Genomic DNA, 144,179 nt, shown 5'->3' with positions numbered 1-144,179 from the left:
TTGGTTGTAGGTTCTTCCCTTTCATCACTTTAAGTATATCATGCCACTCCCTTCTGGCCTGTAGAGTTTCTGCTGAGAAATCAGCTGTTAACCTTATGGGAGTTCCCTTGTATGTTATTTGTCGTTTTTCCTTTGCTGTTTTCAATAATTTTTCTTTGTCTTTAATTTTTGCCAATTTGATTACTATGTGTCTTGGCGTGTTTCTCCTTGGGTTTATCCTGTATGGGACTCTCTGCGCTTCCTGGACTTTGGTGGTTATTTCCTTTCCCATGTTAGGGAAGTTTTCGACTATAATCTCTTCAGATATTTTCTCTGGTCCTTTCTCTCCCTCTCTTCTCCTTCTGGGACCCCTATAATGCTAATGTTGTTGCGTTTAATGTTGCCCCAGAGGTCTCTTAAGCTGTCTTCATTTCTTTTCATTTTTTTTCCTTTATTCTGTCCCGCAGCAGTGAATTCCACCATTCTGTCTTCCAGGTCACTTACCTGTTCTTCTGCCTCAGTTATTCTGCTCTCAATTCCTTCTAGTGTATTTTTCATTTTAGTTATTGTATTGTTCATCTCTGTTTGTTTGTTCTTTAATTCTTCTAGGTCTTTGTTAAACATTTCTTGCATCTTCTCTATCTTTGCCTCCATTCTTTTTCCGAGGTCCTGCATCACCTTCACTATCATTCTTCTGAATTCTTTTTCTGGAAGGTTGACCATCTCCACTTCATTTAGTTGTTTTTCTGGGGTTTTATCTTGTTCCTTCATCTGTCTAACTTTCTGTCAATGTGGTTTTTGTTCCACAGGCTGCAGGATTGTAGTTCTTCTTGCTTCTGCTGTCTGCCCTCTGGTGGATGAGGCTATCTAAGAGGCTTGTGCAAGTTTCCTGATGGGAGGGACTGGTGGTGGGTAGAGCTGACTGTTGCTCTGGTGGGCAGAGCTCAGTAAAACTTTAATCTGGTTGAGTGCTGATGGGTGGGGCTGGGTTCCCTCCCTGATGGTTGTTTGGCCTGAGGCAACCCAACACTGGAGCCTAGCTGAGATCTTTGGTGAGGCTAATTGCAGACTCTGGGAGGGCTCACGCCAAGGAGTACTTCCCAGAACTTCTGCTGCCAGTGTCCTTGTCCCCACGGTATGTCACAGCCACCCCCCACCTCTGCAGGAGACCCTCCAATACTAGCAGGTAGGTCTGGTTCAGTCTCCCCTGGGGTCACTGCTCCTTCCCCCGGGTCCTGATGTGCACGCTACTTTGTGTGTACCCTCCAAGAGTGCAGTCTCTGTTCCCCCCAGTCCTGTCGAAGTCCTGCAATCAAATCCCACTAGGCTTCAAAGTCTGATTCTCTTGGAATTCCTCCTCCCGTTGCCGGACCCCCAGGTTGGGAAGCCTGATGTGGGGCTCAGAACCTTCACTCCAGTGGGTGGACTTCTGTGGTATAAGTGTTCTCCAGTCTGTGAGTCACCCACCCAGCAGTTATGGGATTTGATTTTACTGGGATTGCGCCCCCTCCTACCATCTCATTGTGGCTTCTCCTTTGTCTTTGGATGTGTGGTATCTTTTTTGGTGAGTTTCAGTGTCTTCCTGTTGATGATTGTCCAGTAGCTAGTTGTGATTCTGGTGTTCTCACAGGAGGGAGTGAGAGCACATCCGTCTACTCCGCCATCTTGGTTCAGGGCCTGGGAGAATCTATTCTTATTCTATTTCCTTTGAGCCATCTAGTCCATTGTAGGAATTTATCAGATACCTCACAGAATTTTTACTCGATGACACCTTAATCAATTCAGAGGGTTCAGTAATTGGTACACCTGTAATTTAACTTTCCCACATATATGAATGTTAATTGGCCTTTGTTTCACCAACACTTCCTTAGTTATATGTTTCACTGTTTGATGTTGAAAGCATTTGTCTCATCCATCCCTATCAAGCCTCTGAATTCATCCATTATTTCTATCCCTTTCCAGACCTATTTACAAATTGGCCAAATCTTTTCTGACTTCAACTCTTTCTTATAATACCTTTTCAAAAGCAGCCGATATCCACCAACATATGCTAGTAACCTTCAGATGCCTGAGTTTTTCTTCTAGAGCTCCAAATTCATTAGTAATATGATCTGCTTCTCAAGTTGTCAATGGCAAAAGTTTTGCCAAATATTCCACTATAATCTGTATTGACATATTTCCAATCTCCAATAACAACTTCCCTACAGCCCCTACCCTGCCCCTAAACCTTACTTTTTAGGTTTTGGTTATGTGTACTACTCCCATTCTAGACACAAATTCTACATCAATAAAGATCAGCTTGGTGCTTTGTGACCACCTAGAGGGATGGGATAGGGAGGGTGGGAGGGACAGTCAAGAAGGAGGAGATATGGGGATATATGTATATGTATAGCTGATTCACTTTGTTATACAGCAGCAACTAACAAACCATTGTAAAGCAATTATACTCCAATAAAGATGTTAAAAAAAAAAAAGAGATAGACTAGATCATTCTGCATTAACAAACAGACCCAAAGTAGAAATGAATTAAAACTATAGAGTTTGTTTTCCAGTGACTCTGTAAATTCCCTGAAGTTTGATAAAGGGACTCTGCTTTGCATCAGCCTTGATTGGAAGTACAGGCTGACAATGCCTCCATGCAGAGTGTTGCTTGTTACAAGGACAGGAAAGAAGGAGTATGGCAAATTGCATCCTAGATCTTAAACTCCCACCTATAAGCGAAACACATAATTTCCACTTTAACTTCATTGCTAAAGTAAGTCTCATGGCCACATCTAATTTCAAAGGAATGGACAAGTACAATCCTGCCATGTGCCTGGAAAGAGAGGGAACTGAAATGTTTGTGAACAGCCAAAAACAAAAATACCACATTTATTAGTTAAGAGTTTGGTACTGGGTAATGAATAGAGAGATATGAGAGGGCAAAAAATAGAAAGTCTAAATATAGTCACAAATGAATGTGAGAATTCAGCATATAATCAAGGTGCACTTCAAATCAATTAGGAAAAGATGAATTATACAAGGAATGGTGTTTTCATAACTCAATAAATACATTTAAATCTCAACCTCACTCCTGAAACCAAAATCAATTTTGAAGAGATAAAAGATTAACATATAGGGCTTCCCTGGTGGCGCAGTGGTTGAGAGTCCGCCTGCTGATGCAGGGGACACAGGTTCGTGCCCCGGTCTGGGAAGATCCCACATGCCGCGGAGCGGCTGGGCCCGTGAGCCATGGCCGCTGAGCCTGCGCGTCCGGAGCCTGTGCTCCGCAACGGGAGAGGCCACAACAGTGAGAGGCCTGCGTACTGAAAAAAAAAAAAAAAAGATTAACATATAAAAAACTGTGGGGGCTTCCTTGGTGGCGTAGTGGTTAAGAGTCCGCCTCCCAATGCAGGGGACACAGGTTCAAGCCCTGGTCTGGGAAGATCCCACATGCCGCGGAATGCCCGTGCAACTAAACCCGTGCACCACAACTACTGAGCCCACGTGCCACAACTACTGAAGCCCGCGTGCCTAGAGCCCGTGCTCCACAACAAGAGAAGCCACCACAATGAGAAGCCCGCACACCGCAACAAAGAGTAGCCCCCGCTCACTGCAACTAGAGCAGCAACGAAGACCCAATGCAGCCAAAAATAAATAAATAAAAAAAAATAAATTTATTTTAAAAAATGTGAAATCATAACAGCATTAAAATAAAACATAAGTCACCTTAAATAAGTTTTGGTGCGTATATAAGCACCCGAATCACAGAGAAAAAGTTATAAGCACAAAGAAGAATTCAGAAACAAATTTAAAAATAAACTTCATGTTCATTACATAAAAATTTAATGTTCCCATATGGCAAAAAACATATACCTTTAATAAATGAGAAAAAATAAACTGAGGAAAATATTTGCAATGCATATGGCAAATAAAAGGCATATTTTAATATATAAAGTACTGAGTACAAGATTTACAATCTAATAAAACAAGGGCAAAGGATATAAGCAGATAATCTACAATAAAGGAAATTTAAATGGCTTTTAGACAATTAAAATATGTGCAGTGACTAGCTATTTTAGATTATTATATCAAAAAACATCAAAATATATGATAGTATTCTGACCTCTTCAAGAGCTGGGAAATCAATGAATACATAATTTTTGTTTTTGTTTTGCGGTACGCGGGTCTCTCACCGGTTGTGGCCTCTCCCGTTGCGGAGCACAGGCTCCGGACGCGCAGGCCGAGCGGCCATGGCTCAAGGACCCATCCACTCCGCGGCACGTGGGATCTTCCCGGACCAGGGCACGAACCCATGTCCCCTGCATCGGCAGGCGAACTCTCAACCACTGCTCCACCAGGGAAGCCCTGTTTTGTTTTTTAACATCTTTATTGGAGTATAATTGCTTTACAATGATGTGTTAGTTTCTACTTTATAACAAAGTGAATCAGCTATACATATTCATATATGCCCATATCTCTTCCCTCTTGCATCTCCCTCCCTCTCACCCTCCCTATCCCACCCCTCTAGGTGGTCACAAAGCACCGAGCTGATCTCCCTGTGCTATGTGGCTGCTTCCCACTAGCTGTCTATTTTACATTTGGTAGTGTATATATGTCCATGTCACTCTCTCACTTCGTCCCAGCTTACCCTTCCCCCTCCCCGTGTCCTCAAGTCCATTCTCTACCTCTGCATCTTTATTTCTGTCCTGCCCCTAGGTTCTTCAGAACCTTTTTTTTTTTTTTTAGATTCCATATATATGTGTTAGCATACAGTATTTATTTTTCTCTTTCTGTAAGTCCTTTTCATATTAAACATTTAAACTTTACATTTGCCTACTCACAGTGCAAACTTTCCTCAATCACATATTCGTCCTTCAGTTTTCTTATTGATTTTTTTGGACATAAATGGGTTTTCAATTTACATATATGAAACCAATAAAAAAAAATCCTGGGACTTCCCTGGCGGCCCAGTGGTTAGGACTCGGCACTTTCACTGCTGAGGGCTCAGGTTCCATCCCTGGTCGGGGAAATAAGATCCTGCAAGCCCTGAGGCATGGCACAAAAAAAAAAGAAAAAAATCCTCCTTGTGACTCTTCAGCCACTGTTATAATTGGAAAATGCTTCTCTATGTGGAGTTCATGCGAATAATAAATTGGTTTTTTTTCAGTATATGTTATTTTTTAATAACAGTATTATTGAGATATAGTTCATATACCATAAAATTCATTTTTAAAGTCTATAATTCAGTGGCTTTTAGTATGCAGTGTGTTATTTTTTTACTGAAACAATTTATTACTTTAGAATGATATTAAATATTGAAGCGGCTCTCTCCCTCACATCTCTCACCCTCTCCAAGAGGTTCCTCTCCATTTCCTGTCCCATAATTATTAAAAAATAGGATGCTGACTATGTCTGAGCCCTCACTCACTGATATATACCATACATATTTTCCCTCAGGGCCTTTCCTTTTAGTATTATTTTCCCCTATGTGGCACGTTCCTCTACTCCAGGCCCACCCAGGGTAAGGCTCATGTCATCTGCAAAAAGTATCCTCTCACACCAGTCCACTCTAATCACCTGGACATTATCAGTTTTTCTTGTGAGTGTCACTATCCCTTTATCTAGTCTTCCTATTCCTACCCTTCTAAGATCAAGAACGACGCAAAGATGGATACTCTTGCCACTTCTATTCAACATTGTACTAGAGGTTCCAGCCAGCACGATTAAGTAAGAAAAGAAAAATAGAAGACAACCAGACTGTAAAGAAAGAAATAAAACTACCTCTACTTGCAAATGACAGATGCTGTATACTTTTGAACTCCTAAAAAATCAACCAAAAAAACCCATATTAGAAATAATAAACTATTTGAATTCAGTGCAATCCCTATCAAAATTTCAGCTATCTATTTTGCAGAAAATGATAAGCTGATCCTAAAATTCACATGGAAATGCAAGGGAACCAGAATAACCAATATATTCTTGAAAAAGAAGAGCAAAGTCAGAAGACTCACACTTCCTGATTTCTAAACTTACAACAAGCTCTGGAACCCATGCGCCACAACTACAGAGCCCACACGCCCTGGAGCCTGCGCCCCACAACTAGAGAAGAGAAAAACCCATATGCCACAACTACAGAGAAGCCCACACACCACAACGAAGAGCCCACGCACCGCAATGAAAGATCCTGCATGCCTCAACGAAGATCCCACGTGCTGCAACTAAGACGTGATGCAGCCAAAAATAAATTAAATAAATAAAACTCACAACAAAACTGCAGTAATTAAGACAATGCTGTACTTCATATGAAAAGATGCTCAACATCACTAATCATCAGGGAATACAAATCAAAATCACAATGAGATCTCACCTCACACCTGTCAGAATGGCTGTCATCAAAAAGAACACAAATAACAAATGTTGGTGAGGATGTGGAGAAAAGGGAACCTCCTACACCGTTGGTGGGAATGTAAATTGGTGCAGCCACTATGGAAAACAGTATGGAGGTTCCTCAAAAAACTGAAAATAGAACTACCATATGACCCAGCAATTCCACTTCTGGGTATATATACAAAAAAAACCAAAACCACTAATTTGAAAAGATACATGCACCCTAATGTTCATAGCAGCATTATTTACAATTGCCAAGATATGGAAGCAACCTAAGTGTCCATCAACAGATGAATGGATAAAGATGTGGTATACACACACACACACACACACACACACACACACACACACACATGATGGACTACTACGCAGCCATTAAAAAGAATGAAATTTTTCCATTTGCAGCAACATGGTTGGACTTGGAGGGCCTTATGCTAAGTGAAATAAGTCAGACAGAGAAAGACAAATATCGTATGATATCACTTATATGTGGAATCTAAACAATACAACAAACTAGTGAATATAACAAAAAGAAGCAGGGACTTCCCTGGTGGTGCAGTGGTTAAGAATCCGCCTGTCAATGCAGGGGACACAGGTTCGATCCCTGGTCCAGGAAGATCCCACATGCCATGGAGCAAATAAGCCCGTGAGCCACAACTACTGAAGCCCGCTTGCCTAGACCCTGCGCTCCACAACAAGAGAAGTCACCGCAGTGAGAAGCTCAGGCACCACAACAAAGAACAGCTCCCGCTCACCTCAACTAGAGAAAGCTTGCACGCAGCAACGAAGACCCAATGCAGCCTAAATAAATAAATAAAAGAAAGGAAGAAAGAAAGATAGAAGCAGACTCACAGATATAAAGAACAAATTAGTGGTTACCAGTGGGGAGAGGGAAGGGGGGAAGGGGAGAGGGGCAAGATAAGGGTAGGGGATCAAGAGGTACACATTATTAGGTATAAAATAAGCTACAAGGATATGTTGTACAACATGGGGAATATAGCTAATATTTTATAACTATAAATGGAGTATAACCTTTAAAAATTGTGAATCACTATAGTGTACACCTGTAACATATAATATTGTACAGCAACTATACTTCAATTAAGAAAAGGACAATGCCATTCTAGCATAAGGTTAGACATATAGATCAAAGGAATACAATTGAGGGTCAACAAATAAACCTTCACATTTATGGGCAAGTTATTTTCAATAAGGCTGCCAGTACAATTCAATGTGGAAAGAATAGTGTTTTCAACAAATAGTTCTGGGTCAACTGGACACCCAAATGCAAAAGAATGAAGCTGAACCTTTACCTCACACATACAAAACATAACTCAATGTAAGAGCTAAAACTACAGAATGTTTAGAAGAAAGTGTGGGAATGAATCTTTGTGACCTTAGATTAGGCAATGGTTTCTTAGGTGTGACACCAAAAACATAAGCAGTAGAAAAAAAAAAAAGGATAAATGGAACTTTATCAAAATCACCAGGGTTTGTACTTCAAAAGATACCATCAGGAGAATGAATAGACAGACCACTGAAAGGTAGAAAATATATGCAAATCACATACTGATAAGATATTTGTATAAGAATATATAAAGGACTCTTACAATTCAACAATAAGAAGACTAATAACCCAATTTTAAAATGCACAAAGGATTTAAATAGACACTTCTCCAAATAAATGATACAAACGGCCAATTAGCACATGAAAAATATTCAGCATCATTACATGTCAGAGAAGTGCAAATCAAAACCACAAGGAGATACCACTTCACTTCCACTAGGATGGTTAAATCTTTTTTTTAATGGACAATATCAAAATGTTGGAAAGGCATGAGAGAAGGGTGAACCCTGCTGCGCTGGCAGTAAGATTGGAAAATAATGCAGCCACTTTGGAAAATGTTGGCAGTTTCTCAAAAACTTAAACACAGAGTTACCATATGACCCAGCAATTCCATTCCTAGGTATATAACTAAGAAAACATATGTCCACACAAAAGCCTGTACATGAACGTTCATAGTAGCATTATTCATAATAACCAAAGAACAGAAACAATCTGAAAATACATGTTTAACATTTTCTGTTAACTATAGCATCAGTTCAGGGTCTACGATAAACAAATACCAAAACATAATTAGATAGCAGAAAAAATATATTAGGGGAGATGATTGTGAAAGATAAAGGGGAATAGGAAGGTCACCCACACACAAGCTCCCCCCTACCCCCGCCACCCCTCACCCCCTGCTTATAGAAAGCATAGTTCAGCTGCCACAGAGGAGAGGGGCAGGAATCCCCTGAATAAGCAGGGGAATTACTTGTACGGCTCGTCCTGGTGGTCACAAGTAGATCTCCACCCCGCACCAGTCAGGATCTTAAAAGCTTATACAGAGGCCTTCAGTGGGCTCAGACACCCATGCCATTCAGATGGTCCCAACAGCACACTGTTCTCTCAATGTTCTCTTGAAAATGGCTCCCACGTGGGCACCGCTCCGCTCCATCCCGTGGGCAGAGTGTATATTTCAAGGACAGAGGGAGGGGTGAGATGCCTCCAATCAGCCAGGTCCGACTCACAGGTCAATCAGAAGCCAAGTCCTCTCCGTGACCTCCCCCAATGTAACTGAACAGGACCTCCTGGGACAGATCCCCGCCCTGCCACGTCCTCGGCTTACCTCTTGTTTGTAGAAAAACTTTAGCCTCCCAGGCCTTCCTCGAGTTCCAAAGAATAAATTTCGTAAGAGAAGTGAGAAAATGCAGAAATGAAACAGTCAAGCCAGACAAAATAATAATAATTTAGCCATTAAACAGAGTCACGGACCTTTACTTCCTCCTCAAGGGCTATAGATAACATTCTGAGCCACGTCCTTTGAGCTGTTTTGCAGATACTGAAACCCCCGCCAGGTGGAAGAAGTTAACTGCATGCTGCCCACAAGCACGTAGACCCCAGACGGGTTGGAACCAGAAGGTTGATGATGTTGACTCCCGATGACCTCACCACCAACCAATCAGAAGAATGTCCACGAGCTGATCACACACCCTCACCCTGCTTTTCAGGTTTTTTGAGCATTAGCTAAATACCTTGAACCATTTGCAAGGGTTCAGCAAGGGGTTTCACTGGCGTGGAGGTGGCTCGTTTGGTGGCTGTCTGGCTGCTTTGGAGGCAGATATCACAGCAATAGTATAGGCACATGCAAGAGAAAACACAGTTTAGGATAATGATTCCCAAAATAAGTAACAAATTTTTCCACCAAAAGCCCCATGATCCGAGCCACTGATTCACTGATTTATTAAGTTCCCGAGGCTGGGGAGTCAGATCACTCAGGGCAGTCACTTGTGCCCTCATGTGGTTTAATAAAATGATACATTAGTACACTCGTCAGGTATGAACACCCACAAGATGTTTGAATAATGCCACAGATGTCTCCTTGCAAGGCAGGAATAACGTCCAGGCCATCCTATTTCAGACGACAGCTTTTCTCATTAGAGACATTCATGGTTCAGTAGAGACAGGTTTTGCCAGCTATCAATTAAGGCTTGTTGGGTGAATTTAGTAAGGGCTTCTATGCACCTGGGTGGTGTAGCCAGTCAGTGCCTAAGAAATCACTATCCTTTAATGGGACAGAATGACTACATGGTTCTGGTGCAATTTGGTTGGTTCCGTTTAGAGGGATTTTTCTGTTCCCAACATAGGAGCGCAAGGTGCTCGAATGTTCATAACCCGGGATAAGCCACATGAGCCCCTCCCAAATCTGAGCATAGCCACCCATGCTGGTGTTTTTAGGACCCTTCTAGTCTGTAGTTGACAGGCTGTCTGTGTAGTTTGATTGACAGAAAAGGAACATCCATGCCCACTGTTTTGATTGTGTGTGCCACAGGCCAGGTTTCTGGATCAGTATTGGTAATATCAGATGGATTAAGAATACTAGTCCTGGGCTCCCCTGGTGGCGCAGTGGTTAAGAATCCTCCTGCCAAGGCAGGGGACATGGGTTCGAGCCCTGGTCTGGGAAGATCCCACATGCCGCGGAGCAAATAAGCCCGCGTGCCGCAACTACTGAAGCCCACGCGCCTAGAGCCCGTGCTCCGCAACAAGAGAAGCCACTGCAAGAAGAAGCCTGCACACCGCAAGGAAAGAGTAGCCCCCGCTCGTTGCAACTAGAGAAAGCCCACGCACAGCAACGAAGACCCAACGCAGCCAAAAATAAATAAATACATAAAAAAAAAATACTAGTTCCACCTTATTGTTTCTCAGTGGAGTGCTTTAGGGCCTTCCAGTCCCCTTCCTAGAGTGGTGATACCCACCATGGCCATCCTGACGAGCTAGAGAGGGGCAGCTGCCCAAATACCCAACAGTTGGATTGACTCCTTTGCTGGGCATACAAATGGGCCCACTGTAGAAAGGTATTTCCATCAGGTGCTCATCTCATGACCAGATACTGCAAGAGCAGCACAAGTCTAAGGCCCAAAAGACATATTTTTAGTAGGACTTGTATGGGAAGGCTTTCCCTTTCTATAAGGATTACACTTGTGACCTGATCCTTAGATGTCAATGTGGCTGCAGCTTCAGGAATCTGACCTAGTTGTGTGTACCATACATGTTAGCAGGGGGAGGCAGCACCATCAGGCAAGAGGCGATGACTGGGGAGGAATATACCAGGTAATGACCCACAACTTCTCCCTTCTCCCTTCTTTAAATGGTGCATGTTCCATTCCAGGCATAGTGTTTCCACAGGGCCAGTTTGCAGTAGGACAGTGGGATCCCAGTGGAAACTGAGTAGTTTCCCCTCACCCAGGGGTGAAAGTAACTCGCCCATCCTGGTAGGATGTCCCATTATAAATTCCAGTAGATGATGCCTTTCCCAGGAGTGATAGGACTTGGTGTTCTCAGCAGCATAGCATGTTGATCCGTGGTAAGGTCATTGCTTTTAAGATTAAAAACAAAAACAAACAGAAAACCAAATATTTAGCATGGTCTGAAAAGCTCCACAATTTGGCCTCTACTACAGCTCTAGGCTCAGTCCCAACTCTCTCTCCATCGTTCTCTGGGCTCAAGCCCACTGGCCTTCTTACACTTCTTCAAATGTGCCATTTGCATTCCCACCTCCAGGCCTCTTCACGTGCCATCACTCCCACCTGAAACACTTTCCCCTGTGTTTTGATTTCGTTAGTTCTAACTCCTTGCAAGCTCCAGGGAAAAAAGGGACTATGGCTATTTGGTTCATCATTAAGACCTTAAACTTAAGCTGAGAACATAGTAAACTGCAATACATATTAGTCATGTGAACTAATGAACACTCTGCTAACATGAATGACAGGTTAGCTCTAAGACACACCCTAGAAACAAGGAGATTCCAGGTTGCTCCCACCCCATAGCCGTCTACTCTCCACAGGCTGAGCTACTCGGCCCTACCTTCAGGCTCAGCCCCCTTCCCATGTCTTAAGGAGTGGTTCTCAATCACCAGAACCTGGGTCCACCCCCAAGAGTTCTGATCTTATTTCCTGAGTGATGACTTCATGCCCGGTCCTGGCCTCAGGTTGCTTCCAGTCTGGTGCAGCCTCAGACACAAGCATTTGTTTCCTTGTCTGTCTTGGATTCGTGTTCATGTATACGCATCTCCCAGACGCACGGAGGGAAAGAATGGCTCCAGCCCACAGGCAGGAAGGATTCCTGCAGAAGGTGATATTTGAACTGGTTCTATAACAAAAAAGGAAGAGTTTTCCAGAGAGACAAGAAAGGGGCTGGACATTCCAGGCAAGAGGAATAATGTGAAATGTTAGGAGAACCACAAGAAGAGTTTGTGTTTGTGTAGAAGATCAGAAAGCATAATAAAAATCTTGAATCCCAAAGAATGGGTGGAGGAAAGTGAGCCAAAGGGACTCCTCTAAACCAGCAGCATGATTGCCTTCCCCACACAGAGTCTGAGGACCCACTCAGCCAAACTTTTCCAGCTTCCCCGGGCGCCAAAGAGTGAGTCATCCCTGGCATTCCCCTGCCACCAGCTGCCATGGTGTCCCCAAAGGACGTGGGGAGGGAGTCTCCATGGAGTCCAGGACAGCAGAGGGGGAAAGAGGAGTCAGCAGGAGACCAGAAAGAGGCCATTCCCCCAGGGCTAAAGAAGAGCAGAAGTCCCCCTGTTCCTACGTCTGGGGTGGGGTGTGTCCCTGCGACCCCTCCACCTACCAGTGTCACCCAAAGGCTGGACTGAAGCTGCCCCATCGGAAGAACTCTCCACCCACCCCCACCTTCTAGGTATGTCCTACCAGCCCAACAACCACACACCAACACGGTGGCAGCAGCTGGTGTCTGGACCGAGACGTGTCAAATGTTGGCGTGCTGAGGAGGAACACACTAAGAGCTGGGGCTTGTGAGGAAATGGGGAAGCCACATCTTGAAAAATGTCGAGAGTCCAGCCTCACCAAAGTTAAATGTGTTCATGAGTATAGTGGGGCCTGGAGAGAGAGGATGAGTCAAAGCAAAGAGTTGAGCAGAGAGAAAGGAGCGAGCAGGAGGAGGCTGAGAGAGCCCTCTAGAAAGCTAGAATCTTAAGATGTCAGAGCTGGGAATGCTGTCCAATATGACCTAGGCTCTTGCTACTCAAAGCATGGTGCCCAAACCAGCAGCACCAGCGTCACCTGGGAGCTTGTTAAAAATGCAGAATCTCAGGCCCCTCCCCAGTCCTTCTGAGGCAGAGCCTGCATTTAACAAGATCCCTACCTGATTCCTATGCACACTCAAGATGGAGAAGCTCTGATGCTCATGGTCCCAAATCAAGTCACATATCAGAATCACCTGGAACGCTTTTTTTTTTTTTTTTTTTTTGCTGTTCGCGGGCCTCTCACTGCTGTGGCCTCTCCCGTTGCGGAGCACAGGCTGCGGACGCGCAGGGTCAGCGGCCATGGCTCACGGGCCCAGCTGCTCCGCGGCATGTGGGATCTTCCCAGACCAGGGCACGAACCCGTATCCCCTGCATTGGCAGGCAGACTCTCTACCACTGAGCCACCAGGGAAGTCCTGGAATGCTTTCTACAAGTACAGATTTCTGAGCCCTGCTCTAGATGAAATCAATCAGAATTTCTGGGCACTGGGTATAGCCATCTGTTTTTTCACAAAGTTCCACCAGTAATTCTTTTTTTTTTTTAACATCTTTATTGGGGTATAATTGCTTTACAATGGTGTGTTAGTTTCTGCTTTATAACAAAGTGAATCAGTTATACATATACATATGTTCCCATATCTCCTCCCTCTTGCGTCTCCCTCCCACCCTCCCTATCCCACCCCTCTAGGTGGTCACAAAGCACCAAGCTGATCTCCCTGTGCTATGCGGCTGCTTCCCACTGGCTATCTATTTTACGTTTGGTAGTGTATATATGTCCATGCCACTCTCTCACTTTGTCCCAGCTTACCCTTCCCTCTCCCCGTATCCTCAAGTCCATTCTCTAGTAGGTCTGTGTCTTTATTCCCATCTTGCCCCTAGGTTCCACCAGTAATTCTAATGACAGAGTCCGCAGAGTAGACTGGGAACCCCTGATCTGGTCCAATCTGCTTAATCTAAAGATGAGAGGACTGAGCAAGACAGTGACAACCAGCTTGGTAATCTGTTAAGAGAACTATTTAGGACCTCTGTCTAGAGACAAAGAAAATTGGATTTGGAGCCAGATCTGAGTTCAAGCCTCAACTCTGTACCTTAAGAGCTGTGTATCTTGTCTCTTTCCTTCTTTGGAACTCCATTTTCTTAACTTCAAAGAAAAAAATTAATTCCCTGAATGTCAGGATTACTCCTCATGGGCAGCAAGGCGACAGAGAGAAGTTAGTGGAGAATTCACTCTATGTTTTGTGCACATGCGCACGCACACGTGCACACGCGCGCACACACACACACACACGCTCCATAGTAACAGCTTAACTGAAATTTTGGGATCCTTGCACCCCCAAATTACAAAGCAATTTAAAAGCCTTGAAGTTTCATTACCCCCATTTTACAGGTGAAGAAATGGAAAGGCACTCGAAGCAGCTCTGCTCCTCACTTTGTGAAGGTGAGTGGTGTTTGCTTTCCACGTGGACAGACAGAAATACACAAGGGGTTTGCCACCAACTGCGTTCTGGATGCAGAACTTCAGCTGGCAAGCTGACTTCATTCATGGAGACCATACAGTTGGGTGGGGCTGGGACCCCACAGTTTTCTACTCCTGGAGGCTGTCTAACCTCCACCAGTGTGATCCCACCAAGGAAGAGGGGAAGATCCCTAAAATTCTGTATCCCTAAGGATAAAGGGAAGACTTAGGCATGGTCTCAAATGCTCATTTAGGTGAGGGAGAACATCACTTAGGTAATTATAAAATGATGGAGTAGAGCTATAACATAGAGATCCCAGTAAGTGGGGTTCCAGAAATGAGAGGTTGGGTGGTTGGATGTTCAGATAAAGCTTCCTGGGAAAAAGTAATGATCCCTGAGCTGAGTCTTAAAAGATAAGGAGGATCAGCTCTGGATATAGAGATGAGGCAAAGAAGATGAAACCTTTGAGATGTCCTGGGACCCTTTAGCTAGGATCCTATCTCTGGTTGGAGCAACCATCAGTGCATTTTGTATACATATACATTAAGACATATATTATTGTTTTGTGCTTTTTCTTCAATCTGTACATTTTTCCACAAATTATGTTTTTATCTCAGTGTGGTTTTAAGATTTCTCCACATTGATACATATAAGTTAAATCTATTCCTGTTTAACTCCCACGAGCCTATTGACATTGGCTAATGTTGGGCCATTACAAACAGTCCAGGAGAGCATGCACGTTTGTGCATGTCTCCTTGTGTACATGTGTGAGAGTTTTCAAAACACCAAGAAGTAGAATTACTAGGTGTTATGGACTGAATGTTTGTGTCCCTCCAAAACTTATATGTTGAAGCCCTAATCCCGAATGTAATGGTATTTGGAAGTGGGGCCTTTGGGAGGTAATTAGGTTTAGATAAAGTCCTAAGGGTGGGGTCCTCATGATGGAATTAGTGTCCTTATAAGAAGAGACTAGACAACTTGCACTCTATCTCTCTCCACCACATAAGGTTAAAGCAAGAAGGCATCCATCAGCAAGTCTAAAAGTAGGCCGTCACCAGAATCCAACCATGCTGGCACCCTGATCTTGGACTTCCCAGCCTCCAGAACTGCAAGAAATAAATATCTGTTGTTTAAGCAACCCAGTCTATGGTGCTTTGTTGTAGCAGCCCAAGCAGACTAAGACACTAGGGTATACAATTTGTAGTTAACTGCCAAATTGTCCTCCAAATTTTCAATTTACATTTCCACCAGCAGAACCTCACCAACATATGATATAATCAAAATTTTTTTCATCCAAGTTGCACTTTACGAAGACCTTCATCATCCTCACCAGCCACAGGAAGGTCCCAAACATCTAAACTTCTCTTAAAGGAAGGAGAAAGAGCATTTGCTCAGTTCTAGGTGCTGCACATTTATTGCCTCTTAGAACCCTCCAGCAGAGATATTACATCTACCTTAGAATGAGAAAACAGTCTGAGAGAGCTGAAGTGACTTGCCTGAAGTTACACAGCAGAAAGTGGTGGAACCCAGACTTAAAACCAGGTCTGCATGCTGTTAATGTTCATATTCTTTTCACTGTTTTATACATTCGACTAATATTTATTGAGCACTGATTACATACCAGACCCTGGAGGTACAAAAATGAATCACAGGGCCATACTTAGCACATAGTAGGACTCAATAAACATTTGTTGAATGAATATTGAATCAAGGAGCTCAAAGCCCACAGGAGAGACGGACACATAAAAAAATATGTGCAGTTGAGACTTCTCTGGCAGTCCAGTGGTTAAGACTTCACCTTCCAATGCAGGGGGTGTGGGTTCGATCCCTGGTCGGGAGCTAGGCTCTCACATGCCTTGCGGCCAAAAAACCAAAACTTAAAACAGAAGCAATATTGTAACAAATTCAATGAAGACTTAAAAAAAAATGTGCAAAAGAATAATGAAACACTGTGATGGATGTAAGCTCCAGTGCAGCCAGCACAAAGTAGTGAGAAGTTTATTTTCCTCTGAGTCACGGGGGAAGGCTTTACATCCGAGATAGTTTTTGTCAAACACAAAAAGAGGAAATGAGTTCTAGGCAGAGGGAACAAGTGAAAAGGCACAGGGGTGTAAACAATGTTATATTTTCTGGAAATTACACTACTTCTGGTTGCCTTAAATTTGCTTCCTTCTAGTATCGAGGCAAGGCATCTAGCTCAACTCAGTTAACTGATCCTTCATTAAACGCCTGCTGTGTGCCAGGCTCTGTGTGAGATGTTTTATATGCATTATCTCATTGAATCCTTGAAGCTTTTTCTTTCTCCCTACACAGATGAGAAAATTGAGACTTGGGGAGGTGAAGAGTCCAACCCTGGAATATATTCAAATCTTCTGTTCTTTCTACTTCTTGCCGTCTCCCCCAGAGGCCAACCACTGCTGCACTCTCCCTTCCCAGGTCTTACTCTAGGGGAAAGATGTCCTCCCAACAAACCTCAAGACCCACAGCGAATAGTTACCCTTTGGATCAGGAGACTGGCCATTTCATTGCTTCTTTTCCTCCTAGGGAAACTGGAGAGGCGAATGCATATAGAGTCATGGAGTTTTCAATCCTTGTCCAACTATTATCCTATTCATCATTCATGCATTTAACAAATTCATGTAGACTTTGGAGATATTGTGGGCTCAGTTCCAGACAAATGCAATGTAGCCAATATTGCAAAGCAAGTCACACCAATGTTTTGGTTTCCCAGTACATATAAAAGTTATGTTTACACTATACTGTAGTCTATTAAGTGTGCAATAGCAATATGTCTAAAAAAAAGCAGTGTACGTACCTTAATTTTAAAACACTTTATTGCTAAAAATGCTAATCATCATCTAAGCCTTCAGTGAATCATAATAGTAACATCAAAGATCACTGACCACAGATCACCATAACAAATACAATAATGATGAAAAAGTTTGAAATACGGTGATTATTTCTGAAATGTGACACAGAGACATGAAGTGAACAAATGCTGTCAGAAAAATGGTGCCAAAACCTTCAATTTGTAAAAAACAAAAACATAAGCAAGAAACAAAACACCATCTGTGAAGCATGATAAAGCCAAGTGCAATAAAATGAGGTATGCCCGTATTTACTGAGCAATTACTATGTGCCAGGCAATATTCTCAGAACTGTGGATTCAAAATTGAATAAGACAGGCAAGATTCCCCCTCTCATGAAGGTTAAATGATAGTGACCTCTCAGCACTGAAAACACAGGTTTTGAGAGGTGATATGGCTTGTCCAAGGTCACACCGCTATTTTGTTACACAGTTAGGACTCACACCCAAGTCTACCTGTCTCCCAGTACAAAGCGCTTTCTCACAGGTGATGGTCCTAACCTTTCCCTCACCTCCCTCCTGCTTTGTCTCTCCCCAGACTCTGTCCTGCAGGATGATGCCAGAGAACTTTACTTGGGCCAGGGGTGCCCCTACGGAGTTCATCCTCCTGGGCATCACAGATCACTGGGACCTGCACCTGACCCTCATCCTGATCTTCCTGCCCGTCTACCTGGTGAGCCTGCTGGGAAATGTGGGCATGGTGCTGCTAGTCTATGTGGTCGCCCAGCTCCACACACCCATGTACTTCTTCCTGGCCAACCTCTCCCTGCTGGATGCCTGCTATTCCTCAGCCATCGGAGCCAAGATGCTCGTAGACCAGCTGTTGCCCTGCATCTCCATCCCTTACGCAGCCTGTGCCCTCCAGATGTTTTTGTTTACAGGGCTGGCGGATGCCAAGTGTTGCCTGCTGACATCCATGGCCTATGACCGCGATGTGGCCATCGGAAACCCTCTTCTCTACGCCACTGCCGTGTCGCGGCGTCTGTGTCTGGTCTTTCTGGCAGCATCAGGCCTGGGTGGGGCAGTGAGTGCCGTGGTCCACACGACCTTCACCTTCCACCTGAGCTGCTGCGGCTCTCGGGAGGTGAACAGCTTCCTCTGCGATATCCCTCCACTGCTGGCCATCTCCTGCAACGACACCAGTCTCAGTGAACTTCTCCTCTTCGTCGTCTGTGGCTTCATCCAGACAGCCACCGTGTTGGCTTTCGCCGTGTCCTCGGGTTCATTGCCAGAGCCATGATCGGCATGCACTCGGCCAAGGGCCGGTGGCGAGCAGCCTCTACCTGTGGCTCCCACCTCACAGCCGTGGCCGTGCTTTACGGGACAATCATTTTCATGAACCTGTGCCCCAGCTCCAGCTACACCCCGGACACTGACAAGATGGCACCTGTGTTCTACACCCTTGTCATCCCAGCTCTCAACCCGCTCACCTACAGCCTCCGCAACAAAGAGGTCAGGGAGGTGCTCGGAAGGAACTGGAAGCACTGCTGCTGTCCGAGGCCGGCGCACGAGTGCGAGGTCCGAGAGGCTGGTTAGGACTGACTCTGAAGAGATGAGGAGAGCTCTTCCCGGGCCCGGTCACTGTGGGTAAAGGTGGAGGTTCCTCTGGCTGGGTGTCTCTTGTCATTGTTTGAGGGGGAGAAAAGGGGAGAAACTGAAACTTACAGACAGGAGACAGGAACCTGGAGTAATCTAGCCCCAGCGCCAGAATCAAGATCAAGTTAATCTGCTGTAGAGATGCCTTAGGTTCCTCGATGTTCAAAACATGGAAGTTCCTGCATGTCACCAGGTGCAGTAACTAAGTTTATTTGCCACTTGAACTTCTGAGAGGATGATTCCCAGAAACACCAGATAGGAGCCGTATTGGCTGCAAGTGTTTCTTGCTCTTCTGAGGTCCTTCATGACCAGTAAGTCTGCTTCTGCTCACCTCGACCCCAAGAGAACATCTTCAGTACCCACTCATGCCAAAGAATGGGATGGAATCTGGTGAGGCAAATATCTTTCCCTATTAGCCTGCATATTCCATCTCTCAGGGCAATGGCCAAGCAGCAACAGCACATACATGAGCTCGTTCCTAAAATCCTATAGTTGGGTTAGAATTTGACCAAGATTAATTTATCTCAGGGCTGTGATAGAGAATAGGGAAGGATCAGGACTATGGTTATGGTTAGAATATGGTTAGCGTTCATGTTATGGCTAAGACTAGGGTTAGAGTTAGGGTAAAGCCAGGGTTAGGTTACAAATGGACAAATTTTAGGATTGGATTAAAATTATGTAAATTTTACAATTTGGATTGATTCTAATTAATAGTGGATTTGGGATAAATTTAGGAGTCAGGGTTTGGATAAATTTGAGCTCTTATTAGAAATATTAGAAATAACATGTACACACTACTATATATAAAACAGATAGCCAGCAAGGACCTACTATATAGCACAGAGAACTGTACTCAATATTTTGTAATAAGCTATAAGGGGAAAGAATCTGAAAAAGAATGTGTGTGTAACTGAATCACTTTGCTGTACACCTGAAACTAACACAACATTGTAAATCAACTGTACTTCAATATAAAAAAAAGAAATGTTAGAAATATTTTATAGTTAGTGTTAAAGGGCAGGACTACTTAAGATGAGAATTCAGGTTTCTTTTTTTATTGCTAGATTAAATTTGAGTTAGAGTTTAGCTCATGTTAGAGCTCTGTTCGATTTAAATTAAGTTGGTATGTGGACAACATTTGTGATACGCTTACATCACAGTCTAGTTATTATTACAGTTAGCCTAGGTTCAGAACTAGATGAAAGTAAGGCATAAGAAGAGTATTTTGAGTATCAAATCAACATGTGTGGGGTCACTTTAAGACGTATTTAGGGTTATGGATAATGGTTGATGTTTCTTAAAGCTTAAGAGTAGGAGCTAAGTATTGGTGGATTTAAGTTTCATTGAGGGTTATGAGTCTGCTCAGATTAGCACGCGGTCAGGTAGTGTGGACTGCTTTGTGTTAAGATTACAACATCCAGAGGCAAAGTTGGGGTCTGGAGAGGAAATTCCATAAACCTCTAGGGCAAAGGCAACCACAGTGCCCCAGGTCATGCTGGACCCTTCAGATCCAGTACTCTTGGGATTTTTGTATACCCAGAGTTTACAATTTTGACAGATTTTCCTTGTCTCCCTGACTCAGGTGCACATGGGCAAGGCCCAAGGCACTGCATTCTGCCCATGAAGCCCCTTCATGCAAGAGCAGGGCAGGAGTGGACCCCAGGAGTTATGATAGGTGCTTCCAAGGAGAGGTGGAGCATGGTCAGAGTAGATGTCAGCTCCTGTCTCATCCCCTTTCCAGCTCCTCCTAATTATGGCTGCGATGAGGCCTGGGGTGGCAAGGTATGGGACTCAAACAGTGCTTCATTGTCACCCCCTAATAGGTTCCCCATGGAGTCTGTTCCTTGGGCCCCAGCCAGGGGCTGGCCTCACCCTCACCCTCACTCCAACTTCCTTTCAAGGAGAAATCAGCTGCTGGGTATTTAGACTGCAGGAAAACTGAAGGTTCATCCCGGCTCCCCAGGGAGGTGATGCTCCTTGTTACCAGAACTGGGTCCCTCCTTAGTAACTACGGTCTTCTTGGAGGTCCCAGACTAATGGAGAGAGGGATGTGGACTATACTATCTCCTCAATTCTTAGAGAATTTTTACGTTTCTTGACAGGGTCACCAACTTGTCCTGGTGTGCCCAGAACTGTCCTAGTTTTTAAAACTCTAACTCCCATGTCCAGAAAACCTCCTCCGTCCTGGGCAAACCAGGATGTTGGTCACCCTATTACCTGATGAGCCTGCACGTTGAGAGCAGAGCGTACAATACCCCAAACTCGACACGTTTTGCCAAAGGCTTAAACGAATTAAAACCCCTTCGCCCACCACAAGTTTTTGGTTTTGTTTTTATAAATTTATTTATTTATTTATTTATTTTTGGCTGCAATGGGTCTTCGTTGCTGCGCACGGGCTTTCTCTAGTTGCAGCCAGTGGGGGCTACTCTTCGTTGCGGTGCGTGGGCTTCTCATTGCAGTGGCTTCTTGTTGCCGGACAGGGCTCTAGGCTCGTGGGCTTCAGTAGTTGTGGTTCGCAGGCTCAGTAGTTGTGGTGCACAGGCTTTGTTGCTCTGCGGCATGTGGGATCTTCCCGGAGCAGGACTCGAATCGGTGTCCCCTGCATGCGCAGGCAGATTCTCAACCACTGCGCCACCAGGGAAGTCCCCATCCCGAGTTTTTATAATCCTTTCCCAGTTCTTTCCTCCTATCACCATGACAACTCATATGCCATGACAGTGGTTGGAGACGTTATCAGAAGAGTTGGCAACTAGGGGACTGAGAATGGAAGGTTTGCCCCCAATTCAATGATGTTTATACTCAGAGACCTCCTCTGTGGTCTTTTCTTCTTGTTATGAATTCTTGGGCTCTTATGACATACAGTTCTCACCACAATCAAGGGAAAGTTTCCAGAGGCACACGGCCCCTTCCATCATCTTGGCCCCACAGGATGTACATGGGTCCTTCCACATGTTTAGCATCTATGGAGCAGTCAGATACAATAATCACATAAATCCTACACATTCATCAGAGGAAACGTGAAGTTTCAGGCTGCTATGCTGGACCTACTTGATAGATAAGAAAATAAACAAGAGGGAAGGGGAGGCACTGGAAGACAATAACAGAGCCCAACCTGGAGGATAAAGGAAGAGAAACAGTCAGATCCTCGTTCCCAAAGCAAGAGGCCCAGGAAAGCTCCCCAATTCTGATCAAATATTTCCCTTTTTAAACCTCCTTCAACACCATCTACTAAGACAAGCAATTAGGACAAAAGCAGGTTTGGGATGGGGAAGACTGGGGTACTTATTGCTCAAAATCAGTTGGACCCCGCAGCATGGGTGGGAATTGAAAGAAAGGGGTTTTCGGTGGGGGAAAAACAAGCACACACAACGGTACAGAGGTACAATGAGCTCGATGTGCACAAAAGGCTCTAAGGAGACCAACTTAACTGGCTAGAGATAGATGTGTTGGGAAAGAAGTGGAGAGAAGTTTGAAGATTGAAGATCTGGGGATGGGAAGGACACCCTACGGGCTGGATATCAGGTAGGGGAATTGGGACTTTATTCAGTAGGCAGCAGGGAATCATTGAAAGTTCATACGTTCAAAATCACCCTTCATGTTGTTCTGACGCTGAGTCATGCAAAGCCATTCCCACCTGGAATGCTACAAACACACACGGGAACACATAGCCCCTGCAACACAGACCCAGTCCCCTATCGGAAACCTTCATGCACAAAGAAACACTCTCAGGTTGTCCCTGCCGTCCACACAGACAGAGGCACAGCTGCACATTCAGACACACACTCAAGCTCATAGACACATTTTGTTTGACAGAGACATGATCATTTCACACCCAGGCATACAATCTCACACACACACACACACACACACACACACCCCCCACAGTCACTCAGGCATATTATTGCACAGTCCTCAGAGGCACAATCCTTCCCACACTCTTACACCTCCTACAAGAAGCCTCAGCAAAAGTTGAGGGGACAAGACAGTTGGCTCCAGAAGCCACTGCTGTAAACCCCGGACTTGGGGTTCAGGAGGCAGCTCTGGCCTCCACAAGACAGGGACCGGGGAGCAGCAGTTTCACGATGCACGGGGCTCCTGAGGCCCCCCGAGTTGAAGGTGGTACCAACCACCCCTACCCCCATCAAACTGGTCTCTAGAGAGAAAGAATAACAAACCCCAGAGCCAAGCTGCCTCCCACCCCAGGAATGAGGGCCAGGGGAAGGGGTGCTGTCTCTGGGAGAAGCTAAGGTACTCCCAAGGCCCCAAACCCCGTAAGTGTGGCCAATAGCTCCCTCCCCAGACCCTTCAGTGACGGGCTACACTTGGTCCTCGCTGCTGCTCCCTCCTGTGATGTGGAGAAGCCAGAAGGAACACTTGCGGCAAGTGGCCAGGCTGGAGAGTGTACGAATCTGTCCTCTTGAACGTGGCTGTGGGCATGAGCTGTACATGTGAGTGTGAGAGCGGGTGCTGTTTGTGTGAGGCTGAGACTGTGCGTCCCCATCACTGTCCGATAGCATCACTGGGGGAGGAGGAGGTGGTGTGTATGTGGACGTGCTCCTCTAGGGTGGTACATCTCTGCTGTGACCCAGCACGAGCCTATGTGAGTGTAGCCATGTGTGTGAAGTCGAGAGGCCGTGGACCCCTGGGGCTGTGCCGGAAGATGTGATTGTGTGACGGGGTGTGACAGGGTGGGCCGGGATGGGGTGGACGGGCACTGGTAGAGAGCTGACAGACTACCTGCTCAGAGGAAGCATGACCGTGCATGTCCCAGTAGCTGTGCACGGTGCCAGGTGCCCCCGTGAACAGGAGTCTGTAAGTGAGCGTCACCCTCTGGCCTCAGTGCTATTTTGTGATTGCTTTGGACCCTCTGTTTATGTGTAGGATGGTCTGGGTCTGCGGGTCTTGTGGTTACGTTTGTCTGCTTACTCAGATGTCAGTGTCCACATTTCTGTGTGTGATCGATTGTGCCTGTGTATTTGCAGAGCATAGCTGGAGGCTGCACATGCCTGCATGTCTGCACTGGTGTATTTGTGATTACAGTTGAATTTCTGCAAACAGCTCCGTGTATCTGTATGTTTATTGAGGCCAATTTAAACATGGGTCAGAGTAGGTCCAGTTTCTGAAAAAGCCAATTCGTAAGCAAGCTTTCCCACTCCCTCTCACCCTCTCGCCCTGATCCTCGTACCTTCCTGGACAGTGGGACATGATTGTAAATTTGAGAAAAAAATGTTCTCCAGGGATCCAAAGCCAGAAATTCTTCTTACCCAATGGAGGAGGAAAAGGAAGACAATAGGGTAGGAAGGGTCTTTATTTTATTTTAATAGAGAGAAGGATGTGAAAAGAAATTAAGAGATCATTCTCCTGCAGAGATGGCCTCAGCATAGCCTTCAGGAAACCTGTCCTAAAATCCCTCTCCTTTTAAGACCTCCCTCTTGGATAATCACCCAAGATTTCTGCAGTGAGATTCAGACAGGAAAAAATGGAGGCATTGAAACAAGTTGCCTCTGTCCTTAAGAGTCAAGTCTCTGCATCTGGCAGGTGTATCCATCTGTCTGCATGAGTTTCCCATAAAGGGTGTGCATCTGTTTGATGCTGTAAGTGTTTGATTTCATGGGAAGAGTTTTCCAGGGATACAGGGAGTCATCCAGGTTCTTTGGCTCTTTTTTTGTTTTTGTTTTTGCAAGTCTGAAAATTTCTTTATTCCTTTCTCATACTTGATTAATATTTTGGTTTAGGATAGAATTCTAGGTTCAAAATCGGTGTTTTTCTTCAGAATTTGATGATATTGCCCAACTGCGTCCCATCATCTACTGTTGATGACATATTGGATGGCAGTCTGGGTATCTGAACATCATCAGATCCTCACATCCCTGGGAGTGATGGGTTCTTCTTTTGTCCCTCAGTGTTCTAAAACATCATGTTTGCATTTGGGTGCTGTAGGTTTACATCCATGTCAATATATGTGTGCCCTTAATGTTTGGAATTTTTATTTCTTTGATAAGTTCCTTGCTTCCATCTGGGTTTTCTTTTCCACTCTGACTTCTCTGAAATAAATGCCCATTGGTCAAATCTCTCCCTGATTTTGATCCTCTCTCTGTTTGATCTTTTCTTTTGTGTTTCCTTCCTTCTCTGGTCCACATCCTGGGCAATGTTTTTGTTCTGTTTTTGCTTCAAATCACAAAGTATCCAAGTTGGAAGCAGCCTTCAAGGTCCTCTGGTTCAGCTCCCTTACTTTACTGATGGGGAACCTAAGGCCTGGAAAGGAAGAAGATTCAGGGGGGAAAAATGATTTGCACATGGTCCACACCTGTGTGTAGCAACACGGCTGTCTGACTCCAAACCCATGATTTCCCTCATGGCCAGAAAGCCTTGAGCAACTTAGTGGCCCTTCACCCTTTTCCTTTGACACTGGGGAGATGACCCAGCAGTAGAATGGAACCCCTGGGGTCCCAGACAAAGAAGCAGCCCAGCCGTGGATGCTGCCAATGAGACTTCAGAAGGAACCCCATTCACCCTACTAGGACTAACAACAAATCCTGGACAGCAGCGGCCTCTCTTTGTCCTATTTTTGGTCCTGTATGTGGCGGGCATCCTGGGTAATGGACTCATTGTGGCCGTCATCCGAGCCAGTCCAGCCCTTCATGCACCCATGTACTTCCTGCCGGCCCAGCTGTCCTTTGATGACCTCTGCTTTACCTCCATCACTGTACCCAAGATGTTGGCCAACCTGATGGCCCATGACCGCTCCATCTCCCTGGCTGGCTGCCTGACCCAAATGTACTTCTTCTTTGCCCTGGGTGTAACTGACAGCTGCCTCCTGGCTGCCATGGCTTATGACCGCTACGTGGCCATCCGGCACCCCCTCCGCTATGCCACGAGGATGTCCCGGGCTGTGTGCACAGCGTTGGTGGGGACTGCGTGGCTCATGTCCCATGTCCACTCCCTCCTGCATATCCTGCTTATGGCCCACCTGTCCTTCTGTGCCTCCCACCAAGCGCCCCACTTCTTCTGTGACCACCAGCCTCTCTTAAGGCTCTCGTGCTCTGACACCCGCCACATCCAGCTCGTCATCTTCACCGAGGGTGCCGCGGTGGTAGTCACTCCCTTCCTACTCATCTTCACCTCCTAGGGGGCCATCGCAGCTGCGGTGCTCCAGCTGTCCACCTGTGGCTCCCATCTGGCCATGGTGGGCCTCTTCTACGGGACAGTCACTGCAGTCTACTTCCAGCCCATGTCCCGGTATGAGGCCAAGTGGGGCCGAGTGGCCAGCGTCACGTACACTGTCGTCATGCCTATGCTGAACCCTGTCATCTACAGCCTCCGGAATCGCGATGTGCAGGGGCTGCTCAGAGCCCTTTTCACTCGGCAAAGGATCTCAGCTGGTGACTCCTGAGGCCTGGACTCCACCAAGGACAGACTGCACCTCCCACAGCGACACTCATGAATGCAATCATCCGCTCTGGGCTTTTTCCAAAACCGTAATAATGGAGACCCCTTTCCGAGGGCTACCGTGAAGCAGGTCCTTGCCCGATCTGGTTTTATTCTACAGCGACCAGGCAAGCAGATTTTATGACCCGGTTTCATAGATAAGGAAACTGGGGCTCAAAGTTAGATTTGACCTTCCTAAGTTTACACCATTTTTAGGTGGCAAAACCTGGGCCCTTTCGGCCACATCACGCCCTCTTCTAACAGTCACTCCCAGGCATTTGCCGAGCAGGCTACCATCTTCTGCTGTATAGGGCTTAAAGCTGTATGGGAGGCTATGCCACCCAGGTCTTGCTCTGGGGAATTGGCACTTTGTTTTCCATCACATCACCATGTTTTCTCAAAACACTGACTTCTTCTCAACTGTCTGAGACAGAGACAAAAATTCACATACCCATGTGTCAGGGGTTGACCTCACCTAGTGAACCCAGTTGGGCACATAGGAGGCACTCTGGGAATCTGAGATGAATAATGACTGTATTTTTTATGTTCATGAGTACTTAGAAGCTGTCCATTTGTCTAACCCTTTGTCCTTGTACTTGTTTGCTATGATGCTGCCTGTTCAGCTACCTCTGGCATTCTGTGCTAGCGGTATGCTTTAGGCATGAACTGTAAATCAATAAATTGAATTAAATTAAGCAAGGTAGAGAAGGCATGGGGCACAGGTATCAGGAGCAGATGGAAGAGGTAATTTTTTACGTTTTTATAGTATGTCTGCACTTCACTTTCTTTTTTTAATTTTTATTTTTTGGCCACGTGGCATGTGGGATCTTAGTTCCCTGACCAGGGATCGAACCCACACCCCCCGCATTCGAAGCGTGGAGTCTTAACCACTGGACCTCCAGGGAAGTCCCTGCACTTCACTTATTTTTACCCACGATAAGCGCGGGTACTTTTATTGCCACTTTACGAGTGAGGAAACGGAGGCTCGCAGGTGCTGAGTTAGTCAGTAGCAGAGCCCGAGCGAGCTCGTCTGCTCCTCACGCCCCTCAGCTGCATTTTCCCAGGGCCCCATAGAACTCAGGCCCCGGCTTTGGGAGCCTCGGTGGAAGAACTTGCAGGAAGAAACCCCAGACCAGGGCAGGTGTACTGTCTGGGGTGAGGACCCGTTTTGGGGTCTGAAAGGCCCTCACAGTGAGCCCAAATTTTTACCAAACAGGTTTACGAAGCAGGGAGCTTTTCTGTCCGTCTTTCCCAGAAATCTGTACCCACTCCGGCACCCCACCTGCCTCCCCTCCCCATCCCCCTTTCTAGAGAGGAGGGCGGCTGCAGAGGTCCTAGGGCTGGGTTAGCTGTCCCTCCCAGCTCCCACTAACGAGCCTGCCACCACCTGGCCCTGGAACTGCTATCCTATGCTGTTTACGCCTGAAAGGAAACTTAAAGGTCTTTAGACCAGTGGCTTTAGAAAGCAAAACAAAACAGAAAACCACAACTCTTTTCTTCAATGAAATCTTACCCAGAAACATACTATCCAAAATGAAGGGGGAAAAGCTGTACAGTGTAGATGGAACAAGGGTCAGAGGCCTGGAGCCCATCTTCTCAGCCTCCCCGATGCTCTTCCTCAGTGCCCTGAGGGGCCCCTGATCTAAGACAACCCCTTCACTTGATAAATTGGGAAAATGAGACCCAGAGTGGTTAAGGGACCTGCCCGGGTCACACAGAGTCAATGGCTTGGCCCGCCAGCACCCTATCGCTTGGTCCTGCAATAACATGAGACCATTGCTTCCCGGTCCACCTTCCTTCCACCCGCACCCGCAGGCCCAGGTTGATGCCAGATCCTCACTGCTCTATCAATAGTCCCGCCACTGCTTCCTCCCTCCGCCTCTCTAAAGCTTCACAAACACACTGGTCGTGGCGCTTATCACCCATTCAACACCTGTACCATCAGCCCCGCCCTATGGCGTAATGTGGGTCATCTCCTGGCCATCAGGGACCTTGCCTGAGTTATCTCTGTGTCTCTAGAACCTGGACACAGAATATGCATGTGCTACGCTGTCACCTTGTCTGTCCTCTGTTCTCCTTCCAGGTGATATTTGTGTGTAAGGGGAAAGGGGTCCTCTGGGGCTCAGGGGACGGTCGATGCTTCTTTCTTCTGGGCTGCCAGCCTTGACTTGGTCATCCTACTCAGATGTCAGCCCCCCAAAGAGGCCACAGCTCTGCAGGGGGGTGGTCCCCACCACCCACGCTGTAGCACAGCCTGGCCTCTGCCCTTGGCCTCTGACCAAGGCACGCGGTCTCCACCCCAGCATGGTCAGTGCCTTCTATGGGATGACTGTGACCAGTATCACAAGTGCTCTCAGGTCTCACGATGGCCCAGGGAGAAATCCCCACTTTGAATGTAGGGAAACTGAGGCTCGGAGAAGAAAGGAGGCTTGTCCTGGTTTGCTCCACCAGGCAATTTAAGTCCCAGTTCTCCTGACTCTCAGTATCATGCTCTCTCTACCACACCACAGACCGTCACTCAATTCAAGTTAATAAATAGTTATTGACCATCTCCTATGTGCCAGGTGCCGGGCTAGATGATGCCTGATCAGTTCCAGACCCCCAGTAAGACAGGCAAGAGAGGGGAATGGTGAGCACATAGATAGCCTCAGTCACCAGGCCTATGCGTCCCTGGGCCCCATTCCCATCCCACCCCCACCTGGATCTGGCCTCTTGTTTTACCTCAGGAAGCCCTAAAAAATTATACTGACCTGGAGACAAGAAGAGGAATCCTTCCCCCATCCCCAGTCAAGAAAAACCACTAAAGAGTTCATAAATCCACTGAAGAATTATGCCTGCATCTTTTTCACATGAATAATTTTTAACACCTTAAGCAAAGGTATGCAAATGATGGACTCACTTCCAAGCGGTTCCCTTGGAAGAGATGACACTTATCCCAGGGAGGTTGCTTCAGCTCCAGGGAATCTGCAGTCCCTCTTCAGAAGGACTTTGAGCTGCACAAGGAAATCTGCTTCTCTTCACCCACCACATTCCCTGACGTTGTCCTGAAATGACTTCTCACCATTTCAGAATCAACCTAGGCTATCCTCCCAGCACTGATATCACCAACCCTTCGGTTTATTCTGATAATATGTGGCACTAGGAACCACGTCATCCAGAAAAAATAAACAATTACACTTCAAGAAAAGAATCTGAGTCTGCCTTTCCAGCCTCGTTCCTAATGCAATCTTTCTGCATTATAAAGTTTCAGCCTTCGTTCCAGAGGTACAGCAATTGGAGAGATCTTAGTAGTGAAAGAGGCTCTGATCATAAATGGTAAATTGATTACTCCTAAGGGGACCAAAAAAATTTCTATAACCCAAGTCTTCTTTCATGCAAGGGCTGCCACAGGGAAAATGCAGCCATTAGACGTGAAAATTAAAACACAAAGACTCTTTCTCATTGTGAAAATGACTGCTTTACAATGCTAGGAACGGATCAATATTCCAAGAAGCTGTTTATCAGCAAGCAATTTAGCTCACTCTGAACCAGGGGTGCATCCCTAACTTACCCTTTTCATGTCTCTTTTGTCCTGTTTCCTCTGCTCCCTTTACCCTGATGTGCCTTCCCTGTTTTCTCTTTTTTGTTACTTGTGTTCCTACTTCCTTCCCTTTTTGCTCTCTCTCTCTCTCTCTCTCTCTGTTATGATTACATACTGGGCATTAGGGCTATAGACAGTCCTTGCCCTCACATACATAACTGCAATGCAGATTATAGAAGCATCAAAGAGGGAGCAATGACTGGAGATGGGGAGTCATTGAAGGGAGAGTTGAGGATTCTGAGAGCTGACATGAATAGCTCCAGTTCACCCATCCCCGCATCCTTGGCCACATAACCTTGCCTTCCATCTCTGGCTCTGGGCTCAGCCATCCACCTTGCTTTGGCCAATAAGATATTAGGAGGCATGACACAGGCATTAAAAGAAGCTAAGGTATTCGGCTTGTTCTCTTGTGTTTCTCTCTTTGTCATGAGAAGGACATGCTCAGCTAGCCCACTGGTCCCTAGCAGAGAATAAAACACACACAGAGCAGAGCAGCTCCAGTCAAGGTGACCCAGGCAAGACCAGCGCAGAACAGAGCCCCCAGCTGACCTGCAAACACAAGAACAAGCCCAGGCTATCCCATTGACACTGGAGTGAAAATATTAAGCCACTGAGTTTTGGGAGTGACGTGTTACACAGTAACAGCAAGCGATGAAGCTCCCATAACCGTTTCTGATACCTGCCTCTGTCTCCAGTGGAGCGCATCCCGGCCCCTTCAATGCCCTGAGGACTGAGCTGCCAATGCACACGTGCTTTCTCTCTTTGCTTTTGGGGATTTACATTCTTGTTTTGAGCATGTTTCTGCCCTCAAGGCTCTGCCAATCTACCGAGGATTCTTTGAGGGAATTAGTCATGTCTTTCCATTTGAGGAGGTGCTCCTGGAAGTAGAGCCATTCTTCCCCCTTTCAGATCTCATAAGGAGATCAATTTTTTCTCCTTTGAGAGTCAGGGTCATCTCTTGGTTGCCTTCTTGGGGGGACTTTGTAATCACTCCCACGCTCAGATTCAACCTACCCTGGAACATTTTCAGCTCTTCCCTGCTGGGAAGGGAAATGGAAATTAGCAAAGGCTGGAAGGATAAAATGAGCACAACTGATCAAGTCAGCCTATTTGGCAAGTAGCCAGACCCCACACATAGACAGACACCACCATCCCACCCCTTCCTCTCTCTAGGAAACACAGAACAACTGAGAGTTGGTGAACCCACGACCAAGACCATCACCACACATATCATGAAATCAAGTGACCACAGACCTCAGAAACCACAATGACAAGATAGGAAATTTACTAAATATAGACCAGATTTGGTGCTGGTGGCTTTGCACTCATCGTATCATTTGATACTCATAAAAATCTGTGCAGCACACATTATTATGCTCACTTTACAGATGAGGAAATTGCAGCTCAGGGAGGTAACTTGCCCAAGGCTCCAAACTAGAAAGTGGTAGAATCATTATTTGAGCACAGATCTGTCTCTGGGCTGAAACGATAAAAGCCCTCCCCTCACCCGCTTCTTATCCAAATCTGCTGACCACGCATCAGACTCACATGGCACGCTTATTAAAATGCACATTCTACTCTCCACCCCCAAACTTTCTGAATCAGTAGGGCCTGGGTGAGGGCTGGGACTGCGTTTTTGTTTTTGTTTTTGTTTGGCCGCGTTGGGTCTTCGTTGCTGTGCGCAGGCTTTCTCTCATTGCGGTGAGCGTGGGCTACTCTTCGTTGCGGTGCTCAGGCTTCTCATTGCGGTGGCTTCTCTTGTTGCGGAGCATGGGCCCTAGGTGCTCAGGCTTCAGTAGTTGTGGCACACGGGCTCAGTAGTTGTGGCTCGCGGGCTTACTTGCTCCGCGGCATGTGGGATCTTCCCCGACCAGGGCTCAAACCCCTGTCCCCTGCACTGGCAGGCAGATTCTTAACGACTGCGCCACCAGGGATGGGACTGAGTTTTGAATAAACACACTAGGTGATTTTGATGCAGGTGGTCTGCGGGGCACACCAATAGAATCACTGACCTAAATCATGTAAAACTTGAGATTGCCAAAAGGGATGTGGCATCCCTGCTTTTAAAAAGTCTGAACAGGTTGGGAAGTGTTCAGAGGTGACATGAAGGCTGTAGGAAATATACAACTCTGGAAAACATGGACAGTTATGATGAACACTGGAGAGAAGAGGTTTCTGTGATTCTTACTGTTGGAGGACGCAGAGGGAACGAAAAGTACCCACCAAACTGAGAAGGCATCTTGAGACCGAAAAACGAGGAAGGCAGTTCCAAATAATCAACACAGTTTATTGTAGGGCAACTTACTCACAGGGTGGGATCGGGCAGAAAATGATCCAGAAGCATTGGAGGCTGAACCCAGCACCACCAAAGGGCCTTTAGGACAATTTATAGTTAACCCAGGGCATGGGAGTAGGTGCTTGGAAACAGGATGTGTATTCCTAAGTTAAGATTTATAAATGAGTAACTAGCTACATGGGTGCTGGGAACACATCAGGGAAGCTTTTCGTCATTGTTTGGGGACTAACAGAGCGTAGAGGCTACCTGGTCCTAATGATTATTAAACAATATCTATTACAACCAAAGCCCTTGACGACAGAGAAGTGATTCACTGCACAGTAGAGCCCTGGGTAGGGTCGGCGGAAGGACAGGAGAAACTGTAAGTGCCCAAGATGGTATCTGTTCTGCTAACAGCCATACACTTGCCAACTCTCCTTTAAAATAAGTTTGAGGTATCGTATTTCTCTCTTCTCTCTTGACTTTGTAGAAATTACCGGGATTCAGTGTCTTAGTCAGCTTTGGCTACTATAACAATATACCATAGAGTGGGTGGCTTAAATAGTAGACATTTATTTCTCACTGTTGCGGAGGCTGGAAATCTAAGATCAAGGTGCCATCAGGTTTGGCTTCTGGTGAGAAGAGCTCTCTTCCTGCTCTGGTGCCTTTGCCTCTTCCTATAAGGACACCCGTCGTATCAGATTAGGGCCTCAGCCTTACGACCTCATTCTACCTTAATTACCTCCTGAAACGCCCTGTCTCCAACTACGGTCACATTTGGGGGGTGGTTAGGGATTTAGGGTGGACACGATTCAGTCCATAACACCAACCATTGGACAGGCACCCCTCATCTCTTTCCAGAAGTCTTTCTGGGTGAACATTATTAAAGCCTGTTCATAGGAGAGGCTGCCAAACAGTACTAAGACCCTGACTCCTGAGCTCCAGGTTCCGGGTTTAAGTCCTGACTTTACTGTTTACTAGATGATTGACCTTGGGCAAATTGCTTAACTATAAAATGAGGGTAATAATATCTCTCAGGGGTTGTTACAAGAATTATCTAAGAAAATACATACCAAGTGCTTAGAACAATGACCTGGCACAAAGTAAGTCAAACTACATGTTGGTCACTCACATCACCACAAGCAGAGGAGACAGAGACACGAAGACATCGGGATTGGGATTTGGACACAAACGCTGTGCTCTGACCTGAGGTCCCTGGGACTCGGGACTGGTGGGTGTCCACTGCTTTCCTCTTCTCTTCCTGGCCGGACTTTCCCTCAGCCTTAACTGAGCATAATATGAAAGTTAAGTGTATGTATGTTTATTCATGAAACTACATTTTTTTTTTCATTACTCATTAAGAAAGCATGTGAATGTGGTACTTTCTGGGTCTCTTTCCTAAAAACAAATTCTCTAAAATGATTCGGGGAGTTCCTGGTGGCCTAGTGGTTAGGATTCTGGGCTTTCACTGCCACGGCCAAGTTCAGTCCCTGGTCGGGGAACTCAGATCCCGCAGGCCCGTGGAGCAGCCCGCAAAAAGAAAGAAAGAAAATAAGTAAATAAAATGATTCGTATGTGGTGCTAGGCATCACCCACAGGTCCCAAAGTCTGTGGCTCTGCTCATTTAACAGCACGCACACGAGAAATTCGTTCCCTCTCCTCTGCTGCCACCATGTGGTCATATCGGTTATAACCAGCATTTCCGCAGGCTTTGGCAGGGCTGGGAGCTTAACTTGAATTTGTTATCTGGGTCTCAGTGAGCATAGGTAGTACACCTCTGATTAAAAACGTATAACACTTGACCTATATACACTAATATGTATAAAATGTATAACTAATAAAAAAGATAAAATAAAATAAATAAAAATGCTGCTGAAAAAAAAACATATAACGCACCTGGAAAAGCTATATAACAGATAGTCTTCTACCTTATTGTGGTGAATTCCAGCCTACTCCAGCCTTGGGGATCTTCCCCACTTAAGCAGCAAACATTCACTTATGTCAACTCAGATCAGAGACTTGAAATGATGAGACACACTCCCTGTCCCCAAAGACTTCATAGTCTAATGTGTAAACAAATACTGAGGCAACCACACATGCTGAAGATGGGGTTACCCCACGGGAAAGGAAGACAAGGTCATTCAAGTCACCGGGACTTTCACATCTCACAACTAAGGAAAACGTTTACATTTTTCATTAAATTAAACCAAATATCAATACAGAATGATAGTGCGATGGCAACAGTAGATTCTTTAAAATTCATTGATTCATAAAATTTGAGAGCTATGTCTTACAAAATCATCTAATGCAACCTGTCATCTTACAAGTGGGGAAACTGAGGCCCTGGGAGAGGAAGAGACTTATTCTAGGGCACACAGCTGGTCAGGGAGAGGGCTACAGTTCATGTTCACTGTACTCCCAATCGTTGCCACCCGTAGCCGGATGTGGGTGACAGTGTGGGAGGGGGGTATAAAGGGACTTTGGGAGGAAGGACCTTTGTGGAGTCATGGAGGAAAGGGGGATGCCTCGGGGGTACATTGCAGGTCACAGCCACAGTCCAGACGGAAGAGTTTCTGACATGAAACACAGGCCAGCCTAGGAGACCCAGGTCTCCACCCAGCTTCACTCCTTTTTCTCTCTTCTTAAAATTCTCTCCCTGTTTTTCCTCCTCCAACCTGTTCTCTCCACTACCTTTTTTCTAGTCGATCATTTTATTGATATTTGATCATTGTGCTTTCTCCACCAAGAACTAGCATGCATCATGGAAATAGTACAAATTTTGGAACTACACAGACCTGATTTTAAACCCTGCCCTGCCCACTAGCTATGCAACTTGGAATAGTTACCTAACTCTGCGAAGTCTTAGTTTCTTCATCTTTGAAAAGTTACTACTTCTTACCTTGAAAGGATGTGGCCTTCAATGTGCCCATATGTTCATTATTAAACACTCAATAGTTCTTACCAAGCACCAAGCCCAGGTGTGGGCCCTGGGGATGATAAAAACAGCACTTATTCTTAAAAAAAAAAAAAGGGGGGGGGGGACTTCCCTGGTGTCCAGCAGTTAAGACTCTGCGCTCCCAATGCAGGGGGCCCAGGTTCGATCCCTGGTCAGGGAACTAGATAGATCCCGCATGCCACAACTAAAGATCCTGCGTGCCGCAACTAAGACCCAGTGCAGCCAAATAAATAAATATTTTTTAAAATAATAAAAATAAAAACAGCACTTATTTGAAGGCTGTGTTCTAGGTATTTTACATGAATTATGTTACTCATCTCCACTCCTCGGATGAGGAGACTGAGGTATGGAGGAGTTCAGCTATCTTGCCCACAAAGCTGTAAATGTCAGCCTATTCCCAGCGTGAACAGAAGTTATACCACACACATGGAGGAAAATAAAGTCCATGCCTTCACGGAACCTTCATTCCAGAGGAAAGTGAGATCTGGAAAACTACTGAGACAGTTTGTAATAGACAAATATTAGTTTCTTGTTCCCTCCCCCAAGTCTATGACGAAAAAGGAGGATCACATAAACAAAGAGGAAGAGAAGTGATCTGAATGCTGTCCTATTTTTTTTTTTTTTTTTTTGGCAGTACGCGGGCCTCTCACTGCTGTGGCCTCTCCCGTTGCGGAGCACAGGCTCCGGACACGCAGGCTCAGCGGCCGTGGCTCACGGGCCCAGCCGCTCCGCGGCATGTGGGATCCTCCCGGACCGGGGCACGAACCCGCGTCCCCTGCATCGGCAGGCAGACTCTCAACCACTGCGCCACCAGGGAAACCCAATGCGCTCCTATTTTTAACTCCTCCCTTCCCCTACTCAAATAAAAAAGGAAACCAACAGCAGTGAGCCCTTGTTTTGTGAGAGCTGCTGTCACTCACCTCAACCCACAGGTTGGTGACGCTCAAACTTGAACCAGCCTCAGAATCACTTAGAGGGCTTGTGAAAAGTGTGCCGAGCCACTCCCAGAATTTCCGATGCATTAGGTCTGGGATGAAGCCTGAGACTTTGCATTTCTAACAAGTTCCCCAGTGTATCTCATGTTGCTGTTCTTGAACCACACATGGAGAACCACTGAACAACCCATGAGGTACTGTTGTTCCCACTGCCAAGGCGAGGAAACTGAGTTTCAGGAAGTCTAGGTGCCTCAGCGGAAGCTCCACCACCAGTGAGAAACAGACAGTATTTGATCTGACTCCAAAGCCCGTGCTGTTTGCATTACCCCTGAGTTGGAGATTTAAGACTCTAAGAATTCCCCATTCCATGTCTGTTCACTTTATCCTAGAATTTCTGCTCTTGAAAGGCAAAGTCAAGGTTCTGGGAGACCATAATATCAATATATTTTCATCTCCAATGAGAACCAGTAGATGGCTTGTAAAAGCTTTTAAAATGTTTCTGTCCATTACCCAATAATTCCTCTTCTAGAAATCTATACTAAGAGAATGATCCAAAATATAGCCCAAAATACAAAGTGTTTTAGCAAAAAGCTAGGAATCTAAATATCCAATATTAAGGGTCTGGTTAAATAAAGTATGGCATATCCAAGTGATGGAATATTATCAGGCTGTTAAAAATTATTTATTTAGAATTTTTATAACATGTCAAAGCATTTATGATATAATATTAAACAAAACACAGAACTAAATTCAAAAAGCTCTCAATGTATTAAAAATATTGAAAAAACTGGAAGAAAATAAAAACACTGACAACAGTTGTCTCTGCCTCTAATAATTTTCTATACTTTCCACACACTTTCTACAGTGAGTTTTTTTTAATTAAAAAACCATGCACTTTCTTTTTGTTGATTAACTACAAGAGATACTGTCATGACCCTTCTACAGTTAGTCAATTCCTAAACAGCCAGGAAAAGCAAAACTGAACTTTAAAGCTAACATTTAACTACAGATCACATTTTCCCTGGCCCTACACTGTACATATTTTAAAGTAAAAAACATGAGGAGAAAACTCAAAAGACAATCATTGTTATAAACACACAGAAAGAAGACCAGAAAGATACCTGTAAGAATGATTTAACAGGGATTATTTTTGGTTGGTGGAATTACAAAGCTGTTCAATCTTTTTAGCTTAACAATTTTTGTTACATTTTCTACAATGAACATCAATTACTTTTGTAATAAAAAGTCTTTGCTGTTTTCAAGAGAACACCACCAAGCAAATTACAGCACACCTATACAACAGTATAAATAGCCACTTTAAAATGTTGTAAAAGAGTGTTTAATAACATGGAAAAACGTTTGCTATATTAGCCGACCATACTATAAAACAGTATGTTCAGAATGATCCCACTGTTTTGTTTAATAAGCAAACAAAATGTCTGTGTACACAAAGAAAACACCTTGGAAAAATATCCCAAAATATTAATAGTGTTTTACCCTAGGTGGCAGGATTATTCTAATTTTCTTAGTTTTGCTTCTGTATTTTCTGTATTCTATTGAATATTAACTTTTCCAATATGCAAAAAAGTTTTAACAAAAGCTACATGAAACCAAAAAATTACCTTGTTAAATAAAAAAGAAACAGAGAAAAAGACGAGCAGGGGTATCTTAATTGAAAGATCTTCCTTTAAAAAGGCTTCCCAGCTCTATCTCAGCTCTAATTTTCAAGCCAAGCTGGTCTTTCAGCATCAAGAGGGAGGGCAGTCCATCTCGATCCTTCCTCTACTGTAGACTTAATAATGCTTGAGCAGGATATCAACTCTGGCGACAAAGGTCACCCCCCTCTTGATGGGGCAACCATACACGGTCTGGAACCTTTAAACAAGACCCTGGGAGAGAATACGGTCTAGGGGGAAAAAATTTAACTGCCTTCTAAGACTATGAGTCTTAGAAGTAAATATAATTTACAATCATTTGATGAAGGAAATGTATTACTTATGTTGCAAATAACACACTAACTATAGAATTATATTCCCGGACCTGGCAGAGACCTCTGAGATCATCTGAAGACAATTTCCAGGACACTGTCTTCAGGATGCTATGTAAATACTGACTGGAAACAATAACAGAGATGTCATGCTAGAGAATCTTAAGTAAACAGTTCAAAAGCCTGGCTTCCTGTTTATACAATGTTAGGTCACTTTATGGAGAGCCACAAGGTGATTCAGCATTCTGATTTGATAGAAGAATTTCTTGACTTGACATATCATAAAAGGGACTACAAAGAACAGCAGAAAAACCAGAAGACACAGAAAAGAATGAAAATAAACACAAGGACGTGTGTCTTCCAGCCCAAACAATGAGAAATTTATGCCACCAGCCCAGCCATTCAATCTATTTCCAAATCGCTATCCTCGCTGTGGCAGGTGGCTGAGTTACGCACAGAGGTTACCAACAAGACTTCCTTTTCTGGAAGCAATCCAAACTCCTGGAGGAAAGCTTCAAGGTCCACCGCAAAGAAATCTTCCCCCAGCTGGTCAGTGACACGGACAAAGTTGCCAATCAGCTCGCCCCCCTTGTAGATGAGCAGGGCGGGAAGGGCATTCCTGGTGAAGCGACTGCTGGCCCCGATCACCGAGCTCTTCACCCGGCAGAACTTGACGGCTGGGTACTCCGCGGCCAGGCAGATCATGCAACCGTTCATGGCTTCGGTCCCTGGGATGCCGTCCTCGTAAATATGGACCATGATGAGGGTGCTCTTCTGTTCTTTGTCAATCATGTCCAGAAACCCTTCTCCACTGGGGATTTCAAAAACCTGCTTGAACTGGGGCCCCTGGTGGAGCTGCTGCCGCATCTCTTCCATCCTCTGCTTCCGGTACCGCTGCAGGAACTCCTCGTCGTCTTGGTCCTCGTTCATCATGGCAAAGTCCTTCAGAGTCATCTGCGGGAGGACCAGCAAGTGAGCGTAAGAAACATAAACCCAACAGTGACATGGGTGACACAAGATGTATGAGGCGCCACGCTAATACTCTAAATGTATTACACCTCACTGAAATCTTCTGATAACCCCATCGGGAAGGGACTTTTATTACCCCCACTTTACAAATGAGGTTCTGAGACTTGAGATTATCTGTATAAGTTCACACAGGTAGCAAGTATAAGACCAGGATTCAAACTAGATTTTTTAAAAAACCCAGGCTTTCAACTACTGTGTCATAGCGCCTCTCCATCCAGACAGGCAGCATCAGATAACATCACTTCGTGAGCTTTTGTCTTTTCGTCAGTCCTGACAATGGATTAATTATTTTATCCACTGTTTTGTTTTTGTTGAAAAGACAACAGGACATTAAGGAACCTGAACACTCATAATCCCTGCCCTGCGCCACCCTCCTTGCCTCCCACGCCAAAACATACAGCCACACACATTCTAAAAATCTATTCTTCTTTTTATTACCAGTCACGTGCTAAAACCATTTCTGCTTTTATAACAGCAGCTGTGGGTGCACCAATTAAGCTATAGCCTGCTTTTGCCACTTAGCACTATTATATCATAAATTATTCCTCATGCTTCCAAACATGTTTTATAAAATTATAAATAATGTGGCCTATTTTGCTGAGCCACTCCCCTACTTCTGGCATTCAGGCAGTTGCCAGTTCTGTCTCATTGCAACAACCCAGCAGGACTGCCCCATGTGATCATGTGCTGTGTGGCTTTGTCTGGTCTCCACCGCAGCACAAGGAAGCGCTGTGAGCCGTGGGCATGTTGTCCTGAAGCCAGCTTCCATTACAAAAGCATTCTCCCTCTCCTGCCCTGGTGTAGCAAGACATCCCTGCTCCTGTGATGAAGCCCAGCTCTGCCTACCCTGGCACAGATGAGAGGGTGGCGGCTGGGAGGCCACACCAGATCAGGACACGTGTTGTTACTGCATCACAGCCAGAGCCATTCTTCTTCCACTCTCACTGCTCCCCCACCAGAGCGGTTCTTTCTGACCTGTTATGGTCTTGCTTGAGTCTAATGCCCTGAAATCATCCTCCTGGTCAAGGCAAACTCCTCACTTAATCCTCTTGTCTGCTCCCCGACCCCGGCGGGTATTTCCAGCCAAGAGCTGCTTTGGGCCACAGCCAAATGATTTCAGGCACTTCTAGACATCCTTCCGTGGTCAGAGAGCATGGTGGGGAATTAAAGGATCCTTTTGAAGAACGCTTTGGGAAGGTAAGAGAGAGTCAGGGACCTAGTTCCAAATATCTTCCACAGTGTCTGCCCGCTTCTACTGTATTGCTTCACTAAAATAAATTCTCATGAATAGGCTTCAGATGAAACAGAACAACATCATGGATAGAACAGGAAAATCTGGGTTAGAATCCTAGTTCCTATTAGCATTTCTTAATTGCACTGCCCTGAACAAGTCCCCTCCCACCTCTCAGCTTTGGTTTCACCATCTGTAAAATGGGGATAATGTCTCCCAATCTCAGAGGTTTGTTTCTGGCTCAAGGTAAGACCTCGAGAAAGGACAGGAAACTCACATTTCCTGATCACTTTCAACCGGCCTGTGATGGGCACTGTATCGAGAGACTGACCTCATTTAACCAACGACAAACCAGAGTCAGAGTGGAAGAGACATCCCCACAGTTACTAGTGGCACAGCTGAGATTCAAACCCAGGTGTGGCCAAGCTATGACATGACTGCACTTTCTCCTGCACTGCACTGCTTCTTAGTATCTTTTTTAAAATTTATTTTATTTATTTATTTTTGGCTGCACTGAGTCTTCGTTGCTGCACAGCTTTCTCTAGTTGCAGCGAGTGGGGGCTACTCTTCACTGCGGTGCGCGGGCTTCTGATTGCGGTGGCTTCTCTTGTTACGGAACACAGGCTCTAGGCGTGAGGGCTTCAGCAGTTGTGGCACATGGGCTCAGTAGTTGTGGCGCACAGGCTTAGTTGCTCTGCGGCATGTGGGATCTTCCTGGACCAGGGCTCGAACCCGTGTCCCCTGCATTGGCAGGCGGATTCTTAACCACTGCGCCACCTGGGAAGCCCTGCACCGCTTCTTGGAGGCCAAATCAAACCCTTCCGCCTCTTGAATCACTAAGCCCAGCAGCCAGGGTAGCCTCTGAGAAAGGCCTGGGCGCTTCTAATTACCTTCCCACTGATCTTCTCCTGGAGGTCCTTCTGCTTCCGCTGCTCCTCCTCTTCATCCACATGGGACCTGCAGCTCATGGACAGCTTCTTGATCAGCTTCTCCATCTCCCGGCACTGCTCCTCCCGCTGCTCCGTCTCCAGCTGTTTGAAGCGGCGCCAGTCATTGATCACGCCTTTTGGACCTGAGGTGGGGTGAACGTGGAGGTGACCAAGGATGAGCGAGGGATTATGGGCCAGCGCACATCTGTCTAAAGCTGGCTCCATCGACACCACAGTGACACTCACACAGGGCAGCGTGGTCTACACGCAACCACGTCCAAGGCAGCCCAGTTTGCAAATTAAAGGGCCATGCGAAGGCCCAACATTAGGAGATGTGTGAAATAAATTCAGATTCATCTACTCAAAGGAAAACAAAGTGACTCTTAGAAAGAATGAGGCAGCTATATGTTCCCTGCCATGAAAAATGTCCAAACATATTAGGTCAAAAGAAAAGCAAAATGCAGAACAGTATCATGGTATGATCCTTTAATTTTTAGAAAAAGAACTGTATGTCCATGTATAAATATTTACAGATATTTGTATATGTGCATGTACATTTGTATGTCCATAGAAAAATAGGTAAACTGTTAACAGTGGTTGTCTCTAGGCAGTGAGATCTAAGGGGACTGGTGAGAGAGAACTTTTACTTTTTTCTTACTATGCTTCCGTATTATCTGACTTTTTTTTTTTTTTTTTTGCAGTACATGGGCCTCTCATTGTCGTGGCCTCTCCCCTTGCGGAGCACAGGCTCCGGACGTGCAGGCTCAGCGGCCATGGCTCACAGGCCCAGCCGCTCTGCGGCATGTGGGATCTTCCCGGACCGGGGCATGAACCCGTGTCCCCTGCATCGGCAGGCGAACTCTCAACCACTGCGCCACCAGGGAAGCCCTATCTGACTTTTTTAACAAGATTGTGGCAGGTTGTTCTATTAGTCAAGCTACCCCCAAACCCCCCTGTCCCCATGCTATATAGACCTGCCCCTTACCACATGACTTGCAATACCTCCTGTGGGATGAGAACGTGTATCCCCAGCCCACTGATGTGGGGCTTGCCCATTGACTTGCTGTGGCCAATGGATTCTGAGCAAAAACGCAATGAGTCACTACATGTTTCCAACAGCCCTCTCTTGCTCTCTATATTTGGTCATGAGAACAGCATGTCTCAGACAGGGGCTGCTCCTTGAGCCTCGTTCCTGGATGATAGGACATACAAAGCAGAAGCGGGGCAGCTGCTGACCCCAACAGGCAGCACGTAACATGACTGAGAAATAAACCTTTGTTGTCACAAGCCACTGAGACAAAAATATAAACATCTGTATAAAGAAAACTTTAAAATGATGCCAAGAAACACTACAAAAGCCCTGAATAAATGGAGCAACGCCATAGTCCTGGCTAGGAAGATGCAACATCACAAGGGTACCAATTATCCCCAAATTAATCCATATATTTAATGCGTTTCTGATGAAAGTATGTGATTACACACATGTGCCTGCTCCTGAATTTGCGGTGGAAAAATAAGAAAGCAAAAGTTAAGGAAATAATAATAAAAATAGAAGGGTATTGTATGGGGGGGACCAGACCTACCAGATACTAAAACATATTATAACACGATACTTAAAAACAGTGTGATATAGCACAGTAAAAGACAAATCAGTGGAAGAGACTACAAAGTAGGCTAAAGACGCAAATATAAGCAGAAATTCAGTACGTGATAAAACTGACATTTCAAAACAATGGAGAAAAGATGGTTTATTCAATAAATGATGCTGAAACAACTGGGCAGCAATCCAAAAAAAATTAAGTTGGAGTCCTAGCACATACCTTGCATGGAAACGAATTCCAGATAAATCGTTGTGTTAAAAAAAAAAAAAAATCATAAAAATACTAAAAAAAAAAAAAGGCATGGGACTGTCTTTTTATAATCCTGGAGTGAAGAAAGGCCTTTTACATAAGAAACAAAACTAAGAAACTATAAAATAATGCTTTCAAGCACATAACAAGTAAAAAAACTTTCTGCCAGGATAAGAACAAAAGCCAAGAGTCAAACAATAAACTGGTAGAAATATTTGCAACTCAAACCACAGATTAATTTCCTTAATATATAGCTCCCTAAGAAGAAAAAGACCAACTACCCAATTTCAAAAATGAGCAAAGGATATGAATACAACCTTTAAAATTATGAAAAGAGGCTCAACATCACTCCTAAAAAGATAGAAAATAAAACTACGGTGAGTTCCCATTTGCCATCCATAAGGATGGCAAAGATCAAAAAGTCTGATAACATAGTAGAAGGTCACATATATGGGGAAATATCACACTCCTGCTTAAACTATAAACCAGTACCAACTCAACTGACAGCAATTTGGAAATAATAAAATGTAAAAGTGTAAATATGCCATTTCTCGGAATTTATACTACCAATATACTCATACCCATGATTTAGGTGATATCAAACACCTATCAATTTGAGAAGCTGGACTCAAACGCAGGCAAGTCTGTTTTAATCATCAGCATGTTGGTATGCATACATATTCGTATTGTGCAGTGAAATGGCTAGAACCACGCACAGTGAAATGGTAACATTAGGTTATCTCTGGATGCGGGTCTGGAATTAGAAGTGATCACGACCCACCACCAGTCCCTCCCATCAGGAAACTTACACAAGCCTCTTAGATAGCCTCATGCACCAGAGGGCAGACAGCAGAAGCAAGAATAACTACAGTCCTGCAGCCTGTGGAACAAAATCCACATTCACAGAAAGATAGACAAGATGAAAAGGCAGAGGGCTATGTACCAGATGAAGGATCAAGATAAAACCCCAGAAAAATAACTAAATGAAGCGGAGATAGGCAACCTTCCAGAAAAAACATTCAGAATAATGATAGTGAAGGTGATGCAGGACCTTGGAAAAACAATGGAGGCAAAGATAGAGAAAATGCAAGAAATGTTTAACAAAGACCTAGAAGAGGGCTTCCCTGGTGGCGCAGTGGTTGAGAGTCCGCCTGCCTGTGCTCCGCAACGGGAGAGGCCCGCGTACCTTAAAAAAAAAAAAAAGACCTAGAAGAATTAAAGAACAAACAGAGATGAACAATACAATAACTGAAATGAAAACTACACTAGAAGTCATCGATAGCAGAATAACAAGCAGAAGAACGGATAAGTGACCTGGAAGATAGAATGGTAATTCACTGCGGAGGAACAGAATAAAGAAAAAAGAATGAAAAGAAATGAAGACAGCTTAAGAGACCTCTGGGGCAACATTAAACGCAACAACATTCGCATTATAGAGGTCCAAGAAGGAGAAGAGAGAGAGAAAGGACCCAAGAAAATATTTGAAGAGATTATAGTCGAAAATTTCCCTAACATGGGAAAGGAAATAGCCACCCAAGTCCAGGAAGCGCAGAGAGCCCCATACAGGATAAACCCAAGGAGAAACACACCGAGACACATAGTAATCAAATTGGCAAAAATTAAAGACAAAGAAAAATTATTGAAAGCAGCAAGGGAAAAATGACAAATAACATACAAGGGAACTCCCATAAGGTTAACAGCTGATTTCTCAGCAGAAACTCTATAAGCCAGAAGAGAGTGGCATGATATACTTAAAGTGATGAAAGGGAAGAACCTACAACCAAGATTACTCTACGCGGCAAGGATCTCATTCAGATTCGATGGAGAAATCAAAAGCTTTACAGACAAGCAAAAGCCAAGAGAATTCAGCACCACAAAACCAGCTCTACAACAAATGCTAAAGGAACTTCTCTAAGTGGGAAACACAAGACAAGAAAAGAACCTACAAAAAAACCCAAAACAATTAAGAAAATGGCCATAGGAACATACATATCAATAATTACCTTAAACGTGAATGGATTAAATACTCCAACCAAAAGACATGGGCTTACTGAATGGATACAAAAACAAGACACATCTATATGCTGTCTACAAGAGACCCACTTCAGACCTAGGGACACATATAGACTGAAAGTGAGGGGATGGAAAAAGATATTCCATGCAAATGGAAATTAAAAGAAAGCTGGAGTAGCAATACTCATATCAGATAAAATAGACTTTAAAATAAAGAATGTTACAGGAGACAAGGAAGGACACTACATAATGATCAAGGGATCAATCCAAGAAGAATATAACAATTATAAATATATATGCACCCAACATAGGAGCACCTCAATACATAAGGCAACTGCTAACAGCTATAAAAGAGGAAATTGACAGTAACACAGTAATAGTGGGGGACTTTAACACCTCACCTCACTTACACCAACGGACAGATCATCCAAACAGAAAATTAATAAGGAAACACAAGCTTTAAATGACACAATAGACCAGACAGATTTAATTGATATTTATAGGACATTCTATCCAAAAACAGCAGATTACACTTTCTTCTCAAGTGCACAGGGAACATTCTCCAGGATAGATCACATCTTGGGTCACAAATAAACCCTCAGTACATTTAAGATAATTGAAATCATATCAAGCAACTTTTCTGACCACAACCCTATGAGACTAAAAATGAATTACAGGGAAAAAAATGTAAAAAACACAGACACATGGAGGCTAAACAATACGTTATTAAATAACCAAGACATCATTGAAGAAATAAAAGAGGAAATCAAAAAATACCTACAGACAAATGGCAATGAAAACATGATGATCCAAACCCTATGGGATGCAGCAAAAGCTGTTCTAAGAGCGAAGTTTATAGATATACAAGCCTACCTCAAGAAACAAGAAAAATCTCAAATAAACAATCTAACCTTACACCTAAAGGAACTAGAGAAAGAAGAACAAACAAAACCCAAAGTTAGCAGAAGGAAAGAAATCATAAAGATCAGCTCAGAAATAAATGAAATAGAAAGAAAGAAAACAATAGCAAAGATCAATAAAACTAAAAGCTAGTTCTTTGAGAAGATAAACAAAAATGATAAACCATTAGCCAGACTCATGTAGAAAAAGAGGGAGAGGACTCAAATCAATAAAATTAGAAATGAAAAAGGAGAAGTTACAACAGACACTGCAGAAATACAAAGCATCCTAAGAGACTACTACAAGCAACTCTATGCCAATAAAATGGACAACCTGGAAGAAATGGACAAATTCTTAGAAAGGTATAACCTTCCAAGACTGAACCAAGAAGAAATAGAAAATATGAACAGACCAACCACAAGCACTGATATTGAAACTGTGATTAAAAATCTTCCAACAGGGCTTCCCTGGTGGTGCAGTGGTTGGGATTCCGCCTGCCGATGCAGGGGTCGCGGGTTCGTGCTCCGGTTCAGGAATATCCCACATGACGCAGAGCAGCTGGGCCAGTGAGCCATGGCCGCTGAGCCTGCGTGTCCGGAGACTGTGCTCCGCAACGGGAGAGGCCACAACAGTGAGAGGCCCGCGTACCACAAAAAAAAAAAAAACAAAAAATCTTCCAACGAACAAAAGTCCAGGACCAGATGGCTTCACAGGTGAATTCTATCAAACATTTAGAGAAGAGCTAACACCCATCCTTCTCAAACTCTTCCAAAAACGTACAGAGGAAGGAACACTCCCAAACTCATTCTATGAGGCCACCATCACCCTGATACCAAAACGAGACAAAGATACTACAAAAAAAGAAAATTACAGACCCATATGACTGATGAATATAGACGCAAAAATCCTCAACAAAATACTAGCAAACAGAATCCAACAACACATTCAAAGGATCATACACCATGACCACGTGGGATTTATCCCAGAGATGCAAGGATTCTTCAATATATGCAAATCAATCAATGTGATACACCTTATTAACAAACTGAAGGAAAAAACCATATGATCAGGCTTCCCTGGTAGCACAGTGGTTGAGAGTCCACCTGCCGATGTAAGGGACGCGGGTTCGAGCCCTGGTCCGGGAAGATCCCACATGCCGTGGAGCGGCTGGGCCCATGAGCCATGGCCGCTGACCTTGCGTGTCTGGAGCCTGTGCTCCGCAACGGGAGAGGCCACAACAGTGAGAGGCCCGCGTACCGCAAAAAAACAAACAAAAAAAACAAACCATATGATCATCTCAGTAGATGCAGAAAAAGCTTTTGACAAAATTCAACACCCATTTATGATAAAAACTCTCCAGAAAGTGGGCATAGAGGGAACCTACCTCAACATAATAAAGGCCATATATGACAAACCCACAGCAAACATCATTCTCAAGAGTGAAAAACTGAAAGCATTTCCTCCAAAATCAGGAACAAGACAAGGATGTCTACTCTCACCACTATTATTCAACATAGTTTTGGAAGTCCTAGCCACAGCAGTCAGAGAAGAAAAGGCAATAAAGGAATATAAATTGGAAAAGAAGAAGTAAAACTGTCACTGTTTGAAGATGACATGCTACTATACGTAGAGAATCCTCAAAATTCCACCAGAAAACTACTAGAGCTAATCAATGAATTTAGTGAAGTTGCAGGATACAAAATTAATGCACAGAAATCTCTTGCATTCCTTTACACTAATGATGAAAAATTTGAAAGAGAAATTAAGGAAACACTCCCATTTACCACTGCAACAAAAAGAATAAAATACCTAGGAATAAACCTACCTAGGGAGACAAAAGACCTGTATGTAGAAAACTATAAGACACTGATGAAAGAAATTAAAGATGATACCAACAGATGGAGAGATATACCATGTTGTTGGATTGGAAGAATCAATATTGTGAAAATGACTATACTACCCAAAGGAATCTACAGATTCAATGCAATCCCAATCAAATTACAATGGCAGTTTTTACGGAACTAGAACAAAAAATCTTAAAATTTGTATGGAGACACAAAAGCTCCGAATAGCCAAAGCAGTCTTGAGGGAAAAAAACAGACCTGGAAGAATCAGACTCCCTGACTTCAGACTATACTACAAAGCTATAGTAATCAAGACAATATGGTACTGGCACAAAAACAGAAACATAGATCAATGGAACAAGATAGAAAGCCCAGAGATGAACCAAAGCACCTATGGTCAACTAATCTATGACAAAGGAGGCAAGGATATACAATGGAGAAAAGACAGCCTCTTCAATACGTGGTGCTGGGAAAACTGGACAGCTACATGTAAAAGAATGAAATTAGAACACTCCTTAACACCATACACAAAAATAAACTCAAAATGGATTAGAGACCTAAATGTAAGACCGGACACTATAAAACTCTTAGAGCAAAACATAGGAAGAACACTCTATGACATAAATCACAGCAAGATCTTTTTTGATCCACCTCCTAGAGTAATGGAAATAAAAACAAAAATAAACAAATGGGACCTAATGAAACTTCAAAGGTTTTGCACAGCAAAGGAAACGATAAACAAGACGAAAAGACAACCCTCAGAATGGGAGAAACTATTTGCAAATGAAGCAACAGACAAAGGATTAATCTCCAAAATATATAAACAGCTCATGCAGCTCAATATTAAAAAAACAAACAACCCAATGCAAAAATGGGCAGAAGACCTAAATAGACATTTCTCCAAAGAAGACATATGGATGGCCAGGAAGCACATGAAAAGCTGCTCAACATCATTAATTTTTAGAGAAATGCAAGTCAAAACTACAATGAGGTACCACCTTACACCAGTTAGAATGGGCATCATCAGAAAATCTACAAACAACAAATGCTGGAGTGGGTGTGGAAAAAAGGGAACCCTCTTGCACTGTTGGTGGGAATGTAAATTGATACAGCCACTATGGAGAACAGTATGGAGGTTCCTTAAAAAACTAAAAATAGAATTACCATATGATCCAGCAATCCCACTACTGGGCATATACCCAGAGAAAACCATAATTCAAAAAGACACATGCACCCCAATGTTCATTGCAGCACTATTTACAATAGCCAGGTCATGGAAGCAACCTTAATGCCCATCGACAGACGAATGGATAAAGAAGATGTGGTACATATATACAATGGAATATTACTCAGCCATAAAAAGGAACGAAATTGGGTCATTTGTGGAGACGTGGATGGATCTAGAGATTGTCATACAGAGTGAAGTTAGTCAGAAAGAGAAAAACAAATATCGCATATTAACGCATGTAAGTGGAACCTAGAAAAATGGTACAGATGAACTGGTTTGCAGGGCAGAAGTTGAGACACAGATGTAGAGAACAAACATATGGACACCAGGGGAGAAAGCCCCGGGGGGTGGGGATGGTGGTGTGATGAATTGGGCGATTGGGATTGACATGTATACACTGATGTGTATAAAATTGATGACTAATAAGAACCTACTGTATTAAAAAGTAAATAAGGCTTCCCTGGTGGCGCAGTGGTTGGGAGTTCGCCTGCCAATGCAGGGGAAACGGGTTCGTGCCCCGGTCCAGGAGGATCCCACATGCCGTGGAGCAGCTGGGCCCGTGAGCCACGGCCGCTGAGCCTGCGCGTCTGGAGCCTATGCTCCGCAACGGGAGAGGCCACAGCAGTGAGAGGCCCGCATACCGCCAAACAAAAAAGTAAATAAAATAAAATTTAAAAATTTTAGTTTGAAAGAAAAGAAGTGATCACAAGACTTCTGATACATATTTAATGGACATTTTTTAAACCTGTTCCCAGAGCACAGGATTTCCAGTACCTGTGTTAACTGAGATGCCTTCGCCTGCCAACTCAGCATCTGCAGGCATGGAACTGCCGGCCAGGGCACCCCTGCCTCTGTCCTTGTCCTCGTGGTCGCTGTCCTCATCCTCGCTGCTGCTGTAGTAGTACTGCAGCTTCTCCCCCAGTAACTTATCATCCAGGGTCGTCATGGTGCCTGGGAGAGGGTGACATAGCAGGTTCTATGCTGGCTTGAATCAGACAAATGTGAATCTGAAGAGTTAGGGATCACCTGTGCTCAGATCCTATTATGCACAGGACCGTAAGAGTGACTGTTTTCATAAGCAGGATCTCAGCAAATCCATACCATGACCATGCATGATAGGGTTTATCATGCTCTTTCTGTAGAAGGTAAAATTGAGGCTGAGATAAAATCTCTGTGCCAAACTTTACAGCAAATGGCGGAGCTGGGCTCAGACCCCAAGGATTCCTGACTCCAAGAGAATGAAGGTGTGAGCCACTGTCTTCTGAATAGTATACACTGAAGTAGGGTGGTGGCTTGGAGAAAACTACTGACTGAACGTCTTATCTACACATACTCTTTGGTTTATCTACCAAGTAAGACTGCTGGTAATTGAAAAATTGGTAAGAATCCTCATGAGAAGCTCCAAAAAGAGCATCAAGAATGGGATGCTGACTCACTGTTTGCCTAGGCCAATCATTCATCTGTCTCTTGCCTTCCACCTCCCAATCAGCACAGCGATGGTTAGGATGGATGGGCTCTGAAGCCCTAATAACTTTGGGTAAAAGACGGGCCCCTGACAAGATTTTAATCACTCCCCAGTGTTTAAAGGACAATGGTTAGAGCCAAGCTTCTGCATCAGAAGAAGCCTGGTACATTCTGGGAGAAAGGTACAGCTTAGTCCCTGCCAGGCCTGCTTGCAGATCACACAAGGAGGGGTTGTAACTCCAGCACCCCTTCCTTTAAGCATCCCAATACTATGCATCTTTGATTAAAGGCATCCCCGAGCCTGTTAGACTCCATTACAAAGTGACTCTCCCACCGGGCGGGGAGGTCTTGCAAACAGAGACCTTCAATGCCCAGCACGAAGCCTCTACACAATCTGTCAAGCTCATATTGAGGCAGCCTGAATCAGTGGGGGAATCCGGTGACCCGGGCAGCCAGATGAGGAGAGGGGTACCTAAGTGGCAGGGTTGAGAAAAAGGCGCAGGTACACGGCCGGGCGCAGGAAGGTGGAGAGAAATAGGGGGACTAAACCTAACTTAAAGAGGCAGAGGGACCAAGGCGGTAAAGGTGGGAAGAAAGAGACGAGGAGGAATGTGTGCTCGGTGAGGGCGGGGCCGCTGAGGAGGCGGCAAGCGCAGGGCCAGCGGAGGGGCTGGTGGGAGGCGGGGCCTTTGGGGAAGGAGTCGAGGGCGGGACCAGCGGGAGAGCTGGCGGAGGGGAGGCCAGAGGGAGGGCCCGCGGAGGAGGCGGGGCCTTTCGGGGGAGGAGTCGAGGGCGGGGTCAGCGGGAGGGTTCGCGAAGGAGGCGGGACCTTTGGGGTCGAGGGCGGGGCCAGCGGAAGCGCGGCGGAGGGGCGCGGAAGCTCTAGGGGAGCCCGAGGAAGGTGGGGCCAGCGGAGACTGGGCAGGGAAGTCGCGGAGAGCGTGGGGGTCGAGGGGGCGCACCGACAAGACCGTCTCATCCAGGCTCGCCGACCACCCGTATTCCACCACCTCCCACCGGTATTCCATACCCGCCGCTTCTTCCCGGCTGACCTCAGTGCAGCTACCCGGCCTACCTCAGTCTGGATCCCTTCAGGCTGGCACTTCGGAAGGAAGGGAGCGCTCGGCTGGAGAAAGAGAAATGGATCGGCGCCTTGAGCGCTAAGAGAAAAGCCGCCTGAGTCTCGACTGCGCGGACCAATGAGGCGGCCTTCCTGCGTCAGCGCGGATACACGCTGCCCAATTAGAGGAAGCGTATCCTGGCGGCCAAGGGAGAAGCTACGGGTCCTACTTGGGGACAAACATCTTGACAATAATAATACGCTTCTATTTTTATTTTTGTTTTAATTTGAACGAAAGGCCACACTAGATATGCCCAGCTTTGAGCAGTAAGAACAATTTCGTTACCTTTGAAGTTTCCGAAAACATTCCACATGTTTTTTTTTTTTTTTGATTCTTAATCACATCACGTCTATTAAGACAGAAGACAGACTCGGACATTAATTTGCCCAAGAACACATAGCCCTTTTGGATTAAAAAAAGAAGAAGAAGAAAAAAAAAAGCCAAGTCCAGGACAACTAAACGCAAAGTGAAATCCTGGATTGGACCCTGGAACAGAAAAAGGACGTGAATGGGACAACTGACGAAATTTGAACAAGGTGTATCAAGTAATAATATTATTGTATCAATAGTTTTGATAATTGTACTACGGTTATGTAAGATGTTAACTTTAAGGGATTCTGGGTGAAGAACATAGGGGTACTCTATACTATTTTTGCAACTTTCTGTAAACCTAATTTCACATTCTGAGCCCTTATTGAGATGTCCGGTACACAACACGAAGTAGCTCATGGAAAGCTTTGTGTAAATTGAATCATTCGAAATATACTAAAACAATACACCCTTTAAAATAGGTAAGTTTTATTTCCCTAAAGTTTGAGAGATTCTTAATTTGTGGTTCTACACCACCTGCAATTGTCTGCAAATTTGTATATGTGCTTATTTTTCTGAGAAGCTGTTTCTTCAGGCTACCAAGAGTCAGAACCCCCATCCTCAAAGTTAAGAACAATTCATATAAATAGATCCTACGGTAACTTTTTATATTTTTTGTTTGCATAATGAATAATCAGATTTGTGTGAACAGCCAACTTGAATATGCTTGTGATCTGCTGTTAAGTGACAAGCCAGGACCCAGCAACAGTGCCTCTGTAGGAGAGTCCCCCTAAATATTTGTTAAATGAATACTAGATGAATGCTTTGCTTTTTTTGTTTCTACTCACATCTCCCTGAAGCAGGGGTCTTCTTCATGCATGGTGCTCCTTCTCCTTCAAAATTCACTTTAAATTTAAGGCTGCAATCCTCATGGGGGTCCTCAGAGCTGCTCAACAATCGTAGTTGCCCTGGGCAGGCTACTCCCCGACTCTCTAAGTGAAGCAGTTCACATCTCTTCTCTCAAATGTTCAACACCTTTTCCCCTCTCCTCGCCTACCTTATGACCGCAATTCTTATTTCACATGAAAAATAGAAGCAATCAAAAGACACTTGCACCTTCAAAATGTACAACAGCCCCCTGCATCTGTACCTGTTAAATGAATCACCAGTGCAGCGGATCCAGCTCCTCCAGCCTAGTAAGGAAGTCTGCTCCTGCAGTTACCTTCTCTCTCTCTCCCCTGCATATTCAGGCTTTCTTTCTAATACTTTCTATTTTCTTTCTAAAATTTTCCTAGTTTTCATTTCTAAAAGAAAATCCTCTCAGATATCATTTTCCACTGTTCAGATTGTTTAAAAAAAAAAGTCTGTGGGGAATACATGGCTGGTGAAAGTATAAGTTGATACAGCTCTTATGGATGGCAATTGAGAAATATCTATCAGTATTGCAAAAACATGCCTTTAACCCAGCAATTCCACTCCTGGAAGTTTATCCTATAGATATACTTGCATGAATGTATTGTTTAAAAATAAAGGAACATTATGTATTAGTTTCCTGCCTTTTGCAATAAAAAATAGAAATAATATTTTCTTATGTGTGCATGAAGAAAAGAATTGAAGAATATACAAGAAATAATAAATTCAGATGGGAATCAGGAGTGAAAGGGAGACATTTTATACATAATGTTTTATGTGTAATTTTTAATCATGTGAAAGTATTATCTATTATGTTCCAAAAGTTAACAATTTTTTTAGAGTCAACCCTCACTTTCCTCCCTCACCCATGCCTCTCCAGCCCCATCTCATTTCTCTGATCTCCTTTACAGACAGATCTAATAGATCTACTCTATTCCCTCCTCATCCTACTTCAATTAGGTTTTTGTTCCCACCAGTCCACTGAAACCACACCTATGAAGGCAGTGACTTCCTAGTTGCCAAATCCTCAGTAAAGTCTTGGTTCTGCTTTAATTGAACCACTCAGCAGCATTTGACAGTTAATCACTCCTCCTTCTGGAAACTCTTTCTTCTCTTGGTTTTCAGGATACCTTCTCCTAGTTTCTCCAGCTTTGTTGATACCCTCATTAACTGCTCTGCTTCTGACCTCTAAATAACGGAATGCCCCAGGTTCAAACTTTTGACACCTTCTTTGTGTATACTCGTTCTATATATACTCCTGTCAAAGAATACCATGGAGGCAGTTAATTATATGCAAACAAATTTACTCATAGGAAGGAGAGAATTAATAGGTGACTGTCAAGGAGGGTTTAAAAAATGGATTCATAAAAGACGGGGGAAATGTGGGATGTCAGGAAACCATGAGTCTTGTCTGCTTTTCTAGAAGGAAACTGACAAGCTAGAATTTTGCAAAGCAGTCAGTCTAGGCAGTCTGCCCTGGAGCTGGCTGGCTCAAGGCATCGATGAAAACAATGTTAGCTATTTATAGATTCTCCAGAAAACTTAAGTAGAAGGACACAGAACAGGTTGTCTCTGTATATTGTAAAAGAGAGAGACAGAGAGAGAGAGAGAGAGAGACGGAATCTAAGACCAAGATGGAAACCAGTCTTTTATAACCTAACCTTAGAAGTTATGCCCAATCACTTCAGTTGTATTATTTTCATTAGAAATGAGCCAGTGAGTCCAGCCCACACTCAAGGGGAAGGAATTACACAAGAACATGAATACCATACCAAGAGGCTCAGGGGCCCATCCTATGAACTACCTACCACAGAAGCTCTCTTTAGGGGGACTGAAGGCCAGTTAAGTATGGAGACATATTTAGGTTGATAATATTTGACGATTTTTTTTTTTTTTTTTTTAGGCTGCGTTGGGTCTTCGTTGCTGCGTGTGGGCTTTTCTCTAGTTGTGGTGTGCGGGCTTCTCATTGCGGTGGCTTCTCTTGTTGCGGAGCACGGGCTCTAGGCGCACGGGCTTCAGTAGTTGTGGTGCGCAGGCTCAGTAGTTGTGGCTCGCAGGCTTAGTTGCTCCACAGCATGTGGGATCTTCCCGGACCAGGGATCAAACCCATGTCCCCTGCATTGGCAGGCGGATTCTTAACCACTGAGCCACCAGGGAAGTCCTGAGGATTTTGAAGTTAGGTAACATAATTAAAAGCCAGAAAGGAAAAGATAGCTATCACTGTAAATTACACAGCTTAAAAAGTTGAGGGGACAGAAAACAGGAATAAACAAAAGGTGAAAAGTAAGAGAAAGAGGAGAAAACTAATAAAATGCAAGTCTAAATATGAATTTACAGTTTTAAGATTCATTTTCATTGGTCTCTTTTAATATATTCATTCTCCTAGTTGTGTATTATAGAGGGATTATCCAGTGGTATCCTTGCTGGGAGTGTAGTTTGCATCCATCAGGAAAATGACTGTGTACATGAGGTAGTTAACAGTATTCATCAGGACCACTCCATTTATCTTACCAATATCTGGGGATGATGTGGATAGTGAAGTTTCCTTTTAATGAGAGTACCATGTATAATTTATAGTTTGTCAGGTATTTTACCTGTAATGTAACGTTTTTGTTTATCCATAGAGTATTGAAGGTATTCCCCAGTGGGAAAACCAAAATAAGCTGTTAAAGCATTTGCCTTTTATCAAGGGAAAATCTTGATCCAACCAGAAGATTTACAAACTATTATTAAACATATTTAAAGTTTTGAAGTAACTGAATGAAATTTATATAGAAATGCTTAAATGCCTCGAAGCTGGGTTCCAAGGCTTGCTCTACCCTTATAGTTTTTCCAGATCATAATAATTAGAGATAAAACAAGATTTGGTCCTCCACTGAGTTGCCCAGATAAAATTTTTTCCACCAATATTTTTGTAAATTTAGAACAGATTTGTCCCTGCCACTTGGATTATTTTTGTTATGAAAGTATTAAAGGTCTAAAGATGGTTTTGGATGACATCAACCAGTATGAGGATTGTTTGAAATAACCGGTCTTTCTCTTTCCCTCCCTCCCTGTCAGCGTGGGGCCAGTTTGTGGCAATTGAACACATCTTTCTTATTTAGAAATTAAACAACTTTTAGACAGCAATTAGATTAAACTTCTTTTTGTATTAATGAATATAAAACCAGTAAGGGCTACTTCCTTATATAATGCTTTAAAAAAATTTTTTTAATTGGTATCTTTAGTGTAGGCTTTAATTTTGTAAATTGAAATTTACTTTAGATGTTGGATTGTCTTTAAGAAGCAATTACATTTCTTTTAAAGGTTGTGATTGAAAGCATCTGAGAAAATCATAAAACCTCTTTGCTTTCATAGCTTTAGTAACAATATTCTTAGTAACAATATTTTTCTTTAAATAGCCCACACACTTAACAATGTAAGAGGCAAATTTTTTCTTTTTTAGAAATATTTCGGTTTCTCTTATTTATATAGACATTTTTAATCTCTGTAAGCCAATCAGAATGGCGCTTCATTAAATTTTGAGACCTTACAATAACAAATATAACCTGTATTCTGATTAATATGGTGGATTACACTGGTTGATCTTCAAGTGTTAAACCAACCTTACATTACTGAGATAAACCCTATTTGGACATGATGTATTATAATTTATATGTATATAACTATCTGGATTTGCTAACACTTTAAGGATTTTTGCATCTATGTTCACAAGGGATACTGAGCTGTAATTTTTTTGTAAAGTTATTGTCAGGTTTTGATGCCAGGGTTTTATTCATCTAATAAAACTAGTTAGGAAGTTCCCTCCTCCTCCATTTTCTGAAGGCGCTTCTGTGAAACTGAGGTTATTTTGTCCTTAAATGTTTAATAGAATTCACCTGTGAAACCATCGTGAGGCCTGGAGTTTTCTTTGTGGGAAGCTTTTCATAATGAATTTCACTTGTTTAGTAGATACAACGCTATGGCAGGCAGCTTCTAAAATGGTCCCTGTGCCAATAAATAGTCTCTCAGCTCTCAATTCACCCTTCTTGCTTTGCAATAATGGACTGAATTCCTTTAAGCATCTCTCCTTTGCTGTGAGCACAATGATAAGCTTCCTCACTAGAGGGCACTGGAGGAGGAGAGACTGTGGTCAGTGGTGTGGCTGTAAGGACATGCAGTGGGTTCTTCCCCAAGCCACAGGCCCAGCACATGTGGTTCCTTGATGATCTTGCAACCTCTGTCTGGACTAGCAATAATTTCACTGTGACCCTCTCAACATGGAAATCAGTGTCCTGAAGGCCTCCTGTCTGCACTGGCGCCAGTTCCCTCCACAGGCTCCTCTGCAGCTCGCCTGTGTTCTAGACTTGCTTTCTGCTTGCCAGCAACCAGTCCCAGCCTGGGTAAACCAGCAAACTTCTCTGCTGCCCAGTGGGCTGAACTTCACCTTCTCCAATGAGGTCTGCACCCCAGTCTTGATAAGAGGCCCCTTTCCAAGTCTCCCTAAGCCATAGGATACCATATGGGATTTCCTTTAATCTTACAGTCGCTCATCTACTAAATTTTAATAATTCTTTTGTGTCAAACATTCCCTCTATGGTTTTTATCTCCTGATGGGGGATAAAGAAGTCACTAGGTCCAGTCCACACTCAGGTGAGAGGCTTATGCCAGGACATGAATACCAGGCAGGGGTCTTTGGGAGCTCTATCGGTCCGAGTGGGGTCTGGACCTAGTGACTTGCTTCTAAGTGACAAAACCGATGGGATATTGTTTCCAAGGTTAGGCTATAAAAGATTGTGACTTTATTGCGTGCTGCCTCTCTCTTGTGCAGGCGTGAATGCAACCTGGACCCCACCCCCTGCTTGGTCCCAGGTTCTTCCTACTTGCTGCTTGGATGAGCCAAGCTAGCATATTGATTGTAAGCTGCCCTACAGAGAGGGTCAAGTGGCAGAAAACTTAGGGCAACCTTCAGCCAATGAAAACCTGAGGCCGTCATTCCAACAGTTCAGGAGGAACTGAATCCTGCCAATAATAAGGGGAGTGAGCTTGGAAGCACACCCTTCACCAGGAGAGCCACGAGATGACTACAGAGCCAGCTAACACCTAGGTTGTGAGAGACCCAGAGGAGAGGACTCCTCTAAGTCATCACATGCAGATTCCTGACCTACAGAAACTGTGAAACAATGTTATTGCGTTAAGCTGCTAAATTGAGGGTACTTTGTTATGTGATAATAGGTAACTAATACAAGAGTTATTCCAATTTTCCTTTTCATCCTGTATCTGTTTTGGTAAATTGTATTTTGAAGGAATTTGTCCATTTTTAAGTTAAGACCATATAGTTGAATTTATCCATTTCCTTCAGAGGTTGACCCAGTACACTAATTTATCTGCTCAAAAAATACTTCAGAAACAAAAAACAATGTCCACACAAAGACATGTACACAAATGTTCATAGCAGCTTTATTTGTTAATAGTCAAAAAATCTAAACAACCCAAATGTTCTTCAATGGGTGAATGTTTAAACAACATGTGCTATGTCCATACCATGGTATACTACTCAGCAATAAAAAGGAATGAACTACTAATACATGCAACAATTTGGATGGATCTCAAGGGAATTATGCTGAGTAAAAAAAAGCCGATCTCAAAAGGTTACAGTCTGCATAATTTCACTTATATAACATTCACATAATGACAAAACTACAGAGATGGAGAAGAAATCAGTGGTTGCTAGGGGCCAGGGATAGGAAGATGGGGGTAAGGGAGGGGAATGGACATGAATATAAAGGGGTAGCACAAGGGATCATTGAGGTGATGGAACAATTGCTATCTTTTTTTTCAGTTCCGTTATCTTGAGAGTTGCAGTGGTTCCACAAATCTACATGTGATAAAAACTGAATAGAACTACACACACACACACAAATGAATGCATATGAAAGCAAGTGAAATCTGAGTAAGTTCTGTAGATTGTTACTAATGTCAATTTCCTGGTTTTGATATTATAGTAATGTAAGATATTACCATTGGCGGAACTGTATGAGGGTACATGGGTCCTCTCTGTATTATTTTTGCAAATTCCTGTGAATCTATAATTATTTCAGAATATAAAGTAAAACAAAACAGAACAAAAACAACTTCAGTTGATCTCATCCAGTCTCTTGGGTTAAAACATCTATTTTAAATAGCACTCCCCAGACCCTCCACCCCCATTACTCTGCATCTAATTTTCACTGAGTTGACTTTTGAGTGAAGACCTGAAGAATGTGAGAGATCTAGTGATGAAGATTCTTACAGGGGTTGGGAAGCTTCCTACCCTTACAGAACAGCAAGGGTAAAGGCCCTATGATGGGAACATGCCTGGCTGGCCTGGTGAAGATCTCAGTGGCCAGTGCAGCTGGAGCATAGTGAACAAAGTATCAAAGACAAGACTTTGGCTTTCACCCTGAGTGAGATGAGAAGCATTTGGAGGGTTTTGAGCACAAGAGTGAAGTGATCAAACTGACATTATAAGAGGATCTCTGTAGCTGCTGTGGTGAGAATAAACTGAAGGGAGGCAAGGGCAGCAGCAGGGAGAACAGGAAGCCATCACAGTTCAGGTGAAAGATAATTGTGGCTTGGACCTCAGTGGTGAAGTGGTAAAATTCTGAATTTTTTTTTTTGCGGTACGCGGGCCTCTCACTGCTGTGGCCTCTCCCGTTGCGGAGCACAGGCTCCGGACGCGCAGGCTCAGCGGCCGTGGCTCACGCGCCTAGCCGCTCCGCGGCATATGGGATCCTCCTGGACCGGGGCACGAACCCGTGTCCCCTGCATTGGCAGGCAGACTCTCAACCACTGCGCCACCAGGGAAGCCCTTAATATTTATTTTGAAGGCAGAGCTGACAGGACTTGCTGCTGGACTAGGAAGAGTAGTCAAGGGGGAAATAACTGAAACGGGGAAGACTGGAGGTACACTTTGCGGATTCAGATTTGGACATGTTACGTCTGAAATGTTTGAGATCCAAATGAAGATGTTCGGCAGACTGCCCTATCTAAAGCTGCCCACAGTACTTAGAACTACAATGTAAGTTTCATGAAGTTAGGGACTAATTCACTACTGTATCTCTAATGCCCAGTACAAAGTAGATTCTCAAAAGTATATTTGTTGAGTGAGTCTCTCTAAACTACCTAGGCCTGAACATTTGATGATGGATGTTATTGAATGCACCTGGGCTAAGACAGGCCCCAAACCCATTTTCATTCTTTATGGCAGTGGTTCCCAAACTTTTCTGCACATTGGCAGCACCTGGGGAGCTTCAAATGCACTGATGCCTTGATCCCACCTCCTGAGAGTGTGTTTTAATTGGTCTGGGGTGTGATCTGGGCTTTGGGATTTTTTTAAAAGCTCCCTAGGTGATTGCCATGTGCAGGTAAGTTTGGAACCACTGCATTACTGAGTTTTCAATTATAAAAAATCTTTGTTAAAGTGCACGATCATTACTCCAATAGGTGTCAATTATAAAGAAAATAAAAATCTTCCTGGGATTTCATTTCCTTCAGTTAAGTTTCCTCTCCTTTGCCTGGATCAACTATCCATGGTTCCTCCTCTTCTTCTTCCTGATCTCAATGATCACGCCAGGGCTTATATAAGATCACCCGTTTCACAAATATCGGTCTGTTTTCAGCAACGAGGTCTGGGATTCTAAGCCAAATTTAATCCATGATAATGTGGAGATGTCTGGTAGGCTTCCTCTACAACAAATCCTGTCAATTGCGCTCTCCTACTTTTCAAATCCATCTCTTCCTCCATCCTCTCTTTGGCCATGCCCTAAACACTTCTTACCTAGATTGTTGGCCTGGTCTCCCTGCTGGTCAATCTCCAGCTTCACCTCAGACTATTACCAAAGTGATCTTCTAAAAACCCAAATCAATCAGATCATCTAACTTCCAAGACTCCCTAACAGTCTCTTTAGTATTTAGTGTCCTTCATAAAGGTCCCTATTTACCTCATCTAGCTATGTGATCTGATCTCAATGATCAGATCACATAGCTAGATGAGGTAAATAGGACAAATTGGACAAATTTGGACAAATTCTCTAAGGTCTCTGCCTCAGTCTTCTCATCTGTAAAATGGTGACAATAATGGTTCTAGATGATAATATACCTACAGCACTTACAACTGTGTCTGGAACATATTAAGTGCTGTTAAGAGTTAGTTAAGCTATTCTTCAAACACTCCTTCCACTGTAATACTTATGGCTAAAATAGGTTCCAACCATCACCATCACCATCACCATCACCATCACCATCTTTGGAAGGTAGAATAAGACTTGAATCAGAAATCTGACTCTATTTACTTTCTAGTTACAAGGTCTTGGGCAAGTTACTTAACATCTCAAATACAAAACAGGGATCATAATATTTATAATGAAGGGCTGTTAGGATACAGAGTGGGTTGTTGTGAAGTTACAGTAGGTTCTCAGGTGTTTTCTCCCCTTAGCTCTGCTTGGTGAAATATTATTCAGCCTACAAAGAAATGCCCTTCTTTGAGGTCATTTCTCAAAGAAGCAGTTCCTCTGGCTCACTATCACTACCATCCACTCCATAATTTCCCTTTTGGAGTTTCCATATACCTTATACAAGAACATAGCTCACTGAGCTGGTTATTCAGATTTGTCTTTCCCATTTCTCACCCTGAGAGCTTCTAGAGAGAGGGCTTGTTGTTTCACTGACCTTCAACCCTAATGACCAGCACAGACAGGGGCTTAAAATTCATCAGTTGAGTGAATGAGTAAAACTACTCAAGGCCCAGTGAAAATGGTGTCTAGAATCACTCAGGCCATTTTCTGTTACATTCTGAGGTTCCACAGAACAGTCTTCATACTTCTGTAATATATTGCTTCATATTCGTTATTTATCTATTTGTCCTATTTTCTCCATTAGACTGTGAACTGCTAGTATTATCTACACCCTCATCTCCCATACAGAAAGTACTCTATATTGAATGAACAAAGTGATTGATTGAATTGAGGACTATTTCAACCTCCCTGGCCTATTCATTTCTTTCAGATCCTTCCCAGTGATGAATGCATGAGGCAAGGTGATTGTTTAAATCTTAAGGAGTAACCTGGTAGCTTAGTTAAACCAAAAAATTTACCAAGGAAGTCAAGATAACTAAAATGCACTATAAACTTAATATTGACACTAAACAAACAACTTTTAAGGTGGACAAATAATTTTATTTTGTGCATGCAAATACATGTCAAGTACTGCAAACTTTTTCCATCAATTTTCTCTCAAACACTGAAAATCATGATGCTCTATTCTGTGAACAGCCAAAGCTAATATCTCTTCACTTCAGTGCTACAGCAAAAACACACAGAATTCACTCTTTGCTATTCACTATCATCACAACCCTCATTGTTCCATCTCTGCCCTCCCCCCATATACAGGCCTTATGAATCCTAGCCTTCCCCCATTTAATCCTATTCCTATAGCACAAAGGGAAACATTACAATTTGGAAATTCAAATTGAAATAAATGGAATAGAATTTATTCCCATATATATTCCCCATTTCATTGTACAGAATTATTTTAAATTATAGTTTTAAATAGAAGCTGAGTATATGCCTTAAAAATGAGCATTAAATCCATCTTAGAGATGGTGCCTGCTTTTTACATGATGGGTGTACACCATCTTTAATTTCATTTACATTTCAATCGAACAATAGATTTGCAAAGAAAATGTCTAATACAGACGTAAAAATATTCACACTAGAGCTTCACAATCGGTTGTACAATTGACAAACAGGCCTCTTTTCCCAAACTTTCCAGCTAAGCAAATTTATAAAATGTAATCAATGCAACAAGAAAAACATTTCTCTTTCACTTCCAGGGAAAAGAATATGCAATAAACAGTATAAATGCAGACAGCAGTTGCTGCAAGCTAACCACGATACTCCCAAGTGGCTGTACAGTGGATATGTGCAGTACAAATAAAAGCCACATGTGTTGTATCACAACTACAGTATAATTGTTTGCCCAGCTAAGAGAATGCATGCACTTCCATGCCTTGGGTTATAAAGTGAGGCCTAATTCTTGACAGATTGATGGAATATATGCAAATGACCTTGGCTTGTGGCAGTACTAAGTGCAGCCAGTGTCTGTGTTCCACTGGTTTAAGGATATTTAAATTTTTTTATTTAAAAAAAGAAAAAAAAAACTGCCAATTTCAGACTTGGGGGAATAACTGCTCTTGGAGTAAAAACAGGACTCCACTCAAATGTGGGGTGTTCTGATTGGTGGCCTTGACTCCTTGTATTCCCTTGCCAGCAAAGGGATACAAAGAAACCACTACTATAAAGGAGTAACTAGCAAATTTATTCAATTTACCCAGAAAATGAGATACTCCTTGAGCATGTTCATTTGTGTTCTGCTTGCAGAAGGGGTTCTTATGTAGAAGGAGTTACAGTAAGTGATCCCATTAACACTCTTCATTCACTAAAACACAGGGAAAGTTCTTCCAGGAAACTAATACATAGTTGCAATGCAACTTTCCCCTTGAATGATTAGTCACCAATACTGGTGACAGTCTGCTCAGAAAATGACTCTAGAAGCTAGGGAAGAAATATTCAAAGTTGAAATCACATGCTGAATCTGATCATTACAAACGCCACCCCTGTTAACAAGATAACATGGGCTTTAACATCTAAAATGCAAAAGCAAGCTAGATGGTTTTTAAAACAATGTTTTCAAATGTTTAAATGATCCCATTTTTAATTCCTACAAATCACTGTGCATCTGGTAATTTTCTCAAGGCAGCATATAAAACTGGGATGTGCTTTATAAACTTAGAATCAACTTGAAACTTGAGTGAAAGTGACCAGATCCATACAAATGGAAAATTTCAGTTCTAGTATAGGTTTCTTTTACTATCCTCTTGTGAGAGTCAACAGTTACTAGGAAAAACATCAGTGCCACTGACCCATTGAAGTACCTTCTCTTGAAAATTACGATGCACAACTTTCATGCATGATGCTGGTTTACTAGATGGTATTGAAAGTAAGTCATGGCAGGAAAGGCAAAGGAATCTGCTTTGTTCAGTTACCAACTAGATGACATACTTAAGTAACTTTCCCAGGATTCCTAAGATGAAATGAGACCACAAAGAAAGAACTACTGATGCTACATCACAGTATCTGAATGAGGCACATGGTCTTCAGAATGGGACTAGAAATTTTTAAAAACACAAGAAGTCAGAACAAAACCAAAACCTCACCATTTTCCCACTTTCCAGACCTCGGATTACTTTTTCCTTATGAGACCATACACCACATATGCAGTTTAGTTGACAACATTACAAACTTCCTCTCCTATTGCTTTATATCCTTTGATTTCAAAAATATGTGCATCACAACATGTTGGTAAACGGTCAAATGACAGGGAATGCCCCCTATTTTAAAAAGTCACATTCTAGGTCCGATTTGTAATTTTTTCCTCTATGATATCATTAGGTACCTTTCATAAGAAGGATCAGATAAACTGCTCTTCCTTCTCAAATGGCAGAGAACCAATGTCTTTGTTTCACATCCAACACACCGTAAGAAAGAGAAGATGATTACTACATAAAGGATGCAATACCGAAAAATCCCAACATAGAAACAATTCCTATGTTGTTAGTGAGGAAGAGAGTAAGTTTTTAAGAACAGGGAGTTACTGTTTTATGGGATCACCTGCTGCAAGACAAGCATTATTTTAATATAAATGTTCTGAGACATACCAATAAGTTGGCAGGTATATACATACACTGATGCAAATGTAATTTCACTGGACAAGTAGGCAAACACCTAAGCAGTTTATCCCAACCCCCTCCAGCAGAGCACAACCAAGTTTCAAAACTTCAATTTTAAAATTAAAAAGATAAGGTTAAATACACAAGATCAATTTATGTAGTATATATTCACCCTCAGAACGTGCTGAAGATGTTTTGCGTAGTTCTGTTGCACAGAGGGTTCTTTCCCTGAGGGCACATAAGGAGCTCTCAAACTGTTAATAGGTCTCTATTTTGTAACAAAATAGCAATTTTAAAATCTTAAAAAAAAATACATTACCTTCAACATGGAAGATCTCACTATTTAAATATCCATGAAATAGACATACTGGTTTGCATATCCTTTTGGAAATACAAACAGCAAATAAAGTACATTGGAAGCATTTCAAATGTAATAAGCGCATATTTATAGAAAGGTTCTGATATAAATTATATAACAATCACGTTCCTGTAATATCCTAGGCTAATTTATAATGTCGGAAATAAGTTAATGTAACATGGTTTAAAACTCTTGTTCCTATTCATTTCAGGTTACAGAGTGAAATAAATAAAATGTTCTTGTAGGGATGGGGGCACTGGCCATGGCAAAAAGGTACAGTACTAACCAAGGAAACTAAGTCAAGGCTACTGTGCTGTTATGCTACAAACAAACATCTTCATACATTTGAGTATTAAATAAATGTGTAAGATCTTCCATACTGACACCAGAATATCAAAACTACCCCTTTGTTTCTCAGGTATATTTACAACTTATCAGTCACCTTATGAGCATGTTCATTAAGACAGGTATCAAACACCAGTTATTTACTCATTCTGATCAAGAAATTTCAGGGAAATGTCAACCCTCCCGCCCCTGGAAATGTGCACAAAACTTTTTATCAAAATCTTATCTGATACAATGCTGTGGTTTTGTAAAACAACTAAATAGCTCAGACGACCAATAACATGATCCTGTTTAAGCATCTTGCTAGCAGGAAAAGCCCTTACATACAGTACACCTGGTGAAAGATCAGCTTGGCTTAAAATATTCCAGTACAATTTTCAGAGTAAACAACTTCACAGAAGTTAATTAAAAATAATAGTAAAAGTCAAACTAATCTTAAAGAAATGGGGGGAAAAACAAAGACACAAACTACAGGTAAGATCACCCAGAAGGAATGCCCAGCTTTTGTTTTCAAATGTTGACTGAAATTTAGGTTTCAGTAAAATACCTCCCACAAATCTGGAGCCTGGCTGGTTGAACATACTGCATACTTTCAGATGCCAAGTCAAAACACTTTTCAGTCACATTTTAGCAGGGCAGAAATTATTCATGTTTTTAAGTATGAATAAAGGTTAGCCAATGTTCTATTATTACATGGTTCATAGTCTTATCAACCTAACAGTCAGAAAAACAAGGAAAATTAAACCCCAACATGAAGTAACAATAAACAATATTTAACCAAGATAATGCAATGAACATCCAAATTAATTAGTTTAAATTAAAAACCCAGCAATACCATCTTGTTAGTCAGTGCAAACACTACATACAGGGTTTTCTCAAGAAAGCTGAAAGCACCTGATTCTTTTGCCAAGTCATCAGATTCATAATGTACAGGCTTAAATCTGCATTTTAAAAAACTGCCATTACATTAGTGCATAATTTATCAAAATTGTAAAAACGATTCTGCATAACTTAGGAGAATTTAATATCTAGTACATCAGCTGAAAGACTTAGGCACTTGGTTATATATTTAATTACTTACTTCAACAAGTAGCCTGTGTATAAATATTAACAAAGCAGAAACTATTTTTGAAAAATGGAAAATTGAAAAAAATTTAAATGCTACAGATAAAAGCACTGCACCACACTCCTACATATAATGCAGTAAAGAAAGCTAGTATATAACCCTGTAAAATTCTATGGTAAGAACATCTAACTCCACTCTTCAAAATTTAAAAAAAAAAAAAAAAAAAAAGAAAAAAAAATCCATGCAAAGTCCCATGAAAAAGATAAATAAAGCAGCTGGAATGAGATGGAAATTTCTCTCAGTGAAACATAAAATAGAAATAAATAAGTTAATTAAGTCTACTTTCACTAGATGTATCATTGTAGGATCCTGCTAGTTTAATAACTGAGTTGTTAATTTTCTATAGAAGCCATTTAAAATAGGAAATGGCTCAGTTACTGCACCGGATTGCTACAAACTCATAAAAAGCTGCTTGAAGCTTAAGTTAAATGTCCAAATTCCAATCACTTCTGGAAAGTGAACGTGTTACCCTAGTAAAGTAAATTTTCTTTTTTTTCATAATGCTAATGCAAGAGGGCTTGAAGTATCAAAGAGTCCACAGGAAATGGATGCCCCCAGTAATATCTTTTTTTTAAAAAAAATATACATTATATAATATATATTATATATATAAAAAGCTAGTGTAAATGCTTCCATGGTATGGTCACAGATTTGAAAGATGAACCTCTTTTCAGCTGTTAACCATCTTCCCATTTGCAACAGGTTTCAAAAAGTCGTTTTTATCTTCAGACATAACATGAGTTTTCAGAATGAGGTTGCCAACACTGACAGATGTGGCAAGAGGGAGGCAACTCGCATTGCTAATGGCCACTGGGAGTGGCTGACTAAAGCAAGAAGTTACCGGCAGAATTGTTTTTTGCTCCTCCCTGGGAGAGAATAAATGACATTGAAAACAAATTAGCTTTAAGTGAAAACTTTTAAGAGTAACCATACATGCTGAATAAAAGTTGTAACACACTTGAAGAGCCCCTAGCAAAGGCATGTGTTTTTCACTAAAAAGTATCGGAGGTCACTAAAAAAGTCCCATTTTCCAAAAATTATAATAAAAAATTAGAACACTGGTTAATTCAAGGCCAACAAACTATCAAGTTCAAGATTAGCCCATATTTTTGGCAGTAATTATATACTAAAGGCCAAAAATATCTTAGCAAGATTTTTAAAAAGGGAAACCCTTCATTTAGGTTTTAGTTCTCCATTTTGTAGTCTTGATGTTTGGCTATCAGTTAGAGGAAGTATAACCTGATGCTACAGCAAAAAAATAAACTTTTATCCCAACAAAAAGCAAGTTTTAGGCTACTAAAATGGACCACTTGGTTAGTTAAAACTTAGTTCTCCTCTCCGAAAAATCCAGACTGACCAAATCATTGCCTTATTACGTAAGGTCTTCCCCTCATAGGATAAAACCAAAAATGAATTTAACAATGCATCTATTTCTTTTTCTTCATGCCCTATGCCCACTGGTTATGAATTTTATGTCTAACACTCACAGAATCACATGGTCTTCATCTAAACTCTGTCTCTTCTGCTCCAGGGGCTCCTTTTGGTGTTGTTGGACTGGATGCCCATTTTCTACTGCTGTTCCATTCAGTAACTGATCGTTTTGAGAACTGATACCAAGCTGTATGTCCAGGATCTCCTATGAAAATAAAATGTTAATCCTTCAGTATGAAAGTATTCTGTACTTTAATTCCCAATGGAGTAAAGCCTCCTAGATGTGTGACTGCAGTACTTACTTCAATCTGTTCACCTTGTCCATCAGGTTCATCAGTATCAAGTGCTGAAAGCTCTAACTCTATATCCCTATCAGGCTTAGTATCAGCTGCATCTTCTGTATAATCACTCTGTAATTAAGAAAAATGGTGATTTCATATCTGTGGAAACTGGGGCTTCCCTTTTAAATTAAAATGGGAGTCCCAATGATTGATCTAAAAAAAGAAATCTGGGACTACAATTTTATTTCTACCCTTAAGTTTTAAAAGCAATCATCCACCAGAAAAAGCCAAATTTTGCACTAAGTAATGGCATAAAATAACATGCAACAGCAGCAAACAGCAAATATATTGGGCATGAAGCTGAGAGGTTCAGTTTCCTTACCTCTCCATTTCTCAGTTCAATTTCCTTGCTTAGAAGATTTAAGGTAAGGTGACGGCCTTCGTCCAGGGAATTCCACTTCTGTTGCATGGCCAGAGCATTGGCCTCCCTCTGAAGAAGCAACGAGTTACTCTTGGCCTAGAGGAAAAAAAAAGTAAAGTCAGCTTCCATCCATAACTTTTAAATGTCATTCTATTTTTTAAAAAATTCAAAGCTGAGTGACACAGAGCCTACCTGCTGAAGTTCAATGCTCAAAAGGTCTCCAGTACTGGAATGCTTTCTATGACCAGATAAATCAGTAACAATGAATCTGTCCCTTTAAAGAAAAATATGTTCACTGTTATAAAAGTGAAATAAATGAAGCAACTAAAGCAGTAATGACTATATAACGACTATATATTATATATATATATATATATATTTTTTTTTAAATTTATTTATTTTTGGTTGCGTTGGGCCTTCATTGCTGCGCGCAGGCTTTCTCTAGTTGTGGTGAGCGGGGGCTACTCTTTGTTGCAGTGCGCGGGCTTCTCATTGTGGTGGCTTCTCTTGTTGCAGAGCATGGGCTCTAGGCAGGTGGGCTTCAGTAGTTGTGGCACGCAGGCTTAGTTGCTCCGCGGCATGTGGGATCTTCCCAGACCAGGGCTCAAACCCGTGTCCCCTGCACTGGCAGGAAGATTCTTAACCACTGTGCCACCAGGGAAGTCCTATATATATGTTTTACATAACAGATCAACCCTGAAAGATTCAGTCATTATTCCAAATGTAAAATTTTTTCCAGAAATTTGTTATATAGCTAAAACTAGCAAAGCACAGCTCATGAATAACTGGGAGTAGGATCTGTACTCTGAGAATAGAGAATCCCAAAGAATTAAGCATAACGTTACCGTTCAATATAATGTGCTGATGACGTAGCTTCATTACCATATGAACTCCATCTTGAATCAACAGCATTGACATAAGGGACATAATCTATAGAAACGTAGAAAGAAACAATGATCAGAAAAGTGAAAAATCAAATATAGGTGTGAATGTATACTTTTCCAAAAAATCCATATTTTATCCAACTAGCCATGTTCTCCTGGCTAAGCCATTTAATTCTGAGTTTACTGTGGCTGTTAAACGGAGAGAAATGTTCTGTATCTAACAGAGTGAGGATTAAAAAGCACAGTGCTAGAACATATCAGGTGAAGTATTAGTTAAATGGATCACCTGATACGCTGATAGGTTTAGTCGCACTTCCTTGGGAAGCAGTGGCCTGGACAGGATCCGTGGTATGGTAACCTGTACGGGAAGATCTAGAAATTGCACCCCATTTTGAGATGATAGGTCCATCACTAAAAGGAATTATTGGATCTTCTTCTTTTGTCCTTCTCTGAGTTTCAAATAAATGCACTCTTCTCTTAACATCTCCACTGTCCAGGTCCTGCATAAATAAAAGAAAATCAATAAAAAGATTGTTGGCAATTACTTCAGCTAATAATACAAGTACATGCTTTCAAAAGACATTAAATTAAGTTTTCTGGTAAATTTAACATTAGCTGTATATCTCAATGATAACCCAACATCTACTTTAAAACACTCAACTATGCCCAAATAATTTAAACATTAAGTGCAATTTATTTCAGGCTTACCTAAATGTAACTCTGCTGCTTACAGATGAGTAACATACCAACGATATGAAGATGAAAGCATTCAATCATTCTAAAACTTGAGTCAACATGCACGACAACCCTTGCCCCCCAAATCATACCATTAACACAGCATTTGAATTAGCAATTACATCTCTGGGCTCTGAATCGATAGCATTTATACAGGAACCTATGGTGCCACAAGACCAGGGGGAATAATGGGAAAGATGATCTTCTTCAAATTTTGTGCCACTCACACTTTCAGAGAACTGATTAAAAAAAGAAAAAAAAAAAAAAAAAAAGGCACAGGCAATTGGTAAGAAATTTAAATTTACAAACTTGTAACTAATATAAAGTAACTATTATAGAATTCACAGCACTTTATAGTGAACAATTAAACATTCAATAACTAATATAAACAACTGTAATAAGTAACAAATAGTATTTATATTATTTGTATTTATATTACATATTAATAGAAAAGAGAATGCCTTCTCTTTTTTACTTTGTCCTTTAAGAACTCATAAGGAACCCCTAACTGATACTATACAGACCAATCAACAATTTATAGCATGCCCCTAACATGGTACAAAGTGCTCTAAAAAATGAAAAAAAGCAAAAGAAAACACACACATACACATACACAGATAAATACAAATACATTTTTATATTAAGCAAGTGGCAATTCTATCACTCTTGTCAAGATGGTTAGCTGCTTTGAAGAAGTACAAGTTTGATGAGATAAATTTGGATCTACTTTAAAAATTCAATATTTATGGATGGAAAAATACGATGTCTAGGATTACTTCAAAATAATCCAGTAGGAAGAGGGGGTACAAATGAAAGAAGATGGGCTGAGTTGATAATTGTGGGTAATGGGTACATGGAGTTTATTACTATTCTCTCTACTTTCGCATATGTTTGAAATTTTTCCTAATGAAAAGACTAGAAAAAATTTTTTTAGTATCTCTAGGGATAGGAAATAAACCAGATGAATCAAAAAAAAAATTAATGGTTTGCTCTAAATATAACAGTACTGAAAACAGTGTACATTAAAATAATCCTGGTACAAAAACTTGTTTTGAAATGATAACAATAATTAACAGTGATTTAAAACACCATAAATAATACAGTAGGCATTTCTGCACCTCTTGTGAAGTAGGGAAGAAATGCCTCAGATAGATCAGAATTCAAATCCAAGCTACTTACAGGGTGGGTGAATTTACTACTTGGGCAAATTACTTAACTTCTCTGAGTAGGATTCCTAACATGCAAAATATGGGTAATACCTGCCCCCTAAGGATTCTGTAAGAATTAAATAAAATAACTGCTTAATACAGTGCCTGGCACAAGTAGGTGCTCAATAAATGGTGGATATAAATCTTATTATTAATAAAAGCCATAAAAATAATGAGAACTATACTGCTGGAAAGATTTCTGAATTCTTGGTGGAAAAAGGACTGTGATTTAGTGGCCTTCAGAGTATCACAATGCCTAGCCATAGTGCTTACATACTCAGTGCTTATTGAATTAAACTCAACTGCCACCAAACCAATGCAAAATATCCAACATAGCTAACTCTGGCTTGAACGAGTGCTCTGAAGTCAGTTGTCTGACCTATCCCTGCAACATCAAGTAATTAAAACCTTTCTTACATCAGTGCGGAAGTCTACACTGAATAGAGGAGAAGGTGGTGTTGGTGACTGTGTTGCCACAGGAAGAGTTGAAGAGACAAGAGGTGCTTTCTGAGTGTGGTACTGTGCCCACTGCTCTGGCTTTCTTCTTATCTGCTCCTCGCAACTGGTCTTCAAATGACCACAAGGTTCCTAAGGGGGGATAAAAGAAACAATCTTAATCATCTAGGGAGTGGTAAATAAATTTAACTATGCTCTGTGGAAATAATGTGAACATTTATTATATTGTTGGGACAAAAAAAAAAAAATACAGTAGGGAAGTCACCCTAGCCTATTCTCCATACACTTAAACGAAAGGGTTAATATTTAGTCAAATGTCAAAAGTAAAATCTGAGCGCTCACTTCTCTAGTTTAGGAAAATCATATGTATATACGTGGGGATACTAAAAATAGGCCCTATCTTTGTATTTGGAAGATTTCTTTTTACCTTCTCATCAGTTTTGTATCCAAACATAACATTTATTGAGCATGAATATGCATCAGGTCCAGTTCTAAGAGCTTTGCTTTTTCTGATTTAATCCTCACAACAGCTTTATGAGGTAGGTACTACTATGATTTCCATCAAATACGAAAAAACTGATATAGAGAAGTCAAGTAAAATTCCATAAGTCACACAATAAGTAAGTGGAGGAGCCAGGATATATACCTGAAAGGTCCAACACCAGACTCTAGAGTCTTAACAACTACACTATATCAGCATTCCTATTTCCATTATCACTTACCCTTGGTAAAGGCACAGTTGTCCTTGGCTCACTTGGTGGCTGACAAGCCACTGAATAATACCCATCTAATGAGTTATATCTTTCCCGCAAAGACGTCTGATACACAGACGAGTGCATCACATCCATTGGAGGTAAAGAATTGCTTCTAATAATGTCATCTCGTTGGTACATAGGTGGGCGCCAGATGCGCCTGCTGTCGTACACAGGAGCATACATTCCAGAAGGTACTGGAGGAACTGGTCCATACGGCTGCGGAGGAGGAGGTTGGTAAGGAGAAGAATTCATTCGATCTCGAGGCGAAAATGTACTGTAATGATCAGCATATGGCATGGAAGCAGGTGGGAGGGAGGACTCTGGAACATTATTGGACCTCACAAAGCGAGGAACACAGGGAGCCACACCAGCTGGTACTGTTGGAGGTGGTGGGTAGTATCCTTGAAAATTGGAAAGAGGAATATTTAATGTAATCTTAGTAAAATTTAACATTTTGTAATGGTTTAAAGTCTAAAGCAGCCTTTAATGTTGGAAAATAAAATAACCTTTGAACTTTACTTTAGTTACCCCTGGTTTAGAAAGACACTACACACTTTCAAGACACCACTATATGAAAATCATTAATGTTCAATAATTTGTTAAACTGCTCCTTAAAAACACTTGATGAGCTATTAACAGATGGCTGGTAAATTTCCTTCTAGGCCATGTATTGCCACAGGTTTTAGATTAAGTAATTAGTTACATCATTGATTCTTAACCTTTTGGGGAGCAGAGGTTAAAGACCTCTTTCATAATCTATATAAGCTGTGCATTGTCTTTCCAAAATTATACTTGAAGTATATATAAACCAAACATTTAGTATACTTATTTCAGAGGACATACAGAACTTACTAAAGCTCATCCATGGACCCTACATTTGATTCATAGGAATGAGAATCTTAAAACTACTGGTATGTAAAATCATAGATTCTTAGGACAGGAAGAAAACTTAGGGGTCATATAGTCCAAAGGATTAATTTTTAATGTAGATTTTCTAGATAGATATAAATGATTCACTAACTTATTACAACAAATGTTATATTGTAGTTTCTTTTTTTCTTAGAATTGTCTAAAATTACTTACCTGTCTGTGGGTACTGTGGGACTTCAAAGGGTATCTGAGTCCTTGGATCTTGAAAATACTGAATGTTTTCAGAATGCTGAGGATATACTGGTACTCTAGTTATAAATGGGCTGGATTTTGGAGGCACAGAATTCAGCTCTGTTCCAACATTAGTGGGCCCAGCTGAGGTAGCCGCTATATTACTTACAGGAGTCTTGGGTGGAGAACCAATTTTACTGGAGAGAAAATTTAACAAGGGCAAATGATAAATCACTATCTATGACTGTTAAAAGTCTTTCTCAGTAGAAATGGTTCATAAAATTATAGTGACCACTAACAGCAAATGCTTCAGGTATTTCCACAGTGACAAATAAGGCCATGAATTTCCTTACCACCTTACACTGTTAATTCACAAGATTATAGTAACAGATCTCATATTTTGGTGAGGGTGAAAAACAAAACAAAAAACTGCAAACAAATCCCAGGCACAATGTGACCCACTAGTCCCTTTTTACTCATACTTTAAACAAAGATTTTTCCTACTGGAAGTTTAAAAAAAATCCTGTTCAATAACTTCTCAACAGAAACAATATAGTTTACCAGTAGAATTTTTTGACACAAATAAGACAGATATGTAAAGGGAAGGACTGCTCTAAATATTAAGCATTAGATTAGCTGAAATGTGAACTTGAAGAAAGGCCATTTTTGTCCATTTTGTTAACTGCTACATGCCCAGGATCTAAAACAGTTTCTGGCACACAGGAGGCACTCAGTAAATATTTGTTGGACAAATGGAAAAGTTCCTGCCACGTAGTAGGTACTCAGTAAATATCTGCTAGATGAACAGAATGCCAACGAAATGGTTACTCATTAAATTGATGCAAAACACACAAGCTTTTTTTTTTTTTTTTTTAAACACAAAGGATTTTCTTTGTTGATTCGCCAGGCGATCAGCTCCAGAGGATCTCACCATGGCTTCTTAGGCCCTCTGAAGAAGTCAAACTTTGGCAGAGCTGAGATATGTGGTGACGCAAGAAAAAGATCTTGTTAATGATGCAGGAATTCAATACATTGCATCTCAACTAGATTAGAGGGTTTTTCTCAAACTAGAGAAGCTCTTTTAAAGCAAGAGTATAAATAACAAGGAGTATGGGCTGCCTTTAAGTCTAGCAGAGATTAGTCTAGCAGATGTTTACTTCTATGTGTAATTGTGTATTAAAACGCAGAAAATAAGAAACTGTGGATAATAGTAGTAAGTACAAATGGCTTAGAGTTTAAAGATATTTTAGTGCTGTGCTTATATTTTGAAGTTCAATAAAGGCAACAAGGAAAATGATTAGGATTTCCTCTTAACAATAATAAGTAACACTAATCAATTAATGAGCACATTCCAGAAACTATTCTAAGTGCTTTACATAGATTATCTGGTCCTCCATAGCAGAATGTTATATACCACAAAATTCAGATAAGTACTTTGAAATGACAAATTCTTAGACTTTGCAGGAAAAAGGTACCAAAATCCATGACAAGGTTCATAGCCTTATGAAATCATGCAAGCTATCCCAAAAATCCAGACTTAAGGAAAAAGCTAACTTTCAGTCCCATTCTAGCCAGACAGCTAGATTCTAGATGAATTTAGGATTCTAGGCTGTCCTTTGCAGCAGGCCCTCTTACCTACATGCTTTTGCCTGTGCTGCCTTCTCTACTGACAAGACCCTTCCTTCCTAATTAGCCATACTTTTGGAATGGCTCAGGTGTCATCACCTTACCTCTAAAAAATTTTCCACAGTAACTCCAGGTAGAATTATTGTTATTTTTTGTGTTTTAATAACACTTGAAACACAACTCCATTACAGTACCTTTCAGAATATATTATATGATATCTGTTTATGTCTGTCTCCCAAACTGCACTGGAAGACTCTTAGAAGCAGGGAGTATATCTACTTCATTTTCATTAACTATGCCAATTGTCCTGGTATTTGGCACATATCATAATTTCTGAATGAATAAATGATTTATTTACCGAGATTTACTTATTTTTGAAAGTTGTTTTCTCTAGTCCATCATTTTTTAAAAAACTTATATTTACCCTTGTAAGGTGTACAATTCAGTGATTTCTGGTATATTCCCAAGGCTGTGCAACCATCACTGCTACCTTATTCTGAAACATTTTTACCACCCCTAAAGGAAACCTGTACTCACTAGCATTCACTCCCCATCTCCTTGTCCCCCAGCCCCAGCCCCTAGCAACTATTCATCTACTTTCTGTCTTCTATGGATTTGCCTATTCTGGACATTCACATAAATGGAATTCTACAATATTTGGCTTTTGTATCTAGCTTCTTTCACTTAATATAATGTTTTCAAGGTTCATCCATATTGTAGTATGTACCAGTACCTTATTCTTTAATGGCTGAGTAACATTTCACCATATGAATATAAAATGGTTTTACAACTTTACCTTGCCAAAACCCTTCAAAAGCTCATTTTCTAAATATATTTAACACAAAACCTCCATAATCTGGTGCCAACCTACCTATCTAAATCTTACCATATTTCACCCAGCAATATAAAATTTTCCTATCCTTTAATCCAACCCCAATATTGCTTCATTTATGTAAATGCTGTCTCCCCAACTATGTCTTCATAAGTTTCTTAAATGCACAGATATCTTTTACATCTCATGTATTTTCTTTTTTCTTTTTCTTTATTCATTTTTAAAATTTTCTTTATTTTTTTGGGCTGTGTTAGGTCTCAGTTGCAGCACTCTCATGTATTTTCAAGAGTGCCAAAATCAGAGCTCAGTATTAGTGTGTAAATAACATTTGCTAAATTAGACAATGTTCTCTGATTTATCTCTTCGAAGATCTCTCTGAGGGAAGATTATAAGGATCCTCTGATAAACAAATTTCCCTATCACATGCTAATTGCAGAAATAAAGAATATAAATGTCTACCTATCCATTTATTATTTGAAATCCCTAACAATTTACTGTGTGCCTAGCATAACGCTTTTTCCCCAAAAGGTATATAATAGACACTGACAGACTATTTATGGGCAACAATCTAAACATGCTTTAGCTCAGATTTTAAGAGGCTTAAAAGAATACAAAAGCCTGAGATATCAGAGGTGGAAGTAACTTTTCAGATAATCGGGAAGTTTTAAAACATTTTTTTTTTTTTTTAAACCTATTGATGAATAAAGCCAAACTCTTTTTTGGGGGGGGGCCTCTCACTGTTGTGGCCTCTCCCGTTGCAGAGCACAGGCTCTGGACGCACAGGCTCAGTGGCCATGGCTCACGGGCCCAGCCGCTCCGCACCATGTGGGATCTTCCCAGACCGGGGCACGAACCCGTGTCCGCTGCACTGGCAGGCGGACTCTCAACCACTGCGCCACCAGGGAAGCCCAAAACTTTTTTCTTAAAGTACCAAAACCTTTCCGCCAAATTAAATCTTATGCTGAAACCCCAAAACAACAATAATGGTAATAATAATAATGGTAGTTATAATAACAGCCGCAGATACTTAGTGAGTGCTATGTGGCAGGCACTATTCAAAGCACATTGCAGTATTAACTCATTTAATCCTCACAACCAACATATGAAGCAGGTAGTATTATTATACCAATTTTATGGATAAGTAAACTGAGGAAAACAGATTAAGTAACCGGCCTAAGATCAAACAGCTGGGAAACACTGAGCCAGAATTTGAACCCAGAGTTTGGCTTTAAAGATTTCCCTCTTAACAACTACACATCATTACAGAGTATAAAGTGGAACTGTTCTAATCGAAACGGGCTGGAGGCTCAAGCATCTCACCTGCTTAGGTTTCTACTTAGTTCCTTTTTGGCACCTCTATGGACTCAATCCTAAAGTTCAAGGAAATAAGGTGAGAAAAACTGAATTCTGGTCCAACCTCTTCAGTTTACAGTTGAAGAAAACAAAACCCAGAGTTGAAGTGAATTTCCAAGGTCACAGCTATTCAACTGCAGATCCAGGACTAGAACTCAACTTTTTTGGTATTTAGTGCTTTTTCTACTACATGAAACATTCTGCATAAAAATTCTGATTAACTGCTTTTCCTCAGGATAAATAAAAATACTCAGGTACTTATAAAAAGGCTAAATTACTCACGTTAAACATTTTTACCTAATACTTACTTTTCAGTTACAGACTCTGCAGAAGGCCCAGCAGCATTCTGACCATTAGTGCCAACCTTCCCCACTTTCTTCACAGTCTCCAGCGCTCTTAATGTACTGTCAGTACTACGAGGAATTAGCTGGGAAACACTGTTTTCTGCATTTGAAATTCCGTTTGTACTTGGAACAATTTTCCCCGTTGTTTCAGTACTTCCTATGACAGAAATGACATTTCCGGCTGTGGTTGTGACAGTGTTGTTTACACCAACTTTATTTAGAAGAGGAAACGTTCTTACAGTTGCATTGATCTTTTTGTTCCTTAATCGATACCTGTTTCAAAAACAATAAACATATCAGTAAATATTTCACTAAATCTTACCCTAAGTAAAAAAAAAAAAGAGAGGGAGCAATGGGAAAAAATGTTAAAAGGAAGAACAACTTTGAAAAACAGGTTTCTTCAGAAACTAACACACCATTGTAAAGCAATTATACTCCAATAAAGATGTTAAAAAAAAAGTTTCTTCAGCTAAATATCACATACAGTCTACATCAAACTCTGCTATGATAGCCATCACATGAAAATGTATCTGCCATATACAATATATATATGTACACACAATACTTATGTATGGAGACACATAATTAATGTAGCAAGAAAAGTACAAATGTATTCAAAAAACTATTTTGAGAGTGGGAAGAGATCTTGAAAATTTTGTATAATTGGAATAGAAAGTACACTATATAAAAATGAAAGTAACCATACCAAATTTATTTGGGAATGTAGAATGAAAAGGTATGCAAGAGTTGAAAGAATTCTGTTGTTACCAAATTGTTAAGACATCATATAATTTTAAAGAGATTAAAAAAAAAACAAAACTCATTCTTAAACATTACACCAAAATATAGAAATTTAGTATTCTACTTTTCAGATTAGTTTATGACCAAAGTAAAAAGTATTTGGATTAAAGATATTTTCTGATATTAAATTCAGGGTTTTATTTATGGTGGTCAGATATAATACTCTAATATATGAAGCAACCTGATCTCTGATTCCATTTAAGAAAATTTATTTCCAGTCATACAACAAAAATTTCATTACAATGTAGTCCTAGTTAGTGTTCCCTCCAATATTTTAAAGTGGTGAACAACTATGTTATATGAATAGAAAGACTACACACATATGGGTTCATAATTACATATACCTAAATTAATCTAATATTAATGTTATATATAACCAAACATATGGTAATTAGATATAAACAGTGTTAGTGATGAGCAATGCCTTCACAACAGTTTCCCTTTTAGTCCTCCAGTATCTATAAACAGCTTCATTATTCAATTCTCCCCATCTCATTCATACACACACACTGACAGAAGCAGCAAAGCTCAGTAAAGACAAGTATTCCCAGATCAGCCTGGCTAAAGGTGGAGTGATAGAACATGAAGTTCAAAAAAACCATAGGTTATGGCCAGCTTATATATGTCATCTTATAGATCTGAGGAACCAATGATTACTTCTTGAAGAATGAGGGTTATGAGCAGACCTATATTTTAGAAAGGCAGTTTGGTGGCATGGAGGGGCCAGTGCTTTTCTCAACAAGCTACTCTGAAACCTGCTCTTCATCTTCATTCTTCACTTCAAAGGTTCTTGCACAAAATGCCCAGCTGCTCCTTGCTTTCCATTCTCAAAGGATAAATTTCAAATTTCCTTAAGATTGCTTGGGCAGGCAAAAAATAAAGTTTTAATTGTGAGTCTCTTAAAAGAGAGGAGTAAGGTAAAGTAAGGGACAAACAGGGATACATACTGGACTCCTGGCATCTAGGCAGCTAAAGACTTAGGCTTGGAATCTGGACCTCACAGTTGAAAAAAGCCAATTACCTCCTATTCTTTTTTTTTTTTTTTTTTTTTTTTTTTTTGCGGTACGCGGGCCTCTCACCGCTGCGGCCTCCCCCATTGCGGAGCACAGGCTCCGGACGCGCAGGCTCAGCAGCCATGGCTCACGGGCCCAGCCGCTCCGCGGCACGCGGGATCCTCCCGGACCGGGGCACGAACCCGCGTCCCCTGCATCGGCAGGCGGACTCTCAACCACTGCGCCACCAGGGAAGCCCCTCCTATTCTTTTAAAGTCATCCATGAGCTCCCTCAAGTATTGGCTCCCTGCCTTACCCAGCTTAGAATCCATTATCTACCATTAATTCCTCCCTTATAAATACCTTTAATTCCCTTGGTCCAATTACCCTGTTGAACTCACCTGGTAAAACCCCAATCCAATCTGTTACTTATTCTCTTATTCTGTGTCTGCTCAAGTAGGTGAATGTTGCTAGAGAAAAATCATGCAATCATGCTGACTAAACTCTCTTCAAAATCATGATCAAGTATTTAAAATGGCCAAGCACTACATTAATACACTTCTCTACTAAATTCACTTTCCCATCTCTAACATCCTCCTCCCTTCCATTCCCCAGAGCCCCGCCACAGCTGATGATACTGCCTCCCACTTCACAGAGAAAACAGATGACACCAGAGGAGAATTAATTATCTTTCCATCACCAATCCCACCAACCTTCCTGCTTCTGTAACTACACACTCCACCTAAAATAGGAGGTGAAGAGTTCCTATTCCTAACTAAGGCCAATCTTTCCACTTGCACCCCAGGTCCCAAGCCCATTTGCCTTCTCAAAGATTTCACTCCTATAATTATCTTTTCTTCTCTAGTGCATCATCACTTCATTCAGGTGTCTGCTTAAATGTCATATCCTCTGGGATCCCTTCCCAGACAATCTAATCTAAAATATCTCCCCTTTCCCAATCTCCTTCTCCTTACCTTGTTATTTTTCTTTGTAGTGCCAATCAGCACCAGATATTATGTTTTCTATTTATTTGGTTTATGTTGATCTTCTCTATTACAATGTAAGCCCCATGAGAGCAAGAATTCTGCATTCCTTATTCATCTCTCTATCTTCAGCACAATGCTTGGTACATGTTAGGTGTTCCATAAATATCTGCCTCATGAATGTGGAGTAATCCTTAAACTTCACATGGCCAAGAGTACTGATTTTCTACCCCCAAGCATTTCCTATCTCCGTAAAAGATATTACTTAGTTATGCAGGCCCCAAACCTTGGAGTCATCCTTGATCTTCTCTTTTCTTTATACCCCACATTCGATCTATCAGTCCTATCAGCTCTACTTCCAAAATATATCACAAATCTGGCTACTTTTCATCATCTCAATTACTATAGTCCTGGGACCAAGCTACTAATCTCATGCCTGGACCACTGCAGCAGTTTAACTGGTCTACATCATGCAGACACTAGAGTGACATTTCTAAGACAAAATTAAAATCTCATTGTTCCATTTGAATAAAACCCTATAATGGCTTCCAAAATAAAATGCAAACTCCTTGCCAATGTCCACCAAGCCAATATGGTCTGGCCCTCACCTAATCTCTACAACATTATCTTTTGCCATTCTTCTCATTCTCCAGGCACACTCGTCTTCTTTCTAGTTCCTGAACATGCCAAGCTTGTTTCCACCTCAGACTTTCTTTACAGCATTTTATTAGTAACTGAAATTGTCCGTTTACATGTCTACTGTTCTTCTTTCCCCACTAGAAGTACCTCAAATAGTACCTAGCACTTAACAACCATTTTTAAAAATATTTCTTGAGCTGGTTGACCTCAGGCTTTTGATACTCTCCAGAATGCAGCAATTTTTGGGAATAGGATTCCAATACCCTAAATTCTAAAATATATTCACACAAATATTCTTAAGAGAGATTCTGGGCATTTGTTTGGTTAGAGATATGTATACTAGAGAAAGCAGGCTGGGATAAAATTTATTTAAGTTAAACAAACATTTGCTGAATTCCTCCTGGTACATTATGGGAGCTAAGATAAAGGCTCCGCCCTCAAAAAGTCCAGAGCTGGGTAGCAACATGCATTTTTTTAACCAACGAGATAATGACATCTTCCACTTCCTTAATGCTTTGTATTACCCTGTTTTTCCTTCTTCTTCTTCTTCTTTTATTTAACAGCAACAGAGAGTGTGAAGCTGGTTGGAAATATGAACTATAGATTATTTGCTCTTTCAACATAAATATCCTGAGTTTACATGTCAAATACCTGTTAAGTGCAGAAAATATAAAGATGAATAACCCATAAAATAAACGAAGTCCAGTGAAAATACACACCAGTAAATAAATAATTGCAATACAGTGAGAGAACTGGTAGTTATAAAGTTACCAGGTATAGAGTACTATGGCAGCACAGTGAAGAAAGCAACTAACACTGCCTGGGAAGTCAGGGAAGTTTTCAGACAGAAGATGATACCTGAGTATAATCAGGAACAGGAGCTCTCCAAACAGAGAAGAGGAAAGCATATGATATAGTGAACAACATGTATAAGGGAAAGAAGAGTAAAAGAATTCATATAGTAGTAAACTGGATGTACCTTAAAAAAATAAAGAATGCAAAAGGTGGAATAAGGCTGGAAAGCAAGATTGGGCCCAGAACCAGTGATATACTGAGGAACCAATTAAGAATTTAAAGCAGAAGATGGACATGATTAAACCCGTATTTGTGAAAGAAAATCTTGGTTGAGACATAGGGAGATGCATGTAAAAAGCTACATAGCAGGACTTCCCTGGTGGCGCAGTGGTTAAGAATCCACCTGCCAATGCAGGGACATGGGTTCAAGCCCCGGTCCAGGAAGACCCCACATGCTGCGGAGCAACGAAGCCCATGAGCCACAACTACTGAAGCCCGTGCACCTAGAACCCATGCTCTGCAACGAGAAGCCACCACAATGAGAAGCACATGCACTGCAACAAAGAGTAGCTCCCGCTCGCCACAACTAGAGAAAGTCCGCGTGCAGCAGTGAAGACCCGACACAGCCAAAAATAAATATATAAATTAATCAATTAATTAAGTAAAAAAAAGCCACATAGCAGAATAGACAAATTGGGTAAACACGTGAAACATTAAACATTGCACCTGGCACAAAATCTGACTGATTAATTTGGCTATTGTTATTTTTACTGCTACCAATATAAGCTCAGGCAAGAAATAATAAAGTTCTGAAGTAGGAACTGGAGATGGAGAGCAGGAAGCCAATTTGAAGGTGTAAGAGGTAAAATGGATTTTCAGGTGGGCACCAGTTGTGAGTGGAGTATGCAATCACACAGTTTCTTCTCTTTTTTAAGTGCTCCCAAGCAAGGTCCCCTAAAAAGCTCTATTTTAACTAAAAAGCTCTACTTCAGGTATGGACAAGCTCAAAATATCTCGAGTCTAAAAAATCATCTTGATGTAAAACTCTGTATACATCATATAGAACTGCCTAGACTAGATGCAAACAGCACCCTTTTTTTCTTAAGACTCCTGCAGCCTCTCTGGGATCTTCCAGTCTGGGAGAAGCAGGGCGATAGTAAGAAGGGAAGCATGTTTCTGCTCTTCTTTTTAATGCACACACATTTATCTTCTATCACACTGCTGTTGCTGTAGAGCTCATTATGTGCAGGGCCCAGTGCTAGCCACTGAGAAGAGGAGACAATAATAAACAAGATGGATATATAGTCCATGGACCTTACACTTCAGTAAGGCAAACATTCAATAAATAGATCAGGGGTCAGCAAACTATCACCTATGGGTCAAAGTTGCTTGTTTTTGTAAATAAAGTTTAAAGCCATGCCCATTTTATGCATTGTCTATGGTGGCTTTTTTGCTACAGTGGCAGAGTAGAGTGGGTTGACTGAGATCAATGAATGGTTCACCAAGCTGAAAACATTCACTAACTGCATCTCTACAGAAAAGTTTGTCAACCCCCAAGACAGACTCCATAAGTTAATTATAATTTTGATAAGCAGGAAAAAGAGGAACCTGGTTTAGTATGAAATACTGGGGGGATGCCCCTGAAAAAGAAAGGATGAGCTAGGCACAGGGAAAGCTCCAAAGACAAGGCTAGAAGGAACCACATTATATAAAAGACTTCAGGTGGGAAGGAGCATGGCACTGACAAACAGTCAGCGTGGCTTGAGTATACAATAAAATTAGGGAGCGTTGTGAGATGAGATAAAAAAGGCAGGCACAAACTAGATGACGCAGAGTCTTGCGGGCCAGAGCAGATTTTATATGTTTATCCACAGAGATGCCCAAGTCTCATTACCTGCAATGAGCCTTATGTGTAAAGTTCTCCCTATTTTGGGGGGAATAATGGGATTGGGGGTGGGCAACGATAGCTATAAGATGACTAGTTAGGAGGCAACTATGGATCAAGAAAAGGGGATGACAGCTTAGACTATAAGGACAGAAAGAACAAGGAAGAGTCAAGAAATATATAGGAAGGTGAACTGACAGAACTTGGTGACTAAGACAAGCAGGTGAAAGCTGGCAAAGATGATTCCTATAACATGGCACGTATAACTGGCTGGACAGGGTACACTTAGGGATAGCAGATAGAAGATGTACACAAGAGAAGATGTATAATAGGAGAAAATTAGCTCAAATCGGGTTTAAAATGTCTAAAAACAAGAGAGATGTCCATTAAGAGTTGATATAAAGACCAGTTATTCAGTAGAAAGGCTGGAATCAATTTTTGGTGCGATCTCAATGATGAATGTTTTGGTTAAAAAACAAAATAAAAACTTGGACAACACATATTACAGCTTATATCCATTTACTTTTATGTCTGGGGTAAATGGACATAGAAAAAGGGATTACCCATAGGACAAGAGAAAGGGAAAAGAAGACAGAAAAAAGAATGTTAAAAAGACCAAAAACCATAAAAAGAAAATGTATCTGCTTTACCATTTTACCTGGGACTCAGTTGTTACCTTCAATGGAACCTGAGCAAGTAAAAGTGAACATAAGAATACTTTCATTCTGCACAGGTGTTTAGCAGAAACATGGATTCCAGATATACAATGGTCTAAAATATGACAGCTGAATAAGGTTCTAAATCACTTATTATGTTAACCATGCTGCCAGAAGCAACAAGGTGTGGTTTCAAAAGAAAAGGTTATTTTTCAATCTAAAGACTTCCACAATGCAAACTTGATTGCATCTTTGAAACTCATCACAAACTTTAAGACTCTATATAACACTTTCATAATGACCAAAAATTAATCCCAAATAAAAGAGTTCTCCTAACTTACTTTTCAAGCTCTTCCTGAGAATGGGCAAAAGTACAATTTGTTCCTCGTGGACACCCTCCTTGCTGTCGCAAATCTCGGCACATGCTAGTCTTATATTTGCTGTTTGGCTGAGGCTACGAAAAGAAAATCAATGTTTGGAAAAGTGAAGATTCCAGTTGTCACTCACTCTTGGGACTCCAGAATTTTATTATACCTTTAATTCTTTTTCATGTTAGATAAGTAATTCTTGTGCTGACACAACTACCACTGCATTGTTTCCTGTTATGAGTTATGTGGCATAACCCTGAGCTGGCATTTTAGATATTCATTCTGAGGATTATCTGGAACTGGTTCAAATGTTATGTTACTTATTTGTCAGGCAACAAAATGCCCACGAAAATAAAAGATTTTCTCATCAATTCATTGCTGTCTCAAAATTATGATACCCAAATCAAGCAACCAATTTCAAAAAGCATTAAAAAAGCCAGAAGCTTTGTCCACTTAAATGTTCTCAGGAAAAGGGAGAATACAACTTACCCCAGAAGTTAAAAATTAAGAAATACTAATTTATTTGTCAATTTGAGAGTACACCTTTCTTCTAAGGCTTGGAGCTAAGTTCATACAAATAATGAGGCAAAATATAAAAACATCACCGTAACTGCTATAATTTGCATCAAAATCTAAGATGTCATTGTTATTTCTATGACCTTAATAAATATAAAACATTCATCTTTCAGTTAAGATTTGAACATTATAATGTCTTCTAATAGAATAAGGACAGAAGAGTGGAAAGATCACTTTGGAGTAGATTTGATACCAGTTCTGTCACTTACTGCCACCATGACCTTACATATGTTATTTAACCTCTTTAAACTTCAGCTTGGGAACAGCAATTATCTTGCAGGTGGCTGTGATGATTAGAAATAATATATGTAAAATACTGAACATAGGGACTGGCTCATAGTGATTTAATAAATGGACGTTATTACTAGAATGAAGGATTTTACCTTAAATAACTCCTTCAAAGGACACTGAAAATACTTATTTATTTACTTCCACACATATACAAACATGAATTCATTGGTATGGCAGCAAAGGAGAAAAAAGTGACAATTTCCCCACATTAGAAGAAAATTAGACAAAATATTTGGAAGGAATCAGATCTATAGAGTTGGTCAAAAAAACCTGCAGTAAACTCATATTCAAGATATGCCTCCAACTGCTGCTGTACTATGAATTATTTATCAGGTGCACTAAAACTTGGGTTTCTCTCAAAAGAAGAGAGACAATAAAAACTTATGTGAGAGTGGAGTCACATAAGGAGTCCATTAACCAAACAGCTTGTTAAGATGTTCAGGATGCCCTGTTAAAAATTTAAGAGCAGTCAGAAGTGCAATAAATGTGCTTACCTGAGGTGTCTCATGGCCTTTTCTACTATAATTTTGTATGAAGTCCACAAGGCCATGAACCACTGTTTTAACAGCTACCATTGCATTTTCTAGCTGCTCCCAAGTTGGTGAAACAGCATCTGTATAGTCCACCAAGGGGATGGGGTGACGAAAAGAATTTGTTAGCAGTAAGTCTCTTGTGTTGTTTACCTCAAAGGTAGAAAAAGTATAAGCAATTATTTTGTCACATACCTGGATTAGGGTCTATGTTTGCAAGAAGCTCTAAATGAGGCCTCAGTCTATTTAAGTTAGCTGGGTCACCTGTTCGTTGCAAAACAATTGTCAATTCCTGAACACTCTTTGCAAATGATTCTGGAGACTGCAGCTAACATAAAAAGAAAACAGAATGGTTTTTACTCTGGTTTTTATGACCTGTCTATATTCAAATGCTTTCATTTAGTCAACATACTGAATAGGTTTTCAAGTGTCTTCAGATTCCATAGTAGGAGTATCAATGATGAATTAAATTTTCACCTCAGAATCTGCCCTATGAAATTCATCATTAGACACTTAGAAAACTTATTTATTAGCTAACTGGTGTCAGAATATAGATAAATGACAGACTTGGTTAGCCAGGCTACTTTTATGCTAACATCCTGTATTTGCTTCCCTGTTGCCCCCCTTAGTTTATTTTAAAAGTTAGAAAATAATAAAAAAGAAAGATATTTATAACAGTCTTATATGTAAAAACAGGACTCTCCAATTGGTTGTCTCTTTACTCCCTTCAAAAGATTCAAATACTCTCCAATGTAGCAGAATGATATAAAATCAGCGTCTCTAATTTCACAAACCTTATCAATGATAGACTGCATGTGTGATTTATGCGCCAAGTCACCATACAGAAGTGAAGACCACTGCTCAGGTGAAATACGGAGTCCTGCTTCCATAGCAATATGAACAATTTGGGCATCATGTTCTCTGCGTAAAGCCTCATAACTCCGAAATTCCTCCTTTAGCTGCATCAAGGAAGAGTCTTCATCCCTTTTGGTAACCTAAAAAATAGAAAGGAGAGAAAAACCCATCAGAATTACTCTGCTCTTTCTCCTTCCCCAAACAACTTTTTCTTTTTTTTAGATGGGGGAGATACCTATAGCCTATCAGATACTACATGGAGAAGGTACAAAGAAAATAATGTCCTCACCACAAATTCTTTTTGGAACAAAGCAGAACTTACAAAACCTAATACATAGTTCTGCCTTCCTTCAATGAGCTCAGCAGGTGGTAGGGAAGAAACTTGTAAATAGAAAGTTATAGTATAAGTGCTATTGTAAGACCCTATGGCAACATAAAGGAAAGGCAATTAAATCTGACAGGTGGGGGAGGGAAGGGTGAGTATCAGGGAAGGCTTCCCCCAACAGAAGGCTACATGAACTGAGTCCCGAAGAATGAACAGGAGTTCCCCAGGCAAAGAAGGGTGAGGAATAGAATTCTCAAAAGAGTAGCAAGTGGTAAACAGAAACATGAAAGAGCAGAGCACATGGAATTAAAGGCTAAGATGTAGGCTGGAGAAGAATCACAGAGGGCATTGTATACTATGGTGAGAAATTTGGGGACAGGCACAATTTGTTTTATTGCATTTAATTTATTGTGCTTCACCGATAGGTACTGTGTCTTTTACAAACTGAAGGTCTGTGGCAACTCTGTGTCAAGCAAATCTATTGGCGCCATTTTTCCAACAGCATTTACTCACTTCATGTTTCTGTGTTACATTTTGGTTAATTTTTGCAATATTTCAAACTTCATTATTATTACATTTGTTATGGTGATCTGTGATCAATGATATTTTATGTTACTATTGTTGTTTTGGGGCGCCATGAACCACATCCATAAAAGATGGTGAACTTAATTGATAAATGTGTGTTCTGACTGCTCTATCAACTGGTGTTCCCCTGCCTCTTTCCCTCTGCTCAGGTCTCCCTATTCCCTGAGACACAACAATATTGAAAGTAGGCCAGTTAACAGCCCCACAAAGGGCTTCAAGTGAAAGGAAGAGTCACATCTCTCACTTTAAATCAAAAGCTAGAAATGATTAAGCTTAGTGAGGAAGGCATGTTGAAAGCCAAGACAGGCTGAAACCTAGGCCTCTTGTGCCAAGAGCTTGCCAAGTGGTGAATGCAAAGGAGAAGTTCTTAAAGGAAATTAAAAGCACTACTCCAGTGAACACACAAATGATAAGAAAGCAAAAGAGCCTTATTGCTGATATGGAGAAAGTTTTATTGGTTTGGATAGAAGATCAAACCAGCCACAACATTCCCTTAAGCCAAAGCCTAATCCACAGCAAGGCCCTAACTCCCCTTAATTCTCTGAAGGCTGAGAGACGTGAGGAAACTGCAGAAGAAAAGTCTGAACCTAGCAGTGGTTGGTTCATGAGGTTTAAGGAAAGAAGCCGACTCTATAACATAAAATTACAAGATGAAGCAAGCCGGAAGTGCTAACGTAGAAACTGCAGGAGGTTATACAGAAGATCTAGCTAAGATAATTAATGAAAGAGGCTACACTAAAGCACAGATTTTTCAATGTAAATGAAACAGTCCTGTATTGGAAGAAGACGCTATCTAGGACTTTCATAGCTAGACAGGAGAAGTCAGTGCCTGTCTTCAGAGCTTCAAAGCTTCTCCTGTTGGGAGCTAATGCAGCTGGTGACATTAAATTGAAGCCAATCTTCATTTACCTTTCCAAAAATCCTAGCTAGGGCCCTTAAGAACTACGCTAAATCTACTCTGCCTGTACTCTAGAAATGGAACAACAAAGCCCAAATGACAGCACATCTGTTTACAATATGGTTTACTAGATATTTTAAGCCCACTGATCAGACCTACTGCTTAGAAAAAAAGATTCCTTTCAAAATATTACTGCTTGTTGACAATGCACCTGGTCACTCAAGCGCTCCAATAGAGATATACAATGAGATTAATGTTGTTTTCATGCCTGCTAACACAACATCCATTCTGCAGCCCATGGATCAAGGAGTAATTCTGACAAGTCTTATTAGTTAAGAGATACATTTTGTAAGGCTAGAGCTGCCATAGATAGTAATTCCTTTGATGGATCTGGGCAAAGAAAACTGAAAACCGGTTGGAAAGGATTCACCCATTCTAGATGCCACTAAGAACATTCGTGATTCACAGAAAGAGGTTAAAATATCAACATTAACAGGAGTTTGGAGGAAGTTGATTCCAGCCCTCATGGATGACTTTGAATGGTTCAAGACTTCAGTGGAGGAAGTGACTGCAGATGTGGTGGAAACAGCAAGAGAACGAGAACTGAAGTGGAGCCTAAATATGTGACTGAATTGCTGCAATCTCATGATAAACCTTTAATGGATGAGGAGTTGCTTCTTATGCATGAGCAAAGAAAATGGTTTCTTGAGATGGAATCTACTCCTGGTGAAGAAGATGTGAAGCCTGTTGAAATGATAACAAAAGATTCAGAATATTACATAAATTTAGTTGATAAAGCAGCAGCGAGGTTTGAGAGGATTGACTCCAATTTTGAAAGAAGTTTTGCTGTGGGTAAAATGCTATCAAACAGCATTGCATGCTACAGAGAAATCATTTGTGAAAGGAAGAGTCAATCAGTGGGGCAAACTTCATTGTTGTCTTATTTTAAGAAATTGCCATTAACACCCCAACCTTCAACAACCACCACCCTGATCAGTCAGCAGCCATCAACACTGAGGCAAGACTCTCCACCAACAAAAAGACTATGACTTACTGAAGACTCAGATGATGGTTAGCATTTTTTAGCAATAAAGTATTTTTTAATTAAAGTACATACTTTTTTGGCATCATGATATTGCACACAATAGACTACAGTGTAGTGTAAACATAACTTTTATATATACTGGGAAGCCAAAAAATTTATGACTCGCTTTATTGCTGTATTCGCTTTATTGCTATATTCGCCTTATTGCAGTGGTATGGAACAGAACCTGCAATATCTGAGGTATGACTATACTATCCTGTACGGAATGGGAAACCACTGAGGACTTTTAAATAGAAGAGGGACATGATCGTTAGGCAAACATTAGTGCTATGAGTGATGATTAAGAAATTAAGAAATTTTCTGCCACCACAAAATTTATTAGGGTATTTTTATAGCTTTAATCTATACTTAAGTGATAAAAAACATAAATTCAAAAGGTAGAGTTTCACATGTCCTAGTAACTGTCTAATTATCTAAACATGCAGGTATGTGGCTAGATAATTTCCGCAATAAATGATACACACTTATTTCTGAACCATTAAAACTTGCTAATGGCCACAATGAAATTTGATACCTGGTTAGAATTCAGAATACCTAGGCAGAGTACAGGCTCTGAACCTTAGATTGAACAAATAGTTCAAACTATTCAAATTGATGATTTTCTCATCAGGAAATGAAAATCTCCCTAGACCACCTCACTGGTAGTCTTGATTGCTGTTGTTGGCACATGAGACAGCAGTAGTATGACCCCCAAGAACATGAAGGTGGGGAAATCAAGTTATCATCTGAGAGTTAACTTAATAGTATCAGTTCACAATGCTCTTTGAGAATATATAAATACATTATAAAAAAGTACGGGACACCCAAAATTCTAATCAACACAGCCTTACATAGAATTTAAGAAAGAGCAGAGCATAACTTAGAAATCACAAAATAACCTACTTAAAGAAACACCGAGGAGGGACTTCCTTGGTGGCACAGTGGGTAAGACTCCACACTCCCAATGCAGGGGACCTGGGTTTGATCCCTGGTCAGGGAACTAGATCCCACATGCATACCACAACTAAGAGTTCTCATGCCGCAACTAAGGAGCCCACATGCTGCAACTAAGGAGCCCGCCTGATGCAACTAAGACCTGGTGCAACCAAATAAATAAATAAATATTAAAGAAAAAAAAAAAGAAACACTGAGGAAACAAAAGGAGGAATTTTTTTTTTTTTTGCTGTATGCGGGCCTCTCACTGTTGCGGCCTCTCCTGCTGCAGAGCACAGGCTCCGGACGCGCAGGCTCAGCGGCCATGGCTCATGGGCCTAGCCGCTCCATGGCATGTGGGATCTTCCCGGACCGGGGCACGAACCTGTGTCCACTGCATCAGCAGGCGGACTCTCAACCACTGTGCCACCAGGGAAGCCCAAAAGGAGGAATTATTAATCCAAAACAGAAAAAAGAAACCCAAAAAACCAGAGGATGGTAACATTCATCTAACCACCAAGGTACAGGGTGCCTCTTGGGCAGCATGAACATCTATCCACCTGAGTTGTAAGATGTATACAGGTGGCTAACAGAGCCTGGTCCTATTAAAGTTCTATAAACGTGCATCAAAATCACCTATGAAGCTTTGAAAACTACAATTTCAGGTAATCAGAATCCCTGGTTTCAAGGACCGCATAATTAATAAGTATATATGAATGCTCAAGTCTCACTGGTATAGTTTGGTATCAGATATACCAAATCAAAATATCGAGGGATGGGACCCACAAATGTATACTCTTCAAAACTCCAGAGGTGATTCTGATGTATCTTCAGTTTAGAATCACTGCATTAAACAAGAGAATCATTAACTCCCCTTGTTCTGATTCCATGCTAAGCAAGCAAAGGTTTGATACTCTTCTACAGGAAAATAGCTATGACATGAGAATTAAAGTCAGTTAAAAGTTGCACTTCTCTTGGGCTTCCCTGGTGGTGCAGTGGTTGAGAGTCCACCTGCCGATGCAGGGGACACGGGTTCGTGCCCCAGTCTGGGAAGATCCCACATGCCGCGGAGCGGCTGGGCCCGTGAGCCATAGCTGCTGAGCCTGCGCGTCTGGAGCCTGTGCTCCGCAACAGGAGAGGCCACAGCAGTGAGAGGCCCGTGTACCGCAAAAAAAAAAAAAAAAAAAAAAAACTTACAAAATTGATAATATGTAGTATGTGACCTTGGTTGTGGTGATTCTGTTCCTGAGGAACCCCCAAAATTCAGGTCTCTAAGCCTATAATCAAGGAAAAGACCTTCAACAATGGTGAGTTTATTAGAGTAAATGCCCCTGGAGAGAGGCCTTTTGGCAACTGTCAGCATGATATCCTTTGATTCATGTAAACACTGCTTTTAACATTTTAAACTACAGGGCAGCAGTACAAGATGAAATGGGAGCATGAAACTGAAATCTTTCTAAACTTAGTGTTATTCAAATGTCAGATATTAGGAGCAGCTGTAGATGTATGACAATCATAAACCACAAATCTGTATGATACCATTGAGGAAAAGAAACAACATTAAGTCAACAATACACAGTGTGAGAACCAAGCCAGTCACTTCAGGATGATAAATGATTTCTGTAATTTGCCTGCTTAGCCAAAAACATTATGTTCGAGGAACCAGAGATTCATTTCAATTGTTGCCCTAAGAACACAATCAAGCACTGTAACTATCAGGCAGATAGTGTCCAACCCTCATTTGTGGAGATAAGTGAACTCATTTGAACATATTTCTATCATCGATTAACCTGTTATCTCAAACTAAGCAGAGTGCCAAGAAAACCTCCTTTCTGCCTGTACTGTTTTCACTCTTGGACTATAAAACCAGCAAAATAGCTTAAATAAGCTTTGGCTTCAAATTCAGATGTTTTACTTTATAGAAGTACTTTATAGATGTTTTGCTTTATAGAAGCCAATGGGTCTTTCTATTTCCAAGTCCTTGGGCCCTTCTCAAGTCCCCACCAGTAACCTATATTCTTGTAACATGCAGAAACGTCAAGGATTCAGCCTACTTTCCACATCTCTCAGTAACTGTCATCACCCATAAGCCTATATGACAATGAAACTACATTTCTAAATAACTTAGGGTTCATCCCTATCCTCTCTGCCAAAAACCCCACCATCTAAATGCAGAGTGGGTCAGTATCCTCAACTTTTCACTCTCTTGTCATCCATAAGACAACATACGGGCCATCTTCAGATTAAAGGCTTTAATCTAATCACCACAGAGAAAGAGATAAAAATAATTAATAGGTAAGTTAAAACATTACCTACTGTTATGAAGTTTTCAGTATGCTTCCTGACTCCCTTTTAAGATGGTAAACATTAATGAAGTAGGCTTCTTTAGTTCACTTTTACTATTCCAAGAGCCAAGTTTACCAAAGTATTTTCCTCACAGTGTTACTGACACCTTCACGTATGTGTTCTTACACCCACACATAGTAGTATCACACATATGCAGTATCACAGATGCAATAAATGCAGAAAGCAAAGCTTCCTTTTAACTCTTGTAAGCATTCTGTATTTCTGGGGCCTCTAGACCAGGTAACACCCATTCCAGGTATCTCACACCCAGGCATGTAATGTTTAGATGGTTGCTTGCTACTTACCTTAAAACAAGAAGCTCGATACAGTAGTTGCACAACATGGCCAATACTTGTTTTTGATGCCTGAGGAAATCTTGGTTCTAGTCTTTGCACAACAAAAAGTACCAGAACTTTCCTTGAGAGAGCAGAACCATCTTCTAATGCCAGCAACACCAGCTTCAAGGCCTCTTCTTGCATAGCTAGAAGTAAAGAACATGAGTTCATGATAAATGAGGAGAACTGCAGATCATGCCTGTCAGACTACTTTGGGTATTAGTTTATGGTGGTTCATTATCTGAAGCCTGTAAATACTCAGCAGAAAAACAGGCCATCACACGTGTGCAAATACAGTTTACTTAAAAAGAAATCAAGCAAAAGAAAACATGCGTCCTACTAAACAACCAAATAGAACACAAGTCAACAGAACTTAAACAAAATATATCTTCTGTAGGTATTTAGTAGTCAACTAGATAATGATAAAGTGAAAAAAAGCCCTCATTTTTAAAACTCACAGAGCTACTATGACAATTAAATAACATGTAGAGAACACATAGTAGTCTTAAGATAAATGGTAATTTTTTAATGCATGAGACTGTTGCTTTGCCTGTCAGAATTATTTTGTATATAATTTAAAAGTGATATTAGCCCCTGGATGCAATACCTAAAGAAGGCATCCATTTATGTTGTTTTCCAGCCAGGGAGGTAGAGTATAATCTGAATCTAATCATGAAGGAGCATGAGAAAAACCCAAATTAAGGAATATTCTGTAAAAATAACTGCCTGTATTCTTCACGAATACCAACATTAGACAAAGAAAGGCTGAGGAATGGTACTATGTTAAAGAAGACTAAAAAGAGACATGACAAATAAATACAATACGTGATCTTAGACTCAATCATAAAATGAAAGAAAATAAATGCCATAAAAGGCATTTTTGGAATAACCAACAAAACTGGAGTATGAACTATAGACTGCAGCATTGTACAAATGTTAAGTTTTCTGAATTTGATGAATGTACTGTTTTTACGCAGGACACATACTTAAGTGCAAGGGGTAAAGGCGCATGAAATATGCAACCTACTCTCAATGGCTCAGAAGAGAGTGAATTATATAACAAATACAGCAAAATATTAAAAACTAGTGAATATGGATAAAGAGTATATAGGAATTCTCTGCATTATTCTTGCAACTTTTTGGTAAATTTGAAATTATTTATAATTAAAAAGTTAAAAATACATTGACTCTCAATGAAAACAATGGAACTGAAAGATCTAGAATCTAGATTAAAAATCAAACCCCTCTCTTCCCAAGTAAGACATCGAGGCCCAGAAAAGTTAAGTGACTAGGCCAAGTTTCACAACTAGTTAGCAACAAAATTATAATTAGAACCAAGGACTTTTTTAAAAGTTGAGGTAAAATTTACGTCACTAAAATTAACCATTTTAAAGTATACAATTCAAAATGTTGTACAACCATCAACTCTATCTAGCTCTAAGACATTTTCATCACCTGAAAGGAACTCTATAGCCGTTAATCAGTCACACCCCATACCCCTGACCGCACCCCCACCCCCACCCCCGTCTCTGGGAACCACTAGCTTGATGTCTGGTTCTATGGATTGACCTTTGTTGATGCTTCATATAAATGGAATCAGAATATTGTGACCTTCTGTCTGTCTTCTTTCACTTAAAATAACATTTTCAAAATTCATCCACATTGTAGCATGTATCGGTTTCTCAATCCTTTAAATGGCTGAATAATATTCTATTTATAAACATACCACATTTTGTTCATCCATTCATCAGGATTGATGGACATCCAGATTGCTTCTACCTTTTGACTATTGTGCATAATGCTGCTATAAGCATTCGAGTACAAGTATTAGTTTGAATACCTGTTTTCAGTTCCTTTGGGTATACACCTAGGAGTGGAACTGCTGGGTCATACGGTAATTCTACATTTAACTTTTTGAGGAACCGCCAAATTGTTTTTCCATGGAGCCTGCATCATTTTACATTCCCAAGTTCTCTAACATCCTTGCCAACACTTTTTATTTTCCACTTTTTAAATTATGGTCAACCTAGTGGGTATGGTATCTCATTGTGATTCCCATTTGCATTTCCTTAATGACCAATGACACTGAGCATCTTTTCATGTACTTCTTGGCCATCTATGTATCTTCTATGGAGAAATGTTTATTTAGGTTTTTGGCCCATTTTTTTTTTTTTTTTTTTTTTTTTTTTTGTGGTACGCGGGCCTCTCACTGTTGTGGCCTCTCCTGTCGCGGAGCACACGCTCCAGACGCGCAGGCTCAGCGGCCATGGCTCACGGGCCCAGCCGCTCCGCAGCATGTGGGATCTTCCCGGACCGGGGCACGAACCCGTGTCCCCTGCATCAGCAGGCGGACTCTCAACCACTGCGCCACCAGGGAAGCCCCCAAATTTAAATTGTGTTGTTTATCTTTTTGTTGTCGAGTTATAGAACAAAGAATATTTGATACCTAGTCTAGTGCTTCTTAGGTAAGGTAAATAAACATGAGGAAATATCCACAGGTGGGCATTCTTAAATTATATATAAATATGGATTTAAAAAATTATTTTTCAATTTAACTTTGTATTATGGAAAATTTTAAACATATACAAAAGTAGGGATAACATGTACCCATAATACAGCGGCTGACACTAAGGTTTCATCTACTCATTACCCACTTTTCTAGTTTCTTTTGGCTGGAGTGGTTTGAAGCAAATCCAAGATAACATAGTACTTCATCCTTAAATAATTCATTATGTATTTCTAACACGTAAGAACTTTAAATTAACATAACGCCATTATCGTATCTAAAAAGAGTAATATATTTCCTTAATATCATCTAATACCCAGTTCAGGTTGAATTTTCTCCCACTGCCTCAAAATTTCTTCTTATAGTTGGTTTCTTTGAGTAAGTATCCAAATAAAGTCCATATATTGCTTTTGGTTTGTATGTCTTCAAGCTTTAAAAAAAAAAACCTATACTAGCTCTCCCCCACTCTCCCACCCACCTGTTTAAAAGAAAATAATTTGTTGCAGAAACAATCATTTTTCTAAACAATACCCCCACATTCTCGATTTGGCTAATTTTGTATTTGTGATGTTCCTTTATCCTCCTTATTTCATGTAAACTAGAGACTTGATTAGATTCAGAATGAGTTTTTAGCTTTTGGGTTTTTTTTTGGGGGGGGAGGCAAGCATACACCTTATTCTATGTATCACATCAGGAGATACTTAAGACCGAGATGTCTCACTTTTAGTAATGTTAAAATTGATCAGTGGGTTTGGGCCTTTTTCATTTATTAACCTTTCATCTACTGGTTTTAACAGCCAATAATAATTCTTGCCTAGACCCATTAATTCATTTTATGTGATTTTTCTAACCTTAACATTGTTTTTCTAAATTTATTAGCTGGAATTTTGCTAAAAGAGAAACCTACCCTCAAAACCCTGAGAAACTGTCCTTGAAAGCAATTTGAAAAGGAAAGTCAGAAAAAGCATGCTTGATGTTTTTCTACTCCTTTTCCAATTTTTAGCATAATGTGTTGGTGCTCTAGCAACTACCAAAGATAACCAATTTATTTTTTCTGTACTATCATTACAAGATCATCGATTTTCACACATTTTATGTGTTCAATCCATTATAGTCATTATTCATTTGGAGGTTCAGATTGTCCCACTTTTGTCCAGTGGGAGCCTTTTCAGATTCTGTCCTTTTGACAAGATTCTGATGGTCTTCAATAGCTTTTTTGCTTTCTAGCACAAGACTTCCCAGGTTCATCTTGTACTTTTCTACCCTAAAACTGGGATAAGAAATTTATTAAAAGAGCCCTGCTTCTTTTTAGTAGGAAATGGCATTTATTAAAGGCCACACTTTGGGTGCTATGGCTATTCATTGCTTCCAAGCCTTTTAAGTAGACAGAGCTAGGAAACAGTCATTTTCTAGAAAAAGAAAAATAAATGAGTCTGTACTTATATTGCCAATTCAAATTTAAGAATGCAGGGTTTTTACATAAATTCTTTGATTTCATATTTTCTTTTTTTAAGAAAGTATCTCTCTTTTTTTAAATGCCAAAAACCTTGGTTCCTGATGGCATTGACATAATTACCTACTTGCTTTATCCTACTGTGTGTCTGTATAATAGTTTCAAAATAACAATACCAATAGAATTATAAACAATATGATTAGTGAATGCAATTTAGAATTTATTATATATCACACTAGGAATATAAAAATCAAAAACACTGTGTTCTAAAGTCACCTGAAATAGTTCATTCCTGATGAATATGCTACCAACTTATGAATGTTTTAGCTTTTCATTCTTAGGTGTTTTTTTGTTTTATTCATTTTATTTAAATTTTTAAAACTTATATTTACTAAGAATTGTTTTATGATTACATAAAACATTTACATGGGTACAAACTACAAATCAACGTACACTGAGCGAGATCTAGCCTCTGTCTCTATCTACTTTCTCTTGGTTCTTCCCTACTCTACATGCTTATTATTTTTAAATTTTTCCTACCATTGCTTCCTTTGGAAAATACAAACAAATAATTAGAAAATGGTTGTCTCTCTCTCCCTTTCCTATTTAAAAGTGTGCTTTACTGTAACAGGTACACTATTCTGCACCTTGCTTTTATTTTTTAACTTAATGTATCTAGAAATCACACCCAGAAGAATATATACATTTTCCTCATTACTTTCAACAGATGCATGGTAGTCCACTGGAAGGATATATATACCAGTTTACTAAGCCAGTCTCCTATTCAGGTTGCTTCCAGCTGTTTACTGTTATAAACAGTGCTTTATAACTTTATGCATTCTGCATTTTTTGCTATATTTATGGGACAGATTCCTAGAAATAGCACTTTTGGGCCAAAGGGTAGCTGCAGAGGTGATTTTGCTAGATATTGATAAATCCCTCTCTTTAAAGTTTGCACCACTTTGCATTCCCACTATTACTGGATGAAAGCACCTGTTTTCCCACAGCCTTGACAAGAGACAAAAGTTGTCAGACTTCTGAATTCTGCCAATCTGATAGGTGAGAAATGGTATTTCACTATAATTTTAATGTATATTTCTCTTAATATGAGAAAGACTGAGCACATTTTTATCTGTTTGAGGACCATTTACATTACTTTTTCCCTTGAGTTGTCTGTTTCCACCTTTAGTCAATTTTTTAATTGGGTAGTTGGTATTTTTCTTCTGAGTTTTTACAAGTACCTTATACATTAGTTATATTAGCCCTCTGTATGTGATATAAATATTTCCCCAAGTTTCTCTTTTTTTTAATTTTTCTTATGTTTTATTATGATGCAATCAAAACAATTATATAGTCAAATACCAATCTTTTCTGTTATCACTTCTGGATGTGGAGCCAAAGAAAACAGTGTTTCCTACTCCTAGGTTATAAAGGAATTCACTCATGTATTTGTTTTTATTACCTATACAATTTATTTTTTAATCATGAGTATTTCTAACCTACTTGGATTTATGTAGCTAAGGAGTATTAAGAAATACATCCATGGGGACTTCCCTGGTGGCACAGTGGTTAAGAACCCGCCTGCCAATGCAGGGGACATGGGTTCAAGCCCTGGTCCGGGAAGATCCCACATGCCACGGTGCAACTAAGCCCGTGCACCACAACTGCTGAGGCCCATGTGCCTAGAGCCCATGCTCCGCAACGAGAAGCCACTGCAATGAGAAGCCCGCGCACCACAACGAAGAGCAGCCCCCACTCGCCGCAACCCAGGTGTAGCAACAAAGATGCAATGCAGCTAAGAATAAATAAATAAATAAATAGAAAAATATTTTTTAAAAAAGAAATACATCCATGAAAAATAGAAATAGAAGAAGAAAAAAAATTACATCCAATTTTATCTTTTTCCACATGTCTATCCAGTGGTCCCAATGCCACTTAGTAAAAAAGTTTCCTTTGCAAAAACAAATTCTTCCTAGCCTATAGTTCTAAATAAGAAAGGCAAAACAATAAAGCTTTAAGAAGATAACAAAGGAAACTATTTCATAACCTGGGTACAGGTAAAGATTTTTTAAACAGAATGTAGATGATGGTAACTATAAAGGAATCATCCCCTGATGATTCTTATTTTTTCTAATAATTTGTTTCCCAATTTTAAAGACAATCATGAACTTTTAATTTCTTTCATAAAAAGGTTTACTTTTCTTTACTTACTACCTGTGTATTATTAGGCCTCTCTCTAACTCACTTTTCTAATTTGTAAAATTGGATCTGTGTCACTTTTCTTAAAGAAATGAGAAATTCATTCTAAAACACTATCACACTGTTTATCATATAAATTATGATTAATAAAAACTAATTTATCTTTGATTATGTCAATATTTGTAAGTATAAATCTGAGTATTCTCACCTACTCCTAGAAATTGGCATCCTCTAGCTCTGATAGCCAATAAGAAAGGCAAGACAGTGATCTATCTTACCTGGCCCTAGAAACTGGCATCCTCGAGCCCTGACAGCAGCCCATAAGTTGGCAGACAATTGCTGAGGGTTCTGGTGCTGTAATATTAGTTCTGTTACAGTTCTTTCTCCAAGTGAACGGGCTGCTCGTATGGCTCTTACACGACCTTCTTCCTCCACCAGTTGACAGTTTACAAGTGTCACCAGTTTCCTTTGCATTGGACGGCTCAGTGCACTCTGGTTCAAACTAGCTACACCTTTAGGAAAAAAGGAAACTACAGTTTTTTTCAATCAAAAAAGACAAGTCAAATTTCATTATCTATTTAATGAAAATATCTAGTATTTAACTATTAAGCCACAATTCCTAATCAGTCCCCATAAGGTACTTTCATTTTTTAACAATGATTATTTTTTCCCTGTTCTCTGTGGTAACTGCAGCCTAATTTTTAGTTACTTCGAATTTTATTTGGGTATCCTATTCTCTAGGCTACGTGTGTCCCACAAAAGAGAGTAATTTGGGTTTATTTAGTCTATTCTTCATCTTCACTAAAACTATTGAAGATAAATTTAGACCTAAATAAATGAAAAAATCTAAATGTAATGATTAACAACAGCTCTAGTTTTGGGGGCTTTTTTTGTTGTTGTTTTGTATATAAAACATTTAGAACACGGTTTAATGACAAAATCTTAGATCCTATTCCCTTTTCAGATTCAAAGATATTGCTCCAGCAATTCTTCCCTCTCTCCCACATCATCAATTGTTCCCTTCCTACTTGATCATTTGCATCAACATACAGTAAGAACAAGCATGCTGTTATTTCATACATCTTAAAAAAATTAATAAATCTTTTTATTCATCCCTTTTCCCCTACCTGCTCTGCCCCATTTCTTTCCTCCTTTTTGCAGCAAATCCTCTAGAGTTGTCTATATTCACTATCTCCAAATCCTTGCTTCACAATCTTTAAAACCTACTCCAATCAAGTTTTTGCCACTATCTCTTGACCAAAACTGCTCTTCTCATAACAACAATTACCTCCTCTTTGCTAAATCAATGGTCAATTCTCAATCCTTATCTTATCTGACCTTTCAAGAGCACTCAACACAGATCACTCTTAACTCCTTTAAAAACATTCTTTACTTGGCTTCCAGAACACCTCTGTCTCTTTATTTTCTTCCTTCCTTCTTCCTTTCCAGTCTTCTTTGCTGATTTCATCTTTTCTTCTTGACTTCCTAATGTTAAACAGCCTAGGACCCAGTTTTTGTTTTCTTCTCTATCTATACTCACTACTTAGGTGATCTCATCCAGTCTTATTGCTTTAAATACTACCTGTATGTCAATGACTCCCAAAATTACAACTCATGCCTCATTCCTTAACATATATCCACTGGTTACCTAACAGCATCCAAGTGAAGATTTGACATCTCAAATTCAACATGACCAAAACTGAACTCCTGATCTTCCTATCTAAACCTAATGTCCCTGCAGTATTCCTTGTGTAAATTGATGGTAACTTCTCTTTCCAGGTGCTCAGACCCCAAAACTCAGGAGTCATACTTGACCCTGCTCTTTCTTTCATACCCACATCCAATAATTTAGGAAATTCTCTTGATTCTACCTTCAAAAAACATCCAGACTGTCCATTTCTCACTAGCTGCACTTCCACTAACCTTGTCCCGTCAGCCAATACCCTGGTTCTCCCTTTGTCCTTCTACATTGAATTCTCAACAGAGCAGCTAGTGTGACCCTTTTACCATTAGTCATATCATGTCATTCCTCTGGCTCAAAATCCTACAGTAACTCCCCAATTTCACTAAGAGTAAAAGCTCAAGTCTTTAAAATGGCCTGTAAGTCTGTACAACATCTGGCCTCACCATTCCTTTTCATTACCTCATACTGCTCTCCCCCTCACTCACCCTACTCCAGGTACATTCTCCGTACATTATCCTGTTTTTGTTCTTTGAAGACACTAGGCATGCCTTGGGGACTTTGTTATTTCTTCTGCCTTGAACAGTCTTTTCCCAGTAACCTACATGGTTAACTACCTCACTTGTTTCATCTCAAGTTCGAAAGCTACCATCTTAACAAGGTCTACACTAATCACCTTGTTTAAAATTGCAACCCACCCTTTTCCCCTCACTCTGACATTTCTGATCCATTTAACTATACTGTTTTCTTTCCACAGCAATTATCATTTATAACATAGTGCCTGGTACTTAGGATACGCTCTTTAAGTATCTGTTCAATGAATGAATGAGGTAGATAGGATAAGTTTCTCAAGGAAGCCAGTGTCCAAAATATCCAACAGTGGAAAGCACAGAGCAGATACAAAATAAATACTTGATTAATTCACTCACTCAACAACTTTTTATTACATCTATGACCTGCTACCTACCTACAGAAGAGAATTCCATTTCTGTCTCAGCACTTAACTTACTGAGCTTATATGCCTATCTCCCCAATAGACTGTGGGCTCCATGAAGACCCTAACATGTAAGTTATGTAAGTTAACTGTAAGTGCTCCATAAAATTTAATAAATGACTGAATGAATACATGAAATTGTCTTAGTAGGATTCATTAAAACTAATATTCTGCTATAGCACCATTAGTTTAATCAGTGAATATAAACATTGTATAAATCTCAATATGTAGTATGTCTGATGAATTCTTAAATTAATAACAATATTGATTATCTCTAGAAAATAGTATAATGTTCTCAATCAAAAAGATTTCCATGATCCCTTTAAGCAAACTCATTTATCAAAACTCAAAATTATTTAATAGAGTATCAACATCAAGTCTTCCAAAATTAATGTATTACCAAGTCCTACTCACCCATAAAAGTACTTTTTTATGAACTTACCTTTACCTCCACTTAGTGGTTTTAAGTAGAGTGCCAAATCCTCAACACATTTCTTTGCAACCTCATAGTGTTTGTTCTCACCTAAATTACTTAACTTTACTGATTGATGATCTGGTACCTAAAAAACAAAGAAAAATTGAAGAAATACACTCATCCAGTTCATGCAATTGTTAATTTTATATTTGATAATAATCTTGGTGAGTATAAACTTCTAATACACAGACAATCAAAGTAGTTTAAGTGAAATTAAAGCCAAACACCTAGCCAATCTGCTTTCCAAGAATGAAGGATATCATATTTAATAGCATGGGCTGGGTGAATTAATGAGAGGAAAAAAGGAGGTAGTTAATTGTACAATGTATCAATGTTATTCCTCAGGGATGATAACTATGCTATAACTTTGAAAAATGTTAACATTAGGGGAAGCTGCAGAAAGTTAACAGGTTCTCTGTGTACTGTTTTTCGCAATTAAAAAAAGTATTTCAAAATAAAAAGTAGCAAAAAAAGGCAAGAACTTTTTTCCCCTAAGCACTTGGCACCTGCTCCCTATATAACTTACTTATTATATTTATTGTTTATGGTCTGTCCCCCCTTGTTCTCAATGAAAGGTCAAAACTTGGGTAAAACCTTGGGCAGCTCTGCAACTGCTACAAATGATCTTGAGTAAATTATTTAACTGCTCCAAGTCTAGTTTGTACTGCTCAAGATGGTTTCTCTATCTGCAAAATGAACATGAAAATCCCTATTTCACAGCACCATTATGAAAATTCAATTTAATTCACAAATATTTATATTCATGGAGTGCTTACCACGTGCCAAGCAGTTATAGGCAGTAGGCATCTATCAATGAGCAAAACAGACAAAATATCTTGCCCTTGTGTAGCTTACATTCTAGTAAAGAGGAAGCAGTCAATAAATTTAAAAAAAAAAATAAATACATAGTATGATAGAAGGTGGTCAGTAAAAATTATACAGCAAGGATAAGGGGGATTTGAGAGTGTTGGAGGGGGATTGCAATTTTAACAGGGGTGGTCAGGATAGGCTTCCTTGGGAATCATGACATTTGAATATAGACTTGAAAGAGGAGAGAAAATGAGTATCTTAGGCAAAATAACAGTCACTGAAAAAGCCCTCAGGTGGGAACAAGTTTGGTACATCTGACAATTGGTTAGGGAGCCAGTGTGGCTTAAGCAGAAAGAGTGAGGACAGAGCAGGAGATAAGGCTGAAAAGGTAATAGAAAAGGTAATAGAAGTCATATTGTAAAGACCTGCAAGATAATTTAAGGACCAACTGAGAGAACATTTATAAGTGAAAAAACACAATACCTGACCTATAGCAGATGCTAAATGATAGCTAGTATTATTACAAATAATCTACAGTATTTTATTGAATCTAAGATGCCACTGTTTGCAAGAGGCACCATTGTTTTATGCACCATTAAGGAAAAAACTGCCAATTAATTTATGACACACTATTGATAAATAGATGCATCTTGATTTCAGAGTGTCTAACTGGATTATGAACACTGAAAAGAAATGTGCTTTAAAAGGAAAACCTCAAATATCAAGACACTAAAGGAATGGAGTATTTTAATTCACTGAATTTTCTAAGAAGTGATTAATCAGAAAAATCCTTACTTTCTTGCTTTAATATGCAGTACATGAAGTACAGAATTTCATCTTCTTCCTCACCTGTAAAATGGGGATAATAACTACCAGAAGAACTATGACAAGAATTAGTGATAATAGATGTGGACTGCTTACTATCATACCTAACACAAAATAGGCCCTCATTATATGAAAATTATGATAAATCTAGGGTCTTGCTGATTCAGTAAAATGATAAATAAGATATGCTATTTCTATAGCATATGAGCATAAGCAGAAACTGCAGAATTTGTTACTGACACTCTAGAAATTGGTTTTCTATATATACATCTTATATATGTATATATACCTATACAGACCTATTTTCTCATTTATAATATCATCCTAAAAGTCAAGTGAAGTTTTAAAGAAAACCAAAAAACCTCCACTTAAGGGTTATAGATGGTTGATTTCTGGCCAAAGCTTTGATTACATTTCTTTTCACGCACCCTAATGACTAAATATTTACATATGCTTATACAAAAATGTTTCTTATCCACCAAAATCACTTAAAAACATAACTTTTGGGGCTTCCCTGGTGGCGCGGTGGTTAGGAGTCCGCCTGCCGATGCGGGGCATGCGGGTTCGTGCCCCAGTCTGGGAGGATCCCGCGTGCCGCGGAGCGGCTGGGCCCGTGGGCCGTGGGCGCTGGGCCTGCGTGTCCGGAGCCTGTGCTCCACGGCAGGAGAGGCCACGGCAGTGAGAGGCCCGCGTACCGCAAAAAAACAAACAAAAAAAACAAAAACAAAACAAAACAAAAAAGACATAACTTTTGACCACAACACTGAATACAAAAAAATATATAATTATATGCAATTTACAGTTTTGCATAAGGATTTATGACATTATCTAAAGAAAATCATTTGCGGAATACAATAATGAAAATCAGGTATCCTGAGTATTTTTTATGTCTCAAATATCCCTAAACATACTTTGTACCCCTTAATGAACAAAGTTCTATAATTATTACTTATATCAAACACGTAAAATCCTGAAAGGTTACCTGGGCTCCAACTAACTGGAGAAGTGCGAAGTTGACAGGAAGCACATCAATGTCTGTGTTGATGGCAGTCTGATCAAAAGGACAAGCTTTTCGGTGAAGTTTATTCAAGCAGGTCTTGCAAACAGTGTGTGAACAACCTAAACTGATGGGTTTGTGCACATTCTCATCAAATTCATTATAGCAGATTGGACAGGACAGAAATTCTGTCCATTGAGCTGCCTGCACAGGCATTGTGGAAGCTGGATGCTCGGGTTAGCAGTCTAGCAGATCATTATTTTGCTGGGTAGTGTTTTGTAAGCTGGAAATGGACAAAAGTAAGAATTAACCACATATTCATCATTCACCTTTCAACAGTTAACTGTTTAAGTCAACCATCACAGCTTCAAAACCTAAAACACTTTTTTTTAAAAAATAAATTTATTTATTTATGGCTGTGTTGGGTCTTCATTGCTGCGTGCGGGCTTCTCATTGCGGTGGCTTCTCTTGCTGCGGTGCCCGGGCTCTAGGCGTGGGCTCAGTAGTTGTGGCGCACGGGCTTAGTTCCTCCACGGCATGTGGGATCTTCCTGGACCAGGGATCGAATCCGTGTCCCCTGCATTGGCAGGAGAATTCCCAACCACTATGCCACCAGGGAGGCCCAAAACCTAAAACAATTCTGAATAATTCTATATGCTTTGAACATCTTTTTCTTTAAATCTATTTGCTGAATTAAATTTCTGAAAAGTTTTTGTGCAGAAACAATATCCTAATAGTGCTCCTTCTGACTAAACATATTTATATCAGTTGCGCATCAAAGCTTTCATGTATTTTTCTTAATGACCACATCAAATAAACAGATTAACTTTCCACAATTTCATTTTCAGAAAAACAAATTACTTTGGATTGCTAATTAAAAAAAAAAAGTGTTTCCCTTGGATATCTACTACCCCCAAGCATAGTAAGATATGACCTAAGAGTTAGTGAACTCTGGAAATACTGATCCAAACAAAATCACGGTGAGTCAGGAGTGAAGGAACAGCTTTGCCACCTGAATGACCAAGTCAGTCAAGGATAGTTCACCTTGGCAGTTTCACAAAAGAGGAAATCTCTGGTCAGGACTTGACTATGAGGCTAACTAAGGTACTGAAAAAGTATGAGAGAAGACTGTTAATGATAGAGCCATTTGTCCATAAATGAAAGAATGATGCTAACCTTAAAATACAGTGCCAAAGTAAAAGAAAAAAAAAAAGAAAATACAAATCTTGAATGTAATTCCCTACAATACTTTTGACAAAACATATCAGTTAGTGAGATATATATATATATATATATATATATATATATATATATATATATATATATATATATCTCCCCAAAACTGTCAGGTCCAATGAGCAAGATGTTGAAGAATAAAATAATATTCTTATCTAATAACTCTAAACAGAAAAACAGCAAAATACAGTTGACCCTTCAATAATGCAGGCTTGAACTGCCCAGGTCCACTTATACACATATAATTTTCTCTTTTTTTTAATAATGCTTTTTTTTTAAACATCTTTATTGGAGTATAATTGCTTTACAATGGTGTGTTAGTTTCTGCTTTATAACAAAGTGAATCAGCTATACATATACATATACATAACATATACATATATCCCCGTATCTCTTCCCTCCTGCGTCACCCTCCCTATCCCACCCCTATAGGTGGTCACAAAGCACAGAGCTGATCTCCCTGTGCTAATCTCCCTGTGCTATGCGGCTGCTTCCCACTAGCCATCCATTTTACATTTGGTAGATACACAGATATTTCTCAGTAGTAAATACTACAGTACTACGGAGTATGGCTGATTGAATCCACAGATGCAGAGGAACCATGGATGCAGATGGACAAGTATAAATTATATGTGGATTAACCCCAGCATTATTCAAGGGTCAACTGTTTAAATTTCTATCTTTATATATGCATATGATTAAAAGGCACACGGAAAAACATGACTGATTTTTCTTTTCTTATTCCTAAGATTAAAACATTCCATAATTTTTAATAAAATATTTAGTATCAAAACCTGTAATTTAAAATCTTTAGATCCTGGGACTTCCTTGGTGGCACAGTGGTTAAGAATCCACCTGCCAGTACAGGGGACACAGGTTCGAGCCCTGGTCCAGGAAGATCCCACATGCTGCGGAGCAACTAAGCCCATGTGCCACAACTACTGAGCCTGCGCTCTAGATAGAGCCCGCTTGCCACAACTACTGAAGCCCGCGTGCCTTATAGCCTGTGTTCCGCAATGAGAAGCCACCGCAATGAGAAGCCCACGCACCGCAACGAAGAGTAGCCCCCGCTCGCCGCAACCAGAGAAAAGCCCGCGCACAGCAACGAAGACCCAACGCAGCCAAAAATAAATACATAAATAAATAATTTTAAAAATATATATAAAAATTAAAATACAATCTTTAGATCCCGAACTTGAACACTACACATTTCACAAATTTTCTGCATCGTCCAATTCAAAACTTATATAAGTCTGACAGATGCTCTCTGGTGAACAAGAAATCTAGGTATTTAGGGCAATTATCAGCCAATACTTTATTTCATAAGAACGTTTACCAATCCAAATATATTAGTGCCACAGAAATTAGATGTTTAAAATGTAATCAGATTCAGGACAGAAAAGTGTATAACTGATTCTCAAATAACCCCACACTCAAATGAGGAATTCTATTAGCCTTTATTGTGCTTTTTATGTTCAAAAAAACTAAGGTTTTAAAAAATACCTTGGTAAAAATGAATTACAGAACTTGTTGTGTAAAAAGCACCTACACAAACTTTTCCTCAAACAGCTCTGATGCAAAGTATCTAATATCTTTATTTATAAACTACCCAAATCTTGCAAACTATGTTTACTTTATTTTACACATTTCACTTTTACATTTCCGCATCTGTCAATGCCATCAATCTTAAAAAGTCTGCTTCGAACTTCAGAGATGAGCACTGAGCAGGTGAGCACATCACTCCTTGAAACTATTCAACATGTTTAATGTTTAGTCTTCTAGGCTGCCGAATTATACAAGGAAAAGACCTTTAAGGAAGGATGATTTCATGTTAAATCTAGTGCTGAGAGCCCTAATTTAGTTAATAACTTGAACTGATAAAATATTTATCAAAACAAGACACTGCATCTATTTTTTTCTTAATGGCCACCTGTTTGGAAATGCTAATTCTGTGGGTTAGGATACCATGGGCCACTGGGTAATAGGAAACTAGTAGCAAATACTCTTTCCTTACTTAGTTTTCCAAGATCATCCTGAAATGCTTTACGTTAAAGTTAATCAGTGGGGGGAGAAAAGCCCTTTCAGTTTGAACCAAACATAAAAATGCTGCCTTTCATATTTTCGCCTACTAGTTTTGAAGTGTTTCAAATTATTCAGGAATACACTTGATAGTTTTAATATCTCATATGTGTTTCTAGGTCTAAGAACAGCAGATGTTTTAATATAATTAATGCTGAGACATTTAACTTCTAGCAGAAATCAAATAAATACCTTTGAAAGAAAAAAATATTTGCCAAATTCTCCTTCTGCTATGTGTCAGATTCTAACTTTCTAAAAGGAAAATTACAAACTGAACTTTCCTGGTAAGATACCAGAAATGGTTTGACTTTTTAAAATGTTTTTCCTCAGTACCACTGTTGATAAATTCTAGATTCCTCAATTATGATAAAGACAAAATAAAATTTTGTCTGAAACACCGAAAGGTTTAATTAGTGATGACAAAACTGACCTTTCATTCCTTTCAAAGGCACTCTGTAAATGTTTACCTAGAAAATATTTTTATAATTATCAAAAATGATAGCCTACTGTCTCTATAATTTATTTTTTTAAAAGCATCTAAATGACCCATAGCAAGCTAATAATATATATTGATGTGTAGAACTCGCAGGTTTATACTAATACATGCCATAGTAACTTACTTGAAACTATGAAAGTTTTAAATTGCTAATAACATTTATATTTAACAGTAAAGTAAGTATCCATCCTAAAGATACTCCCAAAACATCTCAAACTGAGATAAAATGGCTTAAAAAGCCCATACCTCTAGATATATAAAGGGACTACTTAAGAAAAACATTCAAATTAAATTATTTGTATTAAGTCATTTTATTTACTAGTTACTAAAATTGAAGAACAACAAGATAAAGCATAGGAGTGAGAAATGCTGTATTAGAGAGGAGACCTTAAACAGATTTTTACTCAAGTAATTTTTCAGGCTGTAAGTTCCTTGTAATGCGTACTAACTCATAAAACAGGAAGAGTAATAGACACCTCTTACATGATGCAAATTAGAAATTGCTTTATTAAAGGCAAACTGCTTATCACCTAAGTACTTTCATTTTCTTAGTCCACCATGATATTATGCACTCAGTTCAGGACTATGAAACATGATTTTAAAATGTCAGAGTAAGGTTTATGCCCCATTCACTACTGTATAATAAAAAAATACAGTATTTCACAATTCTCTTTATACAGACGTAAACATTAGGGCTCAGGTCTGTTAATTAAAACATTGTTTTCATTTTAGTTCACCCATGTGAGAAACTTAAGCTACTGAAATGGACTGTAACAGTACTTCTCAATTCAGAAACCTTAAAAATAATTAGTTTTGGACTTAAAAAATTATATTTAAAGCATCATAGGTACAATTTAGACCTTAACCTATAAAACTAACAAAACCAATGAAAATAATCTGTAAGTTCTAAAACTCAGTATTCAAACTTATGAAAAGGACTGGAAAAAAGGAACTAAATTACAATGTTAAAGACTATCGGGCTTCCCTGGTGGCGCAGTGGTTGGGAGTCCGCCTGCCGATGCAGGGGACACGGGTTCGTGCCCCGGTCTGGGAAGATCCCACATGCCGCAGAGTGGCTGGGCCCGTGAGCCATGGCTGCTGAGCCTGCCCGTCCGGAGCCTGTGCTCCGCAACGGAAGAGGCCACGACAGTGAGAGAGGCCCGCGTACCGTAAAAAAAAAAAGATTATTATACATGCTTCAGTATATGTTATGAAAGATATATGACCCAAGTTTTACTTCTAAAATCCACTATGGGGTTGAACTCAGTTTTTTAATGAGATTTAACTTTCAATGTCTTCTATTAGAACAGTAATGGGATAATTTTCTATTTTAACTACTATAACCAATAAAGTTTTGCTACTTTAGTGATGACTACCTGAAAAATACTTTTTTTGAGATAGAACTTAATTACTCACTTCTGCCTATCAAATAATGGCCACTGGATAAATTTACCCTTCATATTTTCAAAGTCTTTAGCCTTTTGGTTATTCTGATTATAAGAAGACATTCTGGCAGGAAATTTTTGGTTTTCATGCATCTACTTCTATTCAGATAATTTACTTCTTGGAAGAGCAGTACTCTAGAACTGCACTGTCCAGCAGAAATATAATGTGAGCTACAAGTAATTTAAAATATCTAGTAGTTGGGAGGGAGGGGATATGGGGACATATGCATGCATATGGCTGATTCACTGTGGTGTACAACAGAAACTAACCAGTATTGTGAAGCAATCATACTCCAATAAAGATCTATTAAAAAAAATAAAGAAAAAATAAAATATCTAGGAGTCACATTAAAAAAAGGAAAAACAGGTGAAATTAATTTTAATAATAATTTATTTAACCCAATTTATCCAAAATATCATTTCAACATGTAATCAATATAAAAAATTAATTTTTAATTCTTTTTTTTTGGACTAAGTCTTGAAATCTGGTGTGTATTTTACGCTCATAGCACATCTCAATTCACACCAGCCACATTTCAAGTGCTCAATTGCTACATGTGGCTAGCGGCTAGTGTTGGACTGTGCAACTCTAGAGTACTTAAAATTATAAAGTAATACTCAAAACTAATTTTTATTAAGAATTTGAGGTTAAAGTTACATCTACACTTAGGAAGGTTTTCATAAAACTAAAAAGCCTGAAGATCATAAAGATGTAACTTAACATTTATGAGACTAGGTGCAAAACATTATTTTAAATTTTCAGCTGGCTTTATTTTACTACATGCTTCCTTTTTGCATCAATAGAAAATGAAACTTCAACCCAGTCCAACCAAAACAATAAACAAGTACTTATTATAATAAGATCTTATTGTAAGTTTATTTATCATTATTTGATATTGCATACAATGTGGAAGTTCTATTTCTGAATATAAAATTCTGTGTAAAGAAAAATGCTTTCCCTCCCAAAAGAATTTTTTTGACATTTTTTATACTGGAAGACACAGCAAACTACAAAAGCAGAAAATGAATTAATGAAAACATATGAACAAAGAACATAAGTCTTCTTAAATGTTGACCCCACAGTAATAACAGATCAGGAGTAACTCAAAGAATCCACTAATGAACACGACTGCAATTAAATCCTCAAATAGGCGCCAATCTGAATTATAACATCTGCTTTTTCTAAACATGTCTGGAATGTATGTTTAACATTTTGTCCTTCTAGCTATTTTCCAAACTCTAAAAATTTGGAAAACATCAATCTCCAAATCAACAAAAACAGCAATATTGAAAGATGGTCTTTGACAGGATGTAATGACCTCGATTTCTTCAAGAACTGAATGTGGAAGTAAACAACATAAGAAAGGGATGTTATGTTAGAACAGTGGTGCAGCTTTTTAGACAGATAAAAGAATCCATGAAGTCTTCTTAATGTTTCGAGAAGCCACAACTAAATTTTTATCTTTAACTATAAACAGGCTGCACAAAGCTAACTAAAATACTTCTTTCTTTGCTTTTGGGTATAATTATATCAATTTAGTGTAGCAACATTAACTTTCTTAAGTTAATCAAAAGTTCCTATTGGAACTTAAAAGTTTGACTAATACAAAAATAGAAAAAAGATTACTCAAGCACTTTATTTGGGATACAAAGTCATTCTAACACAGGTGGTGGGAGGAAAGTAGGAATTAAAAAGAAGGGGCCTAGCTAAGGGGAGAGTAGGAATTAAAAGGGAACTAGGTAGTTATTTTAAAAACAAAAAAAGAGGGTGGGAATCATGAAATTAGATCTACTTTATGTCAGTGATTACTTGAGGCTATTTTGATGTCAAGGTTCTATCTGCCGGTATCTTAAACTGTTCTGTGATTCCAAGGATGGAAATGACAGCTACCCCCATCTTCTTCCTTCCTGAAAGCTAAGAACAGAGAAAAGTAGAGCTGCTTCTGAGAAACAAAGATGCTTTCTACCATTCTTCTAAGATGGTGGAAGAGTCTCCTTAAGAGGCTTCCCCAAGAAGGAAAAATGAAGGAGGGAAAGAAAACCATAGCAGAATTCCCTGGCTGTTTCAACGCCATTGCTCCGTCACAACCACTGTGCAACCACTCTGGTCCGGCCCTCTCCCTCCCAGGAGGTTAAGCCCTCCCAGGGCATTGTTTAGCCAGGGTCCCTATTTACCACTCAGATCGCCTCCACCATTCCTGCTTTAGGATCTCGGGAAGCCCCAGGGCAGAAAGCCGAAAAGCCAGGAGAGGACTTGGTTTCGAGGACCTCCTCCAACCCCACTCTTACTAACTGGTGTAGAAAAGGGAGAGGGAAGCCTGGTCTTTGCTTGCATGGGTTCCTTAGGGGCAGAAGCGTCCCCTCGGCCGGTGTCGACCGGAGGTGGCCATTAGCGCCGGGCGCTTGGTACTGAAAAAGCCCTACCGGGGCGAGGGGCCTCCTCCGGCCCGAGACTCCGGGCCCGGTCCGGGTGTCAGGTGCGGCCCTCGGTTTCCTACCCTCGGGCCACCGGCGACGACAGCGCATAGACCCCGGGCTGAGACCGGTCACCCGCCCGACCGCCGGGGACCTGGGACCCAGGCTGGCCCCGAGCCGCATCGTGCCCGCCCCCGCCCTACCTGAGGGGGACCGGGCGGGGTCGCTAAGGGCCGCTCCCGGGAGCCCCGCGACCGCGCGGCTCGGCGACGGAGGCGCCTCGTCTCGCCGGGGCAGAGCTCGGCGGCGGCTTCACGGCCTCAAACTCCATCGGGAGGTACAGGGACAGCCCCGTTGGCGGCGGCGGAGGCCGCGACGGGGCTTCCTCCTCCCTCCGCCTCCGCCTCCTTCTCCTTCTCCTCCTCCTCACCAAGGAGGCGGACCTGGAGGGATTCCGACCTAGTTCTCGCGAGAAGATACTCCCCACCTCACGCGAGATCACGCCTGACCGGGAGCTGGGGAGGTGGAAGGGAAGCGTAGTAGCCCCCGCCCCCTGGACTGCGCATCAGTTTTCCTCGGGTCTACAGAACCACCCCTTCACGTGACTAGGGAGCTCTGGAGCACTGTGGGAGGTGCTGTTAGGAGGCCTGGGCAAGCCGAAGAGCTTGATGGGAAACTCCCTGTACATTCATATGCGCCTCGAGCCAGCCTCCTAGACACTGGTTTGAGCCAGTGTCTGACTCCCACTGTGGAAGGCGTGGTATGGATTGAGCATAATCTGAGGCATCTGTATTATATTGTACTCACTCTCCCATAATTAAATGCTGACAGGTTCCCTCAGTCTCTCCACATAGGGGCCAAGCAATCTCCCTATTTTATTTAAAAAAAAATTTGTTTGCCTGGCACTAACGCCTTATCCCTTTGTTAAAGAGAGAATTCTGGGCTCTTCAGAAGATGGCAGGGATAAAAATTCAGTCACAAATTCTGGCGTCAATATCTCAATAAATATTTGTTGAAGGATTTCTTTTCATAGTAAACTGCAAGGTAGAATTTATTGTTTTTATAGATGAAGAAGCAGGCTGGGAAGAGGGATCAGGGAAATACATTAGTGGACTATATTACGTGCCAGGTCCTGAGTTACATAATAAAATTTTTAATTTTACTATTTTGTTTCACATGCTCATCAAAATAATCCTAAAAGGCAGATACTATGTACTCTGTTACTGATGAGATACTGAAAAACACAGGTTAAGAAAATGGCCATGAATTTTAATTAAACAAGTCACTTTCCAATGTGAAACCAGATGTCCAACAAGAGCGTTTATGGAAGTAAACCCACCACAAATTAGAAGACATATGGAAAAGTAGTTTATAAACTATAATGAGTTTAAATATATATATACATATGGTTATTACTACCCAGGTGGCAGGAAAACATCAGTGTTTTTAAAAAAAAAATATTCATAGGCCACATCAAAGATTTTCTTACATGCATTTTTATCCCTTTCAGTCACTTCTCTTTATGAAATATATGCCAACCCAATAGAAAGGTTCCCAACAATGATTCATTTGGTTCACTGTTTTCCATTCAACTAGATAGCGATGGATATATACATATCTTTTTTCCATTCCACTGGACAGTGGTATGTGATAATGTGATAAGATTTTTCAAAGGTGACCTGATCACACTTAAAATTTCAATTCCAATTCTCCTTCCCTCCCTGCTTTATTTTCTCCAACTCCGTTTTCAAAATCTGACAGTACATTGGTTTTACTTGCTTACTGTCTGTCTCGCTCCAGTACAACACAAGTTTCTTGAGAGTAGGGATTTTTGTCTGTCTACCTAACTTCTAATACAGGTATATATTGTAAAGACTCTGTAAATATTTGTTGAATGAATGATTAAATGAATAGCCAGGAAAAATAGTTTCCTTTAAAATTCACAGATTAGACAAAAGACAAAATTCTCCATTCCCATCTCCACTTTATTATTTCTTATGTAAACATATAGGATAGTTACATCCAGGGAAAAATGGCAAGGATTTTCTCTTACACCAAAGTAACAACTGTCTTTCCAAGATCCTTTATACATAAATCCAGTAAATGAAGAGGCTGAACCAAAACATGCTGCATATTTTTCCCATCATATCAGAAACACAAAGAACTAAAAGTGAATGTTTTCAGTGAATAAATTCAACACTTTACTTTGCCATACCTGCATTTTAAAAAAAGATTTCATTTTCCTGAAATTGTTTAGAAACACCATGCAAACAGACACTCTCCTAGGAATGATTTGAGATCCCTCTGTGCTACCGAACAGGAATAAATAATAATAAATAACAACCATCACTTTCACAAAACACCCCTTCCCCCTAAGCAAAAATCTCAAAGTGCTTACAAAAAATTTCACAAGAATCTTACAAGGCACACATAAAGCATAAACATAGTACAACCATAATTTTTTCAAACATCAAAGATAGATACCAATTTCTAAAAGAAATAGTTTATTACTATTCTTTTACTCTCCCCTCCCATTTCCATCCCTCCCCCACAAAATTTCATCCTAGGAAGCAAAAATAAGAAAAGTACTTCAATCACAAACTATTTCTGAAAGGGAAGTGTTCTCATGCCTACAAATGGCCAATCATAGGTCAAATGGGAAAGAAAATTGAGCGCTGTGCTATCAAATTCTCCAGTGGAAGAAAAACACTCTTTAATTTAGAAAAGTTCTGTCTCCAATGGAGTACTAAATAGCAACATTCATAAAGACACAAAACTCTCCTCACTTGCTTTTCCCTCTGTTCTTAGAAACTCAGGAAGATTTAAATATAAAATCATAGAATTTTAGACCTGGAAATGATCTTACAAATTATCAAGATCAAAGTTGTTATTTTACATATAAATTTAAGAAAAGCTCAAGGAGAGGTGACCTACCCAATGTCACTAACTAGTGACCTGGGAATTATGAAGTTGTTTTTCTTATCTAACACTAGCGCTGGGTTACTTAAAATCTCTCCCAGAGTTAAAAATCTATAAAGAACATATTTTTCACAGAAGTATCACAAAAAAGATATTTAACATTTATAACAATCAACATGTGATTCATCACAAAATTCATTAAATGGTACAAAGTATATTACATTTTAAAATGTGGAAGGGCTTCCACAGAAACTAAACGTAGCAGAAATTCTAAATAAAGCTGAGGTGAGTAGAGGAGGAACAGAACATCTTGAAATAAGATGTATCCAGTCAGCCTTCTTTACAAATAGTTCCTGTGTTTTAGAAAATATGATTTTCCCTGCACTATATTTTTATCTTGCTATAACAACGAAGAGTTTTGTGTTACATGTGGACAGGGATATTAGAGAGCGATGGCTCATAACGCAGTTTGAAATATTGCTCTCAGTGAAATAACTACACAGTCATGGTTTTGCTTTCGGCACATTTCTGGAAATACAGAATAAAACTCCAGGGAGGGCTTCTTTCTAGGGTAAATTTGTGCTGTGCCGTACCCTGCTACCCTTCCTGTTGGTGTGGGACTCTCTAGGGACCTAAAATCCCAGCACCTGGCCCTCCGCCCCAAGTAAATCCGGATGTGGCCCTTACTGGTCAGATTTATTCCAGGCCTGAGTGCATTCTTCTTCTCTTCTCATATATTGGAAAGTTTATTTGCCTGCAGGATCTCGGTTCCCTGACCAGGGACTGAACCTAGGCCACAGCAGCGAGAGCCCAGAATCCTAACCACTAGGCCACCGGGGAACTCCTGGGCGAGCGTGATCTGAAGCAAAGTGTGGGAAACCTCACCTGTCGGTCTCTGTGGGAGATGACTGTGCAGCATCCCTCCTGTGACTGTCGGCAGCAGTCTATTCCACGTAGTGAGGTCGCCCATGTGTGCATGGTTGTGGCACAGGAAGAGGGTATGCTGATTCCAAGCATTAAACAGTACCTTTGAAACTTTCAAGATTGGCTTCAACAGCCTAAGGAAGATGCCTGGAAGAGGAAAGAACTGGAGTCTGGGATCGCTCTTTCTCAGGAACGGTTGACCTTTGAGGAGGTGGCCATAAAATTCACTCAGGAGGAGTGGGAATACCTGGACCCTGCTCAGAGGGCCTTGTACAGGGACGTGATGGTGGAGACCTGTAGGTCTTCTCTGAGGAAGATCTTCACGAGGAAGACCTTGCTAAATTGATCGAGCTCTGGGGAAATCAGGGACAAGCAGTAAAGAGAGCGGAGCCAGATGAAGGAGCGCCTGGCAGCCCTATCTACTCACGTTACAGAGCTGGAGGAAATCTGTACACGGCCAGAGAAGACCTCATTAAATCTGAGGAAATGAACACGAAATTGAAAGGAGATGTCCGTGAAACTGAGGCTAAAAACTGCCAGTTGCAAGAACGCCTGCAGCTGGCACAGCAGGAGCTGCAGCAGACCCTGCAGATAGCAGAGGTGCTCCCCAAGGTGGAGGCAGAGCTGGCCCAGAGTGTGGCTGCACTCTCCAAGGCAAGGCAGAGAGAAAATGAATGAAGAACATAATGTTTATCGGACACTGTTGACAAGCTTCTTTCAGAATCTAACAAGAGGCTTCAGCTTCATCTTAAAGAGAGAACAGCTACTCTAGCAAAGAAGTCTCTCCTACTAGAAGTTGAGAATGCAAAAACGCAGTTAGAAGAAATGCAACATGGTAAGGATCAGCTAAGACTAAACCTGGAAGCCCTGAGAGCTTAACTGGACCAGACAAGGCTGAGAGGAGCTCCATCACCAAGGCCGACCCCACTTGGGCAGCGTCCCAGATGTCAGGTTCCCCGTGGCAGATGGGCCTGCAGACTCCTTCAGCAGCAGCGTGGTGTGGCTGCACCCCCAGAAAGGCTGGCTGCCAGGGCTGAGTGAGGAGACTTCCAGGCCACCAGCTTCCCGAGAAGCGGGACAAGATGACAAGATGACCATAAAATGTGGAACCTTGGCCCCCTCCTCCCCGCTGTCCCTTCGGCTGGACCAGATGCACAAGGGGGTGCTGCACACAGCCAGCCCCGAGAACACCAGGGACGTGTACAACTCAAAAGGTTCGTAGGATGGCCCCGTGAGCAACCCCAGCAGTAGTAACAGCAGCCAGGACTCGCTGCCCAAAGCCCCCAGGAAGAAGGTCATCAAGTCCTCTATCAGCTCCTTGTCTGACAAGAAAGAAAAGGGCCAACCTGGACATCTTGGCAAGGAATCGTGATGACAAGGTGGTAATGCAGAGACAGAAAACTCATCTCAAGATGCCTTGGGACTCAGCAAATTGGGAGGACAGGCTGAAAAAAACCGTAAACTTCCAAAAAACAAATGATCCCATATCCAACCACTGCCCGACAGCGACCACTTGGAGACTCAAGTTCCCAACCACTGAGTTGTTTGAGCCTCATGAGCACGACATGTGAGAAACCTGCTGGCAAAAACAACTTTTTATTAAAATCGTTTTCAACTTGTTAGGAGGAAACATAAGTGGCCCACAGAACTGTATGCTTTTATCTTAAACCTGTTCAAGACAGGAACTTAAAATGAGCATTTTAATGGTACAGGGAAGCACCCTCCCCTGCCCTGGCCCTGGTGCTCCCTGTGCAGACAATTTTTATTTATGAGTGACTGGAAAACAGTGACTAAAAGAAGTAGGAGGTATATAATTCTTACCTAACAGGAAGTCCAGAGGGTGCAGTGGGGTGTGATGGATCCTCTGCCCCTTCTACCTCCATGACCACTTAATCTTTATTGTCCTTACAGCAACTCTAGCATTGTGCATTTTTTTCAGTCAATATCCCCATAAAAAGAAAAATAAAATGTTTTTTTGCTTTCTCTTTTTATTGTATCTCTATGAGATGATGGATCCTTACTAAATTTACTGCACTAAGTATTTCAATATATGTAAGTCAGAACATTATGCTATACACCTTAAGCTCATAAAGTGATGTATGTCAAGTACATCTCATAAAACTGAGGGGGAAAAGGCAAATAGAACACTTCAGGAAAAATGAAAAAAGAAAACTCTAGGGAGGGTTATAAAAATTGCATTAATGTAAATGAAAAAAGTTATTAAGAGGATACTAATAGCTACCCATATTTAAACTGCTCATCTAGTGACAGTAAGAAAACTAATATATATTGCCAATTCAAGACAGAAAAAGGAATGAACTACTGACACACACAGGAACATGGATGAGTCTCAAAGGCATTATGCTGAGTGAAAAAAGCATACCAAAAGGGAACATGCTACAGATTTCCCTGGTAGTCCAGTGGGTAAGACTCCGTGCTCCCAATGCAAGGGGCCTGGGTTCGCTCCCTGGTCAGGGAACTAGATCCCACATGCATGCTGCAACCAAGAAGTCTGCATGCCGCAACTAAAAGATCCCGTGTGCTGGAACTAAGACCCAGTGCAGCCAAAAGAAAGAAATAAATCATAATTTTTTTTAATAAAGAGGAACATACTATAAGGTTCCATTTATGATATTTCAGAAAAGGCAAAATTATAGTGATGGAGAACTGTTGCCTGGGTTTAGTGCTAGGATGAGGAGCTGACTACAAAGGGGAAGCATAAAGGAGTTTTGGAGGGTGATGGAATGTTCTGTATCCTAATTGCAGTGGTGGTTGCATAAATCTGTACATATGTAAAAATTCATAGAACTGTACACCAAAAACAAAGGTCAATTTTACTGTACGTTAACCAACAAATAAAATAAATTTCAAAAAGGAAACAGAAAAAATATCTTAGAGCTTCATGCCAATGGTATAATTCTACTGGCCACAAAATTATTAAATGTAACCGTATTAAATAAAATCAAGAAACCTAGGCCCAATTAATCATTTCTAAAATATGTATACTAACAACTCATGGAAATATTATTGTAAGGAATATTAGCTTATGTATAAGGAAAGTCTGCTACTTCCAAATGAATTTGAATTGTGTTCCTTTATGGTTTAAAACAATAGATACCTTGGTGTTTAGTTTGGAATCCAATAGAGTTGGTTAAAAAAAAATTCACCAGTCCTGTTTTTAAAATCACTAATAATGGGTAATAGCATGTTTTAAAATTTATTTTCTCTTCCCATTATCCTAATTTATTGAAGTTATGGTATGGTTGGATTTTACACTTATATCAATTACCTAGAGACTCAAAGTCAGAATCTGGAAATAATGCTGGTCCTCTGTCACTAGAATCAAGAATATTTAAGAGGAACACTATTTCTCTAGGTAAGCCACTGGGACTTATATATAATGTATGAGATGAGACAGCATCCTCTCAGCTTTAACATGTCTCCCACACTTTGGAACTGGTAGTACAAGTTCAGAAAGAATAACTTGTGTAGGTAGACCAAAAATAAGACCCAAAGATAGGGTTGGAAATGCAATATTACACATGCTGCATTTCTATAGAAAGACTTGCCTAACAGAATGATGTAAGGCTTACATAGCAAGGTGTGATTCTAATTATAGTCGATTTTGCCTTTCCAGATCATGCCTGGGTAGTTTTTCGCCACTGCTTCTGCCATGGACAGAGGTTAAGTGCTTTTTGAGAGCAGATTTGTGCTTGAAATCCATGTCACAACAGTGGCATTTGTATGGCCGATCCCCACTGTGTATGTTCAAGTGGTCTTGAAGTGTGCTTTTAGCAGTAAATGTCTTCAGGCATACAGTACACTGAAAGGGCCGTATGCCCATGTGCCCTCGAATGTGCCGGTTGAGATTTTTCTTTTGTGTAAACGTTTTCCCACACTGTAAGCATAAGAACAGTTTATGCATCTTAAGGTGGCGCAGATAGTTTTCAACGTGAAGAAACCCCCGAGGGCACCGGGGGCACTGGTGCCTCAGGGAAAAAGCATCCTCTAGATTCTGAATCTCATTCACTGTACCATGACTTCCTTCAGTATTCTCACAAAATAAGCCCTGATCTTGATTCCCAGGAACTTCTGCCACTCTGCTCTCAACTGTAGAATTGATCATTGAATGCTGTGTTTCCGAGAAATACATGCTTGCTTTTGAAGAGGTACAAGGCTGTGATAACTTCCCATTTTCTACATCCCCAGTACTGATAGATTCCACATGGAGGATACGAATTTCATTGTCTTTAAAACCTATGTCTACTGAAGACAGCTCTGGTGACTTCATTTCCTTTCTTTCTGATGTCAAGCTCTCTACTGCAGACTGTAAAGCATTGCTTTCTTCTTCTTTAACATGGAAATCTATGTCCACAGGACTATCCTCTGAAATTTCAATGATCTCACAGTCTTTATCTGAATTTTCTTCTTCATTCTTAACATCTGGATCAGAGGATTGACACAGGTCAGCATGTTGATTGTTATTTTTCATAGTAAGATCAATTTCCAGATATTTTGACAAAGCTTCTGTGCACTTTTCCACAATGTGAACCATCTGAAGGTAACTAGCAGCAGTCAAGTATTTCAAAAGCTCTTTCCTTTTAACTTCAAGTGCTCCAGTGTAGCAAGAGAGCAACAATTTTCTGCCAACTTCTGCACTCTGCAAGATGGTGATTCTGACATGTTTTGACTGCGTGAGTAAAAACTGATCTCTCATAAAAGTGGAGCAAGCAGCTAAAATCACCTTGTGCCCCTGGAACTCAGTGTCATTAATATAAATTGACACATCACAAAATAAATTCTGCTGTCTCAAGAGATTCATTTTCTGCAAGACTACATCTCCTTGCTGTTCAAACTGGAAGTGCAGAACATCAGACTCAGCAGCCATGGTCACAATCTAAGCAAAATAAAACATAAACATTGATGTAAGGATCGGGGATGCTTTCCTACACTGCGATAGTAAAAACAAACAATTAAAAAATCCTAAACCTAAACTGGGTAAAAGACAACTCAAATTCTAACCTGGGCGCTAAGAGTGAACCCCTATATAACCATCTCAAGACCCAGAAAAATAAAACGCATTTCTCTATGCTCTTGTGGTACATTTTTCATACTTTTGTTACAGAACTTATTACGTTGAATTGTACTCAACAGTTTCTATGTCTTTCTCCTCGACTAAACTGTATGTGCCTTGTGGTCAAGGACATTGTTAATGCCCACTACTAAGTGGACTTAACTCAGTTTCCCAAACTAGAAACCTTAATGTAATTTCCAAACTTCCTACGCCTCATCACTACTGCAGGTCTTCCTTCTGTTCACCTGGACCAATGCAGTCTCCTTGATACGACACTCTCCTACATTCCAAACTACCCTCCTAAGTACCACCAGATTAACATCTTTTAAAACTTTTTTAAAAATTCTATTTTACTCTTCTGCTTTAAATCCTCCATTGCTCTCCTCTACCTCCAGGACAGCCTAACCTTCTTAGCAAATACAAGATCTTTCATTATTTGGCCTTCACCAACGTTATGGCTTTACCTTTCCTCTATCTTTTACACTGAAGCTTCTTTGATATTTAGATTTTCACCACTGGCCAGACAAGAAGACCCAATTACACCTCTGCACATGTTACATTCGCGCTTTCAGCTAGTGATTTGGCTGAAGGCTCAAATCAAGTAAGATTTATCCACCCGTCTCCCGGACAGAGTCAGTTGCTCTCAGAACACCACGAAAAGGAGCCTGGCTCATCTGAGTTCCTGCAGCGAGCACAGGGGCAGGCACAGAGCAGGGGCAGCTTCGGGAATATCTGTTGAACTGAATCCGTACCACAGGTGGCCTGGAAGATCCTCCAGTTCGCCACATAGGTCTTCCCGAGCCAAGCCTGCCAGGACCAAGGTCCTGACGGCCAGGTGCCTGCAGCACCCCTCCAGCCACTCCCGGGCCGCGCCTCGCTGCTGCCCTCCTCCTCCTCCGCCTCCTCCTCCGGCTTCCCCACCTGCCGGAGTTTCCCACGCGCTCACTCACCGACTCAGAAACCAGAGCCGAGCTTTCCACTGCAGCGGCGGCCCAGGCCGGAAGGTGGGGTCAGCCTGGGAGGAAACACATCCGGTGTCAACTAGCTTCATTCTTTACTGGGGCCCGCTGGGCGTCCCGGAAGGACATCCTGAGACAGTCTCCCTTACTCCCCCCACGCCTGGAATAACAGAAAAGCCCCCGAATTCTGGCAAGTCCCATCTCTCCTGTCCCACTTTCGGTACTCAAGCCGGTCCCCTCCGTGAGCTCTCCTCAACATCCGAATAGCAGACGGGTTGTGAAGTTGGGGTACAGCGCGTCTGTCAGAGTACCGAGCACCGGGACCCCTGGGAGGCCCTCCCGGATTATTAGGGGCCAGGTCCTCTGCTTACCCTGAAATATACAATTTAAAAGGTGGCGGAGGTAAGGAGAGGAGAGTGCCATCGGGATCAGTACTCGAGATTGCCTAGCTAATGCCCCATCAGGATCTAGATCCCACCTCACCGCTCAACCTATCGCTTCCTCCCCACGCCCCTACCCCTCTCACTTCCTTGGCAAACCCAGGCCTTCTATCTCAACCGTTGGCCCGGCTGTTCCTCCAACATGCCCTATCCCTCCTACCACTCATCCTTCAAAATCCCATTCATCCATCGTTCATAAATCACATCATCCCTGAAGCCATCCTGAACTGCCCGTGAATTACTTGGCTCCCAATTGGGAACCAGTAAACCCTTTGGCTGCCTTAGTGACGGCAATTATCGTACCTGTATTGAAATCTGTGTCCCACCTAGGCAGAGGTATTTAGGACAGTGACTTACTGCTCCTTGCATTCCCGAAGTCTAGAACTTAGTAGGCATCAAGGATTTGCCAAATGAAGGAATGTCTCAGCTAATTCTTAAAAGCAGTTGCTCCATCCCCTCAGTCAATAGCACAGGAGGAAGTAACTGACCCTAGTAACAATTTCTGGTTAGCCCAGATTTGCTTCTGAAGCCAAGCTCAGCGTGCTTGATTAATGTCTTTTCAAGAATAGGAGTGAAGAAAGCATTCCTGCATTCAAATTCAAGCAATTGGAAAGGGAAGCAGGAGGGGAGAGAGAAAATAAACCACTGACACCAGAGCTTTAATTGTCAAACTTTTATTAAGGAAACTTCCCCATAATAAGTGAAGAGGTAGTTCACAGTATGTCTAACATACAACAGATTGAGAACAGCTATTCACCAGCTGAAATAAAATGTTCTGGGTTGTTTGTTTAGGATAATATCTTAGAAGTAGTGACAATGGTCACCCTCCATTTATAGACCTTCTAATAAGGAAACTAAAACAAATTAAAACCACATCTGATTTACCTCAGAGCCACTTCAGTTTGGAGTTTGCCTTTAAAATTAAATAATAAATAAATAACTGTGACACAGTAATTTTTTAAAAATCAAACTATGGTAAAGAGAGCCCTCTCTCCTTTTTAGTTATCCTGGGGATCCATAAAATACAAATGCTGAATGTCTAAGGTTTTAAAAAATCTTCCTCCTCTACAAGAATACGACTAGTTTTGAAAGTCATCTTCCCCTGTAAAACATATTTGATATCAGTAACTTGACCACTTTGCAATACAATCTAAGAAACATGTATAAACAAAGAAAGAGAAAAGTCAAGTACCACCAAAATTAAGAAAATGTCTCACAGAAACAGAACACCTCTCCAGCCAAGAAATGGAAGACACTGTAAACCATGTCAGTAGTTTGCCGTTGAAAAAGGTGAGAACTAGAAGATTTAGTGATACAAAACCATCAAGATGCTAATTTAAAGTGATCAAAGAAAGCAAGGCAGTTTTCTTTATTCTTCCTAGGATAAAACCAAATTGACACCTTATCTCACTAAGACTACATGGGATTGTAAGCTCTGTGAGGGCAGGGACCATAGCAATCTTACCTTCATATCCTCAGTATCTAGCATAGTGCCTGGCAATAGTAGGTGTTCAATAAATGTCTCTTGAATGTCTGAATGAATCCAGGAATAGTCTCCAACCAAAGAGACCAATCTTATTTGAACCCATGCCTTTTAGTCTTCAAACCAGTAACAAAAACAGGACATGAATGTAAGCAGAGGAAGCACTCCAACTTGAAATTTCCCTGTGATAAAATGATGTTCAGAGAAAATAGTGAAACATCCGTTAACATGTTAGTGTCTCACTGTTGCATAGAATTGGTACTCTTTGGCTGGATCATTAAAAACCCAGAATGCTAGGCAGCATCATTAGACCATATAATGAGTGACATTAGGCATAGATACCTGTTAGTCTTATCACTCAATTTTATTCTCATTTAAAATCTTTTAACAAAAGGTAGAAATTATACTTCAAATCAGATTCACATATAAATGCATCAAATTATAACAACTTTAAGAACTCCCTCTGATTACTCAAGTTAAAACTAATTTTTGGTTTATCTGTACATGGACTCTCATAGCTCAGAAACAAAAACAGAAAATCCTGATGGAAACTAAATAAACACTGTTTCAAGACAAAATCAGTTTCACATTTGGATCCTTCTCACATTATTCTTACTTGTTCTTGCCCTTCCTAATCAACACCTAGCAAATCAGTCACTTGCTCAGGAAAAATGTAATATTCATCCTAACCAAAAAATAATTAACTTACAAAAATAAATCCTTCTGTGAGGTTTTATTTGCAAAATCCAGGATGTCTCAGAAAGCAAACAGTGATTCACAGAGGGGAAGCACAAACTAGGAACTTTTTATTAAGGTATTCTTGATCATGTACTAAATCTTTTTAAGCCAAGGGACAGTGAGAAGTGAGGAGACCGTAGCTCATATTTAGTTACTTATCTACTTTGGCTAACCTTGGCCAGGCCACCTCTTTGGGCTTTGGATATCCCAACTTAAAAAAAGAGAGGTGGACTAAATGATCTCTTAAGATTCTCTATGGACTCAAACACTCCTATTACCTAAATCTAACTCATGGGTCAGAAGCTAATAAGACTCAAAATTTTATTTCTGAACTATAACATGTGCTTTAGGAAGAACAGTTGTTTTGTTTTTCCATAATGGAAAATCAACTTTGTATTAGTGATCTATCAGAGGTGACAAGGTGGGACTATGTACCTTTATAAGAATATCTAAATGCAAAAACCTGATTGCTCCTGTGACTCACTTTTTTCATCCATTTTAGAAGTTAAGGTACACAAGGAAATGAGAATTCAGAGACTATTACAATACACTGGACAAAGCTCTGAAGGCCAAACTCACCTTACTGATGGCTAAACAAAGCCTAGAGAATGACTCCAGATAGCCCCTTTTTAGAGAGACCATTACGCATTAGCACACTTTAAATGTGCCTGGAGCAATCCTGACTTCAAAAGCATCACCAAGTAAGTTAGAGGTTAATTATAAACATTTGGCTTCTTTTTGGGGAAGACCTCCCAAATAAGTACTGTTGTACAACTGTACTACTATCCTTTGTTGGTTATGCTCCCCATGCTGATTCCTAACTATCTGTCTGCAGGTGTTGCTAAAAATATTGTACTCTGGTCTATATGAACTTCAATGATGTGAAGTTGGGCTATATACTGTTGAAAAGAGTACAGAATAATCTAAAATACTTTATAGCCAGCTCCAAGACAAGTACAAATTGTAGGAAGCAGATTCATTCATTTATCAGACACAGATGAATTATCAGTAGGCAAGGCAACTACAAATTCTATCACATATTCAGGCCAACAGCAATATCTCCTTATATCTCAGCTTATTTTCTGCTAATGAAAAATATTATTCGCTTCTCTTAGCATAGCATCTATTAGTGGATTGGAGGTGATATTATTAACTTGTTGGTACCTTCAGAATGTGCCCAGTGAAAAGTCTAAAACAGTGTCAGTCTAAGACATAAGTCAATGTTAGGTAGACAGGTGGAATACTCCTTGGGAAAGGAAACAGACATCACAGGATAAATAATTCAAAACAGAACATGGGAAGGGGCAAAAGGAAGGCAAGACCACTCCAAGTGGCAAGTTGCCTGGTCTATTAGTGCTTTGACTCACCCCTATGACTTCCAGAGCACAGAGGCTTTGGAGAAGTCAAATTCGCAAAATCACTCCTAGAAAGACTCAGACTATTGCCATGTTTGTAGTCAGTTCTAGTTAGGAGCATAAAGGCCCTACTCAATTCACACAAGTACTATCATTCCTTAAGTTCAGGACAGCTTGGGCCAGTTTACCTGCATCCAGGACCTGCGTCGCATCAGGCTGTGGCTGACACCCTTTAGAGTCTGTGACTGTTGTACATGCAAAAGAATCAAAGTCCACTGTGAGGTCTTGCACATTTCTTTCATTGGCATTATCAAAGCTGTTTTTGCCATGCAGCTGTTTAAGGTGTTTCCTCAAAACTGGTTTATGTGCAAAAACCATGTCACAATAGTTACACTTATGGGGCTTATCTCCACTGTGAAGGTTAAGATGATCCTGTAAGGAACACTTCTGAGAAAAGGTTTTCCCACAGATTTTACACTGGAAAGGTTTAATGCCGGCATGCACACGCATGTGTCGATGAAGGTTGCCTTTCTGAGTAAAAGTCTTGCCGCAGAGTAGACACATAAAGAGTTTGTGCATTTTTAAATGGTTGGCGTAGTTCTCCAGGTGACGAAACACCCTGGTACACTTTGGGCATTGGTGATGCCACTGTAGGCCTTTGTCTACACCTCGAATATTAGGCCCAAAGACATCTTTTGAGGCCATGATGATGTTATCACTGCCTGTGTAAGACAGGGCATAATTGTGGAGGTGGTTTTGTTCTATTTCACTTACTCTGTTTTCCACAGTTGAATTTATCAGGGAGTGCTGGGGCTCTGATGAATGTAAAGCAGTGGGTTCAGAAGAAATAAACTGGTTCTGATCTTTTTTACTTCTAACCTCTGATACATCCCCAATAGATTCTACCTTAACAATCTGAATATCACTGTCCTCCATATCCATACTGTCTTCAGATGGATGGATACAAGGTGAGTCCTGCTTTGGGGAGCCTCTGGCATCTCCCTGATGTTCTTTTGACTGGGGAGAAGCACTCTGCGGTTCACATCCCTCTTTACTATCCATTGGTTGTTTTGGCTTTATAAACTTCCACAAGGCCTGTGTGCACCGTTCTACAATGTGGCTCATCTGAAGAAAACTCGCAGCCGTCAAGTAATTTACCAGTTCCATCTCAGGGAATTCCAGCACACCACTGTAACAGGATAAGAGCAATTGTCTCCCCACTTCGGAACTCTGTAATATGGAGATTTTCACCTCTCTGGAATCGTTCAGTAAAAATTGGTCTCTTAAGAAGGGGGAACCTGCAGCAAACACAATTTTATGCCCCTGTACCTCAATATCATCTATGAGAACTGTAACATCACAAAATTTATTCTCTTCTCTTAATTTGTTCATTTTTTGTAACATTGAATCTCCATAATTTTCAAACTTGAAGTGAAGGAGATCTGATCTTTCAGACATTTTGGCAGACCTAAAGAACAGAAATGTTAAAAAGGATGAATTTAAGAAAATACAAACAATTAAGAAAACCTGGATTTTCCTTCCAAAAACAAATTTGTGTTGTCATACCTGTTTATATGTATCTGAATAAAATTTTCCTTGAAAGAGGAAGCTAGTATAACTGCTTTCAAAGGCTGTTAAAAATTACCTTAGCAACATCAAGTGTCAATTGCACCTAAGGAGTGGACTTGTATCCGTGTAAATAGCTTGGTATATTCATTCAACTTTTTAAGATGCTTAATACAAGAACAGTGCTTGAGTTATTCCAAGGGCATTTTTTTTGCTTCTCAAATGATAATTCTATCAGGTTTCAAGAACTACCTAAAACATCCCAACAAGTAATAATGAAATAACTACTTTATTTTGCATGATACTGTGAACCTGCTTCTTCGAAGACAAAACACTCTTTTCCTTCACTTTGTATTTTACTGCAGTGACATTGCTTGCCCCATTCTTGGGTAAACCCTCTTCTGTTTAAACTGATGTGAATTTACTCATACAAGTATTTCTGCAATAAAATGAAAGTCACATGCCTAAAGGGACAACTTTTAGACAGTGTCAAAGGCACAGGTCTTTATCCTCTGCATTTTGGACAAACCTAAACTCTTTCTTAAGAAACATTTCTTGATATATGAAGTAAATATTTGACATAGAAAAACCAGATGAGTCACTTGGTGGGAATCTGAGTAGGAGTAAGGTGGATCTAGTTAATCCTTACTAGATTCTATTCTTTCTTCCTTATCCCTATTTATCCATCATTACTCATCAACCGGACTACTAGAACTGATTCATAAATGTTCCTTGGTTCCAGCTTCTATTACCTCTAATCCAACTTCTACACCATCACACGTCATCTTTCAAAACCACAGATCTGATTATATCCAACTGCTGCCTAAAATCCTTCTGTGAGCTCCCATTGTCTCCTGGATGAAGACTAACCTCTTGAATAGAAACTGATCAAGTAAATTTAAGAATAATTAAGGTAAACATTAGCATAAACCATTCAACCATGGAGAAGGTGTCTTTGCCAAAACTCTGTGTATTTGTCCCTTTATGAAGCAATTCCTTTGGAGAAAGTCCCCATGTTCTGATTCCATACTCTTCAAATGATTTTCTGATAACTTGGCTTCCCATGTGTCACTCTAAAGGGAAGGATGAATTAGCCATGGCAACATGATATTGTCAACACATTTATTATTTTTACAATGACAATCCACCAGTCTATATAGCAGTCTTCTGTGAGATCAGTAGGTATAGCAGGTCTACCCCTGAGAAGCGGCTCTACAATCTCAGTGCATCAATAAATTCACCTTGAACTTTATGTATCCATCAACTCCGTAGTCGAGAATCAAGAGACAACCAGCTGTTCCTAGCAACATCTGGCCCCGAAGCCCAATCTTTATAATTTTATCTTCTAGAACACTGAATTACAAAGGCTCATAGAACACCAGCTCGTAAAGGCAGAATCTAGGTCTCACTCATATTGCTCAGTGCCTGGTTCATGACAGCACTCTACTGACTCCAAACCTTAGCAGTTATTTCTTTAGTCCATAACACTATTCCTAGCCAATTCTGACTCCTTTATTTCCTCTGAGGGCCCTTCCCTAACCCCTTAGATTAGAACAGTTGTCTCTACTGGATCTATAACTAAGTGCTTCTAACATAACACTCAGGATACCAATACTTGTTCCTTCCCCCCAAACTGCAAGCTACATGGCATTAGAGAGAAGAATCTCCACCCTGTTCAATGGAGCTAGTGCTGGGAACCTGCATCTTCTAGGGCAAAACACTCTTTCCTTTGGCTTCAAATTCTACTTAATGCAGCCACATTACTGGCCAAACCCTCTTCTGTTCAAACTGGTGTGTATTCCCATCACCTGATATTGTACTAAACACACGGCAGGTGCTCAGTTTGCATTTGTTGAACCTATGCGATTCATCTGACAGTAGTAAGAAGCAAGAACTGCTGTTAGGAAGACCAATGCGGTGTCTGCATAAACATTACAGGTCTGAGGCCATGAGAGCCTAGAAAGGAATGAAAATGAATAAGGAGCAAGGAAAGATAACAAAAAGATATTTCAAAAAACTTGGTAACTGGAGATAGAAAATGAAAAACAGTAACGTGTAAAGGTTTTAAACTTAGGATTTCAGCCGAATTAAAATGTCATTGAAAGAGAGGTGAGATTTAGGAGGGGGAACTGGTATGGCACAGGTATATTAAAATATATTTATACATAAATTATAAGCTTTCCCTTTGTATGGCACTCTGAGTGTACAGATAATGAAAAATCACAATGAAGATGAGAGGAGGGATGTAGAGAAGCAAATTCAGCATCATAGAAAAGGTGGTGAATATCAAATGAAAAGGAAAAATCTAGGAGACACAGGGATTATATCAGTAAACAAAGTGGCACAACTGTATTATCTATCTGTGGTCAGTTTTAGCAATTACAGTAGCTTAATATATTTGATCTGGAAACAGTGACTGTCCCAATTTATAACTAGAAATTATATAAATGACTGCTGTTCAAGTGGCCAAACAAAAGGGGCATTCTTACTTAGAGGTTTAGCTTGTCCTAAATTTACTGACAGGTCAGTATTTTCCTACGCACACTGAAAAATGAGCATTAATTGCTTCCATCTATAATATGACAGTACTTGTAATGCTTTAGACAACTATCCTCAGGGATTGTTCCTTGAAGTTCCAAAGACAGGAGTTGGAGTACAATTTCATTTACTTCCTATTCATCAGTCTCAAGAAACTTACCAACAGAAGCAGTCAAACAGGTATCTCAGGAAAGTGCTTGATTTGTCTGCTGTAGTCCAAGAATATGAGGAAAAATTATTCTGTTTAAGAAGTTTTCCTTAATGTCTCAGTCCACTGTATTGTCTCCCTTTGATAAACTCTTATTTCCAGGCCACACAGTTTATCCTTAATTGTTTCTTGTCACCAGTCTCTCTTTCCAACAGACTGTTAGTTACTTGAGGGCAAGGACCAACTGTTATTTTTACACAGCTCATTCAACAAAAACCATAATTAACTCTTAATGTTCCCTAGGAAATTATTATTGAGCTATGGTAGAGATGCTCTACATTATCATGATACCCTCTTTTGAGTGCCCTGGGGAAAATGTCTTTCTAGGGTTTGTTTCCAAAAAATAGTTTTAACAACATAAAACCAAATTTTAAACAAAATTTCTAAAATGTCAAAATAAAAAGGAACACTTGTTCCATATGAACTGGTTTAATTTTATTTAAAAATAAGAAAAATGATAGCTAATCTTTACTGAATCCTTGCTGAGTACCAGGTATAATGCTAAGTGCTTTACCCAAGTTGACCCATTTAATCCTCAAAATCTCTATGAGGTAGGCATTATTATCATCTCCACTTTGCCTATGAGGAAACCCAAGCTTGGTGAACATAAATAACTTGCTCAATTTAAGAGAGGTGGAAAGTATTAAATGTTAGAGGTAGAACTTGTGCCCAAGCTGCATGATGACAAAATTCATGTATGAAACTAGGCTAGCTGAAGTTTTATCTTATGCCTGTTAACTGTGTAACTGTTCAGATCTCCCTGCTCATATCCATTCAGCTGTACACTTATGATTGATATACTTTTGTGTATTTAGTTATGCTTCAATAAAAGTTTTATGTTTAAGAACAAAAAGTACAACGTAAAGCCAAATTTGTGTCAAGTCTAGAGGACTTTAATAGTAAAGCATTTATGTATTATCCTTGTCTTACCTTCCTTTCTCACTTATTTTAACTTTATATTATTTTTCTATCTTTTGTGTATTTATCTTTTTTTTTAACATCTTTACTGGAGTATAATTGCTTTACAATGGTGTGATAGTTTCTGCTTTATAACAAAGTGAATCAGCTATACATATACTGTGTATTTATCTTTTTTTTTTTTTTGTGGTACGTAGGCCTCTCACTGCTGTGGCCTCTCCCGTTGAGGAGCACAGGCTCCGGACCCGCAGGCTCAGAGGCCATGGCCCACGGGCCCAGCCGCTCCGCAGCATGTGGGATCCTCCCAGACCGGGGCATGAACCCGTGTCCCCTGCATCAGCAGGCGGACTCTCAACCACTGCGCCACCAGGGAAGCCCTGTATTTATCTTTGTAGAATGAAACTTAATGCCATTTACAAACAAGACTTAATATCATTATGAATATATTTGATTTTCAGACTCCCCAACTATAGTTAATTTATAACAGCAATTATTGATAATTGTCATAAAAATCTCTCACATAATTCTAGATTATAGCAGACCTTCTAGTAACTTAAAGAAAGTAAAGATCTGATCAGGTAGAATAGAGACTTGGTCCCCACATTCTGTTGATTCTTTCCTCAGAATGATTTCCAAATTCTCTCTCTATATTCTTACTACAATTGGCATGGCTCAGGTCCTTATCATCTGTTGTCTAGGTTACTGTGATTAAGTCTAAATACTGCTGAGTTTCTCTCAGCAAGTTTTAAATGACCCATTTCTCAAACATCAATGAAATAGGAATAGTCTCACTTAAGATCATTCTCTCTTTATTTATATTTACACAATTCTTCCATAATCATTTCCATAACAAATGTTCCAGCTAATTTGAAAATTTCCCTTTGTTCAAACAGGAGTAACTAGAAATGATCAGTGAATATTCTACGTTCAACAACGTTCACTGCCGTGCGATGGGCAGTGCAAAAATATCCATGTTTCTTATCTAAAATGCCTCTGATAATACTGATAAGGAAAACTTTTCTATTCTGTATAATAAACTCCAAAGCTGTATGTCTGTCTGTTTCCTCATCTACCTCATAAAAGTACCTTTATCTTTCAACTTAGCACTCACAGCTACTTGGAAATCTTTCTTCATCTTTCATTAACACCATATGCCATTTTTCAAAGAGGTTGTAATAAACTACAGCTTTTCTCTCTATAAAACTCAATCATTTTCTTCTTTTGGGTAACTTTCATGACACTGCACTCTCCAAGGTCTCACTCTTTTGTAAGATTACAGAAATATACCCTTCTTGGAAAAATTTTTTAATATAGGTAAAGTACAAGCCCCCTTTCTCAGCCTCCTTCCACTCAGTTCTCAGTTGGTTCTAAGTTTCTTGCTTAATGACTCTCCGTCCCCTCCATTTTTTTTTTTTTTTTTTTTTTTGCGGTACGCGGGCCTCTCACTGTTGTGGCCTCTCCCGTTGCGGAGCAGAGGCTCCGGACGCGCAGGCTCAGCGGCCATGGCTCACGAGCGGGGCACGAACCCGTGTTCCCTGCATTGGCAGGCGGACTCTCAACCACTGCGCCACAAGGGACGCCCTCCCTCCCCTCCATTTTTAAAACAACACTTCTATATCACAACATTTCTAGCCACAGAAAACAAAAAATAAAATTAGGTTTCTTACTTATAAACTATATATATATTGTTTTGCAATTTTCATTTATTGCTTTTGAGGGTTATTTATATTGAATAAACAGACCTAGTTGTTCATTCTTCTTAAACTGTTGTACAGAAGTGGGCAAGTGACTTAACTACTGGCCTCAGTTTTCCACCATTCTTTTGCTGATCTGTTCCTCAAGGGTTCACTAAATTGTGTAACGGTAAGTATATTCTTCAAAGCTTAGTCCTTGACTTTTTGCTGTTTTCTTAATGCTTACTTCCTCAGAAAGCCTGTCTTGGTTTCTCAATGTTTTATTACCTTCTCTATTTAAAAAATTCCTAACTCTCCATCCTCATGGCTAATCTTAATCAAACTTAACCTCAATTCAAGCTAATCAAAAATACCTGCCCTAGGCTACTACTCTATCACTTGAAATGCATGATATCTAAACTCTTAAACTGGCTAAAACTCAATAAGTCAAAAATAAAAGCTTATGGAGAATGGCTCTGAGAACAGTAGGCGTGGAAGCAAGAAAACCTGTTAGTATGCTATTACTTTAACAGATCAAGATAGAAATAATGAGGGCCTGAATAATATGGATACTGAGTGGAAATAATATGGATGGAGAGAGGAAACAGATCCTAGAAGATATTTCAAACAAAGAACTGATGGACTTGATGACCAAGGTGGGAAACAAGAGATGAAAGGTCAAGATGACTCCAAGATATTTGGTTTGAGAAACTGGGTATCTTTGACAGAGTGTCATTCAATAAGCTAGGGAATATTGGAGGGGATGATCATGGGTCAGGTGTTAAAATGTTTAACCAGAGGAGCCTGCATGACATTAAGGAGAAATCCATTAGCTAGCTGGATACAGCTCTGAAGCTGAAGAGGAGACCTGATTATAGATAATAAGTAATAGATGAAAGCATGACATAAACTGACCTAACTGTGAATGAAACTGACCTAAAATGGCACAGACTGGAAGAGAATCTAAGACAGAAGAAAAGAAATAAAAAACAAATACATAACACAAACATAAATCCATTACTTACCTTCTTCTCAATCTGGATCTCCTTCCAAGCCTCTCCATTTTTTTATTAATTGAGTCTATCTTTGCTTAAATTTTGCCCATTCTTTTGACTCCCATATTCAATCACTGCTTAGTGCAGTGGGTAAAACCACATTTCCTAGAATCAAAACCCTGCTCCACCACTTACTAGTTGTGTGACCTTCGGCAAGTTACTTAACCACTTCTGTTTTTCAGTTTTCCCACCTGTCAAAGAATATTACTTCATAGGGTTGTTATGGGAAATTAAATTAATTTTAAAGTAAATTCATTTTTAAAATTAAGTTAATTTTTAAAAGAACTTAGAATAGTGCCTGGAATTGTGCTTTATAAGCAAATGCAAGGTAAGTAAGTAAATAAAGCCTGTCAATTTTGTTTGTGAAATCCTTCATATGTGGCCTTTTTTTCATTCTCATTTGACACCAAACCACTTGAGGTCTGCATTATTTCATATATTATCACTTCATTACTCTATTAAAATCGCTTTGTAAAAGGTCACTCATGATCTCTTGATAAAGAAATGCCATCTTTCCCCCCCTCATTCTCCAAATGCTCTGCATCAATTGTCCCAGTGGACCCTTCTCAGTATTCTCTTCTCTTGACTTCTGAGTCTTCTTGGTTGCTGGAACCCTTATATTTATCATCTACTTCTTATATTTTATCATCTACTTCTGTTTCTGCTGCTACACCAACTACTATTAGTTCTAAGTCTTCTTTCTGCTTTGTAAATGCAACCATTCCCCCCAAATATTCCCTTCTTTCTCAATAACCCCTTCCTGATGTCAGCTATTCCCATGGCTTCCACCTCTACGCTCTATGATAATTCAAACCTTTACCTCTAGCCACAGCATTTAGGTTGAGCTGCAGATTTCCATTTCCAACTCTATACTGGACAGCTCCATGTGGCTATCTCACTAGGCCTTCAAGTCAACATATCCAAAAAATGAATTTGTCATCTACACTAGGCTTATGGTTTTATTGCTGATAATGGCATTAACATTCTTCAAATACCACAGGCCTAAAACCTAAGACTCAGCTTTGATACTTCTTTCACCCTCAACATCCAATTTATTATAGAGTCTTTACAGCATTCACTACAGCATTACCTGCCTTCTTTCCAATAATACTGTCATAACTCCATTTCAGGATTTCATTACTTCTTACTAGACTGATCCCACTACTCCTTCAAAAGAATCTCCAATGAGAGCATCTAGACTTTAGCTAAAGAGTCCAGAATCAGTTTATAGAAATTCCTATCCTATAGGCTGACCTCCAGAACAAGATGGTTTTCTACGGTGCAAATCCGACTATACCAGTCTCCTGCTCAAAATTCTTCAAAAAGTACCCACCTCCTTTAGGATTAAACCTTCACTATCTGGACCTCGGTCTACTTTCCCAGCCTCATATCTCATCCTTTGCACAAGAGCCCCGCGCCCCCCTCCTCCGCTTCCCACACAAGTTATGCTCAGTCATCCCTTCACAGCATTGCAACTGTTCCTCCTGTAGGAAAAGCCCTTCTCCACCTTATCCTCTCCAACAAATAAAATTGAGAAGTCACCTTCTTTCTTCAGCCTCCCCAGCAACTACCCCTTGAACAGTTCATACATATATGACTGATTCATACATCGCAGGGGCACTCATTTGTTTTTATCTGGCTCTCAAACTTGACCCTGAAACTTGGAACAATATCTTACGAATTCCCAGTGCCTGACATAGCGCCAGAAATATAAAGGTGCTGCTGCCAGTGGCAAAAGACTAACCTAGCTTAGCACTCATAATGATTCTCGCGGGCTGGCCCTGAGGCCTTGCCATGGCCCAGATCTGGCACTTCCTACAAGATGCCAGAGTCGGGCGTTCAAGCAAACTGCGGTGCCCTCGGCTAGGGTCCCAAGAGGAGGTCCCTGGGGGCATCCTTAGGCTCCCCACTCCAGACGCTGGGAAGGGAAAGGGGCGGGGCACAGCATGGGCCGGGCCTAGGGCTCCATAAGTCCCCCCGGGCCTAGGCCAGCCCCTCGGTCCCCATCCCAGGGCAGGTCCCGGCCAATCCAGAGCCCCAAGGGGGCTCCATTTTGAGAGACCTCGTACCCCTACCCGGCGCTCCGGCCGCCTCCGCACTTACAGACCCAGGGGAAGGCCACCGTCAGGATCCGGCACCGCCAGGAGCTCCGGCCCCTCGGGGCTCCGGGAAGGGGGAGGGGCGGGGAACCCGAGCCAAAGGGGGACCCAACGGAACCGGAAGGGCAGCCCTCGCCGGACAAAGACAACTTCCAGGTCCTACGGTCCTCTCCGCCAATCGGAAGGCTGGGAGGGCGGCGGGCTCGGAGAGAGACTTTCAGCGCTGTGGGCGGGGAGCAAAGCGCGTGCCCCAGACTCCTGCGAGCATCTCCGCCCGTGAGTCGAGGTGCGGGTGCCGCGGCTCCCTAGCGCTTGGGGCTCAGGCCCCGCGCGCTTCGCTCCTTCTCAGCCGCTCCTCTCTAGCTGCGCCTCGGCTGTCCGCTGCCTGCGTGGGCCTGAAGGGTGCCTCCGCACTTAAAGTGTTGGTAAGCCCCTCCCGCCTAGGAATGTGGACTCGCCGCGTTGGGCCCAGGAAGTGGAGGGAAGGAAGTTTACCTCCCTCGCTTTTTGGATGTTGGTGTTTCCCAGGGATCTGCATTCTCCGTAACCTACTACGTGCTGACTATTCACAGATCTCTTTCGCAAGACCAGACAGCTCTCTTGAGCTCCAGGGTCAGCTGCCTAGAAGACATCTCCAGCTGGTTGTCCAGTGTTAATGTACCTTTGAACTCAAGTACATCCGCAGACCTGCTTCTTATCTCCTGTAGTCCTTGTGTTGGTGGACGGCATCATACACGCAGTCCTGCCCACCAGTAAACTTCAGTACCATTCTAGAGCCCTTTTCCATCTTGCCAGTCCAATGGCTCTCTGGCTTCTCCTCCTTTTTAGGGGGTGGAGAGGGAGGATATTGTGGTAAAACATGAATAGTATTTACCATTTTAATCATTTGTAAGTGTGAAGTTCCATGGCATTAAGTACATTCACAATATTGTAACCGTCACCGCTGCTATAGTCAACTTCATTCTTTTGCATGTCGTTATCGTTTTTCCAGCACCGTTTTTGAAAAGTCTGTCCTTTCCCCATTGAATGGGGTTGTGACCTTTGTTGAAAATCAACTGACCATGTGTGTGAGAATTTATTGCTGGGCTGTCTATTCTATTACATGTGACTGAAGCTCTTACACTAGTACCGTATTCTTTTAATTACTGTAGCTTTGTAGTAAGTTTGTAAGTGAGGAAGTATGAGGCCTTGAACTTTATTCTTTTTTCCAGATTGTTTTGGCTATGCCAGGCCCTTGAAATTCCATATGAATTTGAGGATCAGCTCTTACATTTTTGAGAAAAAGGCTGTTGTAATTTTGATAGAGATTGTGTTGAATCTGTAGATCACTTTGGGTAGTATTGCCATCTTAATTTTAAGTCTTCCTGTCTAAACATGAAATGTCTTTCCATGTACTTAGGTCTTCATTAATTTCTTTCAGCAGTGTTTTCTAGTTTTCAGGGTATTTAATTCTTTTTGATAATATTATAAATGAAATTGCTTTCTTAATTTCCTTTTCATATTGTTACTAGTGTGTAGAAACACAACTGATTTTTGGTGTTGGTCTTGTACCCAGCAACGCTTCTGAATTTGTTTTTTTGGCTCTACAAGCTTTCTTGTGGATTCTTTGGGTTTTTTTATATGTATGATTATGTTGCCTGTGAATATAGTTTTACCTCTTTGTTTACAATTTGGATGCCTTTTATTTCTTGTCTAATAGTTCTGGCTAGAACTTCCACTACAATGTTGAATAGCAGCAGTGAAAGGAGGCATCCTTGACTTGTTCATGAGTTGTTCTTGAGGTGTAGGTAAGCTACTGATTTAGTTGTGGGTTTTTCAGATACTTTTATCATGTTGAGGAATTTTCCCTCTGTAACTACTTTTCTGAAAGATCTTATCATGAAAAGGCATTGTATTCTGTCAGATGACTTTTCAGCATCAATTGAGATGATCATGAGGTTTTTTCCCTTAGTTCTTATTAATGAGATATATTACATTGGTTGATCTTATGGTAAACCACTCTTGCGTTCTTGGGATAAATCCCACTTGGTCATGGGGAATAATCCTGTTAGTATGCTGTTGGATTTGATTTCCTTTTATGTTGTTGAGGATTTTTGCACCTATATGCATAAGAGACATTGGTATATAATTTTCTTGTGATGCGTTTATTTAGCTTTGGTGTCAGGATAATGAGGGCCTCATGAGATTAGAAAGCATTCCCTCTTCTTCAGTTTTTTGGAAGAGTTTGAGAAGGATTGGTATTAATTCTTAATTAAATATTTTAATTAAATTAAATATTTGGTACAATTCACTGGTGAAGCCATCTGGTGCAAGACTGTTCTTTTTTGGGACGTTTTTGATTACACACTCAATCTCTTGTTATAAGTATGTTGAGATTTTCTAATTTCTCTGGAATCCATTTATAATAAATAATTTGTGTGTTTCAAGGAATTTGCCCATTGTTTTCTAGGTTGATTTTTGTTGATCTTTTCAAAGAAACAACTCTTGGTTTCATTGATTTTTTTTTTTTTCTCTCTCTTTCTTTTTTTTTTTTTGGTTTATTTCCATTCCGTTTTATTTCCTTACTTCTGCTAGCTTTGGGTTTAGTTTGTTCTTTTTCGTATTTCATAAGGTGTAAAGTTAGGGTATTTTGAGATTTTTCTTTTTTGTGTGTGTGTGTGCGTGTGGTACGCGGGCCTCTCACTGCTGTGGCCTCTCCCGTTACGGAGCACAGGCTCCGGACGTGCAGGCTCAGCGGCCATGGCTCACAGGCCCAGTTGCTTCGCGGCATGTGGGATCCTCCCGACCCGGGCACGAACCCGTGTCCCCTGCATTGGCAGGCGGACTCTCAACCACTGCGCCACCAGGGAAGCCCGAGATTTTTCTTGTTTTTTAATGTAGCCATTTACAACTATAAATTTCTCTAATTACTGTTTGCATTGTATCCTATAAGTTTTGTATGTTTTTATCATTTTTACTCATTTTCAAGTACATTCTAATTTCCCTTTTGAGGTCTTCTTTGACCCATTTGTTCTTTAAGAATGTGTTTCTAATTTCCACATATTTTGAATTTTCCAGTTTTCCTTCTGTTACTGATTTCTAACTTCATCCCATTTTAGTTGGAGAAGATACTTTGTATAATACCTATCTTTTAAAATCTATTGACACTTGTTTTATGGCCTAATGTATGGCCTGTCCTGGAGAATGTCCCATGTGAACTTGAAAAGAATGTGTATTCTGCTGTTGTTCAATGGAATGTTCTGTACACTTCTGTTAGGTTCAGTTGGTTTATTGTGATGTTCAAGTCCTCTAATGCCTAACTTATCTTTATCTGGTTGTTCTATTCATTATTGAATGTGGGCTGTTGAAGTTTCTAATTATTATTGTAGAATTGTTTATTCCTCCCTTTAATTCTGGTCATTTTTGCTTCATATATTTTGAAAGTCTCTTCTAGTTATGTAAATGTTTATAATTTTTATATAATCTTGCTCTTTTGAACCTTTTATTAATATATAATGACCTTCTTTGTTTCGTGTAACCTTTTTAAAGTCATTTTGTATGACCTTAGTATAACCTTCCCAGCTCCCTTTTGGTTAGTACTCGCATGGAATATCTTCTCTTTTCTTTTTTTCCACTTTTAACTTGTTAATATCTTTGGCTCTAAAGTGAGTATTTTCTAGACTGCATATAGATGGATCATGTTTTTGTTTTTGTTTTATCCATTCTGCCCATCTCTGTCTTTTGATTGGTGAGTTTATGCCATTTACATTTAAAGTAACTACGGATAAGGAGGGACTTATTTCTGTCATTTTGCTATTTGTCTTCTATAGGCCTTATAGCTTTTGTGTCTTTCATTTCTTCCATTACTGCCTTTTTCTGTGTTTGATTTTTTGTAGTGAAAAGTTTTGATTTATTTCTGATTTCCTACTTTGTATATCCTATGGACATTTCCTTTGTGGTTACTATAGGAATTACATTTAACAGCCCAAATTTATAACAATATAATTAAATTGATACCAACTTTAGTAGCATACAAAAACTCTCCTATACAGCTCTGTCTCCTCTTTCTGTTCTTGATGCTACAGATTACATCTTTATACATTGTGTTTGTAATAAATTAGACTAATATTTTTATGCATTTGTCTTTTAAATCATGTAGAAAATAAAAATGGAGTTAAACAATAATTACAATTATAATTGCCCATATATTTATCTTTACCGGAGATCTTTATTTCTTCATATGGCTTTAAATATTGTTGAGCATCCTTTCATTTCAACGTGAAGGATTCCCATCAGCATTTCCTGAAGGGTGGTTTTAGTGGTAATGAACTCCCTTAGCTTTTTTTAAAATCAGAGAATGTCTTAATTTCTCCCGAATTTTTTTTTTTTTTTGGTGGTACGCGGGCCTCTCACTGTCGTGGCCTCTCCCGTTGCGGAGCACAGGCTCCGGACGCGCAGGCTCAGCGGCCATGGCTCACGGGCCCAGCCGCTCCGCGGCATGTGAGATCTTCCCGGACCGGGGCACGAACCCGTGTCCCCTGCATCGGCAGGCGGACTCCCAACCACTGCGCCACCAGGGAAGCGCTCTCCCTCATTTTTGAAGGACAATTTTGCTAGATACAGATCTGTCAACAGTCCTTTTCTTTCATTGCTTTGAATATTATCAACCCACTGTCTTCCAGACTCTAAGATTTAAGATGAGAAATTGTCTGATAATCTTATTGAAGATCCCTTATATGTGATGAGTATTCTCTCTTGTTGCCTTTAGGATTCTCTCTTTTCTTTGGTTTTCTACAGTTAGATTATCATCCTTTCTCCCCTTTCTCTCTCTCTTCTCCTCTTGGGATGCTTACAGTGGTATGTTGTTTTTCTTGACAGTGTCCTACAGATCCTTTAGGCTCTGTTCACTTTCACATTTCTTTCTTTTTCTGTTCCTCAGACGGAGTAGGAAGGACATGGAATCCATCTCTCTACCTAAACAACAATCGTACTGGCAGAAACTGAAGTAACTGTTTTGGAACTCTGGAGTCTATTTGAATGCTTGCATGTTCCAGGGGAAAATTTGGTTGGTCAATTGAGGTTAATTTCAGTCAATGTGAGCCTTTAGTGTGATAGCACCTACTCATTCCTACTCCTCAACCCTGTGGAGGCAGTCATGTTTATATTCCTGGTATGGCTTGCTGGAGCCAGGGTGGGAAATAAGAACCTTGTTCTCCAAATACAAGAGTTCTGTATTTTATTTTTATTGAAGTATAGTTGATTTATAATGTTGTGTTAGTTTCAGGTGTACAGTAAAGTGATTCAATTTTTATATATGTATATATATTTTTTCTTTTTCATTATGGTTTATTACAGGATATTGAACATAGTTCCCTGTGCTATACAGTAGGACCTTGTTGTTTATCTATTTTATATGTAGTAGTTTGTATCTGTTAATCCCAAACTCCTAATTTATCCCTCCCCCACCCTTTTGCCCCTTTGATAACCATAAGTTTTTTCTATGTCTGTGAGTCTGTTTCTGTTTCATAAATAAGTTCATTTGTGTCATATTTGAGATTCCACATATAAGTGATATCATATGGCATTTAGACAAAGACTTTAAAACTGTCTTAAAGTTGCTCATTGAGCTAAAATGAAACATGGATGAAGTCTGGAAAATGTACAGAAAAATGGGAATATCGTTAAAGAAATAGAAATTATAAAAAGGAACTTAAGTGAAATTCTGGAGTTGAAAATATAATAATAGAGAGAAAAAAGTTCACTTGGGTTCAAAATCAGATTTGAGCAGGCAGAAGAAAGAATCAACAAACTTGAAGATATTTCTTTCAAACCCAGTTCCTTTTTTCCCACCCTTTCTTTTGCCCTAGTTCAGGCCTTTCTGAACTTAGGCAGCCTCCAAAGTGTTCTATTTACTCCCTGTTTTCCCTTTTCTACTCCTACCAGAATGAAATTTTTAAAAAACTCAAATGTGATATTGGCACTATCCTTAGAAACCTCTAAGGGCTCCCTGTATTTATAGATTGAACTTCATTTTCCTTATTTAAGTATTCAAGGACCTTCCCATTCTGCCTCCAGCTTACCACATCAATCCATTGAGCTTGAGATATAAATTCCAGTTTCCAGGATATACAAGGTCTAAGGGAACAAATTCAGTGACTTCTTGAGGAAACAACCATTCAGATCCAGAAGGTGGGAAATTTTGCACTTCAACTGGACCGATTTCTTCAATAGGCCAGTGTCTTTCCTTTTTTTTTCTTACGTGCTAGATTTAAAAATACTTAAGGGACATCACAACCAGATACAACATGTGGGCCTGGATTGGATGCTGATTTGGGAAAACTAGCTGTAAAAAAATATATTTGGGGCAACAGAGAATTTGATTATAGTTAGGTATTAGATGAGAGGAAAATTTACTGAAATGATATTACTGATTTGGAAAAGCCAGCTGTAAAAATATTTTTAGGTTGTTAGAAAATTTGAATGCGATCTAGGAATTAGATGAGAGCAAAATTTAGTGAAATGGTAAGGTAGATATTGTTAATTGAATAAAGCAGACTGCTTAACTGTGTGATCTTATTTTGTAAAACAATATATAGACACACAAAGAAGGCTACATATTAAAGTATTAATATTTGTATTGGGAATGTGATGTTTTTGTTTTTTATTTTAGGTTGTCCCTATTTTATTTTTCTCCAGGGCATACTGTAGTGATTCTGTAATAAAATTTTATTTAAAAAATATATGTTAAGATTTATGTATATATTGGGGTAATACATATGAATCAAGAAATACATGAATGTATGGTCACCACACTATTAAAAGTGGTTTTGTCAAGAGTGCCAGGATTTCAGGGGATTTTACTTTCTTCCTAATGTTTTATCTGTTGTTTAAATACTTTAAAATGGGTGTGC

General features: G+C 40.5%; 6 protein-coding genes, 1 non-coding gene and 1 pseudogene across 8 annotated transcripts; 3 read left to right on the top strand and 5 right to left on the bottom strand.

Moving 5' to 3' along the window:
• Positions 1-17,816: 17,816 nt before the first annotated feature.
• OR5C1 (olfactory receptor family 5 subfamily C member 1) lies at positions 17,817-18,799 on the top strand. Its single transcript, XM_060013659.1, is given in 2 exon segments — positions 17,817-18,477; positions 18,480-18,799. Coding segments are annotated over 2 exon segments (981 nt in total).
• A 4,758-nt stretch (positions 18,800-23,557) lies between these two features.
• Positions 23,558-26,252, top strand: LOC132426869 (olfactory receptor 1K1-like). The gene is given in 2 exon segments (XM_060013657.1): positions 23,558-23,675; positions 25,276-26,252. Coding segments are annotated over 2 exon segments (1,095 nt in total).
• A 10,445-nt stretch (positions 26,253-36,697) lies between these two features.
• PDCL (phosducin like) lies at positions 36,698-51,780 on the bottom strand. Its single transcript, XM_060014190.1, has 4 exons — positions 51,584-51,780; positions 49,819-49,995; positions 41,171-41,352; positions 36,698-38,974 (listed from the first exon to the last, which is right to left on the bottom strand). Exons 2-4 carry the CDS (start codon positions 49,988-49,990, stop codon positions 38,423-38,425), a joined length of 906 nt encoding a protein of 301 aa, XP_059870173.1. The 5' UTR covers positions 49,991-49,995; positions 51,584-51,780; the 3' UTR covers positions 36,698-38,422.
• A 9,180-nt stretch (positions 51,781-60,960) lies between these two features.
• On the bottom strand, positions 60,961-113,764 carry RC3H2 (ring finger and CCCH-type domains 2). 2 transcript variants are annotated; one of them, XM_060014189.1, is made up of 21 exons: positions 113,544-113,764; positions 105,655-105,952; positions 103,005-103,122; positions 100,166-100,399; positions 93,700-93,875; positions 87,163-87,363; positions 86,564-86,696; positions 86,333-86,451; positions 84,945-85,057; positions 77,817-78,125; positions 73,680-73,894; positions 72,564-72,997; positions 71,803-71,973; positions 70,300-70,416; positions 69,729-69,942; positions 69,404-69,488; positions 68,751-68,832; positions 68,520-68,654; positions 68,159-68,266; positions 67,913-68,061; positions 60,961-67,291 (listed from the first exon to the last, which is right to left on the bottom strand). In XM_060014189.1, the coding sequence occupies exons 2-21, from the start codon at positions 105,883-105,885 to the stop codon at positions 67,096-67,098; spliced, it is 3,540 nt and encodes a 1,179-aa protein (XP_059870172.1). In that variant the 5' UTR covers positions 105,886-105,952; positions 113,544-113,764; the 3' UTR covers positions 60,961-67,095. The 2 variants fall into 2 exon arrangements, with proteins under 2 accessions (XP_059870172.1, XP_059870171.1); XM_060014188.1 differs by having other exon boundaries at positions 60,962-67,291; positions 70,270-70,416.
• On the bottom strand, positions 86,786-86,896 carry LOC132427769 (small nucleolar RNA SNORD90). Its single transcript, XR_009519977.1, has one exon. It is a non-coding gene; the product is annotated as a small nucleolar RNA SNORD90 (small nucleolar RNA).
• A 3,399-nt stretch (positions 113,765-117,163) lies between the features above and the next one.
• On the top strand, positions 117,164-119,017 carry LOC132426868 (liprin-alpha-1 pseudogene; annotated as a pseudogene).
• Positions 119,018-119,151: 134 nt separating this feature from the next.
• Positions 119,152-123,260, bottom strand: ZBTB6 (zinc finger and BTB domain containing 6). Its single transcript, XM_060014187.1, has 2 exons — positions 123,208-123,260; positions 119,152-122,080 (listed from the first exon to the last, which is right to left on the bottom strand). Exon 2 carries the CDS (start codon positions 122,069-122,071, stop codon positions 120,797-120,799), a length of 1,275 nt encoding a protein of 424 aa, XP_059870170.1. The 5' UTR covers positions 122,072-122,080; positions 123,208-123,260; the 3' UTR covers positions 119,152-120,796.
• A 1,066-nt stretch (positions 123,261-124,326) lies between these two features.
• ZBTB26 (zinc finger and BTB domain containing 26) lies at positions 124,327-137,339 on the bottom strand. Its single transcript, XM_060014186.1, has 2 exons — positions 137,294-137,339; positions 124,327-128,700 (listed from the first exon to the last, which is right to left on the bottom strand). The coding sequence occupies exon 2, from the start codon at positions 128,688-128,690 to the stop codon at positions 127,365-127,367; it is 1,326 nt and encodes a 441-aa protein (XP_059870169.1). The 5' UTR covers positions 128,691-128,700; positions 137,294-137,339; the 3' UTR covers positions 124,327-127,364.
• Between the last annotated feature and the right edge of the window lie 6,840 nt (positions 137,340-144,179).

Source organism: Delphinus delphis, chromosome 6 (genome assembly GCF_949987515.2).
Source record: "Delphinus delphis chromosome 6, mDelDel1.2, whole genome shotgun sequence".
Taxonomy (NCBI): domain Eukaryota; kingdom Metazoa; phylum Chordata; class Mammalia; order Artiodactyla; family Delphinidae; genus Delphinus; species Delphinus delphis.
This window is presented reverse-complemented; position numbering and strand designations above follow the sequence as displayed.

Coding starts and splice junctions, on each gene's coding strand:
- ZBTB26 (XM_060014186.1), bottom strand. CDS start 128,690: ATGTCTGAAAGATCAGATCTCCTTCACTTCAAGTTTGAAAATTATGGA.
- RC3H2 (XM_060014188.1), bottom strand. CDS start 105,885: ATGCCTGTGCAGGCAGCTCAATGGACAGAATTTCTGTCCTGTCCAATC. Junction 70,417..71,802: donor GTGTAGACTTCCGCACTGAT/GTAAGAAAGGTT, acceptor TTTTTTAATCAG/TTCTCTGAAAGTGTGAGTGG. Junction 68,267..68,519: donor TTGAACTGAGAAATGGAGAG/GTAAGGAAACTG, acceptor TCTTAATTACAG/AGTGATTATACAGAAGATGC.
- PDCL (XM_060014190.1), bottom strand. CDS start 49,990: ATGACGACCCTGGATGATAAGTTACTGGGGGAGAAGCTGCAGTACTAC. Junction 41,353..49,818: donor AGGCATCTCAGTTAACACAG/GTACTGGAAATC, acceptor ACCCCACCTCAG/GTCCAAAAGGCGTGATCAAT. Junction 38,975..41,170: donor AGGAGAAGATCAGTGGGAAG/GTAATTAGAAGC, acceptor GTCCTCCCGCAG/ATGACTCTGAAGGACTTTGC.
- ZBTB6 (XM_060014187.1), bottom strand. CDS start 122,071: ATGGCTGCTGAGTCTGATGTTCTGCACTTCCAGTTTGAACAGCAAGGA.